Source organism: Ixodes scapularis, unplaced genomic scaffold (assembly GCF_016920785.2).
Source record: "Ixodes scapularis isolate PalLabHiFi unplaced genomic scaffold, ASM1692078v2 PGA_scaffold9__187_contigs__length_104089568, whole genome shotgun sequence".
Lineage (NCBI taxonomy): Eukaryota > Metazoa > Arthropoda > Arachnida > Ixodida > Ixodidae > Ixodes > Ixodes scapularis.
Window position 1 is genome coordinate 15,809,932 of NW_024609884.1, and position 144,179 is coordinate 15,954,110.

Below are 144,179 nucleotides of genomic sequence, written 5' to 3' on the forward strand. Positions count from 1 at the left end.
TGTTTTACACCTTTTAGGCTGCAAATGATCTTGTCCCAGAGCAAACACCCTAAAGCGGTTACACCAGTACCCTTAGGATGCTGATAAACGCCGGAAAAACCGGATGATCGCAATATTAGTAGCATCCTAAGGTTATGTTTTTACGAGCAGCAAGTTTACAAACAACAAGCACAACCATACACTTCTCACATACACAGAAATAGCAAATACAGATGTTATGGATCCCGCACGTGCAAGGAATCGCAACCGTGGTGACTGCTCCACCGCCTTATATGTTACCATCTAGAGACACATCTACAGGTGCACCGTCTCCGGAATTACAAAGATTCAACGCGTGTTGCTTTGTTTTCGTCAGTATTTCGCGTAATGCATAATATATCTAAATAAAAGGAATTATTTGAAATCTTCGCTTAAACAACCTCACTAAAGCGGGTGTCAGTGGGGTGAGCAGTTTTTAAAAAGGGTGTTCGCCTCACTTGAGTTTTTTCACATCCCTTTTACACCCTAAAACTTGGAGGGTGTTCAATGCAACAGCGCCCTATTTAACGGTTGAAAAGGGTGTATTATATCGATATAAGGCTGCTGAAAGCGTCTAGTCATGGGTATATATCTCTGGAACAGCGTTTTTACAACCTTAAAGGGGTATTCACACGAGGGAGAAATCCCGGGGATTTCTCCCCGGCACGCGCGCATCACGAGATGAAAACGCGAGGCTTTTGCACATCGCAAAGCCTGACGTTTTCGTCGTGGGATGCGCGTGCCGGGGAGAAATCCCCGGGATTTCTCCCTCGTGTGAATACCCCTTTAGGGTGTAAAATATTTTGGTGTGTATTGTTCCCATCATTTATTTTCTGCCGCTTGCCGGGGCTTGTTCAGTAAGATAGGCTCACGTGTCTTCACTGAACAGCGCTATTACCATAACCAGACAGAAAATTCGCACACTTTAGGAGAGTGTTCGCTGTAAACGCCTGCAGCCCGTACCACAGGCGGAAAGCATTGTACTAAATGGTTAGATAGCCATATAATTAGGGCTGGGCGCCGATTAAAACTTTTTTACCCCATTAATCGCCACCCTTCAATCGATTCAGTAATCGATTGATCGGTCTCGTTCATTTCCACGTATAAAATATAAAAAAGAAAAACAATTTGTGTGTGTGTGTGTGCCTTTATTGAATTTATGACAAACGACGCAATATAAAATTTGGTTTTGAATCGACCTAAATGTGCAATTGAGAATAGTGCCAAGACACTCGCACTCACAGATTATTACTTCAGCTCCCTGAGGCAAAGAGGTTCGTTGATATTCTCCGGCAAGAGCGACCTCCTTTGATTGTCCACAATAGTCTCTGCTGCTCTGAACGGACACTCGAACGGCGATCAAGTGGACGGGACACGTGCAACCTTCTGCACTTGTGAGGAGTTACAAATTTCGCTCCTATAGTTTACTCAAGGATAAAATTCAACATACGTTTGCCGTTCATACAGGTGTACTCGTCAAGATCTGCGGGGTGAAAGTGGTGAATTTTTATTTTTTTTTATTATGCAAAATTTTACCGATTAACCTGTTAGAAAATTAATCGGGATTAAAGCAATAATCGATTAATCGGTAGGTTAATCGAACAATTGACCAGCCTTACCTATAATCCCTTTCAGATACGTGACCTGAGAAACATCGAGTGCACACACTTTTTTTTTTTTAGCATCAATACTTGGAAGTTTCGTTTTTACGTGGCTCCTCTAGAACTTTCAAACCGCTCGTCCATGATGGTGTATAATTTAAAAAAAATTAAAAAAGAGCTAACCTATTTATAAATCTTCTAGGTTTTCGTTTTCGCGGAAGTCAGCTTAACGTCATCTGTGCTGCCAAAACTAAAACAAAAGAAAGGAGACTTTCTTCGCTTCCTCACGAAAACACTCTCAGAAGCCGAGTTTTGAGCTAGTCACATGCTCGCTTCATCAAAGAAACGGCCTCATGCAGCCACCACCATACCGTGTCTTTCTACGAATACTTTCACAAATTCCCCAAATAGGGTGGTTGAGAACGAAAACACTCTTTTCGGGAACAAACTGCCAGCCACAGCGGACGGCAGGGACTGCAAGAAACACACCATTTTGCACAAAAAATACCTAAAACGCACTAATTAACTTTTTAATTAATGAAAATAAGCGTAAGGTTCTAATTAGAAACTTGCTGTGCGGCATCAGAAGCCCATAAATCACTCAATTTAAGGTAAACTCGAACCATATGGAAGGCTGGGGACGTGAAAACGCGTCCCCAGCCTTTCATATACTCATATGCTCCACCACCCTGCAGGCTCACCCGGCCCGTTCCAGGTGGGCCAGAGGCTGCCGCTCGTTTGTTCGTACGACTAGCAGGCTGTGTTAGACTTCCTCGCCAGACTATAGAAACACCGGATGACGCGTAAGAGAAACACTACGCTTGTTAGCCTGTTCGGTCGAGCAGCCAAGCCAGCCAGTAGTAATGGGCGGGGCAACAGATCTGTGGGCGAGGCTTATAGCGGGCTGTGACCTCCACCCAAATACCGTCTAACGGCGCTAATAGAGAGTTTTAGTAGATCGTTCCGATACCTCCGATAGCCCCGATAACGATACTATGCATGCACAAGGGAGGCGGTGGCGGAGTATCGGGTATCGTTATCGGAGTCATGGGAACGATCTACTAAAACTCTCTAATATTGCGCGATTTCTTTTTTTTTTTTTTTTTGTGGAAAACATTTGTAGAGTGGTTTCACTTGAAATCGAACACGCTTGTCGGGGTGGTTCTATGATTTTTTTTTTAATATATGCTATTGCACAATGTCTGTAAAAAACAAAACTGCTTCTCAAATTTTTTTTTTTTAATTTGTTTTCGTTTCACCAAAAAATATTAAGTGGAGCGGGTTGAAAATCTGTGTTTTACTCCGTGATTTTTCTATCCAGTTCTGTACGCTGGTATGAATACGGAAAGCATGCAAACTGACAGCTATTTTTGTGTGTTTTTATATTATGCCGAATATTTTTTAAATATATATATATATATATATATATATTTTTTTTTTTTTTTTTACTCAGGTAAAAAATGCGAAACATCGTATCTTTGACAATCCGGTGGCATATTCAGGGTCTCGTAACTTATGAGTTGCGAGCCAGCGGAGAAACCCGAGACGGTGGCCCTTCTGTTTGAACGAGTGTGTCCAGTTAAAAATAAAAGTGTTAGGTTTTGTTCAAGATTTCGGGAACATGGAAAAGCGATTTGACGATTATATTTTAGGTGGCTACAGTAGATTCGCTTTAGCTAGGCAGTGCCACACATCACTTGGGTTTAGGAATAAATAAATGTTTGTTCTATTTCCTCCTTCGAAATAAAGCGCGTCCGGCCAAAGTGGACTTGTCACCGCTGCATAAACAGCATCGGCGAATGTGCCTCATTATGCAAGAGACTGTACATCTCGTGCTAATGTCCCCTTAGGTTCCTGGCCTGGCTCGCGAACTGTGCACCACACATGTGAGGAGCGTATGCCTTTGTCAGCACCTACGGAGGTCCATTCTCATTTTTTGTGCTTCTTGAATATATTGATTTCTTTCTCCGGTAAGTCGAAAAGCACAACGCTTCTTGTCGTGGTCTTAATTTTTTCAACGAAGTCACGTCCGTTTCAAGGAGCCGTCCTGAGAACAAAAATTGTGTACTGTGGCGAGGTGCTTCAAGCCTTACAAGCTGTGTATGGCACAAACAGATATATGACCCCGGTCTGGCTACATGAAAGGCTCGTTCCCTTTTCTCCGCCCTTTGTACCCTGGCTTTACACACCGGATAATGGAACATCCAGTGCACCACTAACGATCGGACTGAGGAATGTCAGTTGCCATCATTAAAAAATGAAGAAAATGCAATATGTGGTCAAGCACGAGTGTTCTCGATCAAAAGAAATATACCCGCTGCATTTTAACAGAAAAATAAGCCGTATAATGCTTGCAGCGAAGGCGACCTGCGGGAACTGCGTTGGGCCTTTCCGAGAGTGTGGGTGCGAATTCGATCACTTCTAGAGAAGATACCACAAAAAAGGGGGAACCCGCATCAAGCCAATTGAAAGTTAATATCACCGGCAGGAACGATAAAAATATTGAAGTAAATAAAAAAATTGCTTTTTCGATAAAGCGGGTTCAAAATATCGATAAATCTCATTTTTGACGATATTCCAGCTTTCATATAAAATATTTCGTGAAAATAAAATAAAATAAACTTATACCCGTCGATAGCCTTTGTATAGGACTAGACCTGCATAGTATTTGGTAAGCGGCAAATATAATAACGCATGAGTTACAAGGCTCTGTATATGCCACCGGATTGTCAAAGAGACGATGTTTGGCATTTTTTACCTCAGTAAAAAAAATACTGGAGTATTTTTTTAACTAAAAAAACTGTCGGCATGGCATAAAGGCATACACAAAATTACGTTCAGTTTTGTATGCTTTCCGTATTTAGACTAGCTTGCAGAACTGGGTAGAAAAATCACGGAACAATAAACTGATTTTCACCCTGCTGCACGTACCGTAATTTTTTTTTTTTTTTTTTTTTTGGTGAAGCGAAAACAATTTATTAAAGGAAATTTGAAAAGCGGTTTTGTTCTTTACAGAAATGGGGCAATTACATATATAAAAAAAAATCGAAAGACCCACCCCGACAAGCGTGTTCGGTTTCAAATGAAACCACCCTGTAAAAAAATACAGGCCCATCTATGCTTTTAATTTTTTTTTTTTTTTTGCAGTGTTTTTTTTTTTTTAAGTTATGCGCACTTGTAACTTTCTGATGAGAAAATGGGGCCCGTTCCCGGTAGCCACACGCCGTTGCATATTCGCGTACAAGCTGACTTTGTTGGCCGTGGAATTTTATTATAAACAATGCTCGGACACAGCGCTTTTTTGTTCTGAATTAGAAAACGGTAGCCTGTAAAATTTTGCCTCTTGTCCCATCCACTATATATCACCCGGGCGGATATCGCCGAGGCAATGGTATGTGAATGCCTGGACTGCGTTTTATACGTCTGATACTAAAACTATAGTTTTTTTATTAGAACGAACGAAAGTCTCGTAGAGAAGTATACTTCTCTACGAGACCTTCGTTCGTTCTTCTAAAGTCTAAACTTTACCCATCTTCAATTTGGGACCCCGTGTTAACTCACACAATATCTTAAGGTCGACTGCTCAGAGAACTCGCTTGAAGTCATTATTAAGAAATATAAATGAAAGGCTTAATAAAGCGCACTGGTTTGCCCCACAGACTCGCGAATGGTTCTCTTGCTCACGCTCAGACGTTCTCTTTCTCTTTTTGCGGCTCGAGGTGATGCTCCTTTCATCGTGCTCCTCCTTCTACCACCATGTATGGCACCAGCAGTGTGTTCATAATCACTGAAATGTGCGTACACCCGGTACTGACAAATTAACATCTGCAGTTGAAGAATTTCATCATAGACCTGTTCGCTTCACATTTACTATCGTCGCACTGCCAGCGTAACATCTATGCAATCTAGTTTGGACCTATTTTACTTTACATCCAGACATGTGTGTATGTAACGGGTTACTAGTAACGAGATACTTTCATCTAGTGACTTTTTTTTAACGAGTAACAGTATTTCGTTATTTTTTAGAAGTAACGTGTACAACACCGTTTTAGATGACTCGTTTTAATTCTAACCCGAGTATGCGTCTATCGCGACAAAAAGGCAGATGGGCAACTCGAGAAATATCTACACAGTATGAAGGTATAACGTTAATCGTTGAACACGTCAGTCGAACTTTACAGCTGGGAATGTCCTTCACCCAGCGAACACAATAAATTCCGTTGGTTGAATTTTCTAGAATCGTGTACAGACCGAATGGAGACCCGGAGGTTGCCAACACGGGAAGACACAGAACCCATTGTCAACTTGGAACTTTAGAAGCAGACAGAAAAAAGAAAAAGGGCCATTCCACCAGCTCCTCCTGAAGTACAACACTGCCGTTCCTTCAAGCGCGTCAGTAGAACGACTCTTTAGCGTAGCCGGAGATGGATTCTCAAGGAAGCGGGGAAACAGACGAAAACTTCGAGAGGCAGCTAGCTACTGTTACGTGCAACGATCACTGAATAGAAGACAATAAACCATGGAACAAAAGCAGTTGTGTATTTGACCGTCGAAGTAACGAGAAAAGTAACTCGTTACTTTGGATGTAACGTAACGCGTTTCTTTTGATAAGTGGGAACGAGTAACGTATTTAGTTACTTTTTGATCTAGTAACGATTAATGGTATTTACCTATTTACTTTTTGGGTAACGCGTATATGTCTGCATGCATCACGTAGAGAACATTCTCGTTCGTGTTTGTTCCACAAAATCTATCCTAATCCTCCATTAGATGAAGAGCTACTAATACCTCTATCCAACATATCATAGCGTCTCAATCACCCATACAAGAGAGGCGTATACCATCATGTAAAACTCTGCGATGCTCTGGCGGCCTTGAGGGTATTTGAAATAAATGAATAAATAAACAGACGTTTTTTTAAGGGTATGCGAATAACAATTCGAACTTAACAGGGTTGCGTCACCAGTAGAAACGCAGACCTGGCAGACATTACACAACACACACTAAAATAGTTTACACCTTTAAAAAGGCACTAAAAAAAAGTGTTAAGTGCGTGAACAGAACACGTATGTGACAACAAAAAAAAATGAAGCTCCCCCCTTTCTTTTTTTTTGAATCACGCAGTTGTAATATTTCGGCACGTCGACTCAAAATAGACGCATGTTTCGGGCCGCACTCCTAGAGATACTGAACTCATAAAAACATTTCAAGTGTTTGGATTATAGACTAATTTCATAAAGCGAGATTTCCCGCGAAAGAAACAATCTGCGCAACACTTGCGTCGTGAAACTCATTATGAGGGAAGAGCGATCTCGAAACGTGCTTCAATTTTGGCACGTCGTCCCTACACAGAAGCACGCCGCGATACTCAAAATTAGTCTCACCTAAAGATTGCACAATTTTTTTTAAAGTTCATTTTGTAATTTACGTGTTCTTTCTGTCGAAGCACTTAACGAAATTGCACGTTCTGTACTTTCTTTTTAAGGGTGCATAAACAAATGTCCTTCGAACAACCTTGTTTTCAATATATCAAAGGTTGATTTTATGATCGAAAACACCTTCGTACTCCTAAATAGTTATAGGGGCACTCTAGTGGATTCTGAGATCGTCTATTTACGGTGATAATTCAATCTACGGGCTCTAAGCATCCTACAAAAACAGAAATTACACTCATGGGCGGCCGAATTCCCCGTTAAAATTCTAATCCCAGATCGTGATACGTTCCTCTTTCTGCGCCTTGGAGAAGATACCAGGAGGCGCCGTCAGAGGGCGTTTTGAAACAATAATTGTTTCAAAACGAGCCTAACTAGGCTTTTTGCTCTAGAACTAGACAAAGTTAAGAGTAAACGAAAGGGGAAGCAAGGACATAGACCAAAAAGTTGGTGGGACAAAGAAGTGAAGCAAGCGATACAAAAACGTCAGGAAGCCTCCAGAGAACACAGGTATTCCAAGCGTAGTGGGGAGTCCGAAACGGAAGTAAAAAGAAAATGGGACAATTTTATAACATGTCGCCGAGAGGCATCCAGTTTGATCAATGCGAAAATTCAGAGAAAGGGTGAGGAATGGATGAATGCTGTATGAGGGGGAGGGGGGAGATGAGGCCCCAGCAAAATGGAAGATTTCGGGGGGGTGGGGGGGGGGCCGGGCCCCATGCCCCCCCCCCCCCCCCCCCCCCCCCTGGCTACGTGCCTGCCGGGTGATAATTTTTATTCGAAACAGATTTTTTTTTTTTTTTTTAAGAATGCGTCTTTACTCATACGTGAATGCCGTCTTCACTCCATGTTTCTAGAACTCGGTGGACGTTCGAGGTGCGAACAACCGTCACAGTCTGGTAAATAATTAACTAAAGTTCGTTAATTTAGCTTTTAATTAGCGAAAATGGATATATGATTCCAATTAGAAACTTGTTGAGCGTTATTTCAAACCATAAAGCCAGTAATATTTAGAAGGGCTTTGAGCGCGTGAGAAGCGCAGTAGCGTGCTGAAGTTAGCACTCGTGCAGCAGGAGCAAGGCTACCGGTGCGATAAGGCGCCCTTGCGATTTTTACGTCTCTTATCATAGCCCCAGCCGCAAGTGGATGTTTTAGCGCACAAATGCGCTACTCACGCGCTCAGTCTTTCTGAAAATTACTGATTTAGTGGTTTTAAATTACGCTCAGCAAGTTGCTAATTCGAACCGTATTTCTAGTTTCACCAATTAAAGTTAATTAACAAATTTTAATTAATTACTCACCAGACTGTGACGATCGGTCGCCCCTGAATCTCCGCCGAGCTCAAGAAACATTTAGTGAAGATGGCATTGTAAAAGCGCCTTTATTTTTATTTATTTTTTATCTGTTTCGAATAAAAAAATATCACCCGGTATATGTATATAAAATCAAAATGAATTTGTCTTCGGAATTACATCGATGTAGTTCGAAACACCGAAATGTGAACGAAGCTCATACAATTTTGACCTTTGAACATGGGACGCTTAAATTATACGAGCGTGTATTGCCGAGTGGCGGCACCGAACGGACTGACCAGAAAGCAAACGTTGTTGAGGTTGAAGCGCACTCCACTAGATGGGGGTCAGAGCGGCTCTCGTTGGAGCTCCTTGATGCAAAATTTTGTGTATGTTTATACTGCCGGAAATTAGTCTGCCTCAGTGGGCGTCTGGTGTCTCAGCTGTAGATGAGCAATTTAGCCAGTGCGGTACAACCGCTAACTTGGGGTCTTTAACGTGCACCACGCCGTAGTGATACACGACCGCACGCCGGTACAATGCTCATCCAGATCGAAACGGGCAGGGGTGGGGATTGAACCCAGGATCCCTGGGTTCTGCAGCGCGAGCTTTCGCTCCACGTGCTCCGAGCTGGGGTCCTAATCTGGACACTTGGCGAAAAAGTCATCGAGAAATTCGGCGCCAAGGTCAAGTAGAAACTTGACCTTGGCGCTGGCCAATCAGAGCCGCCTGATTTCTCGTCGATTTTTTCGCCAAATGTTCAGATTAGGGCCCCTGGTGTGCGCTAGCCCATTCGGCCCCCGATCACCCGAGTCCATTGATATGTCTTTTACTGTCTTACAAGTGGTGCCAGTGGTGCCAGTGGTGCCAATTTTAGCGGTTTTCTCGCTTGGTTTAGCTGTTTCCTATGCTCGTCTAGCGGGTGTAAATTCAATCTCCCTTCTAGCTGAGAATTCTGAATTCTTTCAATAATATCAAGCGGGTTTTCTAGCTTTTTTCGGAGATGCTCTTGCAAGACATAATATGCATTCAATGCAATCAAATGTCATTACTTTTATTTAATTAGCAAGCTCAGCAAAGAAAAGTAGTGGTTTCACAGAATGTGGGCACATATGTACTGATGTGCGTATAACTTTTGAAAACGCAGACGTATTTTGAAAACGTCTCTGCTGTCGTGACTACGTGGAGATACGAGGCGTGAGGAAGTGCTGTGAAAAAAAAAAACGTTTACAACAACCACTTATTCGAAAACAAGAGATGCACCCACGAGTAAAGCCCAAACAATCTTGCAGGCATTATTTTTATTTGCCTCACTACAGAAAAAGGGTGGTATCATTTGCATTAAATTACACGTGTGAAAGGTGGTGTGTTGATAATGACAGGTTTGTAAAGAATAAAACTAGAGTTTAAATTTGTTTCGCTTCAAAACGAACGAATAAATATAGCAAGTTGAAAACTTGGAGGTTGATTGTTTATCACAGTTCTGTTGCTGGGTTTACAAGGACATGACGGCAGATTTACAATAATGCTTCCGGTAAATCAAATATGTAAACTCTATTCTTCAATCCACAAGGTTGCAATTTTTATAGCCGAAATAAAAAACGTCTTTACAGTTAACCGTACTATATATGTCCGAAAAAAACCGCCATAGGCCTCCTGCGCTAAAGCTTTGAAGAAACTGTGTCACTCTCATTTGGGTAGCACAAGCCAACGTTTTTATATTATTCTTCGTTTGAGTTTTTAACTACAAGTGTGAGCATGTGGCCCTGAACAGTGGTTGCACTGCACGAGCACGCGTGCTTGGAAAGCCTGGAGCCCGCTCTTGTAGCTTTTGCTACGCTCATCCTTAGGCTACAGTTTTCTTAGGCTGCATTCACACTGGAATTCGAATCGCAGCAGCGACGCGGATCCGCTTGTTTTCATCATCAACTGCGCGTAAATTTATATTGCATCTTTAGGCAACCGCGTTCGCAACCGCTTTTCATATGCAGTTGAGTCGCCAGTGTGAATGCGGCGTTAAAAGTGTTGGGAAAGAGCGCGGGGGCGCGGGCGCGTGGGAAAATAAGAATTTTCTAGGGTGGCGTTGTTCCTTACTAACACGAAGTTTCCAGTTAAAAGCTGAAAACGACTCCCCCCCCCCCCCCCCCCCCCCCCTTCCCCCCCCCCCCCCCTCCCAAAAAAAAAAGGAAAGTTTAGCTGCTTTTATCTTAAATCGAGCTTTTTGGGGCACTTGACTTAGCGCGAAGTTTATTTTATAGTTCGCAACACTAAGTAGCGCATGCCTTGTGCGCTTCGTGCGGCCCTTGGAAACAAATGGCGGCGATGCACTGAAATGAGCGACCTTAGGAAGCGAACGGTGGAGAAAGAGGTTATAATTGGCAGGAGGTGGCGTCCGTATTCTCCATATATGGAGCGAAATGTAACAGAAGTAGGAGTGGCCACAAAGTATTTCGGTGTGTCTTTTTCTTTGACTTGAAAGTTTCTTCATTTATTATTTCGCGCCAAAGGCTCAGGTGTTACATTATGATCATCAACAGCTCGCCTGCACACTCACTGACACTGTTATTTAGGAAACTCAATTAATGGTCGCCGTGTTGCCACGGCAATGTCATGCCAACGCGGTTGTATGCCCCACATTTACATGACGGAGCCCATTAACTGAGTTTTCTAAATTACAGTGTCAATGAGTGTGCAGACGAGCTGGTAATAATTACTCATAATGTAGCACCTTGAGACTTTGGTGCGGGAAAATTAAGAAACTTTCAAGTTCAAGAAAAAGACAACCGTGTTGCCACGGTTGTCTTTTTCTATTTGCATATTATTTGCATGGCGGCGTCCACTGAATCGGTGTCGAACAGATGAGATTCGGAGCCCATACCTGTTTGGACAGTAGGAGGTCGGCGTGTGGCGGACACCCTCGACACCGCGCCACAAGCATCGTCTAGAGTGAATGGTCATAGCGCGGCTTTAGAAAGCGTGCATTTCAGGCGCCGTATAGGCACGAACGCTGAGAATGGCACCGGGTTGAGAAAGCCGTATACAGAAGCCCTGCTTTCAGCAGGCGTTCGTTGTGTGCGTTGCCTTGCGTCATGGTGAGAATGCGCGTCCGCATCTAAACTTCTTATTTGTGCCACGATCATATCGAAAGCCAGCCGTGACAGCGCGGGTGGTCAAAGCACACTGGGGTGCCTCTATTTGCTGGCCGCTCCGCTGACAGGGTGGAGACACCCGCCATTTTGTGGCGAACTTTGCGGTGCTCTGGCGGGTGTTATATATATATAGCGTCTATCTTTTCAGAACTTTTGCTAAACACAACATTTTTGCACCACGACTTTGTCACACACTCTACAGGACCCACACCCAATGTGGAGCAAGTACTGACCTCAGGCGCCATATTGTGGAGCTCCATTGGCTCCATTGGTGTCTCCACCCGGTCAGCGGAAGCGGCCGGCAGATGGAGGCACCCTATAAAGGCTGAACTCCATGGGACGAATATGCTGCGAAAAATTAACGAATTTCGCCCGGGGGCTTTTGCTCGGCGCGTGGAATCACCACACTGGCTGCTATGTCGCGCGCAAAGCGAGCGTGCCGTCGGGCTACAGTCGGGCGGCGCTCGTCAGTTATTCGTCGCGGAGCAGACGTAGCCTGAAGGCCGCACAGTTCAGTTTGAGAGCGTTTGAGTGCGTTCGACCGCGTTGTGGCTGCGAGAAATCAGGGCATTCCTGCCTCTTATGTCGCGTGCCAAGCTATTCCTTGAATTGGATTCCACGCTTCATATGAAGCAGATATCTGCCGGTGGCTTGCTTTCGTTTCTCGACGGCATTGCAGTCGAACGCAACAAATAGTACGTGGAGCCTAACGTAGCTGACCAAGCGGCAAGCAGTGAGAAGCGTCGGTGGTGCGGAAGGTACACATTCTGTGATGAGTTACTTTTCCGACGTCGCTGAGCGCGACGTCATGCCGGGTCCTTGGGCATTGTCCTTGATGGCGGAGCACCCGCTCGTGGCACGTGCCTGGCGCGTTCGACGAACATTGGTTGGCGGGTACTAGCAAAAAGCGCAAAGCGTGAATTTATCAAGGGTATTTACTCTGTTCTCTCGCTCGGTTGCTGCTGCGCTTGTCCGTTTCCAGTCGAAAGCTGCTACTATATGGTTGCTATAAACTACAAGCTAGACACTACAATGCCCATTTGACATGGTGCGATTCTGCCCGGGGAGTTTCGGTATCGTGCGGCAGAAAGCCCACGGACGCAGCAGACATTTCAGCTGCCATCCACAGGATTTTGTCCCCTTTCTCTTTCCGCGATATTTCAGCGAAAATAAGGAAAATCGCAGAGCAAAATTAGGGGGAACAGGTGGCAGATTCTGAAGAGAAAAACAAAATGGAGCACGCGGAGTCAAAGCTTGAACTGCAGAACCCGGGGGGGGGGGGGGGGGGGGGGGGGGTCTTGAGTACAATCCCCCGCCCTGCTTGTTTTAATCTGGATGACAATCGTACCACCGTGCGGCTGTTCATCACTACTGCTTATTAGCATATTAAAAATAGCGCAAAAAAGACGGGACAAAAAGACGATGAAGCACACAGGACAAGCGCTTCTTCGTCTTTTTGTCCTGTCTTTTTTGCGCTATTTTTATTATGAATGTCCATTACCAACTTGCCCAGCAGACCAAGCTTTTACAATGCTTATTAGCAGTGGTGGTCTGCAGCGGCTAGCAGTGTAGACTAGCAGTCAGGGCCGGATGACCCGTAAAATACCACACTTAGCTAAATGTCGGCCAGAGATTACCTCTGCGAAGGCAACAAACTAAGACTGTCAATTGAATTAATGTGTATATCATATTTTATGTTTCTTATTACTGCTTCCAGAACGTTCTAGACGATTTTATTAGAAGCCATGGGATCGATGACCGCGCAAGCGATTCACAGGTCTTGAACCACGAACGCGGCAAAACAAGGCTCAAAAGAAGCGATCTGCGGTCAGCTAGTCACTGTTGCGTTGTAGCTGTGGGTCCCGTTAAAGGTAAAACAAACTCGGATTCCACCGCAAATTCGTGCACCTGGCAACTTTCATCCTGGCATCCTTCGCTACACACTCCTACGTCTCTTTATTACCTGTCTGCGCGTAAGCTCCAAAGTCATAGAAAAGACCTATGACAATTTTTTTTCTCCACTATTTTTTCTCTCGGCTCTTGGTTGTGAGATTTCTGCGATAAAGCTTTCATGCACTGACCATTTTCACCTGTTTTGGTAAACTATAATTGGGCCCGAGTTCATTGCTAGCGAAATCCGAAAGATCCTTTCGAAAATTTATTTCAACAAATGAAACAGGCTGCGAAAGAGGCCCCTCAACGTGCGGTCGGCAAACTTTCTGAGCTGTGAAACCACTGTTTTATATTAAAATAATATAATACTAAAATCAGGTCGGCTCGTAAACACAAGAAAACACATAAAGTCACCCCGGCGTAAGTGTTCTGTACACAGTTTAAAAGAAAATTGTATTAGACGCACTCACTGTGTATGACTAAGCCAAGTGCATCGTTTGTTTTGTAGTCTTCAAAATCGTATGAGAAGTGTACAGAGCGGCAGATCTTAATGAAAGGTCTGATGTTTTCACAATTATCTCCAGGTTAAGTGAGCGTGCAGCCTGTCAGTAGGCTTTAGCGTTTTTTCATCAGCCACCTCTGCTTTTAACTTTTAAGTGAGCGGATTCAAAGATGCCTGATATCACAGTAAATTGGTAGAGGCTCATTGAAGAAAGCATGTTGCACCAAAAAAGTTTAAATTGTACATTGAATTTCTGCTGGCGGGCCTGTTCATTTTCTATACCCCCGGACATATAAGACATAGACGCTTTTCTCCTCCTTCGTTGGCGGGAAAATTTTAATTTCAGATCACAGGCCTCCATTTGGCTCAGTGGTCTTATATCGTCGTTACATCCATGCTAGTTAGCTCTGACCGTCAAGTAGGCACTCATATGACGTCATGTGACCGCACACCACGAATTGCAAATAGGAGCTAGGTGAAAACCAGATTCATAAATTTAGATTGAAGAAATAGTAAGTAAACAGGCGAGCTGGTACCTGCCGACGTAAGCCCTATATCTTGCAGAAAGTTTTGTTTTGGAATAGCGGCATACTGGTCGTCTGATGGTACATATGATTTTCAGTAACCAAGACACGAAGTTTAGGTTCTAGTCCCTTTTCTTCTTAAGTGGCTTTAAAACCCGAAACTTGGGAGACATGACCACTGGAAGTTACAAGTGTTGTCAGACGACTTAGGTGCCATTACTGCAGAACGGAACTACGTGTAAAACATGCGAATAGCGTCGGGATGGTATGGCACCACACCTAAACTCGGCAGCAACAGATCACTCGGATCTGTATTGCTCACACCCAATCGTGATGAAGCAGGGGACATCTTTCTGTGAGCAGATACGGTCAAAGAAAAAGACAGGGAGCATGCAGCTAGCTGGTAATAATTAATATTTTTTTTTTGTAACAGCCGAGGGCTGTGGTGAGGAAAAAATCGGAAAGTGACAGAAAGGTGAACGTCTCAGTAGAAAAAAGGAAACAGGAGGGGTTATTAGTGACATGTGCAACCAAAAGCATCGTTTTGGTCGGGATTCAAAGGTTGGTTAAACGCTCCACTATGATCTTTATTTGGAACAATTCTGCTTTCATCTACAGAAATAAGATGAATGCCAAACCAGGCACGTAGCCAGGGGGGGGGGGGGGGGGGGGGGGGGGGGAAGGGGGGTCCACGGGACCCCCCCCCCCCGAAATCTTCCATTTTGCTGGGCCTCCCCCCTCTCCCTCTTACAGCAATTTGTCATGGGCGCCCCCCCCCCCCCCCCAAACAAAATCCTGCCTGGCTACGTGCTTGTGCCAAACTGTCAACTTTCAAGGTGTTATTTTAAGAATGCGATGACTCCAAGCTCCCATTCTTCTTTTTAGATACACCAGCAAACTTAGTTCTGTAACTGATAATAAATAGCAAAGATTACAACTCGTAATATCACACCGAGCCAAACCCTGGTCGTGACGTTACGAACGGAAGCCATAAGAGGACGCCACAAAAACATTTTGGAGCTAATAATCTGACAAAGGAAAAAGCGCTTTCTTATTATTATTTTCTTTATTTTAGTCAATATGTACAAATAAATCAAGTCTATTACGGTATAATTCGTGCCTCTCGTTAATTTATCGGTGTTTTATTGTTGAGTTCGCAAAACTGATCATATTTTTTTTTATCGAGAAACCAAAGCTTGGCTGATGTTTGTAAGTGTCATGTGTACCTCGAGTGCCCTCAAAGGCTGTGTGTACTTTCTTTCTAAAAAAAGTTGGAACAACAGAGAAATGCAGGGCCCTATAAAAAGGGAGACAACATGGCTTCATTTGGTGTAATGCTTCAATTACACCAATTATAAAGCTGTAATGATTTAATAACACCTATAGCTAAAGTGTAATGTAGAAACTGCAAATTTGATCGCAAAAAGGTGTAATGCTGCAAAAACACCCATCAAAATGTGTAACAGCAGCTACCAAACGGTGTGAGCTATGGACATGGGATAAATTGTCGATTACACCTATATAGGTGTTATGAAGTTTACTGTGCATGTTCAAGGCGAGAAGCAAGAAAAATTTGAGTTATATCTCTGATGGGTAATTAGACATAGGAAAAGTAGGTAAGTTTTACAGAAATATTTGTTTATATTAAAGGGGCACTGAAGTGATTTTTGAAAGTGGTCGTTTTTGATCTTATAATGTGTAAAATGTGTTAGTTCCCACATATGCCAAGTCCTATACTACAAAACCGCCTATTCATCTCAGGGCAATATAAAAACATCTGGACTCTTTTTTTCACGCGGACTACATTGTGTGGACCAATAAAAGCCCTACAAAATAAAGACTCCTCTTTTTCTCAGCGAGTGAAGCCATCGCTTGCAACTAGCCAACAAGCGCCCTTCGTCGACTACTTCACCCGGAAGAAAATTCTTCGCAAAAAGGTCGTGTCGCCATTTTTGAGCACGCTTTTTAACGAGGAATTAAGCTACGCACGGCGGTGGTTTCGGATTAGTTAGGATGCTTAGAGCGTCTAGACTGAGTTGTCACCACAAAAGGGCGATCTTAGAATAGATTTCCTGTGCCCCTTTATTATCACCTTATGAAAGCTGCAATATATGTAAAAATTGAAGAACACGAAGAACAATTGGTATTTCTTTGCTGAAAAGACAAAACAAAAAAGTGATGAGTTACAAACTCAAGCCGCCTCCCCCTCCCCCCCCCCCCCCCTAATTTTCTTTAACCGCGCCCTTGTAGCTCATAATCCGAACCTGATAGCAGTACCCCAGACTAGCAGTAGTACTGCACTGGCTAAATTTCTCACCTGCAGCAGACACACCAGTCGCACAGTGGGGCTGACTAACTTCACGCTGTCCGAACATACACACAATTTTTAGAGCGAAATTGCACCACGTGAAAGGGGCTTCACAAAGTGAACAATGTTTTTCGCTCGTGCATAAAAATTAAAAAAAAAAGTGTCACATACATTTAAAATGGAACAAGTTCAAATTTTGCCGATAAAGCGATGTGGCATGCTATTAGCATGTTTGTGATTGCTTTTAGAAATCCCGAGGCCTACATACATGTTCCTCTATTCACTTCAACTTTTGCCGAAGGAGTTTGGTTTCAGACTAAAAACGATGTCTGAAATAAAACATTGCATATGAGTGTGTTCAAAATCATACCTAATAATTTTCGAATGTAGCGGATCCCCTACACTCTTTTATGATCTGGCGAATGGTGTTTTAAACTCTTTAGATCAAACTCGGATAATTGCATACACTCGCATATTTCATAATCTGATCCCTTTATACTCGGCTTGTGTGTTTTGGTCTTGCCACTACGTCAGTACCTTAATAGGTGGGAACAGCGCAGGAAAAACCGACGAAGGACGAGTAGAAGAAGTGCACAAACACAGCGCTGACTAACAACTGAATGTTTATTTTCAAGCGAACCAGAAAGTAAACACTGGGTGTGGAGAGGAAAAAACAAAGAAGCCAATAAAAAGGAGGGAACCCGATAAAACAAGACACTACCACGCCATATCACTATCACACACGTCTGCCACAGTTCTTGATAAAAAACACTTCGTCAGCCCCCAAGTTAACCGACGGAGCACTGACGCATTCTTCCTCCCCCCTTGATAAAATATAAAAGGCCTCATCAATCTCCCGGGCTGTCTTGTTTTTGTTGCGCGCCAAGATCGTCAACTCATTGAACAGGGGAACGCAGCCGCACCTACTACAATGTACCGCAAGGTGGCCAGAGGGTGAGGAACGGAGAGCAAGGGAATGCTCCCTCGCCCTCACGTTCACACACCTCCCTGTCTGTCCAATGTAAACCCGACCACATGTGAAGGGGATCTGGTATACAACCCCTACTGCGCATGAGACAAACGGATCGCGGTGGTTAACATCACAGTGGTTATCCCTGTTCAACCCTCGGTTAACGGCGGAGCATAGTCGAGATAACTTCCGGGGCGCCGAAAACACCACAGGCACCTTATACTTGTTGGCCACGCCAACAAGCCAACGTTCCTCACCCTCTGGCCACCTTGCGGTACATTGTAGTAGGTGCGGCTGCGTTCCCCTGTTCAATGAGTTGACGATCTTGGCGCGCAACAAAAACAAGACTGCCCGGGAGATTGATGAGGCCTTTTATATTTTATCAAGGGGGGAGGAAGAATGCGTCAGTGCTCCGTCGGTTAACTTGGGGGCTGACGAAGTGTTTTTTTATCAAGAACTGTGGCAGACGTGTGTGATAGTGATATGGCGTGGTAGTGTCTTGTTTTATCGGGTTCCCTCCTTTTTTTTGGCTTCTGTGTTTTTTCCTCTCCACACCCAGTGTTTACTTTCTGGTTCGCTTGAAAATAAACATTCAGTTGTTAGTCAGCGCTGTGTTTGTGCACTTCTTCTACTCGTCCTTCGTCGGTTTTTCCTGCGCTGTTCCCACCTATTAAGATGCTTAACCAACTCGCCCAACTCTCTGCCGTGTTGAACGTCAGTACCGCCCACGCCGGCTCCCGGCATTGATTACATGTGAAGCAACGGAGAGTTGCTTTGTGCGCTACACAATAGCACTCGCTCCAAATTATTTGCGAGGTCATCTAGCGCCCTTTTAAATACAATTTCACGGTGGTGCACATGACAGTGGTGTCGCAAAAACGTCCAACAGGACGTAAAGAGACTATAAAATTTTCTAAAGAAAACTAAAAAGTGCCAAGTCCGTTTCACTTTCTAAGAAATGCTTGGTATCATTCCGTTTAGAATATCAAAGATGGGCCCTTTAAATTGTACTAATTTATTCGGAACTCCCGCGTTTCTCTTTGGACAACTGAAAATCCCTCGTTTCTCTTTGGACAACTGAAAAAATGAAAGACGTTTACAAATCTCCGTAATGCGAAATAAGAGCGCAGCTGTTGAGGAAGAGGAGGGGAAGATATGCCCCTTCTCCTCTCCTCTTTACCGTCCCCTCCTCCTCTCCTCCTGCCGCTGAATTTGTTCATAGGTGACGTGACACGAAGTTGTGACGCGATTTTTCCCGCTAAATTTAACGGGGAAACTTTTTCGATAAATTTAGTGGGGAAATTTTTTTCGCTAAATTTAGCGGGTTAGCAGGAAATTTTCCCCATAACTTCAACGTGGAAACGTCCCATAATGCAACGCGCGCATTTAAGCCGACGGCGACGCCGCTTAATCCGGAAGAGGGCGCCGAAGAACTGCCCTCTAAAAGAAGATTTCTCACATGGGCTTCTCACCTCGCTGTCTGGAAGAAGAAAATTCTAAAAATCAACACTGGTTGACTGCACACGAGTTAAAGGCACGAAACAATGCCCCAGTCTTGGTCTTACCTTTGGCTTCGCTGTTAACTTCCTTTGTTTCTTCTCGGGTAGCATTACGGTACTACTGACACAGAAGCGACGCGGCGTGGCCACGAATGGCAGGACAAACTTTGGCTCAGTTTTCTTATCCCGAAAAATAAGTAAAATGTGCCAAATTCGAGATATGACATATCTTGGTGGGCCTAAATCTGGGTAAATTCGGCACTGAAAGAGATTAGCACAAATGATTGACAACCGGAACGATGAAATCGCCGCACGCGGTGCCTCGTCGCCGCGAATACACCGAGTGCGAGAATGGTTTGGTCGTTCCTACCTTTTGAACTCGGGGCAGCATCGGCAGATCGTTATCGTTTTTAAAAAACGTTTTGCTGTATCAATACTGCCATCTATGATCATTGCCGCTTCAGCATCGTCAAAACTGTCAAAGACAGTAAATCAGTGACTAAGAAGATATCGCTGTTGTCAACGAGCAAGAAAACAAAAAGAGGAAGTCCTGGCACATCGTTATTGTTTTTAAAGAAACTTTTGCTACATCAATACTGCCATCTATGATCCTTGCCGCTATAGCGTCGTAAGAACTGCCAAAGACACTAAATCAGTGACTAAGAAGAAATCGCTGTCATCAACGAACAAGAAAAAAAAATGGAAGCTTCGGCAGTTCGTTATCGTTTTTAAAGAAAGTTTTGCTATATCAATACTGCCAGCTATGATCATTGCCGCTTCAGCGTCGTAAAAACCGACAAAGACAGTAAATCAGTGACTAAGAAGATATCGCTGTCATGAACAAGCAAAGAACAAACAAAAAATAAAGCTTTGGCATATCGTTTTCTTTTTTAAATAAACTTTTGGTATATCAATTCTGTCACCTATGATCCTTGCCGCTTCAGCGTCGTAAAAACTACCGAAGACGGTAAAGCAGTGAATAAGAAGGTATCGCTGTTATCAACGAGCAAGAAAAAAAGAAGCTTTCGCAGATCGTTATGGTTTTGAAGAAAGTTTTGCTATATCAATACCGCCATCTATGATCCAGGACGCTTCAGCGTCGTAAAAACCATCAAAGACGCTAAAACAGTGACTAAGAAAGAAGATATTGCTGTTATCAACGAGCAAAAAGAAATAAAAAAGAGCCCACGTGAACAGTCAAACATGGCAGGCGAACACCTGAGGCAGAGAAGCGGAGTTTCGAAAGCGCGTTTTGTGAACGGCTGCTGTCAGCCTGCCTTTCCCGTGCTTCAAGAATGGCACCCCGGAGGCAATCTCGTTCCCGTTGTGTTTACGCGATTGCAGCGCCACATGTCACCCTTTCCTGTGCCCGGCAATCACTCGTTTGTGCAAATATCATTTAGTGCCGGCTGTACACAATACATACACTACAACGCCGAAACACACAGATCGCAATACTGTGCGATACAGGAGGAATGCGGTTTTAACATTGTAATAGTTTATTTGTTCTCGCAAACGGACCAGTAAAAATGTTCGTTGTCGCTGCGTGAATAAACGCTTTTTTTATAAAACAACACACAAGGCAGCACTCACCACACCACGCGATTGCGTTTCCCGAAGAATGCAGTCCATTGTATGGTCTGCAATCCGCTGTCGACTGTCGCGATCGAGATTGCGGCTATTATAGACTCCTGGACCAAAAGCACCCGAGGTACTCAACTCGACGTTGAAATAACTCTTCTATTGACTGTCGTGCTTTTCCCTCGACAAGCCGCTACAATGTGTTACGATAATTCTGTCTGCTGTATAGTACACATCAAGGAAAGCTCATCGGTGTTAGCCGCCATCCTCCCGGCATGGACACTTAGGGGGTTTTCATAGACCGTTCCCGCCGTCCCGCTACACTGTCTGCAACGACATTCAGAGCTCTGCAGAAAAGTATAGCAACGTCCTCGTTACAGCGAGCGTAGCGGGAAAAAAAAATCGGTCTACGAAAACCTTTTTTTTTCCTGCCACATCGTGCCCAACGCCGGAGTAGTCGTTGTTAGGGCACATTGACTACACCCCTCCGCACACATATCACTTTTTTTCCTTTTTTTTTTTTCTTTTTGCCGAACGCGATGCTGGGGCTCTGCTGAGTCCACACACCAGAATACGCAGTGCAGCTGAGGTCACTTTTTTTTTTTTCTTCATCTTCCGAAAACTGAGCCTTATCCGGACACGCATTATTGTGTATCGTTATAGAGTTATAGTTCACAAGAGCACCACTAAGGCGTCGTCATCAGTAGGTGGCCTCGGTTTCGAAAACCTCAGTCTTAAACGCCTGAACACTGATCTCCTGCATCGTCTTGAAATTCGTCGTCTCGGGCGGCGAGGGGATCGGGGTGTCGGGCTGCGGCCGGCTGCCCAGTGCCTCCGCGTCGGCCCGGCTGCCCTGGTGGCCGTTGGCCAGGTTCTCCAGCCCTGCGCTGCTCTGCAGGATGGACTGGTGGATGACGCTCGACACATTCGGCTGCGGGAGCATGCTTGAGATAGACGCCTGGCAATCGGAAGATGACCCTGGGGGGGAATCGCCGAGCGCGGGCGGAGACAAACGTGAGTATCTCTCCGCCAACTGTTATCCTCGCTCGAAAGTGCGCACGAAACGCTCTTCTATTTGCGTCCCACAGTTTTAACGGACCCGAGACGGCCCGTGCAAGACACTTCCTGGCGTGACCAGGGACGACTCGGCCGAAGCGACTGACAATAAAACAGCGCACGGCATAGCCCAACTCAACTGAAAGCTCGCAAGTGTGTTCTCTATTCACAGGAATACGTTAAGCAGCGTGTGGTCGGCTACGATTTAAAAATAATACACATATACAGTCAGAGACAGTTTAAGAAACAAAGGACGTGGCAAGTTCCTTGCAGATCATTTATGACAGTGTGGCATTATCCGATAAGAACGTCAAAGAACCAATCCCGAAGCAAGATAAGCTTTCGCTGAGTATACTGGTAGAAAGTGAGGGAGAGGAGGGCATGGAGAGCCCGCGGCGATGTCTGAACACCGAGCTCTGGTTTGCTGGTTTGAATGATTAATGGCTGCATTCCAAGCTATCGCTACCTTGGTTTACGAAAATACGGACTGCTAAAGCTCCCCAAGGTCTAAAGTCTGCTTCACACAACTGCTTTGGTTGCGTTCGCATGCAACCAAAATGATTATGGGGACAAAGTCACGGGGACAAGTGTTCGCCGTGCACTGCATGTCAGCGATGCAAGGGATAACTTAGCGAAGCAATCCATGAGTCGCGGTTGTTGCGGTGTTTCGGCTGCAAGCGAACGCGACAGTTGCAAATGTGTGAACCATCCTTAACTCAACGATGCGATTCTTTGCCTTGGCATCCGCTACAGTCTAGCACGCGTTTTGTTGTTACTGTTTTATGTGCGTGTGCGTGCCCGTGCATGTGCGTGACCGTGCGCGTGTCTGTCCTCGTACATGCGTGAGTGTACGCTGTTCTTAATGACACCACACACCGTTGAATTTCAAGATACCCTCCTTCTAATAACAAAAACGTCCAACGAAGGTGTTTTGTATCACGCGAGCAGATTTCGGTTGCCGCTTTTTTTCCCACGATATCGCCGAGAAGAGAAAACGATCTGATGTCCCAGGTTTGGGGGCTAGCGTAGCATAACACTCGGATTCGCAACTGAGCAGCCTGCTGTCACCCTCTCTGTGTTTAGTCTCCTTTGAAACTGCGCTCACAACACTGGCGAACGTCGGCGTCCCTGCCAGCATAATCCGAGTACGCTTGTATCTGATAAAAATATTTGCCTTGCGACCGATTCGCACTGGCCTCGCAAAGACAAAACACGGGACGTTATGCGACGCCAGTTTTTTCGTCTCTGTGTTTAGGTTACTCTTCTGGGACAACGACCACGCGTATTTGTTTGTTGGATTCGCGTCTCGTTCACCCCCGGTTTGTTGATTTAAAGCTGCCCGAATTTTTTCTTCTTGTTTTACACGCGCGTTTATCGGCACCCGAGGTCGGTCGTTCCTTGGTAATTTTTTTCTGGGCCATGATTTTGGTTTCATAAGATTGTTTTGGCATACTAATTAGCGCAATTAAATAACATAAAATTAATAGTACGTCCTACTGTTTTTTGTTCTCGCCTTCTCACGTGCTATATTTCTCCTTGAAGTACCACAATGCGAGCGCACGGTGAACTTCAAACGAAACAAGGGCTACTTCGTGTACACGTGGTAGGATGTGTGCAGTGATTCCATCACTGCTATCTTTGACATCCTTGCCGGCTCATACTGCACGTACCCTGATTGTAGAAAGCCTGAGGGCCCACCATGCCGCCTAGTAGCATTTCCTGCAGGAGATTGTCCACCTTCGTCATGCCGAATAACTTAGCGAACTGAATTTGTTCGATCATCTGCCACGTGATGCTCTGGAGCGTCGGCAGCAAGAGCATGATCTCGCCAAACCGGCCTCTGGAGTCGTATTGCCGGTCGTTGATGTAGTCCTCAAGATTCGTCTGCACCTGGTACCGCAGCGCCTTGATCTTCTGGGGCTCGCTGAGGCCCTTCGTGTCTGCGAAGCACAACAGGCATTTTTAGGAGGTTAAATAATGTTGTCATTCTCAAATTCTCTGTCTTCGCGCTCAAGTCGATTAGCCATGCAAGCGTATGTCATTCTAAACAGATTCAGTTTTTTTTTTTTAATTATTTATTTTTTTGCTTGCTGTGTATATGGGTACTTAAGCTTCGAGGTTGCTTATGTTAGCATGATAATTCAATAATTGCCTCGCTTTGCGTAATAAAGACTCGTGAACTAGGTACATGAAAATTTCAGCTGAAGTGAGTGCTGAAAACTTTAAGAATGCCGTGTTTCGGGGACGTCATTCAAAAATCGCCATCTACGTTAACGGGGACGCGATGCATGGGCCATGTCTACTCAGTCATTTTTATCGACTGCTTTAAAATATAAAAAGAAAAATTAAAAAAATAGAGTTCTTCATAGTCACTGGTGGCTCTAGAACGGCTCATCTAGGCCAATTCCGATCATTTCATTATCCCGGGGCAACCACTGGAATTGCAGCGCTATCAAAACCGAAACGATGTGAACCATTCACGAAGCGAACGAAGACAATACGTCATGTTCTCTCCTTCCTAAGCTGTCGATCACTGTACAAAACATGTCGCAATGCGTCTTCGTTGGACGCACGTGTTATCGCTGTATTTAGCAATGGAAGAAACAATCCAAAGGGATTTCTCATAAGGATCGCTATTCGGCACCAAGAGTTCCAAGTCTCGTAAACAGCTAAATCTGTTGCGTTGTATAGATGGAATAGTGTACGGCTCCCTCCACCCAGACATCTCAATCCCGCCTCATGGTGCGCAAACGAATCCCTGAAGTGTACAATTCATACGTATACCAGAAAACGAAGGCCTAAGCAGGCTGGCAACGCCAAAGGTCGTCGTTGTGGGAGGTTCGAGCTCACGTGGGTCGAAGAAAACGATGGCTCGGAGGCAGGCGAATTCCGTGTCGTCGATGTGCACTTCCCGCAGCGTCGTCACTAGCTCGTCCATGATGCGAGCGCCGACGCGACTGATCTCCACCTCGGACGAGACGCGAGGGATTATGAAGTCGTTTCCCAAAAGCAGGACGTTCTTGATGTGCATAGAACGCCGCGCCAGACCAAGCAGCAGATGCTCGCCCGCGTGGGCACGCAGCAATGCCACCTGAAAGCGGCCAACGGAATCGTTTAAGCCCTCTAGAAAATTTCGCCGCGTTTACCTTCCAACAAATAACTCAAAGGGCTAATCACTGCGGTTTACGAAGGAAGCTCGACGAACGACGATCCCAAGGTATGTTTACAACTAAAAATAATGTCTTCGGTGTGGCCCCGAGCATGGCGTTTCACATGCTCGCGTTGTGCTCAGTGTACCATCACAGTTTTAATTTTTAAGTCAAAGTATAGCGTCAGTCCCGTCATTCTCTGAGCTCTCTGCGCAGATCGCAGTGATCGGCGCCTCGAGTGCTCTGCGCGAAAGTAAATGCGCGGGTATTTTTCAGAGTGTGACGCTACCAAGACCACGCCTGCTTCATTCATAACGAGGTATTCATCCAAGATGAGGAAGCCAGGCCCAGTCATATTCTGGGACGAACAAGACGCGGAAATGGGGATGGAAACATAATCTATTAAAAAGAGCTCGCCGCACTCGGCAAAAGTACATAGGGTATATTGCTTTGTCTACGCAGCTGAAAAATCAAACAAAGATTTCCAATAGAAATTAATGTTATGTTTCCGTGTATTGTGATTTATCGTAATCGTGAGGAGTAATCAGTGAAGTAAAATTCATTTTGACCCGATGTAAATTTTGCTTACAAAATATCTGTTCTGCATCTCACTCTTCAATTACTTATACACTCTAAAAAAAAAAACACCGTGCGTCTGCTTTCCCGCACAACACTCGGAGAGCCAATCACCGCAACTTACAAAGGCAGCTAAGCGAATGATGATGCCGAAACATATGTTTAGACCAAAAACCGAGTTGTGACATTAAGCAATGCAAGCGTGACGTTTTGCATTGTTTAATGTCACAACTCAGTCTGCGTTCTTTGGTCTAAACATATATTTCGGCATCGTCATTCGCTGAGCTGCCTTTGTAAGTTAAGTTGCGGTGATTGGCTCTCCGAGTGTTGTGCGGGAAAGCCGACGCACGGGCTTTTTTTAGAGTGTACGTTTCAGTTTCAGATCGTTTGTAGGTGTCCAACTTTCTTGCCTGGTCTTCAATCGACAGTTCCGTGAAGGAAGGCACAGATTTGGCCCAGTCCACCAGTATCAAAAGCTGTTGCTTCATAGACTCGCAGACGTCGCTAATGTTGGCCACCTTCTTGTTCGAGATGTTGAAGTCGTTCACGGGACTGCTAATCTGAAAGAGGAGGGAAGCAACAAGGCGGGGAGTTGGACTAGTTGGTTGAGCCTTATTGAAGTGAAACAAAACGTAGCAAAGTACGGAAGACAAGTTGGGGAAGTACACACGCAGAGTACTGTTTTACAACTGAAGCTCTCATCTCAAATACGCTAGAGTTGACAGGGGAGAAAGAAGAGAGAGGGGGGGGGGGGGGGGGGCGAAACGTTTTAAAGCTTCCATTCGCAGTAGAGTTCTTCAAATAATACGTTTTTTATAACAAACAGTGCAGAACTCAAAGTATTTCTTGCAATTCTTTGCGTAATCATATAACAACCTTGAGCATTTTAAAACGAAATACCGAAGGGCAGAGCTCATCTTGTCAGAAGCACCAAGTAGAAATTTCTAGTCTCTGTTTTGACCAGCTATCGTTCGGGGCATTTCCATTGTAACGAAGATAAGTCGTCCTACGCAATTGAATGTTCCCCAACGTAAATCGTCTACTCAAGATGAAGCTTTAAGCATCCAGAGAAAATACCTGAAGGGCGCACAAATCTATGCATAGCATGAAGGCAAAGGTTGAAACCAGACATTACTTAATGAGAGCTCATAATCTATAGGATTTTTTTTTTGTAGTTGTTGTTCTCGATATATTAATTCAAATATACATTTTCCTTTCAATGAAGTAAAGGCATTCGCCATACAAGGCATTGCCACCTCTCATTACACATATCGTAACGTATGAAAATTCCAGTTTTTTTTTTTTTTTTTTTTTTTTTTTTTTTAGCAACGAAACGAAGCGTTATTTTATAAAACAGTACATGGACCACGGAGAAAAGAAAAAGAAAAAAGCGAAGGCTGCCTCCTTTTCAGGGCATTAGAGGCCCACTGACTCAGTTTGCAGGGTCACGAGATACTCTGGCTCCAACGCTTATTTTCTAGCGCGCTGGAACACGTGGATGTCTGTGAACTACTGGCAGAGCTAATGGAAGAGGAAGAGGCCTGAACCACATCCCCGCGTTTCTTATCCGAATTGCCACTTCCATTGTGGAACATGTAGACAGGCCAAACGGCTATATGCTTCCGATACAAAATATCAAAAGCCTCATGTCATGAAATTTGTTTTCTCGCAAGTATGCTCGTATCCCCCGCCACGAGACATCTGGTCACGTCGCTGCTCATCGTCTATTGCAGAAGTCCCCAAATTCGTTAATCTCGAGGAACGCCCACGTCTATACCTCGATAGCCGAGAGACCGTAGCCGGTCTTGGCATTCATGCAATGAAGCAACCCGCGGCCGCCTTCTGGGACATTCCGTGTAATAAAAAAGTTTCCAAGAAAATGTCAAAATTATAATTGATCTGCCTTCCATGATACACATGCAATTAGAATCATCGGGAACATTACGATATTTTGTCATAGACATGCAATAAATTAATAATTTTGTGTATGTGGCCTCTAGGATTCAACGCAAAGAAACTCTAGAGCCGTGGAATAAAAGAACTATAGGCGTACAAAAGTTTAATTACTGCTTATTAATATTTTATGACTGTCATCTGAGATATTCCCGGGGAACATTGTGATGTTTGTTGTTGCTCAGAAGTTGTTGGAATTCCCCAAGAAGTTGCTGTAGAAGACATTAGGGGATGCACAGATTCTGTAAAGAGTAATACTCCAACTGGAGACAGATACGTTATGCCTCACCCGGGTGGCTCAGGTCTTCTGAAATAGTGCTTAAACGGCAAGAACCCTTTAGTTGCTGGAAGGGATGGTCGACGAAATTGAGAGATCTCGGGGAAGCCCTGAGGGTACCTTCGTTTCAGACGCAACTGGCGCTGCGAGCTGATGAGTCCGACCAGACAGCGTCAAAAGCGCACCATCATGGTGTGTTTGTCATGTTTCTGTACATGTTCCGTCATCGCTGGACCAACCATTAACAGGAAAGGCCCAGTGACTTGCGCCATTGACGCTGCGTGATTCGTCCCATTTTCTCGTGGCCCAGGCGGTGTCTGGACTTATAGAGCAACTGACAACCCCAACGTCGATATTTATTCACCGTCTCAAACGCTTCAAAAGCGCGTGGCAAACACACACACACACACAAAAAAAAAAGTCAACACGATTTTTTTTGTTGTTGTTTTGTATTTTGCGCGAAAGAGTTTGTTTGAGTTTGTATCCTCCTCTCTCAATTCGAGCTCCACCTCGCTTCTTTATTTCTTTTCTTCTTTTTTTTTTTGTGACGTGATTGGCGAAGGCAGTTTTGAAAACGTTCAGAGGGGTCGCAGGTTGCATGTCTGCAATGTCTATGATTGTAATTGATAAAATGCTTTTTATATGACGACTATAAAAGCACGACACTGCTGACTTTGAAAAATAAAAATCCGACACCTGAAGTGTTATTGACGAAACATCGGCCGTCTCCTAGCTTTTTTTCTTCCTACTCTCAATATGGCGTGATGCCCGAAGGTTCGTCCGAACGGCAGCACGTTTCAGTTGAGGTTGAAAGTCAACTCCCAACGATTTGGAGACAGTGACGTTCCTTTTTTCGCAGTCCTTGTCGACAAAGTGGTGAGAACAGATCGGGGATTGCAGCCAGTCACGCATTATTTTGCGATTCATCTTTTGGAAGACTTGCGTAGCACGGCACGTGTAGATTTCGTAGTACTGGGGCAGAACTTCTCACTCAGCATCTTTGCGACATCGCCCCTCACATCGCTCACCAAGGTCTGCTACACGTAGATTTTTTTTTTTCCTTGCCTGTTTTAAAAATTGTTTTAGACGTACTAACACTACTAAAAACAAACAGGAACTAAAAAGTGACACGTCGTCTGCACGCTAGGGAGGTCTTGCGAAATACTCTCGTGGTTGGCCGGGTGGCACGTGCGCGTGCCCGTGAGCGATGAAAGGAAAAGAAAACAAGTTAAACGACACTTCCTGTTTGATGTCATCCAAAAAAACAAGGAGTGCAGCATTTCGCTAACACGTCATAAATTCGGGCGGACGTTTCACATCCAACTTTTTGAACATATTTTTTCCCCCTTGCCAATGCGCAGTTTTCAAGCTTCATAGTTTTAGGTTAATCCCTAGGGGTCATTTTCAGTCGCTTGCAATAATAATTTAAAAAAAAAAAATATACCGATGTCGGGGTTGTCAGTGGCTCTTTAAGTTGAAACGAAGGTCTATAGAGCTATAGCCAAAAGCTAAATTGGTGGCTTCTTTACCCGAAATGTTTCGTGGACAGGCGTTTCTGGCGCACGAGGAAAGTAGACAGATTCGGCTGATGTATCCAACGGTGTCTAACTTTTTTTTTTTTTGCTATATTTCTGTCGCTGTATTAGAAAATTTACCTTTTTTTATGTGTAATAAAAATTATAAATAAATCAAGCTGCACCAAAAACAGTCGAATAAAACGTGCCATAAAAATAAAGACGACGGCCATCACGATCGAGAACAATTATTGGTCTTTCTTACCAGTTAATACTAAAGAACGTCGGGCAGCGAAAAAAAAAATGGGGGGGAGAAGGGAGCGATCTGGAGACGGCGCGTGCCTTGCTTTCACACCTGCCATTGGTCGTAACACTGCAGCAACCCGCTGACGGAGTCTTATCTCCCACGCGTTTACCAACTGACATTTATATTTATACCGGGCGTGCATCCGATCGCGCCGCCATTTTTAGCGCGCTTGCTCCAGATTTCCCTTCCGAGCGAAAGTTTATTCTACTATAAAGCTCGGAGGCCTCCGTGCTGCCAGGCTCGAAAAGGGTATCATATTTCGCTCACTACGAGAGGTGGACCAAAACGCACTTTTGCAGACGGTATCACCTTGCCAAGGCGAGCACGTTTCTATTATGTAGCAATTTTCTGCGTCAAAAAAAAAAGCGGAAAATACGAGAGTTTACGGCCAGAAGGATGCCGGATGTGTCACGTCCCGGTGCGTATTGGCCGGAATGAGAAAGGGGAGGATGAGGTAGAGGAGTTTACTTTATTGCAAAGACGCCGAAACAACGCACTCTACCAAAAAAAAAAAAAAAGGTTAGCGTGTTTGTTGTTTGCAGAACACGGGGAGAGCCAATTATGGAGAAAAAGAGAAGGATCCCAGCGAATCAGAAAGCTCATAATACGATTGGATCCGAAAATAGGATGTGCGTAGACACCATGACGTAACGTTACACTCCCTATAGTTTTTGCAAACATTGCATTTTTCGGACCTAATCGTATTATAACTTTCGTCATTCGCTGGGTTCCTTCTATTGTTCGCCGTAGATCATTGTAAACTAGCAAACATTTTTTTTTAATGCGGTTTTTGTTGAGGACATACGTAGAGAAATTATATTTTCGGCGGTGTAAATCCATCACTCAATATAATAGCACGATGCAGAATTTAGATTTCTGAAATCTGACAGATGAATATGACCTTTCCTTTTTTTTTTTTTTTACGACAGGCTACACACTTTTGATTGGATTTTTGAGGTTTAAGAATAGTGTTTAACGAGTTAAGGAATTGCTTTCAGGCATTTACCTGGTATAATTACCGCGTCACAACCCTGATCTGACGTCCACCGAGGTCGATAACGTTATCCTTTTATTTCAATTGCTCTTTTTACAAAATGATTTTCAGTCAAGAAAGCAAACAACCCCGTACAGGTGGAGGACCTAAAATTCGTGCATAAAAAACTACGAGAGCACTTAAAAACTGGACTCCATGGAGCGAAAAAAAAAAAAAAAAGCGAACGAATTTCGCCATGCGGTGTTCGCTCTGCGCGACGAACTTCGCCCCCGGGCAAAGTTAGTCGGTTCTTCGCCGCATATTCCCTCTGCCAGTTCAGCCTTTTCGCCTTATGTCTTTTGTGACCTCTAGGCCAATTACCTCCGAAGAGATTCCACTTTTCCGGTTGCACGCACATGTCCGGCTACATCGACGTTAGCCGTGTTAATTTCAACGACTCGTACCTTAGACAGCCGAAAGCTCCAGCTGAACAGTTTTAATAGCGCACCTGGGTCCCATTCTATTAATAAGCGAATGTTGATTATACAGGGACATCGCCTCCAACAGTGCGCTTATTGTAACGTAAGTGCCCCAATAAAAGCCACACACTTTGCTCTCCTTCGATCTATGACAAAATAAAATAAAAGGGAGATGTTTCCCGCTCTAAAATGCAGCCGATTAGCGCATCACCATTGAAGTTTGCTACTAGCCGAACTCAGCCCAAGCTGTGCCAAGTTTAAAATTTTAACATAACTTTTTTTACTTAAATGTTTGATATATTTTGTTACATAGACGTCGCAAGTTTAGAAGAAAAAAAATCATTCGAATAGTTCATTTTTTTTTTTACATTACGCCGTTGTTGCTAAAACAAAAATTAGCTGTGAGGCCTCATTGTTTAGACTGAGCGTTTCCAATCGATGTTCACAGCCAGTGATTTCCAGAGGTGTGTAAGCTCTCGAGACATTTCCAAGAAGGTCGAACAAGATAATGCACAATGCATATCCTGGAGGAAACGATATCGTTTAAACGTCAACCTATCACGGCTTTTTCTTCCTTTTTTCTTTTCTTTCACGTCACAAGAACCCAGTTACATTTTATCGGGAGTTATCAGGGGCTATCTTCCCTTCCTGGTCTACAACTGAGCAATCTACGAGATCAGAAGACGTGTACTTACATTTCTTGAGTACATTTCCGCATTGAGTAGGTTCGTTACCGAAAGTCCCGCAGAGTGATTAGACTCATCGTAACTAGGTCTTCGGCAGCTGATTCGATCTCGCTCATTTTGGACAGCTGAAACAGACACAAGACAAGAGCCCCGTGTTGCATTAACACTATTTACTCCAGGAACGTTCCCATGCCTTTACATTATTTGAAAATTTCGACACGGAATCACTCTAAATGTAGCTTTCTTGGTACGCTGATGCGTAACTCATTTTAAATCTCACGGCTTGAAAATTACAGCCTTATAGGTCTTCTACATTGCTGGCTTCCAAAAAAAAAAAAAAAAAGGTTTGTCAATAAACTTTAAGTGCTAATTTTTTGTAACGATATTTGAAAGTGAAAAGTTAAATCTCATTATCCCCCAATTATATATATATATCTCCTTTTCCATCTTCCACCCCCCCCCCCCCCTTTTTTTTTTCGTCGTTTTGATAATGCAGTGCATTTCCTGTGGGTTATTGCGGCTCTGAAAACCACACATGGAAGGAACCAAACTGTTAAACTTCTGCAGGCTTTTCTTGGAGTTCGGAAACACTCTCTTCGAACACTCTAAACAAATGTTGGCTTGATTTCCATTCAAAGCTTGCTAATTTATTGTATGTTTGACACGGAATGCGAACTGCCTTGTGGTAAAACTTGGTTTTTCAACACCCCTAATCATTTGATGCGTATAAAATTCGTCAGGTCAATCTTTTATTGGCTAGCGTAACCCTCATTTTCCTAAACGCGAGACGTGCCAAAAAAAAAAAAGGTATCACATAATTACCGTTTCCTGAACTGCCTTTTTTTAACGTGTATCACCATTATGTGGGCGCATGTACACCAGGATATTTCTTCGAAAAGTTCGCGCGTGTTCAGCTACATTTCATTCCCACTTTTATAATACGAGCCCCATTCACACCCACATCCGTACTTATAAAGATACGTGACAAGGGCAGAGGAAGGACAGACAGCACAGAGCGCTATCATGTTTCCTCACGTACAATACCAACTCGCCGAACAATCAGCACTTTACAAAGACATTCCAGAAAGTTACATCATGAAAATCTTTAATCGCAACACTTAAAGAAAAAAAAAATGTGCGTTCTAGACGACGAGTTCAGGCTTCCAGCAGTCGCGAGCCCGCCACCTGATGTGTGTACGCATCGACCGAGTCTGCGGTCGCCTGGAAGCCAGCATTTCCTGGCGGAAGAGGTGAACATTGTTTCAAGCTGGCAGACCCCTTCCGGCCCCGCTTCTGTTTACTGACTCGGCAGAAAAAGGGGAAAGCCGGGAGCCGACCCCTCTGTGCACACAATCGCCTCGCTGCCGCCATTCTCCATTCCGCAGCGGCAACGGGGTCCTGCGACCGACAACATCTGTTTGCCGATGCGTCCAAGGACGGCAGGAAGTAGATAGACGCTCTGTCTGGTTAAGGAGGGGGTGCCATCGCAAACAAAAAAAACAAGAAAAAAAAAACTGAGGCACACTCGTTAGGGTTCCGAAATGGCGGATCGTCCGGGGAAGAAACGCGCGAAACGATTGACTAAATCAGTTTACGAGCGCTTTACTCGTAAAATTGAAAGCAAAAGATTATAAAAATCTAATAAAATAAAAAAAACGCCTGTAAGTTTACTTTTCTGCGCAACACGCCGACAGTCAATCACGGCGAAAAATACGAGGAACCCAGCGAATGACACAATACGATAACATGATTAATTCAGAAAAATGCGGTGTCCTCAGGTACAATGAGCAAACGTAAGGTCACGCTCGATGTTTCTGCACACATTTTTTTTTTTTTTAGTTCTGATATTTGCCGGGACCGTAGTATTGTTCACAGTGATTCGTTGTCTCGTGTCCTGCAAAAAAAAAAAATCAATCACAGACCTTTTTTTTTTTTTTCTAGAGCTGAATGACTGAGATTAATAGATGCAGGGCGTAGTCAGGCCCGTACCTTTCATTATCGCCCCCAACCAATGAAATTGCGGGATAAGACGATAAAAAAAAGGTCAACGAACGAATCACGTGGCAGATTTTGTGAACATATAATGAGACACGCCCTGCGTTCGACTGCTCTTTGCCCACCTTGTGCGTTTGTTTAACCTCGAGCAGAGCCGTCTATTGGGGAGAGTTTGGCCAATAAGCGCAGCAAAGGCCGCCGCCAACGCCGAATATTTCTCCCGCGGTTAGAGCATAAACTAAAAGTGCGACACAGCGTCGACCAATCAGCAGACCGCGACGTCGCAATATTGGAAACGACATCTAAAGCGTGAAATATAGAAGCGTTCAAACTCGGCGTCTTGGTGACAGTTCGCTCTGGTTTGGAGCGCACGTTCGTTCATTCTACCGTTGAATATGGACGTGATGAAAACCTCAAATGCGCCAAGTTTTCAGTCACCGAGAGTTATACCTTTTGACTCGAGCGACGCTAAAGCGGCTTAAATTAGTCGAGTCGAAATTTTAGAGCTCATGACCGCCGCTAGGGGCCGTTTCGCGGCCTGTGGTTGACCACGAGATGCTCGCCTATTCAAACCAATAAATGGCTAAACTCTCCCACACACTAAAGAAACCCGTGCGTTTTCTTTGCCGCAGGACACGCGGACAGCTAATCACTCCTGTTTGTGGAATCAGCTCAGCGAATGACAATGCCGAAACATATGTTTAGACCAAAAAGCGAAATCGGCGATGTAGCATTAAGCATGCAAAACGTCACGCTAGCATTGCTTGATGCTACACTCTAAGAAATGCCTTCGTGTCTACTTACCTGCAAAACACTCAAAGAGCCAATCTCTGCGATCTAGTAAATCAGCTCAGCGAATGATGAGGCGGAACATACGTTTAGACCTAAATATGTAGTCTGCGCTGTGGCATTAAGCAATGCAAAGCGTCATGCTTGCACTGCGTAATGCCACAGCGCAGATTTAGTTTTGAGGTCTACACGTATGTTCCCCCTCATCATTCGCTCAGCTGATTTTGTAGATCGCAGAGATTGGCTCTTTGAGTGTTTTGCGGGTAAGTAGACACGCAGGCGTTTCTTAGGGTGTCCATCGCAGACTTCGCTTTTTGGTCTAAACATATGTTTCGGCATTATCGTTCGGTGAGCTGATTCCGCAAACAGCAGAGATTGGCTGTCCGCGTGTTCTGCGGGAAAGAAGACGCACGGGCTTTTTTTAGAATGCAATACACGGCTCCGCCCTCAAAATGCGCACATGTTTTGTTTTGTTTTTTGTTCCCGACTTCAACCAATGACGGCGCGCGCTTGGCTGTGTCGTCACCGCGAGTTCCCTGTCCGTTCTCTGCTATATGCCCTTTGGTTGGTGGTCCTCTCCTTGAGCTTCTATGCGCCAAATGAGCATTTTGGAACACTTGCCAGCGTAGGGATCCTGCATGCGCTATATGTTAACCCATGCTACACTAAAGAAAACTATAGTTTATTGTAACGTCAGAACGGACTACGTATGTCACGTAAAGAAGAAGTTGTACGCACTGTTCCCCTAACCTGTGGCAGGTAGTATGTCTGACGTGGCAGACGAAGGGAGCATCGCTATAACGCAGCACGCAAAGCGGCGCCTGGACATTCTCGACGTTCGCTGTTCTGAGATTGCCTGGCAGAATTTGGAAAAAAAATATATGCCGTAATCGGTAAAAGTGGCCGACAACTTAATACAGTTACTGAGCTTAAGAAAAGCAGGCATCTTGTTTGCTATCTTCGAGCTTTTTGCGTCGGGACTCGCTCTGTACACAATGAGTCCTAGAGCCCTGCATATCCGCGGATTATCCGCGGATATCCGAGAATATCCGCAGTAAACTGGCGATGTCGGATAAAAATGAATCAAAATTTGGGGATTGCGGATCGGATGCGGGTCGGATCAGATATCCGCGGGTTCGAATCTGTTTTTGCCAGCCGCCCATAAACGTGTGCGACCGTACACTGTAGAGTGAATGAGTGAGTGACAGTGTGAAGTGAATCATCGAATGTATTGCGGGGGCAAACTACTCTCATAGATTAAAGGTGCCAATCGGGAGAAAATTGTTCTTTACGTCAATAAAAATTTGTTTCTAACTAAAGATTGCTTTAGAACGTTCTATCTCGCTGCAAAAACTGTTTCTAGAAAAAGCAAAGAATGCAAGAGCATCAGTCGTTCCGGGAAGTGTGTTCTTCTTTGACAGGGAAAGAGCGGTAAATCTCCTTTGGAAAAAGAAAACTAAAACGCACAAACCACAAGAAAGTAGAAGCCTGCAAGTGACCTCTTCGCCTACAAGTATATATTGAGGAGACTGAATTCGATCCTCTGGACTGATGAAACTTGCGCCAGAACGAGTTTCCACACCTTATTCTTGCAGCGCAGTTCGTGCATGCTATCCCAGCATCAAGTGCACCAACGAGGAGAGGCTTCTCACTAGCGAGTATTAATTGAAGAGAGGCGAACCAGGCTGAATCCGTCCGAGGTGACGATATTCTGTTTCTTCTACGCAACAACCTCAACAAGTGAAATGTTGCGTGTTTGTGCGTTTTCTTTTTCTCGACAGTTCGCACTGAGTTGTTTTTAGGTATATGGTTCCGAGCATTCAGTTGAGAGTTCGTATTCAAAACTGTGACCGATTGGAGGTGTTGCCATTATTGAGTATCGTGATGTTTTCCCAGTGGTGTACTCGCGCCTTACCATATGTACGCGAGTATTTTCCTGCTGCGAGTGAGCGCCTTTCCTCCCACTTTTTCACTGTTTGGCCGCAAAAAGATAACACAATTAGCCTGTCCTTTGACAATTTTCATGTTTATAAAATATGCGTCTGCTTGAGGTGGGTTCTACAAAGCAAAAAGGAAAGGAAAGGAAAGGGGGTGGGTGGGTGGGTGGGTGGGTGGTACAGTATAAGCTCGTTATAATATACCTTGAAAGTGAAGAAGATTTTGGTCTTTTGTAAAAGGAGTATGCCGAACGCATATGCTCTTACTACTACAGTCTTTGACGCGCATTATGGCTGGATTCCGTTCTAACCAGTGAGACTGACGAAATATCAATGGATATTAGAAAATAACTGGTTTATCGAAACTAATGATCTTTGAAAAAAAATTTTTTTTTGTGTGTTTTGGGCCATATGAGGCTCATGAGGCACTGAGCACAACGACAGAAGTTCGCAAAATGAATGCCACCGCTACCAAACCAAAGCCACTTAATGTACGAAATAATAACTGCTGTCAAATCCGCTATAATGTAATAGTGAAATACTTACTAACTTTCCAATATAGTCCATTATATCCGAATGTATGTTATAAAAGAACCTGTAATAAGCGAACTTGGCTCAATGGCACAGATAGGAAGACCAACCAAACTTCACAAATAACCGAATATCTCAACTGTAACCGGAACTGTTGTAACGAGGTTATGCTCTAATCTGTTTTTGTCCTGTAAGAATTTTTGTTTCTGTTATTTATACTTGGTGTCAGGACAGTTAAACTCTAGTTGAAAGTCAGTGTTCGGGTGAGTCCTTACTGTCCGTGTTCATCTCTAGCGCTCCTTGGTAATTTTTTTTTTTTTTTTTTTTATGAATAACCTATTTGTTTGCTTTTCCCACAGAGGAAAGGCTCCGCCCACAAAAACCAACGCTCCGCTCAATTCCCAATACGTTTTGTGTGCGCCAATTTAGAGAAGACGAAAAAGGAGCTAGCTAATGTTCTTTCTTTTCTGTTGCGTCGGCAAAATTGTGCGTTACTACTTAGTAGAGTAGTGACGTCACTTGTCTCTGGGATTTCCGGGACGGAGACTTTCCTGCACTTCTTATGTTGCAACAGAAGACTATGCGTACGCGATTGAAAGAATGAGGTGCTGTTTCTCATTTATGATCAAATATGTGCCGTCCGTATCCGTTCCTGTGGCAGCGTAGCCAGTCGTAAGCGGTTACAAGCGGCTTAAAAACCGGTTGTAGCACGATCAGTCACAGTCTGACGGAATTGTGTGAATTAGCCTTTACAGTTCAGGCTACATCCAACCGATGTGACCTTTTCAGTAACTGCGTTTGTTTTTACTAGGGTGTCTTCATGTGAGGTTGGCCTATGATGACATCTGGCCATTTTGTTTCGAACGCGTATTTTTCTTTTTCGTTCTGAATCGCTCACGCGTTCTTGGCGTTGAATGTAATACAACGACATTTTGTTTTTGGCGATTTCTTTGTATTTTCTCTGTGAGTGCAAGCTGTGGGCATCGTGTACTACAAAGGATGTCGACACCCTAAACAGAAGGAGATTGATGCACCCTAGTTCTATAGGGGTCCTCGTGATGACAAAGAAGTTGAACGAGTTGTGCTCTCACACCTGTGCCCTTAATAGCGGTGCGCACTCTAACATAGTCAAACGCTAGTGTGTGAAAGGGCCTTAAACCTCAGTTATACGGCACCTACACCTTACACAGATTGCGAATGCACGTTGCGGGTGTGATATAATGAAGAAATGGAGAAGAATCGCCGACTAAGACGAGGAGGGCTCCAAGAGGGTTTTGACAAAGCTTGAGTTTAAAATTCTTAAATGACATCTTCAGAACATTGGCAGTTATTATGCTTAGGAAAGAGAAAAGGAAATTCGACATCTTTACGTGTTGCAGGACATACCAGAGAGAATCGCAGGAGATACAGGCTGAGGTGTCAAGAAAGTGAAAAAGACAAGGTGGAACGTACCTTCCTTCTTCATTCCAGCTCGAAAACATTTTTTCAGTCGGCAATAGCGACACTGATTCCTCTTGTCCTTGTCCACAACGCAGCTACGATTGAACCGACACGAATACACGTGGTTTTTGCGGACGCTTCTCCGAAAGAATCCCTTGCAGCCATCACAGCTGGCGGCACCATAGTGCTTGCCCGTTGCCCGGTCACCGCAGATGGCACAGAACTGGCTCAACACGGATCCTTGTCCTTGTCCTTGGTTGTTGTACGCCATCTCAGAGTCTGCAAGCAAAACAAACAATCCATCATTGTTCTTGGGGGGTGTAAACAAAAACACGCTGATGACAAGCTGGAACAATTTCTCTTATCACGCTTTCACGTTCCTTTCCTTGCCGAGTTAACTTTGCACAAGCCGAATGATAATGCTTAATTTGAGCTTTCTGGACAAAAGTAAGGGCTCTCTCTCAATTAGAAGGTGTCTTTATTTAACACTATCTCTTCATCTTCTCGACCCTGAGATGGGGAACGATAAAGAAATGGACGAAGACAACAAAATCTCAAACGCAGCAGTCCATTTTTTTTTATCGTTCCCCATCTCAGGGTCTAAAATAAGTCGATTCATTACCAGCTCGCCTGCACTCTATCACTGCTTACAATTCTACTATCTCTTATTTCTTTCAACCTCCGAGTTCGGCATTATCGACCCTGTTTCTTCTAACTTCAAGGAAACACTAAACACCATTAGATACCCAGTTTGGGGCACAGCGTTCAAGCCTTCAACTGTCGTTAATAAATCTGTATAACGAAATGGTGAAGTAATACGCCGCCTTGTGAGATTCATATTTCAAGGCAGGAAAGGATTTATGTATCAGGCTGGGCCGGGGTGGGGGCGAGGGGGGGGGGGGGGGGGGGGATTTGCAAAGACTTGACGTCGTGGGCGAGCGAAACGTTGCCGAGATCAATTTTGTTGATATAACATTTGATTTATCAACAACATTTCTCCCTGAAAAAAGGTGGTGTATATGGAATTCTTAATTCAAATAAAATTGACCTTAGGGGGCTTAGAGAAAGCAGTCGCCCCCCTTCCCCTTCCCCTAGTCCACCCATGCTGCGACCCTATTAATTTTTAGAGAAGTGAGTGTCAATACATTTCACTACTCTAAACTGGCGGCTGGAAGTAAGGTTCGTAAGGTTCGCGAAAGGTAGAACGTTTCAGCAGTTCCCATTTTAAGATGAATCCGTAGACTCGCGCTTTGTGCGGACTGCTGACGTGCGGACCTTGCCTCACTGACATTTCAAAAGGCATTTACGCTGAAGGCCTTTGAAGAACCGGCGTTCGGCATAAATGGCAGTTGAAATGCGTGTGAGGTAAGTGTATCTGTCCAGAGAGCTTATTTTGATTTTAGAAAGGGCAAACCCTCTGCACGTCTTGGCGCAAGTTCGTGACTTTTGATATACTCCGTTTCACCTTATGTTGTACCGCAGCCAAGGCAAGAAGCGCGAGCTCATAGCTTTAGCAGCTGCCTTTACTGCACGAGAGCTTGTGCCGCCGAGATTTGACCCAGAGCAAGGAGCTCGCCCTTATAGCCTTTCCTGTGGTACAACATAACGTGAAACAGAGTATAGTAATTCGCACTTTGCGCCTCCATCTGTATGCCTACGGACGAAATTTTCACATCGTAATCTGCTGGGAAAATTTAATGCATCCCAGCATATGAAACGGGTAGACGGGAAAAAAAGAGCCTCCATGCAAAGGCTATGGCTTCGAGAACCCTCTGTCACGTGCTCTTCACGGGCTCCCTTTTAGTTATCTTCGCTTCTCGACGATTCTAGAGCGTTATAAGGAGCAATACAAAATGTATATATACTAAATACAAAGTTGCGACAGATGATTACTCTATAGACTACGCCTCTTATGTCCTAGTTATTTTTTGACGCCAACGATCAACCCCACATTCGCCATAGTGCACCGCAAACAATTCCAACACTTCGTTGCATGCTACGGTATTTTGCGTGATGTTACTCTACGCAGTACAGTGAGATCCATCTGACGTGCCTCGTACTGACGTGCGCCTTCTCCGTACCTTAACTTCGCGTTGGTGTCGTTTTTTGGGCCAATGGGACACACATGAGGAGGATGCGGCCTTTATGCGTGCTGACCTTTTTGTTTAAAGCCGCAATACAAGACGCAGTTGAGATGACAAACATAAAAGGGCCTCTATTAGGGGAAAGGAGGCTCCAACACCTCCGTCATTTAGCTACCTTTTAGACTTCCGCCGTCTTATCAGCTGTTATAGCAACAATTTAAGGGTTCGCGTGTCGCGGAACGGCCCTGTACGGATGCCTCGTATAGGAGGTCATAAAGCCGACTGATCCAAAGTTTATTCTGATTTCGCCGTTTAGAGATGAAGCGCGTGCAACAACGATTAAGAACGGAAATTGGAGCGCGAGCTGCGCAATTTTACAAACCTAAAATAACCGAGCTTTTTTGTTTTTGACTTTTATCGTTCATAAAATCAGCTATAGCGACTGCAACATGGCTACCCGGAGGTGTATCCGGAAAAATGCATCTAGAAAAATTCGCCTGGAAAGGCCAGCATCCTTTGTCATATTTTATAACTTGATAAACTGAATGGATACAGTGCTCCCAAACTTAAAATGCAAATTTAGTTGCTGAAAGATTTATTCTTTGCCGGTTACCGGAAAATGAACCAGTCATCGGTCCACCTGGGGCAAGGTAGTGATAGTGATCACGGATACGAAATGCCCACCAGTTCGTTCGACCGCTATAGAAAGAGCCTTAAAAGTGCCAAGATCGAGCCGCCTTGTAGCAGCGTTAAGTTCACAAAACATTGTACTTACATGCCTGTCCATCTAAAAATAAAAACCTCTACAAAGTTACGTACTATTTGCCGTTGTTCTCGGCAATGTCTCGTGAAATTTAATAATCGTTTTCTTTAGCACACAGAAAGAATAAGAAACAGTAATTGGAAAGAGGATGATGTTATCCCTCGGGGATTTTCAGCATGGCTACTTCACAGTTTGAGGAAAGGGAAGTGGGGCACACAAAGCTAAGTAGAAAAGAGGTAGGCCATTGGACTTCTGAGTGCACGAAATCAAGACATATCAGTAATTATTGGCAGCAGTTAATCTGGAGAATGGGAGCATATATCACAAAGGATATTCTGTCGAGCGCACAATCTTTTAGCGTGAAAGGTAGCGCGAGCTGGGGCACCGTATGGAAAGACTAATGAAGATTATGGCCGCAAAACGATCAAAACGTCTCGTTCGCCCAGGAAGTGGCACACGCACGTTACGTACCTCGCGTGTTTGAACAACAATGATCGAGGTACATTTGACTTATACGGGGGCTTTGGGTAGACGTACCCTCCATAAGACGGCAGCAGCCTACCCCATTGAAGATCGAGGACGTGGCGAGACAGTTATGCCTCACTTCGGTTGGTATTGCATTTCAAATTAATGCACCACTAAATTCAATGAGTCGTTGACCGTAAGTATTTTTACATAAGGGTAAGTTAAAATTATGACTGATTGCATTCCCTTATGTTCATGTGGCTTGTGGGAGATTTAAACGAACTTAATGGGAAAGGGTTCATTCGTGTTTCTTTTTTTTTTATAATTGCTTGTACAGTCTGAGCTATTTTCAACTTGAAAACTGTGCTTAAAGGTAACAGGTGTTTTGTTTAAGCGAAAGGCCTGCTCGTGTCGCCTAGGCTAGTAAATGTGATAGTTCTTAGCGCCCGTTTTCGTAATCGACTAAGTGAATCTAGGACTCTATACAATAGGTCAGATAACTATGCACAAATGAGAAGTACAGAATGCGCAGAATGCACAAGTCAAAATATTCGCACGTCTTTAATAAAGTGTTGCAGCCATATGGAACATTTAAAAAATATTATTAATTTGACTTTCCAGCGCATATCTGACTCAAAAAGTACATTTCGGTGTTCGTAAGGAGAAACGTGCCGCAACTCTGTACTATCTAGACGTATTGATAGGCCGCCATAGTTTCATTTCTTTTTTTCCTGAAATGAAATGTTGTATACCTAGTCTCGTTTTATGTTAAGTGTGAGTTTTGCTCAGTGTGACTTGATTGTGTGTGAACCATGTAGTACCCTAGACAATGCGTCATTATTTTACATGTGTAAAATAAGTGACGAGTTCGCGCAGCTGTCGACATTTTTCCCTACAACAATTAATGCCGTATTGTCAGCATATATTAGCGCTTCATAGTATTTAGGCACTGTGAAAAATCAGTAACGTAGAGAGAAACAAAAACATGGACCCAAAAAATTAGCCATGCGGCACCCCAGTTTGCACAATTTGCGGGATAGAAATAAAATCTTTCATAATTACGTATTGATTTCTGTGTGCAAGGTTTACTCATAAGTTCCGATATATTTCCTCGAAAGCCCTATTTCTCTAGCTTATTGAATAAACTAGTATGGTTTGCTGTATCAAAGGCATTCCTTATATCTAAATAAACGAACATGGCAATCTTATTATTATGTATGCAGTTTGATTAAGAAACTGGGTTAAAACTAAAACTGCAGAAGAGGTGGATCTACAGCGTGTCCCCCCCCCCCCCCCCCCCCCGCCAAAAAAAAAAAAAAAAACGCATGACCGAACGCTCATTCTCCGTCCAAATGTAGCATTCGGTCCAAATCAGATGCCAATATTTCAGAACTAAAAGTTATCTCAAACAAAAGTTGCAGGTGATTTTCTGAAAATTTAAATGGGAAAAATGTGGCGCGTTTTTGCCCGTTTACTGTCGAAAACGGGAAATTTCGTTTTTTGTCGCCATATTTCCATTGAAATTTTCAGAAAATCGTTTATAACTTTTGAATAAAATAACGGATAGTTCTGAAAATGTGGCGTCTGGTTCGGGCCCCTAGGGCTACCTTTAAGCGGGGAGCGAGCGTTCGGTAATGCAGAATTTATTTTTGCAATAAAAAAAAAAAGATTTTTTTTTTTTTCGGGGAAGGGGGGGGGGGGGGTGAAGGGCCTTTTGTATTTGTCTCTGCCTGTGTTGGTTAGGGAAAAAAATGTCCTACTAGGTTATGAATTCCTTTATGACGTTGCAAAGTATCTTCTTGATGACTGTATTCTTGCACTTAAAAAACAAAATCGGTCTATACCTAGACGACACAGTGGAGTTCCCCGTCCTTGAAGATTGGCACCACTTTAGCTATCATGAGTTTGTCTGGATATATGATCAAGTTTCTAGCGAATGGTTCAAAAGATGAAGACGTGAATGCCCAGTATATCCATATTATACTTTAATAATTTAAGAGGAATTCCGTCGAGCCCATCTGTTCTACTTACTTGTAAGTTTAAAATTGCTGATCAAGCTTCAGGTATTGCAATATTGTCCATGATAAAACTATTTGTAACCAATTTACGTGACTAGGCGCCGCGCCCGTCACTGTGCCCTTCCTGAACGTCACGTGACATTCACAGGCATTGGATTCGCTTAGCTTGGATGATCTCTACGTGTCCTCGGCGGTTCATCTTAAAGCCAGTGTCAGATCCAATAGATCGCAGGGCATCCTGCGCTGCCTCGAAGGAGAAGCTTGAAGAACGCCGTACACCCATTCGCACGCAGGAATACGAGCATCGTTTTCCGCAAAATAAACTTAATCTTTCAACACTGAACCTAGCAATGATGGGCGACAAAAAGTTACTTGAGGTAACTGGCGTGCGCGGAAACCTATGGGCCGGCCGGCTCTAAATTAAGTCGGTCGGTCCTTTTCTTTCTACGATTTCAAATAACAACACTGCCGAGTCTGGGACACGTGAGTGCATGAGGCATAACGACAGAGGCTATAATAAACTGCTACGTCGCTTACGCGATCGCTTCGGCAGCAGCTATTTTCAGAATGTCTTGAAACGAAACTCCCCTCTGTTTCCATCATGCAGGACCTGTAGACGGTATACACTCAAAGGTTTGATGTCCAATAGCTGCGCGAATGATCGCCTTTTTCAACGGACACAGGAACGTCGTTTGTTTGTTTGTTTGCTTCTTCTTCAGACCTGAAATACTCAAATCAATACTATTTTATACTCCGCTCACCCTTAACCCTAGACTAGAAGCTCCGACTTTAGCGCGAGCTTTCTGCCCGTGCTAACACAATTGTGAACGCGCAGTCACGCGCAACCAAGGCACTGCCGAAGGCAGCGAACTCGCGTTGAAGGCGGAGCTTCTAGTCTCAGCTTAAGGGTGAACGGAGTATAGTCACTAACAGGATGAAAACGTCGCGAAGGTCCTTCGGTTGTCCTGGCTCCAGCGCGAGCTTCTTGCTTTTGATAGTGTTTGGTTGTCTCGCGAGCCTTTAAAGGGATACTGAACCGAAATTTCGAGCTTACAAAACAAGGCTGGAGCGATAAGCGGGACGCTGAAAAACCCCAAAAAATCTCTCATACAGCAATCTCTCTAACGGATGGCAGTATTTTTAAAAAAGAAGTGCGCGATTGACACGGTCGACGAGGCAGACGAGACATGTGACGTCACCTCAAGCTTCTGAACCGAAGCGAGGAGGAGAGAAGCGAGGACGTTTCCCCTCATTCTCAACTGTTCCAGGAGGATCGTGACGTCATAAACCTCGCTTGGTTGCGCGCTTTTTTTTTTTTTTTTTCAAAAATACCGCTAATCCTTTGAGATATATATGTATAACTGGTGTTTTGGAGTTCGTAGCGTCCTGTTCAACGCTTCTGCGGACGTGTGCTCGAGCGTGTGCTTGAGGCCGGGCATCCAAGGGACACGCTCTGTCGTTCTACTCCTGCCAGGGACTATAGTGTAGTGCAGTATACATATGTAGAGCACTAACGTATGCGATAGAATTTTTCGTTCAACGCTACGCCGTCTGAGTGAGATGGGAAAATGTGCCGAAGTCATGTCTGCGCTAACTGCATCGCGCGGCGTACATATTCTCCCTTTGTTAAAACAAATGTGCGCGTATATATCTATGCACTGTCCTTTTTCCCGCAGAGAACACGGTCGGCCAATCATATGGAGCACTTACTGCGAGTAACGAGCTCCCGTTAAGATGGAAGTTCGGGTGAGCTGGTGAGACCTGATACTAGTAGCAACAAGGCGTAATAAACAAGGACGAAAGGAGTGGACACATAGATAAACACAGCGCTGACCATCAACTCACATTTCTTCTTCCACTTCTTTGTATGAAGCAGGACCAAAGTATAAAGAAAGGTAAAACAAAAAACACCCTGAAAATCTTCGCTCATTTCTTTAAATATTTCACCAAGTGGTATAGTTCTTTGGCATATAACGAAAGAGAAAGGGCGCTGACACACTTGTCGTCGAGTTGCGCGATCTTCTCGGCCTCAATAATTGCTATAATGAGAAATTATTGAGACTACTTGGCGATTAATAAAAATAATTATGGTCGTGTGGATATTTATACAGCGAGTACTTGGTCAGCCATTTCAAAGTTGCGAGGAGTCTTTCGCTGAATATGAGCAATTCAGCCAGCCACTAGCCTGGAGTTTTTAACGTGCACCACGCAGTATGTGATACGCGACAGCACGCCGATACGATGCTCACCCGAAACGGGCAGGGGTGGGCATTGAACTTAGGATTCCTGGGTTCTGCAGCGCGAGCTTTCGCTCCACGTGCTTCGAGCTGGTGTGCGCTAGCCCGCTCGGTCACCGATCCCCCATACTTGACGAAGTAGTCAGTGTAATGAGCACAAATTCTCATGGTGTTTTGTTTTTTTTCCCCTTTTTTGTAGACGGTTTAAACACGCGCCATATTGAGCCGCCACTGCCGACCTTCTCTTCACTGTTAAAAAAATAAAAAATGTACGGAGAAAAACCGAACAGAGCATGTCCCGTCTTTCGGCTTTACACCCAATGTACCGTTTTTTTTGTTTTTTTTTTCGTTCGCAAACAGGAACTGTACCTGTAGAGGAGATCGCAATTTTGCGTGCCACCGAGAGGGCGTTTTGCTCAAAGAATTTGTTTATACGTTCCGGTACGTGTTCAGTGGCGTACCAACTTGTTTTTGAGTGGGGGGGCAAACCAGACCCTCTCCCCCCCCCCCCCCCCAAATCGAAAATTCGGCGCAACTTTTGTCCAACTTTTTTAAAGATTTGGCAATGATTCGGCAAAATTACAACGTTACCAGACTTAACATTAATATTTTGTTTTTTCTCACGAAAAAAATTTTGCTTCTTCTTAAAATAAATACAACTTGTAGTGCCTATTGAAAGAGTTATGACAAAATAAGGTGATATTCTAGAAGATAATTGTATCGATGTCGCTTTTGTGTGTTTACTTGTAATTTTGGTGTATGCTTCCAGAAAGTGGCGTGACAACGAGGTTGGGTAGTAGCCGGCACAGTCACGAATCCCACTACGAGAGCTTTGATTTTGAGGCTTCATCAGCGCACGCCTGCAAGTGTGTTTACATTGTTAAAATAAAGGCAATCACTGCGTTCTTACTTTCTCTGGTAGTCGCCGTTTCGTGCGCGAAAACGGATGCAACGGTTGCTGAGCCTTCACCAGAAGAGATAACAATATTGTAAATATGCATGTTTTTCGATTTGAGTCACTTGACGTCAGCTTTGCATGAAAGTGCGCGTTCCATATTCGCAACGTGCCGTTTTTAACCTTTAAAATTCCGGTTTCTGGTGTTCGGACACACGCGGACGTTTAGGAAGATGGGGAGAGTTAGGAATGGTCGGATGTGCAACGTCGACCATGATAGTTCTGTGTTTAACGAATATTTTTCATCAGTGTTTACTAACGAGTGCTTGGACTCCGTCCCCACTCTCCCTGAAGAGCTTTACGAGCGCATGCATCCTATTAACGTTAACTCCGCCGGTATTATAGCATTGATTGATAAACTAAAACTTACTTCGTCCGCTGGAACCGATAACATCAACTCTAAAATTTAAAAGAAACACCAGTGTTATTTCGAGTGAGTATTTAAAACTTATCTTTATTCAGTCCTTATCTCAAAGGTGCCTTCCATCTGACCAAAAGGTGGGAAGGGTGATTCCCAGTCTTTAAACAGGGCAGCCGCTCTTCCGCATCTAATTATTGCCCTAATTCATTGACTTCAATTTCTTGCAAACTACTTGAGCATATCCTCTACTCCAATATCATGAGGCACCTATCATCCCATTTCTTTTCTTTAAACAGCGGCACGGTTTTCAAAAAGGTACACTCTCCGGCAATATGAAAGACCCACTGGGAGCGCGTGGCCGAGGCGGTGGCTGGCGGGGGCGCTGCGAGCCCTCCGGGCAATTCCATTCTGCTTCGAGGGGAGGACGCTCACTCGGGCTCAGATAGAGCGAAACGCGCTTATCAGTTTGTGCCGAGTGCCGAATGAGCGTCCTCCCCTCGAAGCAGAATGGAACTGCCCGGAGCGCTCGCAGCGCCCCCACCAGCCACCGCCTCGGCCACGCGCTCCCAGTGGGTCTTTCATATCGCCGGAGACTGTACTTTCCTGCGAAACACAACTCTGCGACTTCATCCATGACTTGCACACTAACCTTGAACCTTGAACCTTGAAATAAAAAAACTGACGCAGTTTTTTTGTTTTTTTTTTCCAAAGCGTTCGGCCGTGTTTTTTATCAACGCCTTCTTTCTAAGCTATCATCTTTTTGCCTCGACCAAACAACCGTTTGCATAGATTCGTGACTTTCTTTTTTCCCGTGTACAGGTCACGTTCATGATGATCATGAATCTTCCTTAATAAATGTATCTCCTGGTGTTCCCCTGGGGTTCGTACTTGGGCCCTTACTCTTTTTAATATTTATTAATGACATCCCCATTGGGATTTCTTCAAAAAACCGCTTTTTCGCCGACGACTGCGTCATCCATAACAAAGTAACTTGTGTGCAAAATAATAACCAGCTTCAGGAAGATCTAGAGAAAATTAACAATTGGTGCAAAGAGTGGATTATGTCATTAAACAAGTATAAACGCAAACTACTCCACTTCACCAAGAAAGAAAACAAACACTGTCATTTAATTACTTCTTGTACTCCGATCTGATTGAGACCGCTACTGCGTATAAATACCTTGGTGTAAGACTAACATCTGACCTTTCCTAAAATAACCACATTGAAGTCATTAGTGCCGATTCATCTGGAACTCTTGGACTAAGCAGACGTAACTTAAAAAGGGCTCCACCCTTTGTTCGTAAGCTAACCTTGGACACGTACGTCAGACCAAAAATAGAATATGCTTCAACCATCTGGAATACCCATCGACTGTACCTCATCAATACCCTGTAGAGGCAGTTCAGAACAGAGCTGCTCGCTTCATTTCCTCCACTTATGACTTTTTTTTTCAGTGTCTCAGCGCTAAAAACTGAACTAACCATGTCCTCTTTGCAGCTTCGCAGAAAAGTCTCTCAGCTGTGCTTTATTCACAAAATCTACTACCACATTCCCGACCTCAAAACCACTTTGTTATTACCCCCCGACCGAACATCTTCTCGCCTCAACAACGTCTGCACCATCAAGCACATTTCTGACTCTACTAACGCTTTCAATTGGTCATTCCTTTCTCAAGCCATCAGCCACTGGAACAGTCCCCCATCCTCCATTGTCACCATCTTGGACCCTGCTGATTTCTCCTCTGCAGTAAAACTACACCTTTCTTGGCCCATGTGATGGTGTGCGGGGCTAGGCAGATAGGTGAAAACCCTTACGCAGAGCGCCTGCCGGGCCAGACTTGTACGTAGTTCAACTACTTTACTCAAGTTACTGTAGTTTAACTACTTTTCTGGGTAGTTTAGTAACTTTTAATTACATTTATATTCTAGTAATTCGTAGTTTACTTTAACTACTTTTCCGGGTGACTTCCACTCAAATTACAAATTACTTTCTAATTTTAGTGGTTGTTTTGCCTATCAACACCGAAAAGATGTCGGAAGGTCAGCTGATATTTGCAGAGGGGGAAGCATGCGGAGTAGAAAAGGGGGGGATGGGAAGGAAGAAAGTGATTTAGATAGTCCAAAAAACCCCAAAAGTTTAACGAGCCCCCCCCAGTGCAACAACACTGCTACGAGGCGCGGGGAGCGAACAGACACGACGCAAGAGAGGTCGAGTAACTGTGGGATTAGCTCCGAATAGTGGCGTTTCTTTGTATTCCGAAGCTCAAGGAGACTTGACGCATTTCAAGAAAGGGCTTGTCCCCGCTTCTCTCCAATGTAGGAATTCTTGCCCACTACAGGAGGTGCACACACTGCTCCTTTTACGGTGCAGGCGATAGAACCCCTAACAACGACGCTCACGCCGGATGGGCTGCTCGTGTATCACTCGAAGCGCGTTAACCCACCGCCGTGCCTGCGTTCACGCCGCTTTGCGGTGACGGTGTGCGGCTGCTAATTACAAATCTATTAACCCACCTAGCCCCCCCACCCCCCGTACACGCCGCTTTGCGGCGTCCGGTCGGCAACCCAAGCCCCGCTGCCCCCCATGCACTTCCGTAAATAGAGTCGATACGATTTAGTTTAGTGATGTTTCGTCAACAACATTCGTTTTTTTAGTGTTAATGGTAAAAAAGAAATGTAAATATCGCCAAATGCCTCGACAAAACAAAATGTTCGAGAAAAAAAATAAAAAGAAGTAAGCCGGCCCACACCATAAATAGAACCCGGGTCTGACACGTATGAGGCAGACATCTCACCACTAAGTTACGCTACCTCTTCGGAAACTCGCATTGCATCCGCTGCCTATGTTGACGGCGGCAGCGCCTATCTCCAAGCAAGCAAGCAAAACTTTATTTTGTGTAAGGGCCTACGTCCTGGTCTGGACGGCCCGTCCGGCCCATGTCTCGCGGATGGATTCCGTTAGGTTACCGTGTAGCCTTGTTCGTGGGGCAAGGCTCCACAAACCAGCCAATCCGGCGTGCGTGAGCACCGTTGCTAGGGTTTGTATCGCCTGCGCGTTAAAAATATGCCCGCGCGGGTCGGGGGGCAGTGCCCTTGGTATTCCTTGGGCGCCGCCGGCCTGTGTCTGCTCTGCCCAGTGGCGGCCGTTTCAGGGGGGTCAAAACGCAGGCCTTGCCCCCCCACTCTGAGAACTGGGGGGGCAAGTGCCCCCCTTGCCCCCCCGGTTGGTACGCCCATGTACGTGTTGAACCTATAGTTTTTTTTCACCAACGGCGAGGCTGTGTCTTTGCCACGGCCGGTCATTGCCAGCAAGTCTTACCCCTAACTCAAGGGCCGTTGCATCCTGACACACAAACCTACACAGGCAGCATAACTCTTAAGTGCAGTTGCTAACGGGCAGTTCGTTTCGTAAACTAGGCGAAGTGCAGTGGACGCGAGTCTCGTGGGCAGGCCACACCGGCAGAGACCGCGGATCAAGTTCCAGTGGTTGTGGAGGCTGGCTGCGAGGGTACCGAGCGCGACAGAGGTTTACGAACAGACGTAACGCAGCATAGGGTGAACCCCCGCGCGGGGTGGTCCCCGTATTTTTGGAATTCGGTGTGATCTTTCGCTGCGCATGTGTTCACAAGACCTATCTGTGTTGTGTCAGGCAAGTTCTCCGTTTATCTATAAGTTATAACGTACCTAATGCTCACACTCCTAGTGATGGTTTTCCCCGTAAGGCACGTCCTGGCGATTCTCGCTGGAATCATCGGAGTAAGTTTATTTTCTCCGACCATAAACAAACCAGGGCTCGTGGTGAGCCGTGAGCGGCAATTAGTTACATTTTTTACAGCGAAGCTAATTATGGATATATAGCACGTTGCAACTCAAGAAGGCAGGGCGAGGGTAAGACGGGCCGGGGAGGAGGAAGCAAACAGAACGCTAAAGAAAAAATGAGGTTTCTTCCTTTCTTCTCCAACGTTCCGTCTGCTTCCTCCTCCCCGGCCCGTCTTACCCTCGCCCTACCTTCATGAGTAGCAACGGACAGTAGGGTTCTGTAGATTTTTCGTGTGCGTCAACAAAAACTCAGATCCCGAATTCGATGCAAAATCGCTTCGTTCTATGCAAAAGCTTATACGTCTCATCACTTGGATATGCATTTTCAGTGGATTAGTTAAAAATAGGCACCATTTTCAAGATCAGTAGACACTCAGGTAGACAATAACAATTTCTCACAGATTTGCAGCTGTGCGACCCGCGTCGGCCATGTCTACGCTCGCACCGCCCTCTCTTTGTCATCGTACCAAGCGCTTGCGTGCCTAGTTTCCTTTCATTTCGCTCTCCCGGGGGGGCGGTCCTGTCGCCCGTGTCTACTTTCCGGCGGGTGGCGGTCCCGTCGCGCGTGTCTAGCGTCCTCCGGCTCCTCGGGGCTGGTCTGTGTCGTGTGCTAAACAGCTTCGCTGGTCATCCACCTTCACAGAGTGGGAGGGCTCATGATTTTTAAATATTTGTACTGTCTTCGTGCTATTGATTTACACAGCAGTGAAGTTTAGTTTTGTTTGTTGTATTCATTACAACTTCGCCTCCAAGTCCGCTAACTCGCCGCCATCGGCCACAACAAGAAGTCGTCAACTCTAACCAGCATCCGGGCCACATCATCCACGATCACCCCCGGTCCCCGACGGTAGCTCAAGGTTTCCATCGAGGTCCGGGATCAAAAGAACCTAACCTGATCTCTATTGTACCACAGAATTGCAAATGACCTATTTAGGTAATGAGCGTTGATTCCCCCCCCATGACTATAAAGAGGGCCTTTCAGAACAGCTTCTATGTGCTTGTTACACCTCTCGCACATTGAGCGTGTCTAAAAAGGCAAAACATTGCTCATTTGTATCGAACTTTATCCCTCCGCGAGAACGCACCAAGGCGAACCGCAGCACGCAGAGCGCAGAGCGCGGAGGACGCAACATCACGCCACTTAAGCGAGTCGAACCATGCAGCTCCTGCGGTGCCCATTGGAAAGTACATTGAGTACGGCGTACTCCGGCTTTAAGTCTTCAACCGCTGTTTTCCCAACATACGTATACATTCAATCTACCATTTCCATGAAACCCGCACTGTTCATGTGCACCCCTCTTCCGCGCGCAGACTATGCAGAGCAGCTGCCGCTATTGGGCTCCGAAAAATCACCCTTTCTGACAATTTATAATACCTAAAACCCGCATCTTGGATATCGCCCGATACAGGAAGTTAAGTGGTTACCGCAGTGAGTTTCTCGGGGACTTCACCCCAAGGTTTAGGCTCCGTTTGGAGCTTTGACGCCCCACCACGCCGGACGTCGAGCTAAGTCTGACCGCATGGGCCCACGGGCAGGGGGTAGTGAAGAGGTTTTTCGGAAAGGGGGAGGGGGGGGGGGGGCGGGGGGGTTAGAGGGGAGTAGGTTGAGGTGTTTGGGACGTCAATGACTTGGTGTACGGGGGGTCAAGATGTATGTGTATGTTATAGGCCGGTTTCTTTCGGCCAGTTGATGCGAGCGCGTCCTCAGGACGCGACCATAAAAGCGGTGCTGTAGCGTCAGATTATGCACGAGGTAGATTTGTATACAAGCGTCTGTCAGCGTCTGGCTATGCGCGCTAACAGAGTGCCTAAAGAAAATTGAAATCAACGAACAAAATTATAGAAGTCGCGGCCTTAGTGTTCTATGGAAACGCTACACTATAAAAAAAAAAGCCCGTGCGTCTGGTCAAAGGGCATATATGTCGGTACTCACTGAGCCCGACCTATATCACGGAATGATCGACTTTAGGGTGGTTTTCTACATCGGAGGATTTATTGTAGCTAGATTGGCAGAGAACGTAACAGGCTAATACAGAGGATTATGTTTCCAATACCTGAATATGTACGGAATCAATAAATAAAAAGCGTATAAGTTTGTTCTGGTAGGAGCACTAACAAAGAAAGCAGAAGTTAAAATGACGAAAATTTAATTGCATTATAAATTTATTACATAAAATGACGAAAATTTAATTGCATTATAATCAGAAGTTAAAAGATGCATAATTTGTTTTCTGTGACTAAACCCATCTCACATTTTTACGTAACATTTCTTGCAGACGACTCGTGGTCATGGACCCGGAGGAGGGGTCCCGGCAGTCTTCACGGAAGGTGGCTTTGGTACACCCTTTAAGAACTTTAGAAATTCAAGAAGAAGTGACAGGAGAGGTTAGCACTATAGTTTGTTGCAACATAAAAACACGCAGGATAAGCTCCTCCTACAAAGCCCTCCACTCTTTCCACTTGAGCAGAGCGAACGCTGGAGAGGAAGCAAGTGGAGAGGAGGATACCACTAATCATGGTGACCAGAGAGCTTTGCAGGAGTGCCTTGGGCCGCGTTCAATAACCTGCGACAGACCATAGGTTAGAGTACTGAAATAAGGGTAATGGCGCAGGCTAGCCGATGAACCATCATAATTATGCTTATAAATCCCGAGACAGTGTAACAAGCGAAGAGAAAGAAAAAAATGGGTCAACACAACGACGTCTTTGAATCGTCACTGTGTTGTTCCCCCCCCCCCTTTTTTTTTTTTCTTTTCTTTCTCTGTCCCCTGTTCCCCAGTCTCGGCGTTTATAAGTATATAGGTTAGATTTTTTTTTTCATTTTTCGATGAAATTTTTTTATCAACACTACTCGTCCCCATTTTATATTTTAGTATTGAGAAAAGAGGGTTTTTTTTTTTATGACTAATTTTTTCACAATTTATTTTCCAAGAAAAGTTCTAAGTTATTAACAGATCATTCTATCTAGTCAGCTGGTACAATTATTTTGGAAATAAATGTTATAATTTTTGAGGCAATAAACACTTGGCTTTCCTTCACAATGTGCTCACTGCAATGGTTCAATACCATCAGGACCTAAAGATGTATATTTCTTTTTTCTTTCTTTTTCAAATATTTACAGAATTTGGAATAATATTTTCCCTTTGATACATACTCATATTGCAGGGAACCGCCGAAGTTCCTTGCACAAAAGATGCGGCATTCACACCATTATAACTTTGGTTTCACGAGCTATATGCATGTGCATGTATGTGTAACACAACAGGAGTATACCAATACCTTCACAAAATTATACATCTTGCAGAACTGAACTTACAAACCCTGTCCAATGATTAAGCGTGTTCCCTAAAGACATTTAAAGCGTTCGTTTCACCACAAAAATAAACCATGCATTGCCCAAACGCTCAATCTCCGCTCAAATGTAGCTCTAGCAGTTCAGGGCAGATACCAAAGTTTCTGAACTTGCCTTATATTCGAAAGTTATAAGTGATTTTCGGAAAGTATCAGTGGGAAAGTAAGGCCCGTTCCTGTCAGCACATGCCATTCATCACCATATATTCGCGGGCGGTCATTTTCCTATATAAAAATTCCCGAAAGTTACTTATAACGTTTGAATCAAATAGCGACAAGCTCTGAAACTTCGTCATATGGTCCAGACTGTTTGCGCTAAATATTGGTGCAAACTGAGCTTTCGGTAAAGCATAGTTGATTTTTGCAGTAAAAAACGCACATTTTGGGGGGGACACCGTGTACAAAATGGTGAGTAGTGTACAGTCAGATGTAAAAATGGAACATGTACTGACATCGTTTCCAACAGATAATGTGCTGTTTTTGAACGTGATAGCACACTTCCTGTAACTAGCAGCAAACAGCTCTTGTTCCATCGTAGTGGTGTACGGGACACGAGCCTTCTAACCTTGTTGCCAGAACGTGTCCAGTCCTAAGGGATGATGCTACATGCTCTGTAGTTCAGTGATATAGAACATGCTGTGGCAACAAGGTTAGCAGGGATATGTGCCGTACTTAAACGGTCATTTTTCTAACACTGTTGTCTTAGAGATGCCGAGCCACTGAAGCGGGCGTTGACGAGCTTCCACAAAGGCCTATGCTAGGGAGAAGGACACAGTGACACCTAAAGTGGCAATAACTTGTCCCCAGACACGTACCTGGGGGTGAGGGGAGGTCTAAGGACAGATTGCACTCCCCCCCCCCCCCCCCCCCCCCCCCCCGAAACAAAACCCTGGCTACGTGTCTGCCTGTTTTGCTGTGGCAATGATGAAGTGAAGCGACCGGAATAATAGGACACAAAAACTGAAGGTCGGTTATGGCGTCGTTTATGGGCAGCTGCCTAAAAGCGTCTATACCTTGGTCCTGCTTCATACAAAGAAGTAGAAGAAGAGACTTGAGTTGGATAGTCAGCGCTGTGTTTGTCTTTCTATGTGTCCTCTCCTTTTGTCCTTTTCTAGTGTGCCCGCTGTTGCTACTAATATAACGAACTACCGTTTTCGCTAAAAACACAATCTGCGCAGGGGCAGTGAGCAAGACGTTTTGCAGTAGCAGGTCGTAGTTTCGATTCATACCGTTTTTCTCAGACCTCGTCATTTGCTGGAGATGCTTCAAAAGATCACTGTGACTTAACACAACGTGCTTTCCCCGAAAGTAGACTATAGCAGGCATTTTAAGAGTTCCTACAGCCTGTTCCGAGTGAAGTGAAACGCGCGAAGTCGGCTACCGGTTAGATGGAAGTGCCTGTTCCGCGTATCGGCGTCTAATAATAGACTTTCTGTACGGAATAAAAGTATGCCTTTCTGTGTGGCAATCTTATCAATGTGTTCCGGCCCGATAGCAGTCACCGTCTCGATTGTGAAAGCTTGCATAATGGAGGTTCGACCGACTCTTATACGAGTTTCTTTTCACCATTCCAGTTATAATACGTTCCGGTGCGGTTTAAAAGGAGGGCGGGGGAGGGGGGGAGGGGGGGCGGGTGATATAAATCACTACTGTGGTTACATGCATGCATACGACGCTTGACAATATGATGCGTTGGAACAGAAAAAGGGGGAATTAAAGCCTGTGATTTGTCGGAGCCTGGCTGGATCTGACAAGATCGTATTAATACAGTTGCAGCTATTGTTGAGCACCAACATTCGTTCTCTCTTAATCCCGCGCGACTATATGCATGTTAACACACACCACAGCGCACTATAGCAAATAACACTCACACCTTACACACGAAAAATAAAGCAAAATTCAAACAAACCGCGCTGACTGACAACTCTTTTTATATAACTTTGTCTTCTTCAGCCTCTAGCACCACCGAATTTCCCAATTCACGCGCACCGATCTCCTAGATGCCTAAAAATGTTTTCTCTTTTTCTGTCAGGTGTAGGGATGGTGTACTTATACAGTTGTTATAGTTCCTGGCGATATGTTCTGCTTCGATAATTTCTCGAGTTAATTGGTTTCTGTTCCTGCCTAAAATTGTACAGGATGGCAAGTGAACGTCGCACCCACAATCCCGGCAGTGTATGCCTAGATGCCCTGAGTTGGCTCTGGAGCTGTTGTTGTTGTGTTCCCGGAGCCTATCGTTAAGGCATCGTCCGGTCTGACCAATGTACACTTTCCCGCACGAAAGGGGAAATGAGTACACCACTTCATCGGCACACTCAACGAACCTGTTCTGATGGTTTTTGGTGCAGCATACTGTTCGGTGGAAATCAGGTGAGTTGACTTGTTTACACAAGTTGCCAAGCTTATTGGGAGCAGTAAAGACGACAGTGATGTTGAACTTGTTTGCAATTTTCTTGATTCCATGGGAGAACCTGTGGAAGTATGGAAGCACGACAGGTCTCGTAGATCTTTCTCTGGCTCTTGGTGTGATATATGATGTATTTTTTGTTTTCAAGATGCTCTCAGCAATCGATGTTAATAATGACGTGGGATATCCGGCGGATGTTAATCTGGAAATTTGGGCATCGAAGCTTATGGAAATGGAATGCTCGCAAGATTTTTGAAGAGAGTTACTTAGACATAATTTGACGATTCCTCTTTTTACTAGCTTAGAATGTGCCGAATTGTACGGAAGAATTGGTTTTTTATTCCTTGGCTCATATTTCCAGCATATATGAGTGTGTTGTAGATTGAGCCTGAGATCGAGGAATCGGATTGATCTTTCTTCCGGAAGCTCGTAAGTAATTTCCAGTGGTTTAGAAACCACTGGAAATTACTTACGAGCTTCCGGAAGAAAGATCAATCCGATTCCTCGATCTCAGGCTCAATCTACAACACACTCATATATGCTGGAAATATGAGCCAAGGAATAAAAAACCAATTCTTCCGTACAATTCGGCACATTCTAAGCTAGTAAAAAGAGGAATCGTCAAATTATGTCTAAGTAACTCTCTTCAAAAATCTTGCGAGCATTCCATTTCCATAAGCTTCGATGCCCAAATTTCCAGATTAACATCCGCCGGATATCCCACGTCATTATTAACATCGATTGCTGAGAGCATCTTGAAAACAAAAAATACATCATATATCACACCAAGAGCCAGAGAAAGATCTACGAGACCTGTCGTGCTTCCATACTTCCACAGGTTCTCCCATGGAATCAAGAAAATTGCAAACAAGTTCAACATCACTGTCGTCTTTACTGCTCCCAATAAGCTTGGCAACTTGTGTAAACAAGTCAACTCGCCTGATTTCCACCGAACAGTATGCTGCACCAAAAACCATCAGAACAGGTTCGTTGAGTGTGCCGATGAAGTGGTGTACTCATTTCCCCTTTCGTGCGGGAAAGTGTACATTGGTCAGACCGGACGATGCCTTAACGATAGGCTCCGGGAACACAACAACAACAGCTCCAGAGCCAACTCAGGGCATCTAGGCATACACTGCCGGGATTGTGGGTGCGACGTTCACTTGCCATCCTGTACAATTTTAGGCAGGAACAGAAACCAATTAACTCGAGAAATTATCGAAGCAGAACATATCGCCAGGAACTATAACAACTGTATAAGTACACCATCCCTACACCTGACAGAAAAAGAGAAAACATTTTTAGGCATCTAGGAGATCGGTGCGCGTGAATTGGGAAATTCGGTGGTGCTAGAGGCTGAAGAAGACAAAGTTATATAAAAAGAGTTGTCAGTCAGCGCGGTTTGTTTGAATTTTGCTTTATTTTTCGTGTGTAAGGTGTGAGTGTTATTTGCTATAGTGCGCTGTGGTGTGTGTTATCATGTGCAACCGACTCGCCCAAGCTGCTACGTTAACAATATATGCATGTAGTCATTCGACTTCATCGATGGTGTGTTAAGAAACGCAATCATTAAAGGGACCATGAAATGAATTTTGGGCTGGGATAAATGACTCTAGATTGGAATTTCGCTAATTGCATATTTCTTAGTGGGCAAAAATGAAAAGTAGTACACGAGGGTAGAAAGCCAAAGGCCTGCATTTCGGTACGCGAATTTTAAAATATAGCTTAATTTCCTTCGAAAGCTCTCCGCCTTTTTCACCGTCCGCGGTGCCCAAACGCGTCAGCCGAACCCAGCTCAAGCATTGAACAGACGAGCACTGCCTCACTCCGATGTATTCGTTCGTCACCAATCAATCCGTCGACGTCGACAAACATTTGGATTCGTGTTCGTGGCCAATGAGTGCCACGTGATGGCGCTTGTGTCATCACTTGCGAATGGCAAGTTCCACGGTGTGCTTACAAAGCACGGTGGAAGCTTGAAGTCATCCGTTCCGGTGAATAGACCCCTTTGGAAAGTGTGCCCTTTGTCGGAAGCTGTGGAATCCCCGCGCAATGGCGGACAGAAAAAAAAGTGCGAGCTTCTTGGGTTTGAATGCGTCCTGGCTCACGAGCCCACGTGCAGCGAGAGCAACAAGCCGAAGCTGCCCGCTCGCACTACTTGCACGTTCCGAGGTGTCGGTTGTTCTACCATTGTGCTGTGGATCGGATTTGTTTTAAATAGGCACGTGACTTTCAAAAGGGGCCTACTCACGACCACGTGATTTCTCATCTCGCTTTTGAGGTAAGGAAAAAAGATAAGAAGGAAGATGTTGAAAAAATCATCTCATGGTCCCTTGAAGGCTGGATGGACTCCGTAGAATGAATAAGCGGCGGCGAACAGCCGAAGAACTTCGCTCGGCGGCACGTTCATTGTGCGCGCAGCGAAACGGCCACTGCTTTGACGCCAATGCACAAAGCGAACGCTGCCTGGCAAAATTCGGGGGGATCGGTGGCCGAGTAGGCTAGCGCACACCAGCTCGGAGCACGTGGAGCGAAAGCTCGCGCTGCAGAACCCAGGGATCCTGGGTTCAATCCCGACACCTGCCCGTTTCGATCTGAATGAGCATCGTACCGGCGTGCGGTGGTGTATCACTACTGCGTGGTGCACGACCCCAGGCTAGCTGTTGTACTGCACTGGCTAAATATCTCATCTCCAGCTGGGACACTCGTCGCCCTTGGAGGTAGACCAAGTTCTAGGTTGTAAAACATACACACAACCCTTTTTTTTTTTTTTCGCAAAATTCGTCGATTGTTCGCAGCATGTTCGCTTTATCGATTCCAGCCTTTCTGCGGCTCGACCGATCACACTAGGCGATCCGCGCATGCGCGCCGCCGCCGTAACTTTACTTCATATGTGGCAGGTGGCAGTGGACGACACGGCTCGTGCCACCTCGTGCTCTGCGTACGCAGAGCTCCAGGGAGGTTGTCTCACGTACAGAAACACTATAAAGTTCCCTCGGTTCATCGCTGCAGCAACGGCGTAACGAGATTCGATGGTGAGATCGGTCTATAGGAGCTATTCGCTGGACGCCATAGTTGAGGGCGATGTTTAGAGCGCATGCATGCTCAGAACGAGCTCACATTAATAGCCTGCTAAGACCGGCAGCCTTGATGGTGCTAAAGGATGTCGCGAACCACCCTAGGTTCGATTTCGAAAAGTTTCGATATTTTCAAAGCGAACTAAGGTTCGAATTCGCAAAATTTCGATATTTTCGTACCGACCAAGGTTCGAATTCGAAACATTCGCAACTTTCGATCACAGTGGAGTTTCAAATTCGAAAAGTTCTAAGCTTTCACGGTTTCTAAAATTTCGGGGTCGAATATTTCGAATATTTTTTTTTTACCTGAGGTTCGATAAATTTTAAGATTTCGAACTTTCCTAACTTGAAATCGAGATATTCGAAAATATCAAATTACCTGCGATCTGAAATTCGAAAAGTTCGAAGATTTCGAATTTTTTTGGATATAAAATTTGAAAAAAATCGAACGCTTCGAATTTTTATAGACACAAAGTTCAAAAATTTCGAAGATTTCGAACTTCTTTCTACATAAAGGTCGATAAGTTCGAAGGTTTCGATTCTCTTTTAACGCTAAATTCGAAAAAAAAAAAAAAAAAAAAAAACTTCGAAGACTGATTTTTTTTTAGGTCCAAGTTTTCAAAGTTCGAAGTCCGGTTTTCATGTTCCTCCACAGTTCCAGTTTCGAATAATGTTTTCACGACTCACTGGTTTTCACGAAATCAGGTTTAGAAAAGTTGGGGTGTGATATTTAGACTCCGCGAAGTTGGGTCAGGCAATTAATTGAAACGACGAGTGTTCCGGATGTGCTGGAATATTTGCCAGTGCAGATTGAGGTGTGACCATAGATCAGTAATTGTGACGCACTGTTTTACGATACTCATCCAGTTTGAAACGGCCAGGGGCGGGCAGGAGGTTGAAGCTCAGAAAAACCTTGAAGCGACCTGGCAAGCTGCCTCCCTACCCCTTGCACGCTGGTAGTAATCCGATCGAACGCCGCCCGAGTGACGATGGCATATAGTAAATTAAGTTTGTAATTGTCCTGGAGGTTTATTTTCTCGGACGGAGGAAACGCTTCGCAAAAAGCACAGAAGCCGCGACACAAGTCGAGGTCGAGGAGGTTCAACCATACAAGTGGCTTCGGAAGAAGAAAAACGGGGGAGAGGGGGGGGGGGGGGGGGGGGCTGCAGCCCCCTTTTCCTCTTCCAGATATTTCGGACTGTTACAGAAAACAATACGGGGAAAGAGGGCGTGGTCGAGCTTATTTTAATCTGAAATTATTTATGCATATGTATAGCTACTGTCGCTCTTCACTGCATAAAAGATCGCGGAGATGGTCATTCTCGAAAACTCGCTGTCAGATGCTTAGTGTCTGTGACTTGTCACATGCTTAGTGGTTCGGAAGTTCACAGCTATGTCTTTTCGACCTAAATGACTGTGCCATTGATAAAATAAATAAATAAATAAATAAAAATAAACATAACAATAAATGCGGGGATAAAAAGCTGGAGAAAAAAAAATCTATCAAGAACCCGCCGGAAATGTTCTATTCTTGCATATTCAGAGGCTCAGAACTTCGAAACAAGTTTCTCCTACCAAATTGTGTACAGGCAAAAACAAACACGTCCCAAGAGCGTGAAGCGAAAAAACAAATGTTTATTTTTTAATGACGTGCTGAACTTGAATAATATTAGATATCTTTTCCCATGAATTCCTTTATTCCTGACCGTGAAAAAACAATAAATACATCATTTTGTATTCTGCAGATGGCAATGATATGTACTGTCTGTAGTGTTAATTTAAATGCGATACATCAAACAACTTAGACCAAAAAAAATACCAAGTGTAGGGCATAATTGCCCGTAGATACATGTTTGGACATTTCTTCGAAATTTACCTTGAATACAAATAATCACATCTTAAGACGAAACTGACCCAGACTATACATAGATCATTCTTAAAAAGTTTAACGTCTCTACCATAAATAGCTTCGGGTATAGCGCGCTCCAAATATGGCACAAACGACAATCGTCAAAAAACTGTCGTCCTTCCTCGCCCCTTCGGGAATTTATTTCTTGAAAACTAAGCATGCCAGAACATTGAAATAAACGTCATTGTTTTTCGTAAGGGACGCAGCACCGCATGTAACAATTCAAGAAAAAAAAATCACGAATGTACCTCACTACTTGAATTCAAATGAAACCGTCCGCCGGACTTTCAAAGTTGGACGAACTTCCAACTTTTACCCTAAAAGTTTGAAGTTCGTCGAACTTTTGACATGTCAGGAATCGAAAATTTGAAACCTTTCGAATTCTCTTGATAAATAAGTTCGAAAGTTCAAAAATTATCGAATTCCTTAGCGTAGGAAATTCGAAAGTTCAAAAAGCTTCGAATTTTTTAGTGCAAGAAGTTCGAAAGTTCGAAAATCATCGAATTCTTTTGTCTATCAAGGTCGAAAGTTCGACAAGCATCGCATTTTGCAGCGTAATAAGTTCGAAAGTTCGAAACGAATCGAATTTTTTTTCGTCATAAGTTCAACAATTCGAAAAGCGTCGAACTTCTTAGTTTAACAAGTTCGAAAATTCGACTTTCGTCAAAATTTACACTATAGAAAGTTCGAAAATTCGAAATCTTTCAAACCTTTCAAATTGCTTGATTCGATAGTCGAAACTTCGGTTCGAAAAAAGTTCGTGGCATCCCTAGTGCTAAATGCACGCTCCAAAAGGACTGCGGAAGATCGCCTTCAGTACGCGCTCAGCAGCAGCGCACATGAATATGGCCGCCAGTGAATACTCCCTATAGACCTTTTGTTAAATTACCGAAGCCCCAGGAAGCATGCTGCGAGTGTAGTTACACGCGCCGCACATGTTGGCGTCTGCGGAAGTCACTGTTCTAAAGCAAAATCCTAAGAACAAATGGCATCTTGCACGCGCGTTCGTCAGCGCCTTATTTTGGTTATTTACTTAACACTTTATACGGGAAAGGCGAGCGTATACGCTGCGCGTGTACCTACATTCCCAGCATTCTCCTCGATGCTGGGGCAATGTAGCAATAGGTCCATCGCCGCACACCTTCTGGTACACGATGTGCTACTTTTACACTCGCATTGATCACGGTGGAGTTTCCGGAATAAGAACGCAATCATAATTCCCATGCGGCGCAACGATTTCAGAAAAGAAGCAGGAGCTACGATTTGCCACCATCCCCAAGATTGGCAGTAAGTGATATGACGGCCAAAACTTCACACGCTATCCCTCGGTGCAGAGGAACCAAATGGCAAACAAACCAAGTATCAACGGCCCGAATTATTAGGCAGACAAACACATAAAAAAAAAAGAAAAGGTCTGAGCGGGCAATCAGGCACGCTTTAAACTGCAGCCGTCATTGCTGCCCTTCCCCGAGCGGTAACGTGCCCGGCCACGCCGACGAGAACGAACTGGGGGGATCGGTAACCGACTGTTTTTTTTTACGCACCCCCGCACGAAACACGTGGAGCGAATGCTCGCGTTGCAGAACCCAGGGACCCTCGCTTCAATCCCAACCCCCGCCCGTTTCTTTCTGGATGAGCATCATACCGGCATGCGGTCTTGTATCACTACTGCGTGGCGCAGGTTACAGACCCGAAGCTACCAGTGGTACAACACTGGCTAAATTTCTCGCCTACAACGTAGACACCAGGGGACGATTGGGGCTGTCTAAAGACACACACAACACAATTTTACCAGAACGAATCCACACGACGCCTGCGTTGGAAACAAGAAAAATTGCGGTGTTTCTAAAAACAATGACCTCTCGCCTGATGTACTGATAATGTAAAGCGACCAAAATGACGAGACAAAAAAAAAAAAAAAAGAAACGTTCAGGCACAGCTGCTTTAAAAGCGTCTATCTAGTAGTATGCTAATTGCCTCCCGCGAGATGTGGAAGCACACTCTCGGCCAATTTATCCTCCCATTCCTATTTGCTTTTCTCTCGTCCTAGCTCGGAAGGGGGCTAAAGAAAACACGCTAAGCGCTCTCGGCACGGTCGCCTTCTTTTTCGCTTCTTGCACGAGCGTACTCGACCGCGGGAGCACGGATTGCCCGGGAAGCCTCCAGGTGGTGCGCGATCCGACGGCAAGTTTGAAGTTTCACGTGCGGATGTAAGCCGATAGCCGCCTTTCCTCTCGTTCTCGCGGCCCGTCGAGGATCTGCGTGGAGCGCCCAGCAGACAAGCGCTGCTGGCCGCTTCGTGTGACAGACACGTAGAATCTTGTACGGAGCTTCGCTGCAGGTTCACTCCCGACCAGGGCGAGCCCAGAAACGTCCCCAGCTAACGGCGGCCGTTGAAGATCGCACTTGGAAGCAGCTAAATCGACATGGCTTTCGAGAACAGAGAGCAGAAACTAGTTGAATATAGAATACGCATTTAACTACAATCTCACATTCAGGCAATACGTCCAAGTGCTTATTGCCTCTGGTCTCCAAAACTTTCCCGCCACGCCGTCACGCTCATGCGAGACTGGGAGTAGAAAGAGTAGAACCACAACCAGACGGATGGACGGATAGATACGATCAAACCCCTTTGAATCAGGCGACGGCTTGCGCCACCTGGCTAGTGTTGTTGCTGTTGTTTTCTCTACTTATTTGTTTTAATTTCTACACTCGCGGACAACTTTCTGTGGCAGTTCAGAAGAAGCGAGGAGGACGCGCGCACAGTTTTATGGGTGCTCAAGATGAGCAAGAGCGCGTGAGCCCATAGCTTTGACTCCACAGCCACCGAAAGTTGTCAACGAGTACAATATACACGGTTTCTTTTTATTTTATTTTTACGGGCTCATATTAAAAAAAAAGCTGTGAACCATACACTAATGCGGTTTGTCCATGTGGGTTATACGGACAGAGGGACCCCCCATACTAGGGAATAATCTGCACAATAATTTGGATAATTAACTAAAGTTTGTTTGTTAACTTTTCGGTTAGTAAAAATAAACATACAGTTCCAATTAAAAAATTGCTGGGCGTCATAAAAAATAAAATTAGATCAAATTTCTGAAAGTTTTGAAGCACATGGTAAGCGCAGGGGTGCGCTACGGTTTCCACTCGGGCAACAGACGCAATGCTGGCGATCCGAAAACGGGGATGACGATCCTTTCATTCGCAACCCCGAAACCTTTCATTCAACCTTTCATTGAACCCCAAAACTTCTCTCTCCTTACGCCACTGACCAGCTACCTAAGTGATTACGAGATCTACCCAGTGATCCTTGTTACCTGAACCTCCGAAGCGTCCAAAAATCACCCCAAATTTTGATGATTCAAGGTAAAACGTTTTGCACCGATTTTCGTCTTTTAGGCTATGCTCTGACAGACGCTCTTCTACGTGGTACAATGGGAACAACAAAAACAAAAGAAACTTGAGGGCAAAGGATCTAAAACAGGGAAGGACAATAACAAAACGAACTTTTTCCCTCGGACTCTCTCCGCCAATTCGACGGAATGCTCTTGGACAGGTTGCCCTCTTCGACGAGTTGCCCTTTCTGCCCACTGGCCTATGACGCATTGGCCTATTCGACAGGTTCTCCTTCGACGAATTGGCCTTCGACGAATCGGCTTCGACGAGTTGGACGAGTCAACTGATGTGTGCCGCCTGCTTCGTTGGACCACGGACTCGAAAGAGAGTTCGCTCCGAAATGCTACCGCATCTATAACACGCAACACGACTAAAATAAGAGTTACCGCAAAACAATCCTTCTAAAAAAAACTTAGAGGCGAGGTATTAAAAAGACAGTATCGTGATCGTATCCCCCCCCCCCCCCCCCCTCTCTCCGTCTTCCCGTCCCTGTTTTTCCTTCTTTTTTTTTTTTTCTTTTTTTTGTAATGATGGAGCAGGATTTTTTAGCACTCCGATGGCTTCGCAATGACATGTCCGGGGGCGAACAGCCCGTGGCGCATACATCAATACAAAGCAAAAAAACGCCTTCCGTCTCTTTTCTCCGAGGTCATGGAAGCGTATTTATAGTTAGAGCACACGGCACCCAGGCGGAGTCGCCTATGAAACGCCACTGCATCAACTTTCCCCTTCTGTGTGTGTATACGTGTTGTTGTTTCCTTTTCTTTTCCTTTTTTTTTTTTGCGTTTCGTTTTAGTGTCACACGGTACCAGACCGTGAGTTCAATTTCCACCGGATATTTGCCAATTCGATTCCCGAAACTCTTGACTAACAGCTTGCTTGGATTGGACGGCGACGCACGTTGGGCGGTAACGCCCACTGGTGGTGGCGCGTACAGCTGCCCACGCGCTTATATACAGGTGAAACAAATGCCGACACACTGGGCTGTGGATGTTTGTGTGGTGTCGCTGTCTAATATACTACAGAAGAGACCTACTGCAAACGCTCAGAACGACCTACACAGCCCAGTAGGCGAAGATGGCCGCGCGCAGAAGGCGGTTATTGTTTTTTGGTCTGTACCGTATTCGATTCTCTTTTTTTGACGCTTAGCCGCTACCATGCGTCCCGCCACGAATCGTACAACTTATCAATATTGCCGCAGCTTCTCACACCCATCGGCGACCCGGACAATATTATGTGTGCTTTTCTAAATAAAACACAATTTATTTACAGCGTATGTGCTTCCAGAACGTTGGCGGTTGACCATTCTCAAAATAGCATTTTCTCGTTGGTCCTTGCTATCCTATTACATCTCCCATGGAGGAAATATGGCGGGCGGATTCGTTTAGATTGCAAAGTATGTTGTAATGTAATAACTGCCAGGCTCCGCCCACAAACATCAAAGCAGCGCTCGATATGACCAATGCACCGAGGGACATTAAGCATTGAACGAAGCTTTGTTTTTGTAAACGTCAGTTTTGAAGAGAAAAAAAAAAAAAGCGTTCACGGATTTTTTTTTTTTTTTTTCCTTTTTCCTGTGACATTAGCCACAATGATGCGTTTGTACTAGTGATGGACCGAATAGGCTAAACTACAGATTCGGCAAAGTTCGGCTCATGCCGAACTTTTGAAGGGATGTTCAGCAATGATTTGGCGAAAATGCGGCAAACGTCTGCGCACGCGCGAGAACGTGACGGGGCCATGGATTGCAAATGGCCGCCCTGCGGGCGTGCGGTTACCATCGTACAGTGTAGTACTACCAGCGGTTAGGGCGAGGTGTAGAGTAGGCGACACGGTAACTGTGGGTTTGTCAGCCTTTGTGAGCGCGGTTCTCTTCAATGTTTTCTGCCTCACGATCAGATGGACCAGAAATTGACGCAAAAATGATGCAGTCTACTGCGCAAGTGACAAATTATGTGGTACATTCGGGATAACATGATTTTCATTTGATCTTTCCGGTGACGCAACAATATAATTGCAACGCTGGCGGACAAGTACTTTAAGGCACTTCTTGCCATTATAACAATCCTGTTTTCGGCTCACAAGTAGTTTGTGCCAAAAAAAAAAAATATTTCTTTTCAGTTAGCGTTATATCGCGGTTTTCATCTACCCGCATAAAACTGAACACAGAACCCTTCCTATCTTCCTAAACGACCGGTGTGTCCTAACATCAGAAACCGGTATCTTAAAAGTTACAAACGAGACGTTGAGAATATGGGACGCACACTTCATCCAAAGCTGAAGTGACTCAAATCGAAAACGTGCATATTTACAATGATAATGTTTTCTTTTCTCATGAAGGCTCAGCAGCCGTTGCATTCAAATTCGCGCCCGAAACGATGACGCGCAGAGAAGGTAAGAACACAGATTACTTTGTAAAACAGCACCTTATTTAGTAATCACTGTGTCCATATGCCTTGAAAAAAAAAAAAAAAAACTTTAAAAGTTTTTTGCTCGAAAAAATTGAAATCAACTTTTAGGTCTGGCAAGAATGCATTTTTGTCGAATCTTTGCCAAATCGTTAGAAAAGTTCGGCAAACCTTCGGCTTTGCCGATTCCCAAGATTCGGCGCCGAATGGTCGATTCGGCAAAAGTTCGGCTCACCACTAGTTCGTACTGAGAGACGTAGTCTGATAATTCGGAGGCAGGGCTTCTCTGGAAGTTGTTATGTATAAAAGTTCTCTGGAAGTTGTTACACTCACTAAACACGATCATGCCATTTTTTGTAATATCATGTCTTAGCGAGGAAGATGCTCAGTAATTGTGCTTCTGACTTTCGAATACGTAATTACGCCTTTCGTATCTAAAAGGGTCCGGCCTATTATTGACTCAGTGAGTAAACCCCTACAGCAATCCCCCTCCCTCCCTTTATTAATGCTACTAATCAAACAAGATAATAAATTATTTAACTTTTGTTCCTTAACCTCGTCTCGGTCATAAGCTCATACCGTTGTAGCGGGCACCATACGTCGCCTAAGCCCGATCAATCACAAATTGAGAAGGAAACTGAAAAGCATCTTTATGACTCGTAATTGCTCGCAGAAACTGTTCTTTAAACTGATTGTCTCGTTGCGTGTACGGATCACGATTTTCCCACTGTTCAACGGTCCCCCTCCCTTTAGGGATGCGACAGGTCCCTGTCACGTCTCTGCCGCACGTCTGCTTATATTGTTGCACGTTTGCAATTATTTTTTTTTTTATTTTGTCCAGGGCATTGATTGATCGTCCAACTTGATGCGTGTATAATCTGTCTGTGATTCTATAAGCACGCTCTGGCGCTCATCCAGCATCACATTGTTTTGTTACAGCGGTACCACTACTTCTACAAAGACGTCTGTATACTCCCGTGACAGAGAGTCTGAAAAACGACCTCGCCTGATCGTAGTATGTCAAATTTTGCTCCCGCTGTAAAGCAAATTAGCGCCGTGTAACCGCAAACCTTTCTCCCGCTGAGTCGCAATAAACACCTTCCGAATTCCCGCAGTAACGTTCTATACCAGCTACGTTGACTCAACGTAATCATAACGTTCGCCAAAAAAAAAAAATTGGCACGTTAGCACATTGGCCACCAGCCTGTTTCTGGAGCGTTCTGGGGGGGGGGGGGGGGGGGGTAGAACTTGACGTTTCCTGTTATAATTCAAGCCCGAATACCTGTGAAAGCATTTCTAGAAAAGAGGAAGTATATTCACTGATATCACACGGTCCCATATACTAACTGCGCTTCATTTCTGACAGCGTGCTGGCATCAAGCTGCGCTGCTCCAAGCCGTCAGACGTTGAGGCGTAGAGATAAGTCACAAAGTCCAAGCCAAATATAGCGAATTGACGTCATCGGGCCACGTAATAAAGGTGCTATCTTCTCAAGCAAAAATAAAGAAAGAAAAAAAGAGAAAAAAAAAAGGGGGGGGGGGGGCGTTTTAACAAAAGACGGTACTTCTGCTAGTGAATTACGTTCTTCCTGTACACTGAAGAGAGAGAAACTAAGAAATTAAAATTGTGGAGCGTTCGGCAGTCATAACAGTCTACATCAAATGCAATTTCAGCATTGCGCTATTCACCACCGCAAACACGCGTTTTCAGGCCCTCAACCGACAACACCAAACTATAAGACAGCTAGTCAGACTTGTGCATAGGAAAGGAGCATGTAATGACAAGGCACAAAGTGTGGCATTTCGTAGAAGAAAAAAATGAGTTGATTTCAAGACTCTCTCGCCTTGACCATACATTGTCAGTTACGGAAATTCGAATGAAACTTACTCGATATGAATGCATTGCTAGTTCTTAATAAATACGAGACTTCTTCGCATTCATTCAGTGCGAAAGCTTGCGGTCAGACACTCCGCGGGCACGCGCCCAACCGGATCACACACGGAGATTGCGGACCGAACCTATCGCCAGTCGATAGCTCCTGTCGGACAGTGATCCGCGTCACGTGTCGCCGCACAACCGAAGAGTCGAAGGCTGTGACGAACACCCGTCACCGTTTTCGAGGAAGCGTCTAATATTTTAATAACACTAGCAGTCGCAAATCTACTCTAATGCGAGTCAGGTCAAGCATTTTGATCGAGTGTAGGGCACTTAAGGTTTACGGGGTCATTCAGATGGTTGCACAATACGCGACTTTCTTCCAAAACAAAGCTCCCAATGAGTCAATTATTTGTTTTTATTATTTGCTTTACTTAGGGGAGTGTGCAAGTCGAGTTCGAGAGAGATTTGTTGAGTACCTGTAAAAGAAAATACAAATTGAGAGCGTAGACTCACAGTGCATCACGCATTAGCAGTTATCTCCGTGTGACATGCGTAGTAACTTTTAGTCCAACCGCCATACACGGACGCGGCTGTCATAATCTAAGCCTAACTTCTTTGTTTATTGCTGTTCCATTCGATTCACTTTATCACTATGGTCGCACATGAGGTTGTTGCTTTTCCTAGGTACCACAGCGTTATTTTCTCAGCAACGCATGCTTCGTGTGAGTTTGCCGTCGTCAGTTTCAGTACCTCAGACGCTGAAACTGGTGATGGCAACGAACTATAGTGGTTAGCGTGTCCCGATGACCCTTGTCTTAGCGGGGTGCCACACTCTTCGTAGTACCCCATGCCGAAAGCGTGTTATTGCGGGAAAAATACAAATAGCGTATGAAGAAATGAAAGCCAAGCATCGGTCAATGCTCGATGACTCGCACCGGGACAGGCTCGTTCACAAGTTCCGGAGTAAAGAATTTACAAGAACATTGTGTGGCTTTACATTCCCACCGTCACCTTCTAATTCTAACCCCTCGTTGTCTCCCCACCCCGCCAGGCTACGAATATGACCCTTCAATGGTTGAGTAACCAGGCGTTTTGCATCCCCCTTCCCCTTTGTTTTCCCGTTTTATTTTATATTGTAAACATACGCACACTCTAAGACGGAAAAAAAAAAGGAAAACAGTAGCAACGGCTTGTTTTCCTCCCTTCTACTGACGTGCCCCCAAGCGGACACGAGAAGGAAGGAATGAGACATTTTCCTCCTTTCCGGGCAGACGGGAAGAACGTTCCGCCCCCTCCCGCCCCATCTTCTTTCGGTTTCGTTTTTCGTGCACGTCGCACATGTTGTTTAATAAAGGCCGTGTCAGCAGGAACGAAGGCTGCTTGTATTTCAATCTCCCAGTCTAAACACGTAGAAGAACCTTGGTTGCATCGACACTATTACCGCTAATTTTGTTAAACGAGCAAACTAAGCCGTTAGAAACAGCGAAGTTCCGTAGCTGTGCCAGCCGTGCTAGGCTCACTGGGCTCAGATGGCCGTCACCGCAACTTGGCCAACTTTGCACTTTGCGTCCAAGTCGGGCAAGTTTTCCTGCCGGGTGCCTGCACCTCTTCTGCGCTACGTTTGGGTCTGTTTCCTGTTACCGAGTGCCATCCGACGATCAACGTTATTTTGTATTTCTGTGAGTCACGTATACATTGCCATGGCAGTGTTGTACATTGTGAACGAACTCTGGAATCGTCATCGATATCCTCGTGTGTTTCGCGTTCCAGTCATGTAACAGCGAGATGAGGTTATTATGTACGCTCGGCAGGCTGACATTTTGCTTTAAAAAGAGTTTAAGACGACCACTTCAGCGATTATGGTGCAATCGATCGACCTGCGGATAGTCATGTTGGAAAGCTGGTTTGAACTGTATCTCCTATCGTACAGCGGTTAATGAAAGTGTCGTCTGCAATGCCCTGTTGCCCCCTCCCCGAAAGCGATTGCGCTGAAATATGACAGAAAGGAAGCAAGTGCGTGTATTTACAGTTTGGAATATTCGCATTAAAGAAATAAGACAGAACGACCGATGTGGTGCTACGTAAGTTTGCATTCTACAATAGCAGAATAGTTTTTAGACGACAGTCGGCTTCTGGTCGAGCCCACAAAACGTACCTGCCGCCTTTCTAGCTTTTTCCTTTTGATTTTCGTACTCAACCGATCCCGAATCTAGACGTCACGGCTAAATGACAATGTTTTGTTGTACCATTTGCTTCTATTCGAACACACCGCGACGTAGCTAACCGTACACAACATCTGCCGCAAATCTCGGCTTTGATCGAATTCATGTTGGTGGAAAGGCGATTTCTCTGCCCGTGAAACACCCCTTCACGACGAACACACGAACAGCGGAGAAACAAAAACAAAATACTATGATAGAAACACTGGCGTCCCTCGCGCCATTCTGCGAAGTGCTTTGCGGTGTAAGCTAACACAAGGCTGCTTGCTACGAACCACCGTGGAGCGGGTTGTTTTATTGGCTGTCGCAAATGATTACAGCGTGAACGTTTACTTTTCACTAAGAGATCCATCCCTTGTGTCATTTAAAATACCTTCTGAGCAATGACATCACTAAGAAAACATCGGCATACTGATTACATTATTTATTGCTTAGATGACCACCGAGGCTACCTTCAAAACTACGAGTATAAAAGGCGGAAGCGCAGGTTATAAAGTTAATGATGGGTATACTTGCATTTTGATGTTTGTATGTATGTTCGCGCCGCTTAAGAACTGTACAGTCAATACTATCGTTTGTAGTGGCACGCCAAGCCTATGATGTGTATGATAAAGATGTATTAATCGCAATAGCTAAAGGATATATATATATATATATTTTTTTTTTGCAGATGAATTGGACGGTACTTGGCGCCAATTAGCCTAGCCATGTGCAATTACTCTGCCTGTTCCTACCATCTGGTGGCCAGATATTTAACCTTCTTTCACGCTTCGCAATATTTTCTGGACCGCGCAGTCAGCCAAGTAGTTATGAAGGTAATGCAATAAATATAAAGGTGCAAGCGAGCTGGACAAGAATGACGACAATAATCTCTGGAGAAGGGGGACAAAGGACAAACACAAATATCTAAACACAGCTAGGTGACTGGTACGCGACCGAAAAAATCTGCCTGGTCCTGGTATCGAACCAGGGACATCCAGGGATTATTATCGTGATTCTTTTCCAGCTCGCTTGCACATTTGCATTTATTGCGTTATCATCATGACCTTAAAATGCAGGCCGTTCACCCTTGTTCATGTGAGGCTGGTGGCACCTGATAAAACCCGTTTGCTCTACTGACGTCTAGGTCCTGGTTAGTTCAGGTGGTAGAGCGCTCCACTGGAAATAGAGAGGTATCTGCCTGTCCGAGAACTATGCTAGCTATTTTCGGTTGAACCGCGGCAGCGTTTCGCCCAAAGATTGACGATAGACGTAGCGTCCTGGCGTCCTGGTTAGGCTATACTGAGCTCGATTCACTCGATTCGGAGCCGCCATATTGCTACGTAGAAGAGGGAGGAACTTTGTTCCTTCGTTTGCAGGAACGAACGTTGCTCCATTTCTAAAGGGGTACTCCCACGGGGGAGAAATACCTTTGCTCTCCGGGATGTGCATCATGTGGTGACAACATCACGCATTTGCGCGGAGCTGCGCTAACTTAGACATAGCTTTTGATAGCTGCGCTAACGTAGCTTTTGATCGGGCTGCTCAAACACACCCTAAAAGTGATTTTCACGCTTTGACGGGGGATCTCTTCGTAATTGGCGGTATTTTGTTCGCGTGTCTGGTAACTTTACAGATTTTGCTCAGCGAGATTCCGGTGGTGGCATTGGGATCGCCTAACATGTTGTGGACCGCGCTGTTGCGCATGTCGTCCGAAGCACCCGAAGGGGTCTTCGATATTTATCGATGCGGTCCTCAAGCCGCTCCTCATACAACTGGTTTTTTGATTCCACGTCTTTTCTGTCGCATCCACCCGTTCGAGAAGCATCTTTCTTATTAGCAGGAAGCAGTTGGTCGTCTTCTACATCGAACAGCGCTGCTGCCCTAATCGCCTATCGCCGTTTCATGTAGACCATTAAGCACTGTTGTCGAGACTGCGACTGCTAAGGCGTCTATCCCTCTCAGCTCCCCGCCGTTCGTGTGAATGCTCGAGTCACCCTCTAAAAAAAAAGCCTGTACATCTACTTTCTCGCAGAACACTCAGAGAGGCAATCACCACGACTTACGGAGGCAGCTCAGGGAATGACGATGCCGAAACATATATTTAGACCAAAAAACGCAGTCTGAGTTGTGGCATTAAGCAATGCAAAACGTCACGCTTACATTGCATAATGTCACAACTCAGACTGCATTTTTCGGTCTAAACATAATTTCGGCATCGTCATGCCCTGAGCTGCCTCCGTAAGTTGCGGCGATTGGCTCTTCGAGTGTTGTGCGGGAAAGTCGACGAACAAGTTTTTTTTAGAGTGCGAAAAGCATCCCCCGTGTGGATACCCCTTAAAAGGAGCATAGGAGACAAGACGTTCTCTCCTTTATGGAGAAATATATAGACCTTTTTTTTCTTTTATTTTTCTTTAAGAGTGCACCACTGTGCGTTTTACATTCAGGCGTGTTGGCAGCCCGCTGTTCTCCGTCTTATAATAAGAAGAAAAAATCGCGCCAATATTGTTTCGACAGAGAAAGTAACGAGGCAACCACTGAAAGCGCTGCAGAGCCCAGGGATCCTGGGTTCGAGCCCCACCCCTGCCCGTTTCGATCTGGATGAGCATTGTATCGGCGTGCGGTCGTGTTTCACTACTGCGTGGTGCACGTTAAAGACCCCAGGCTAGCGGTTGTACTGCACTGGCTAAATTGCTCATCTACAGCGTGTGACTCGTCGCAACATTAATGGCAGACCAACTACACGCTGTATAAATATCCCCACAACCCCAATTATTATTATTATTACAACCACTGAAACACGTTTTCACGCGAGGAGCACGTACATCTGGTTACTGACAGTTTGAGAATTGCAGGGCGTGGCGAAGGCGGAGCACCTTCTTATCGCTCAGCGGCCAATGAGACTTCACTATTATCCAGCAAGAACGCCGAAGAATGAACCACGAAGCTAGAAGCGTGAATACACTATATGAGCTACTTACGCCCTTCTATGGATATCACCGCGGTTTACAAAACACATAAACACTAAATTCAGCGTTTTATTAGAAAACGGCAAGCCGCGCGCCAGCCGGAACGAAAAAGGCAAACCGCCTGTGCGAACAATGCTAAAAACAATTTTGAAAAAAAAAAAAAAAAACGCGTGTGAGACGTCACGTGCGTTTCTCGATTGTGAATCCTTTCTAACCAAGCAAATAGAGACTGACGTCTTTAATTTCTTGGGTCAACAAGGCGATCTTCCTTTGGATCGATTTCGCATCTGACACGTCGCGTGCTCAGCGTATATTATCGTGTTTAAATGTTTTTGGTTTTGGTTGAGTTGTTGTTGATTGGCAGTTTCCAAGTCTAGTTATTCTTTAAGGCGCAGCTTGGAATTTCACGCGTCCTCTGAGAAACTGGCCAAGCCAACATGCATTACAGTATACGATTTTTCAACGAAGCAACCAAAAGCATGTTCGGATGTTACTCCTCGTTAAAGGGATACTGAACCAGAGAATTTAGTGCCGATAATAAGTGGCGCACGTTCTTTCCACCAGCCAGCAGCCGCCGGTGTGCGCGAGCACACTCAACAAAAATGACGTCAAAGACCTCTATTCGCGGTTGAGATGACAGTGAAATGCATAGGCTTCGGACTAAAGGAGAATAAAGATAGGCTTTTCATCTCTACAAGTGAAAGCTACGTGCTTGTTAGACCAATTCATCGCTTACTTTTTACACCAGGCACCACTGTGTAGATGAAAAACTTGTCTTTATTCTCCTTTGGTCCGAAGCCCATGCATTTCACTGTCATCTCAACCACGAATGGAGGTCTGTGACGTCATTTTTGTTGCGTGTGCTCGCGCACACCGGCGGCTGCTGGCTCGTGGAAAGAACGTGCGCCACTTATTATGGACACTGAATTCCTTGGTTCAGTATCCCTTTAAACAGAAAATAATAAGGTCCATATCAAAGTAAGCTTCATCCGCTCTGGGTTTGTACAACTGCGTCCAGAGGCTCGATCTTTTGAATTTTAGCTTAAAATTCAAAATCGTCTCTCGGATTTCTGCTCATTACTGACCAATTGTCCATCTTCGATACCGGAAAAAAGGGGATCACAAAAACAATTTCTTCGTCCTTATTAAAATGCTGCACATGTTACTATAGTATTTGCAGGTTAAGAAGGTAGGGCGAGGAAAAAGAAGGTGGGAGAGGAGGAAGCGGACACAACACTGGAGAGGGGAGGGGGTTTGCCTCTCCCCTCACCAGCGTTACGTCCATTCCCTCCTCTCCCACCTTTTTTTTTCCTCGCCCCACCTTCTTGAGTTGTCAACGACTATAAGAAAGCAAGTTTTTGGTTTCTTCCGACTGACAGATATTTTTACAGAAGCTCAAATTCTCATTCCTGACATAGGAATGGTATATCATAGCTGTACAGAACGCGCTAACCTCTGCCTCTGTAATTTCTCTGAACTAAAATGTAAAAAAAAAAAACATTAATAGGATGAGCTTTGTTTATAGCCAGTTCCTTGATTTCCTCCTAGAGGTGCTTAGGTTTTTTAACATTTTTCAAAAGTTAAGACGAGCAGCCATTACAGTGCACGCCCTCGCTCCTTATCGCCCTCGGTATACGATGGAAGTTTAAACAGGGCCTGCAACTGGACAAACACTTCAAGTGGCCGCATTTGTGGTTCATCGTATAGGTTAATACCGTACTTGCTCGAGTAATAGCCTCACTTCTCATAAACATGGCCCTTGTGTCAACTTTTCTAGAATACACACACAGAGCCAATCATCGCGCTCGGTATAAAAACGCAGCAAATAAAGTGGTCGAGAACAAGATTCACGGTAAAACTGTAATCTGAGTGGAAGCATTTTCGCGTGAAGACTTTATCTCTGTCCCATAAGTCACTTCCAGTTTTCTGGCGATCGCGCTGATTTGCTATCCTCGTGCTCTGCGGGAAAGCAAGCACACATGCATTGTTCATAAACAGCTCGGCTATTACTCGAGCAAATACGGTACTGTTGTTTGAAAATAAAAGAAAGGGGGGAGGGGGGAGGGAGAATTTTTAGGCAAACAAAACCAGATGACGAATATTTAAAAAGCACTACATGTAAGGCATGACTTGTTCTTTGTAGTTCAGTTCATAACCCTCCGTCTTTTGCTAAGGACATTCAGTTGCACGGCAGAAACTAAAGCCACAAACGAAAATGAGCCATTCTCGTAACCTTATTTGTAAATCCCAGCATTCATGAAAATTATGGGAGCTCCGTCTCTAACTCGGGCTTGTCGCTCGTATGACCGTTAACTTTGGCCAGTGAGCGAAAGCCAAAACAAAGTAACTACAGCAAACATACGAGGTAACATGACTCGTGCGCTTCTCACATTTTATCCCTAAGCGCTCACTTCGGTTTGTTCGTGCTTATTTTTTTTTTTTTTATAAATTTCTGCCAATAAACAAAAATTTACGAGCCATACATGTGCTTAAAATGAATCCACACTTTTTGGGACCGGCCCATTTAAAATCAATGTGTTGTTTTTTTTTTTTTTTTTTTTTTTTTTTTTAGCTGGCACGTGTATACAGCTTATTAAAATGAAGCCATTCCGCATATCTGCTCCACAAGAAATGTCGATATCGTCACAGCGCGCAAGCATTCGTTCCGAGGTTATTGAACCAGGCACAGTTTTGACTCACTGGAAACCATACCTGAGCGATACGTAAATAAACTCCATAAGCCACTCGGATCAGCTCCGAAGCCCACCTGAACAAAATGGGTAAATGTACCGGAAACGCTGAGACATACGTGACGCCTCAGAGGCTTCCACTTTGTTCTTGACTTGTCAGCGAGACTATAGTCCCAGTTTATACTTTGAACATCGGCTGAGGCTAGCCAATGTTCAGCACAGTGTCCATGAGGACTACTTTGAGCCCGTCTTTGTCATGACGAGACTTGTGTGAACTGTACTAACTGAACCATCGTGCGTGCAGGAAGGCGAGTCAAGCAATACGGGCACGTTCAAAAACAAAATCTGATTTTCCTTCACGGTCATTAAAAATAGATAACTATTAAAAGTCCTCGACTAGAGGGAGTTCGTTAAGTACCCTGTGCTTTCGGAAAATGGACACGTGAGACGCCATGCTATGCGACACAGCGCAGAGTTAATCTTCGGGCCTCGCCATGGACTCTTCACCCGCATCCTCTGCAAAAAAAAGCTTATCGCGCGAGAGAATTTCTTCCCGAGCGTAGCAAATCTACATTGGAACATGTGACAGAGGCTGAATTACCATCAGTTTGGTACTGAGAGACACCGCGAGTTATATTGTTCTGTTGTTGTTGTTGTTGTTTTCATTTATCTACTTGATTTTTTTTTTTATTTCGCCTGTTTCTAGGTTGTTTTTCTGCAAAATATGTGTATTTTCTAAGCTATTGTATGATGTGCAACCTAAGTTGTTGTTGTTGTTTGTTTTGTTTTTTGTCTACAGAAAATGGTGGTGTTTGTGAGATGAGCGGCACTAAAAATAGACAAGATGAAGGAAATATGGCTAAAATAAACAAAAATAACAGCTTGCATCCGATTGACAAGAAAGAAGTATGTGAACTTTCAACTATGTAAAACCCACTTTTATTTTTAGACACCTTCGCCCTTCCCCCTTTACCCTTACCTTTCCCGTAAGAAACGAACCAACGCACAGTACAACGATCGCAATTTTCACTTCCAATATAATGAGGCCAAAACAATCAAGTACAAACTTGATTTTGAAACGGGACAGTCCCCGTCAACAAGCATGTTCTGTCCACGCGACAGACAGGTCTCCAAACGAAAGACGCGGCGCAGAAACAAGGCACGCCAAATCTCTCGCTTCAAAGCGCTCGTCCACAGAGACATTTTGCACCGTTGAACCCAATTTTGGCCACGGATTGTAGTTGGGAGGCAAACAAGCCCAACGTTCAATACCGATTCGAGCCATCCAGCGCGCAGGATGCGCCGGCTAAGACTGTCGGTAATTTTGACTCCTAGCGAATTTGGTAGTTCCTGGCCAGAGGGAGCTTGCTCAGTCCTGGGCAGGCTGTGCAAGCTCGCCGAGGCCTGGGCGGCACCGAAGAGCGCGCACCGAGGACTTGGCGTCGGTCCTGGCGAAGGGGAAGCATCAGTCTCACCGTTTTCTTTCGCCTGGCGTGTTTGCGAGGCGGCCCAGCGGTCCGGCGAAGAGCCGCCGGAGCAGTCACTGCTCTGCTGTTCATCGGCAACGCGCAGGGTGCCGTGGTCGAAGACCAGCGGCGACGCCTGGACGATGGAGTGCAACGAGCCCACGTCCTGCTGCTGCTGCTGGCCCGTGAGGTACAACGAGGGTCCGTCGAAAGCGTAGCTCTCGTAGCGGCTGGAATTCATGGTTTCTCGGCCGCCGTCCGCGACGTATCGCCTTACTGCGAGCCCTTTGGAGTTTACTCCGGATGACTCATGGGCAGGCTCTGAGGACGGGAGAAATGCACGCGCAAAGACAAGAAGACTATCGCACTCATGCTTCCCACCAGCGGCCCAAACTTTGCCTGCACTCGCGACCACAGAGGCCCCGTCCCATACGCGAATGGGAGGGGCCCGCCGAAGGCGGGGTTTCGGCGCTGGTCACGGGGAGCATGTGATGACGTCTGGCACGCCCAGCAGCTGACTCAGGAATTCTCGCTGCCCTCTCCATCCATCGACTCCCGGTTCACCCCTTTCGCTGTCTCACGCACGCTGCCTGCCTGCCGCCTATTCTTTACTCCGCCGGGTACGCAGCCGTTACGCTGGCGCTCAAAAATACACTCCTTCCTGGACGACGCCCGTTCAGCTCTTCCCGAACGTTACGCTCCCTTCTGCGCGGACGTCCCAGGACCGCTCCTAAAGAAGATGCACTCGGTTGATAAAGAAAACGATATAGACGCGGCATTTTTTTTTTTTTTCGAAAAGAGAGATTGAGTAAACTATGCTGTCCCGATTGTAGAAAAGCCCGTTTTGAACCGCGTGCAGTAAACAAAAGAACAAAACAAAATGTCCCGCTTAATATTTTATTTTGTTTTGTTTTCCGCGGAACGCCCTGACCACCAATCACTCCGAGTTGCTTAAGCAGTTCAATCAATAACGAGGACTCAAATTATCTATTTTCTAGAAGAAAAAAAAACACGTGTCAGCCTATGTCAGCCGTCATACTCAGCATGGGAGACATCGTGGCCAGGGCCGGCTTGCTAGAAACAGCATCTCAACTGAAACTGGGTGAAAGGAAGAACAGTCAAAGCCAGCTCACGAGCTGAACGGGACTCAAACCGCGTTCAAGAGGTTCGTGCGCCCCAGCCTTTGCAGTGCTTTGTTTCACCCAGTCTCGGCTAAGACGCTGTTCTAGCAAGCCGGTCCAGATCTCTTCACATTCAATGAGAGCGTGCTCAATCCTGTTCCCGACGGCCGACGCTGCACTTTAATTGATCCGATGGGTTATTGGTGGTTCAAGATGGCGGCTCACTGGCTGAGGCCAAGCATCGAGACCACATTGGACATGTTTCATGGGGAGGAGGGGGCGATAATTTGTTCAACTTTTGATAACAGCCTTGGGTCGACCCCAGAACTGATAAAAAAACGAATGCATAAAGAAAGAAAAAGCAGGGGAAGTTAAGGCAAGTTGTGTGTTTTTCTTTTTCTACCCTAGGCGGCCTGATGTCTTACAATCATGGGGATGGACAAACGCGATGAACGGTGTCTGCTATGGTCGCCGACAAGCTAAGGAACACAGAACGTGGGGCTTCTTTATTATCAAGACGCTTCTTGCTTCGTGACTTGCCCTTCAACGTGCTTGCCGTGTCTCATTGGCTGCGGAGCTTTAATGAGATTGCCAGTGCGTATTTATTTATTTATTTACTTATTTACTTATTGTGTCTGAAAGAACACGACGCTGCAAAAACCCAACAAGAGTGGAATGCTCCTCTTGAAAGACAAGAGGTCATCATTGAAAATGTCAACAAATGATGTGTCAAAATGATTAAAGAAGTTCTCAGTGCGAACTAACGGGGACAAACGGTACATTGGGTTATTGGAAAATGGGCGATTGCAGCGAAAATGTCTCACGGGAACGTTAGTTTGGATCTGAAATACGATAATTGAGCGGTCATAATATGATTGCAAGCACCTGAGCGAAAATATTCGGTCACCACTTTCTCGTCTCGATTTTGAATCGGTCAAACTCCAAAAATTAAGTACATTCTAATAAGAGTAAGGCTTAGACAAGTTTTTTCTCTAACGTGAAACGTTCTCGTGAATATCTTTTGGACTCGTTCTAATGTCGCCGCCGCAGTGGCACTTGGTGGTTCCAAACAACTGATGCAAAATCTGGTTTTGCCAAAATAAGACTTCTGAACGAGACATAAAAACAAAATGGGTCGTGAAACACTGAACTGAGGCGAGGGACAATATCTGACACTCTAAAATGATAATAACAGGATCATACGAACATGACTACTGAAAGTAATCCTATACTACACAAGGAGTAAAAAACATTCAACGTTCTTCCAATCCATGTCTGGCGTGAGGTGGACGAACATCGAAGCACCCTTAATTGTGTTGTGTGTATGTATATGCAGCCGGAAGTTATTTGGCTCCAATGGGCGGTTGGTGGCTCGGCCGTACAGATGAGAAATTGAGCCAGTGCAGTACTACTATACTAGCCTGAGGTCCCTAACGAGCGCCACGCAATAGTGCTACACGACCGCAAGCCGGTACGATGCTCATCCAGATCGAAAACGGGCAGGGGTGGGGACTGAACCCAGGATAGCTGGGTTCTGCAGGGCGAGCTTTCGCTCCACGCGCCGCTTCGGCCACCGATACCCGCCTTGAGGCAGCCTCGTTTGCTATATTTCTGACAGCTCAAAGGGGCACTCAAGTGGATTCTGAGATTATCTATTTATTGTCATAACTGAATCTACGGGCTCTATGCATCCTAAAAATCCCGAAATCACATTCAAGGGCGGCCTATTTCCCTATTAAAAATCCATTCAAAAATCGGGGTTCGTTTTACTTTTCTCGGTAACGAGTAACGTACTTAGTTCCTTTTAAGGCCAAGTAACGAGTGACGGTATCTCGTTACTTTTGAGGAGTAACGTGTACAGCGCCGTTTAAACAGCCTCGTTTTAATTCCAACTGCATGAGTATGCGTTCATTGCCACCAAGGCAGATCGGCTACACGAAAAATAACTAAACAGTATGGCAGTGTAGCAACGTTTGTCGCTGGATACCTCAGTTGAGAGCTCAACAGCTGATAATGTTCTTCACCCAGCGAACATAATAAGGCTCCGTGGTTGAACCTTCTAGAATCGTGTACAGACCGAATGCAAACCCCGAGGTTGTCAACGCGAGAAGACACAGAACCGATTGTTAACTTGGTGCTTTAGAAGCAGAGAAAACAAAACAGAGGGCGGAATCCCAGATTCACCATGCTCTTCCTGAAGCACACAACTGCCGTTCCTTCGAGCGCGTCAGTGGAACGACTGTTCAGCGTCGCCGGAGATGTATTCTTAATGAAACCGGGTAACATAACGAGTGAAAACTTGCTCTGCTGAAGTGCAACGAATACTGAAAAGAAAACAATAAGCCATGGAACAAAAGCAGTTGTGTATTTGGTCGTCAAAGTAACGGGAAAAGTAACTCGCTACTTTGGAGTTGAAGTAAGGCGTACGTTTTGAGAATCGATGACGAGTAACGTATTTAGTTCCTTTTAAGGCCAGGTAACGAGTGACGGCATTTCGTTACTTTTTGGGGGTAACGTACGTCAGCCGGTAACGCACGCCTTTGATATACCGGAAGTACTGTGCCTCTCCGGGAGTATAGGACGTGGTTTTTCATTCTTCGGTCGAGATATATAGTCATTGACAAGATGAGAACGGCAGGGAAGTCTTTCAGTTGTAAGGGCTCTAACGCAAACTTCCCAACTTCAATGACGCTTCGGTGTTCCGTGAGCATCCAGCATCCACGAGCAGCCACAGCACGGCGGAAGGCAACGAGCGTGTGCTGGAGGCCGAGCGACGCCGTGTCGTTCCAATATCACCTTGAAGACAAGGCCTGCGGCGCCTTGCATCCCCCCCCCCCCCAACCCCCCAAAACGTCATCACTGCATGGATGGATGGATGAGCCTGAACCCTTTGAATCGGGCGGTGGCTTGCGCCACCTGGCCTACTGGATTCGCGCAGCGCCACCTACCCTGAGTCAGCATCGTCGACAGCGCGTCTTTGTAGCGTCTCACGACGAGCGCGACGTTAGCACGCGGTGATGCCGACACGGACGCGTCTGCCGCGGCTCGCGTCGAGCTTCGAGGTTGTTTGCCGCTTGGGACGGGGTGGGTGATCCACTAACGATGACGTCATGCGCAGGCCTTGACTTCTAGGTGGCTTTGGCAGTCTCACCCTGTCCCTCACTGTGCGCCGAAAAGCTGAGGGAGAGGAGGAGACGAGAGCTCTGATTCGAACGAATAGTGGGTGGACCTAAGGCTAGAACTGCCTTTGTCTCCACTGCAGTCGACGAACGCAGAACGTCGGCGTCCGGCGTTTGGCTTTCGCATTCGAATGCGTACGACCAGTGCATTGGAGACAAAGGCAGCTATAGCCTTAGGTCTACCCACTATTCGTTCGAATCAGAGCTCGGCGTTCTGACGTCAGCGCGCGCTATCGTCTCTTCCTCTCCCAGCGGGTCTTGACCGCGTCTTTACTGGACTTCAGTCACTGGCACTTTGAAACAATAATTAAAATCCGATAGGTAAGAAAAGCTTCCGTGATGTAATGACCAATAAAAAATAATGTCTGAACTAATGGTACCTATATTTGTTCCTGGTTTCCGGCATGCCTATGAAGTAGCCCCTACTTAGTTTTAGCCTGACAGGGGCAGTGATAAACAGTGGATTGTATCTGCATTCCAAGTGTAAGACTCATTGTGAGCTTGCGCCCTCCAGCCAACCCATGCACAGTGCTTCCGCACTCAAATTTTGGAGTGCCTATTTTCGGCCGCGTTATCGATCCCCTGATTTTCGAGGTCAAAACATCTACGTCTCGGAAACTAATCTCAAACCACGAGACAACTCTTCACGTTCAGATATTGGTGGCTGAGAAAAGCAGAGTGTTGTCTCTTGGCTGAACGTTTCATCCCCCCAGAAGCTCCGACCAAAACGCGGTGCTCCGCTGTTCTGTTTCTCTTTCTTGAAATCAAACATTTGCGCTTGCTATGAAGGTTTAAGCGTAAAAATATCATTATCAGCGCGTTGCGGTTGGAACAATTCTTGAAGCATTGCCTCACGTCGGTTGGTCATTCTTTTTCGTAAGTAAATAAATTCAAAACGAGGTTTTAGTTTAGCTAAAACTATTTCCTTGGTCATTAATCTGATCAGGTAATAGAAGATGACCTTAATATAACCAATATCTACAGGGTACGGCATTATGATCTGAACGAGTGGCGTCCAGACCGGAGCGGCACAAAAGCCATGCCACGAAAGCCTCGGGTATGTTAAGTTGTTAAAAAGAAAAAAATAAATAAAAGAGGTTAGAATGGATTGCCACATTCTCAATTGTCGCAATGTGGCAGTGTGATATGAGCTGACCTAGCGCAAGGCTAGACCTGTCTATATCGTCGACGACTGTGCATTCACGATACTTTGTATGCGTGCGTGTGCCCCGTGCAGTGTTTACTGATCAGTGCGCGCCGTCAGGAGCAAACAACTGAACACGTGGCTTCAGTATCGCATTGGAGTCAAATATGTTTTTACTCTCGGTTTAAACCCAAATAAGAGTGTAAGCTTACGCTTTGCAGCCTAATTTATCCCATCGTAATTAAGCAGGGACAGGCAATATAGACAACGCTTATAGACATTAAAGCGTTCGGGAATGCAAAATGTTCCGACTTCTGGAATCTGGCGAGCAGCGACGCAGAAGCATCGCAGTAAATATTACATTTTTTGGTATCTCGAACTTGAGTAATATCAATGATACCAGAAACAAGACCGAAGTGGAAGATGGGATGTAAACAAAACGCGAGGACAGATGAGATGTCCAACAAGGTCTAATAAACAGTGGATTCTTTGAAGCACTGAGCGCTTGATCAGTTCTGAACGTTACATTCTCTGTTTCTCCATTCCGCGCTACAAGCCAGCCAGCCGGAGGTCGTTCTTCAGCTTCATGTTTCGTGTGTTGTGTCACAGAATACAACCTTTTTGTAGCAAGGAACAGATACCTTCTCTGAGACGTCGTGTCACGTTCGCCTGCAAGGGATCACAAGCATGTCACATCGGACTTTGGAGGTAAATTATCTCAACTATATGTCTCGAGTTTCCTCTTTATACTACTGTTTGCACACACAGACACACACACAAAAAAAGAAGAAAACATAGCAACAACGCTCGTAAGGCAGCGTCAAGCTGTGCTCACATTTCGTTTCGGCTAAAATTGTCTGGGGCCTGGGAACAAGCATTTTCAACCATACATACACGGTCATTTCCGTCCCATAAAACTCCCCAATTTATTTGCTCAGATTTTCTGCTATTCCTTCTTTGCTACTTCTTCTCCTCATTTTCGTATCTTTCCTTTCTTTTCTTATTTTTTTTTTCTAAGAACAAATTTGGCACATTTAACCAAAACAACCGTTTAATTTTAAATTTTTTTTACGACAATTTTTTTTATATTCCTTTTTTTGTGTTTTATGTTTCCAGGCCGAGATCCAATAGTATAGGATAAGCCGAGTTTGTAGTGCCTGTTTTACAAATGCATATGCGTTATCCACAAGAATGTGGGGCCTTCACCTTAGTAAACATTCCTACTTTTACCGAAACGTCTCACTTCCTGCTCCTCCTACGATAAAATTATTTTGATATCTTGTTGCCATGGGTCTGAGACGGGTGAAAAAATGATTACTTGGACGTACGCTCGTTTAATAAAGCACTACCTTTGCAAATGGATCCATCGGTATGATCAAACGGTTGACCATACCGATGGATTTCGGAGTAGTATATAAGCTTTTTAATTTTACATTCCAATTGCAATCTTGGCGGCATAATCCCCATAGCCGTGCTGAGCGTTCAACACGGGTTGAAAGCGTCTTATGCCGAAATAATGAATGAATAAAAAAATAAAAATTCAAACTGTGGCAGCTATGGTTGCATGATTTTAGACGTATACTACATCTTTCATACTATAATTAAAGGGAGCGAGTGTCCCTTTTCTAAGTAACTCAACATACCTTCTTCGTTTTCAAGTTTATCTAACATTATGGCAATACAAGGGGCCACCATAAACGTGGTTCTGTAACCTCTATATGTCACAAAAAGAGAGACATGGAAGCGAACAGGCAATTCCACATTATCCGCGCACAAATCACGCTGACCTTACTGGGTCGTCTAATGCAGGAAGTGAAGAACTGTCCGTTGTGTCGGTTCGCATCTGGACGTTGGAAGAGGGGGACCGGTAGTGCCTCATAAAGACAGCGTCCAACCCTAGCAAACATCACAACAAAAAGCGTAGACAAGCAATCTTGCGCAACATTGTTGTGTATTCTGCGCAGGGCATCATCTAAGCAGACATATCACATTTCTCCCACTTTCTTTTTTTGGGCAACAAAGATAGCCTTATCGTGTTCCAGCCGCCGTATTCGCGTAGAAAGGATTCGCAAGTGAGGAAGCCTCTTATCGAGCAGTCCCAAGAGCTAAACTTCTTATCATTCACATGCTCCAAACGTGGACTGCGTCCACACGCGGAAAGTCCTGGCGTCCTGACACATCAAATCCGAGGTCAGGCTTGACAACGTTGGAAAGGACACCAACGAGAGGGACGCACGCGCTCGCTTCAACTTTGGTCCTTGTGAATTTTCGCTTTGAGACGGTCCCTGTTCAGTTCCGCGCTGCCTGTCTGAAGAACCCTCTAACCCCTCCCAAACTAGGCTGGAAACCTCATATACTGTGGAATGTTCGTGGCGTCGCGTGACTTTTATATTGCGCAGAATCGGGGGTACGAATGGAAGGAATTTGAAAAAGGAGGAACTATAACACCTCCACTGAGTGACACAGTTGGCGCGAACACGACCCGTAGACACTTTTTCACATATCACTCAAGCGGAGTAGTGACGCGATTAGAAGGACTCGCCGGCTAAAGAGTAAACCCAGCAAGCTATTTCTGAACTTTCCCACGGGTGTTTTGTACCGGCCCCGGTAAAAAGGGCCCCGGAAAAAATTACTCCGGAATAAACGGCCCTGGGAAAAAAAAGAAAAGGGGGGGGAGTGCGTTCCTTCATTTCTTTTAGGGGGGGGGGGGGGGGGGGGGGGGACTTGGTGCTTGTACAACGCCGTAGATTGCCACGTGTCACAGCGAGGGCGCTTTGGCTGCTACGTTGTTTGTTTACTTTCCACGATTGCTCGCCAATTCAAACACAGGCGCCAAGGCTGGGCAACACTTCTACTTTCCACAGAGTTGCGCGTTACCTGTAATCCGTGACTTGTGCATTGAGATAAAGTATCGATATAAGGACGAACTCGACGAATTTCATCGCGCGAAGTGGGATTTACCAACAGTGTTGTAGGCGTTACAGAAAAAATTAACGAAATACGTTACTCGTTACTTGCAAAATAAAGGAACGCTTTACTGACCTACGTTGCCTCAAAATAAAAGGAACGCGTTACCGTTACCGATAACAGTTACGCACGTAACTTTTGCGTTACTTTTCACTTATAAATTGACGGTAACGGCGTTGTTGTTGTTGTAATTGGTGTTGTTCTTGTTAATGATGATGTTGTTGTTGTTTTTTGCCAGAGCGTTTTTTGACACTGGAACACAAAGCCTGGGCATTTTTTTTTAAGTGTTTTTTTTTGCGTGGGGAAAAGACAGGCAACATTTTGAAGTTATGTGGAATGAGAGCAATAATTAATTACTCGGCGCCTATACTTCGTTTCAGCTTGAGTCCAGACGCAGACGACGCTACCAGCGAATGGGACCAATCGAGCAGCGTCAAAAACGCACGTCACTGGGCCTTTCTTGTTTATGATTGGTTGAGCGATGACAGAACACGTAAAGAAACATGTCGAACACCATTATGGTGCCCTTTTGAGGCTGTCTGATTTGTCCCATCAGCTCCATAGCGTCGGCTGCGTCTGGACTAAAGGTAAAACAGTGCACGGACGTTTCGGTGTACGGACGCCTCGGTGTACGGACGTTTCGGGGTACGGCCGTTTCGGGGTACGGACGTTTCGGGGTACGGACGTTTCGGGGTACGGAAGCTTCGGGGTACGGACGTTTCGGGATACAGACGTTTCGGGGTACGGACGTTTCGGGGTACGGACGTTTCGGGATACAGACGTTTCGGGATACAGACGTTTCGGGATACGGACGTTTCGGGGTACGGACGTTTCGGGGTACGGACGTTTCGGGGTACGGACGTTTCGGGATACAGACGTTTCGGGATACGGACGTTTCGGGGTACGGACGTTTCGGGGTACGGACGTTTCGGGATACAGACGTTTCGGGGTACGGACGTTTCGGGGTACGGACGTTTCGGGGTACGGACGTTTCGGGATACAGACGTTTCGGGATACAGACGTTTCGGGGTACGGACGTTTCAAGATACAGACGTTTCGGGGTACGGACGTTTCGGGGTACGGAGAGAGAGATATCTGGATACATTCGTGAAGTCAGTCCTTATGATAGACTAAACAATAGATACATTTAAAAAATGCAACGTGTTTTTTTAGACAGGCATTGAGGCAATTTAAGAGTATACCAAGGATCGGTTTAGCTTTAGGTTAGGTAAGGCGAAACGATGGCATACAAAGGTTCCGACGACATATATACTGGAAGTGGCGAGCAGGGATCAGCAAGCCGAAGATAATCTCTCAGTCTTTCTATAAATAAACATAGCAAATAAAATAGGTGTTATTTGGAGAGGCAATGATAAAAGTCATCGATACCGAATGGCCACACAAATATTGTCTGAAGATGTAACTAGCAGCAGTGTAAGTAATAAAATATGCGCCATGCAACCAGTATTTCAAGGGATATACACCGAAAAGTCTGTACTCCGAAAATCCATAGACCGAAAGGTCCTTAAACCGAAATGTCCTTGCACCGAAAAGTCCGCACCGAAACGTCCTGCGCCGAAAAGTCTTACACCGAAATGTCCTAGACCCGTGTAATATACTGAAAATTCCCCAGCCTTCACTCTTAGAAATAGGGAGTGTATACGAGGGTACACCCCTTGTCTCATATGTAACTCAGCAAAACTACATTTCGGCGTTCAGTCCACTGACGTCGAGCTGGCGATACCAACTTTTACGAGCGGCTTGATGGCTGTTAGATAAAACGTACCAAATAGCTAGTCTGCGTATCAAAGACTAGAAAAAGAAAAACACTGAGGTTTTCCGGCAAAGCCAAAAAAAACCTTGATTGTATTACTGTAGCCTTTAATGCGTACATTAGCTATTTTAATAAGTTGTATCGGTCGACTATCAAGCCGCTCTTGAAAGTTGGTTTCGTCGGTTCGACGTCGGTGAACTGAACGTCAAAGTTTTGTTTTGGGGTGTTACATATGGGACATGGGGTGTACCCCCCTACACCCCCTATTTCTGAGAGTGTTTTCGAAAGCTGACAAGCTATTGTGAAACAACTAAGCATCGCCCTCCGAAAGTTGGTCAAAGTGAGGATAAGGTTTCGCATTTGCCTTGTTCGATGTCGTCCTCGGGTTCACGTTGGAAGAAAACAACGAATAGCCTCAATAAGTTGGTAAACTTCTGTTGCCAAGTACAAGTGATTTTAGAATCCAGACATATTATGACCCCCGTCACAACCCCCACCCCATATTCCACCTTCCATATTCCATATCCCATATTCCACCGTGCGTAGTTTTGTAGCAAATCGAGTTGGAAATAGAAAAAAAAATGAACTACAATCCCTGTCACACACACGCACAAATAGTAAAGTTTTATCTTAATGCTTTTCTGCCATAAAGGATCGCTGCGGTGCGGCTGGTTACGATCAGGCCGCTGTGCCTTGATTGACATGATTCGAAGTCTATAAGAAACGTTCTTTTGCGTTGGTAAGTAAAAGCGTGATTAAAACAGTGATGTCGAGAAGTCTCAAGGAAGTGAAGCAGTGGTGCAACTAGGCCAGCCGGGCCTCTAGGTCTTTCGTAGAACCCCCCCCCCCCCCCCCTGGCTGGCTTTGCTGGTTGCGATATCGGGGAGTGAACGGGGGGGGGGATGCCGGGTGACGCCAGAGGTGGCACACCCCCCCGTGACTGGGACACCTGGTACCCAGGGTCCAGGGTCCAGGGTCCCCGCGGTTACTACACCGCTGGAGTGAATGCGACATATGAACCCGACTACACCTCACAAAAAAATGTCAATGTCAGCGAAGGCGTGGAATCAAGTCGTTCAGGTTGGCGTGCGGTCTGACTTACGGATTATTATATTTTTTAAGATAATATCGATAGTGAACCCACACAGAATTATTATGCATGTATGTTTTTTTGGGAATTTAAAGCGATTCTGAACGAAACTTCGATAATGTTTGCGCAATATTCGCTTTTCCCTGACTCGTTAGCATGGCCTTTTTTTTTTTTTTTTTTTTTTTGAGTGGTTACGCGAAATTTAAGTTTTTGCGTAAATTAGTACCTAGCAGGCGTGAGATCTAGTTTTTGCGCCCATCAACGCGCCATCGTAATAAAATTTAATAAGGAGTTCTAATATTACTTAAGTAACAAATATTTAAAAAAAAAGAAATAAACGTGTTTTTTTTTTTTTTCTTTTTTGTCCTGGTGTGTTTTTTGCAGCAGTTTTTATTTTATAAATCTATTCCAGTCCGTGAGTCTATACTACAAGCTTCGCACGGCAACATGTTTTTCGTGATGGCGTTCTTTTCCATCCCGCAGATGAGCGAAATTGTATGTCCGTGTAATGCTTTCACGTCTTCGTTCATTCGTTATTTTGCTGCGGCACCGATGAACCGCGGTTACTATATTTAGCCACTCTTACTAAACAAGCGCGTAAAACTATGCTGCCTACGAGCAGTGAAAGTAGACTAGAGTGGCGAAACGGCCTTCTCTCGGAGCTTCTCGGCGTTGCCGATACGCGGCTTCTCTCTTCCATAAAATCCGACAAAAAAAAAAAAAAAAACATTTTTTTGTAATGATCGCTGCATTGACGCCATTTCTCCGCGGAAATAAGGCGACGGAGCCTCTCTCCTGCATACTGTACGACGGAAAACACATCGGCCGTATTTTGTTAATGTTGTTGGTACAGCGTGTTGGTCTATACGACCAGGAAGACTATAAGACCTAAAGAGAAGCGTCCGCTTATGCGCTGCCCCGGCAGAATCTTCACCTCAGAACTGTGACATCAGCGCTGCGCGTTTGGCTCACTCACTGATTCGTACGAAGGGGGTTCATAAAGTCCGTGTTACAGGCGGTAAAGAAATAATAATAATAATAATAATGTCACAAATGTAATTGCAGGACAAGCCCGCGTTCTTGTATAGTCTCGGCACGTAAAACGCTGTTTGTTTGTTTTTTCTCACAATTTCCAACGATTTTCGCATGATGAAGGCTCCCCGCCCACGGAGTTCCGCGACTGCTCAATGCAGCGCGGAGAGGTATCAGGAACGAAAATGCTGCCGCTCTCCCAAGTCGACCCTGACGACTTCTTTGATTGCCTGAACACCGTGGATGAACGTTGGCTGTATAGAAATTTTCTGCAAGTGCGCCGCCATCTTGAATTGACGTCACTTCCAGTATGGGCGAAAACATTGTGTTACCTTTGCCACGCCAATAGAAGGCATTTAGGATATAAGCGTAACCGTCACACTTTCTCGTTTTGCCTCCCCTTCATATTTTTTACTATTTGCAGGTTGTAACGTTGGACTATTTTTTCGTCGCCCATACCGGATACGCCCTGCAGGTGGCTGGGGACGAGAGTACACAGAAAAGGTGTATACTCTATTGGAACCCGGATACGAGGAAACAACGCGAACAGTAGTAGCATGCAGATACACACTCTAAAAAAAAGCCCGTGCGTCTACTTTCCCGCACAACACTCGAAGAGCCAATCGCCGCAACTTACGGAGGCAGCTCAGCGAATGACGATACCGAAACATATGTTTAGACCAAAAAACGAAGTCTGAGTTGTGACATTAAGCAATGCAAGCGTGACGTTTAGCATTGTTTAATGTCACAACTCAGACCGCGTTTTTTTGTTCTAAACATATGTTTCGGTATCGACATTTTCTGAGCTATCTCCGTAAGTTGCGGTGATTTGCTCTCCGAGTGTTGTGCGGGAAAGTAGACGCACGGGCTTTTTTTAGAATGCAACACAAAAAAAAAAAAAGATGAAGGTGGAGAGGCGTCATTGGGAAAGGTGATGGTTAGCATTTTTTTTTTCTTGCCATTGCAATGGTGTGCTTCTGGCGGATTAAAGGGGCACTGACACCCCTAAGGTCGTATTTTTGTTGTTGTCTAAAACTATGCAAGTTGTAGTCATCGACTCGCAAAAAAATACCACAACGCAAAAAAAAACTATTCTCACGCGTTTTTTTTGTTTTTTTTTGCGCTTTTCTCTTTTTTTTTACCTCCTTTCTTTTTGTTTGTGACGAAATGTATTATGAAATTTAGAAGCTTTGTAAGCGATATTTCTATAATATTTAATATCGGCATTCGTCAAACGTGTCTTTTAACGCAATTGCGAACGCACTACGACCCTTCTTTTTGAAATACCGAAAATCGGAGTCCGAAGTGACGTTGCCTCCTGACTTCTTATCCTCCCTCGGAAAACAAGCCGGCGCTCGGACCAGATAGCACTGAGGGTGATCCGTGAGTCAGGGAACCGGACGAATTTCTCTTTTATAGGTTCCCGATTACCTCTCAGACTTCGAAAAGGAAATCGTCAAACGGTCAAAACAACCGGGTTTGGTCTCTGTGTACCGCAGTTGCGGATGCGTGACTCCGTCGGGGCAGCCTTTCACGCAGAACCGGCACGACGTGGCCCCTCACGTCGCTCACAGAAGTCCGCCGCGCGTCTTCTTCTACCTCACAGCGTTTCAAAGAATTTGAGATCGCTGAAAGGGCCCTAAAAGAACTTCTAACTCGAAAGTGAAGCGTTGTCTGCTCACAGCGGTAGGTGGCACGCAGGGAGTCACAGCGGTTGCGGGACGCCGGCGAACACGACACTTTGGGTCGGGACGGTTCGGAGTAGAGCCGCTAAATGAGCTGCGCTCAGAGTATCGCCACTCCGTTCCCCGACATTGTTGTGGGCGTCGCCATTTTGAATCGTATGCAGAGCAGACGAAACTGCCGATCGTCATGATTCAAAAGTGTGACTTCCTCGGCATTAGATTTGGTGTTAGAAAGGTCATGTAATATTGCTTTGCGATGTCGTGAATTGTTTAAACATCTGTGGAGGGTGGAAAAGCGCTTCATGTGATTTCAGATAAAGCTTCAAATAACTGGCAACCCTGATTTTAAGACACAATATGGCCAAGGGTCGTTACTCTGAAGCGTAGCTTACATAGTGGCACTAGTTCGGAGTAGTTCGGAGGCGTGAGAGAAACTCAAGTTACAGGACGACTGAATCTTTGACGTCACGGAACTGGCGTGGATGCGCGGAAACGTAAAACTCAACTTTTTTTAATTTTATTTTACAAGCACTAAGTTCCCAACTTTCAAATTTTGAGGGCAATGTCCAGGCATAGTTTTCAATCGTTTCGGATAATAAAAACAAAATACGGTTTTGACCTGTAACTGTTCGGCCCTTACAAGCCAAACAGTTACAGGGGAATATTACCGGGACCTAGGTTACACGGGAGGCTATCAAGATGTCGCGGAAAACTGACCAAGGGGGTGCGTTTGCTCCACACAACAAGGCACCGGTGAGGCATGCGGTTTCTTTAGGCCATGAGATTTCGCCTCTTATCTCATATTCACCCGCCCTGGCACCCAATAACGTCTGCCTGTTTCCTCTCATCAAAATACCCACTGCGTGGCAGGCGTTTCCAGGACGATGTCGAGGCGTTTGTCGACGTGGATCACTTCCTCCGAGCCAAAATTAGAACTTTGACAATCAGGGTATCGGCCGGCTCATTAATTGGTGCGAGAAGTGTGTGGCCTCGTGTGACGCATATGTGAAGATGGGCTAACCTCACCACCGACACTCGTGATTGGAGCTCTGTTTCTTGGTGGCAATAACACAAACTTTACGAGCGCCCCTCGTGTATCCTCAACGGATCATTGACAGACGACAGATAAAATGCAACGTTTTAGTTTTTTGTTTGTTCGTTTGTTGTTGTTTTTTTACGAAAGATGCTGTCAATGACAAAGCTCTGTTCGATTTGGACCTCTAGTCATATACCTGACATGCGTGAAAAACACAACCCGACAAATATTGACGTCAAAATATCGGCCCACCAAGAACCACGCCAAGTAAGCTCACATAGTCCCAAACGCAACGGTTCGTGTTGAGGGAAATTTTTGACGTCAAAATCCGTGTTTGCTGCCGTTTTATTGCCAAACTCAGAAAGGGAATTAATTTTTCTCTACAGCGGGATAACGACCGAAGCCTCGCGCGGAATGTGCAACTTTTAGGATTGCGGAAACGAGCGAGAACTCAACCAAATCTTGGCCTTCTCTATCGTGGAATCGAAGGCTTCGCTCGTCATAAGCGCTTGCCATTGTTTATTCCGCTTGGGAAAACAAGCTGTTTCTAACGAGCGTAACACTTTACTGCAGCATGTTCTCTTTTTTCTTTTCTTTTTTCACTCATAACGCCCGCATAAATACCACGGATAGCATGGTAACCTAAAGCCATATAAGCCTTTGTTTTTTCCTTTCATTTTTCGTTGCAAAATGTTCCGTGGGTATTTGTTGGTTGCCAGATTGAGAAACTTAAAGTAAATAACTAAAGAATAGAAATTTGGCTTTTTTTGTGGTCTGATCCAGTACATCTCATAAGAACGTAAAGATTCATCTAAATGGGGCTGCCTAAACTCAAGGAACACGCGCAAAGAAAAAATGGACGGTATTTCTGCCGACAATGAAAAAAAAAGTCATTTGATTCGTGGTCAAACGACACTTCGCCAGTGCGTCTGTACTGTCGGTGGACGCGAGAGCTACCCTTTCAATTAGATTCTATGCTGCGGACGTGGAACTTTAACAGTGTAGTAACAGCGCTATGACGATGCGCTCTCTGCTTTCAAAACGTCTCACTTTCCGTAACCTCAAAGGTTGTTGGACTCCATACACACGATATCTCCATACACGTAACAAAAAAGAACGCCGAGCGCGGCACAGAATGACCTGTCGGTGTTCGAATGACAGACCATCATAGAGAATGGACGCGTCACCCACCGGGACGTACTCTGGTCTTTACGATACACTTTGTCTTGAGTCTCATTGTGTTTCCTCTTTCTCTGAGTAACGGAAAAACAATTCAAAACCGCAAAAAGACGAAGCATCGAAACAGTTCGCAAAAATTCCGATCCTTTTTTTTTTTTTTTCTACGCATCTCTCGTAATTGTCGCCCTCAAAAATAACACGTTTAGACAGAAAACCCGGGCATGCTTGTTAATTCGTTAAAAAAATAAAAAAAAGGTAAAATACTATTACCTAAAAATCTAAATGATACTTAGATTTTGCTCCTACGAGACCAAATAATGATTTCTACGTGGGAAAAAATCGCGTAGGTGCAATTAGAGAAAGAAACACGACGCCCCATTCTCCACGGCACATCTCCGTGAATGATAGAGCCTCGTTCAACTGGAATCCAGCGCTTTCCTCCTAAGTTATACTGGGCCCGTGAGCGCGAAACTCATGCCTATCCAAGGATCAAAGAAATAATAGAAATACTTAGTGACAAGGAAAGACAGCACAGTTCTTTCAACTATAGTCGGTTGCAAGCTAAGAAAAAACCGGAAATGCCTCTCAGAGGAAAATGTAATCCTACGCCGAGAAACGCCAGCCAATCGTTTTCATGACGTCACGATTCCGTGGACCAATCGCGATCCTTTTGAAAAAAAAAAAAGCTCAACATGGCTGCTGGCCTTAGCAACGCGATGCTATAGTTTCTCGTGACAATTATTCTGCATTTTTGCACCGTGTTTTACGTGCCCGAGGTTACGCCACGAAATCTTGATGGTATCGGCTTGCGTTTGCAGCAGTTTTTGCGCGACAACGTGAGAATCCAGCGACGCTATCGCCAACGAAAATTTCGAAGCGGGCGCGAGGCTTAGCACTGCTGAGAGATATGTTAGACGGTATGTTAGACAGTATCTTGGACAGAAAATGAATTGGGAAGACGGTACATTGGACATGACTTTCTTTCTTTCTTTACTAAACAGCTATTTCGTTGACAAAAACGTATTCTAACTTATTTAAATGTCCTGAATGAATTAAATAAATATTGTAGTAGTTTAAGACAGGTTTCCTGGAGGGAAAAAAAGCAACGTTGCTAGCGAACTACTTTCTCGACGGCGGAGGCACTTCAGATGGGCGCAATGCGCTTGTGGGTGGAGCTAAAAGATTGTTCTTAGGTTGCATCCGACTATAGCAACGAACATTTACCTGGTGTCTCCTTCAATACGTACAATCTCCCTCCCAACTTACTAAACTGAAGAAAAGAGGTACTTGAAAAGAAAAACGGAAAAAGAAGAAAATCCCCCCAAATAAAAGACCGATAAACTGGAAGATAAAGACCTAATAAAAAAAAAGAGGAAAGAAAAAAAAACCATTGACAAATTCAGATAGATAAGCCAATTGACTGATTTAGTTTTGGCTTCAGGTGGTTCATCTCAACCTTGGACAACCCAAGAGAAGAAGCAGCGATGTTGTGTTCGTTACCAGGGGCCCTGTGTTACGCTTTTTGGACTCCCACGACGACTAGGGAGAAGGAAGTGACGTCAACGACACAGCAAACGCAGATTGGATGTTGACAGAAGAAAACAAAATCAACATTCAATCTGCGTTTGCTGCGTTGCTGACGTCACTTCCTTCTTCATAGTCGCCGTGGGAGCCCTAAAGGCGCAACATAGGGCCCCAGCTATCCTGTAGGCTTCAATAATTTCTCGCCCAGATCGTTCTTGTATTTTCCAATTATGCTGGTGCCCTGGAAACGAGTTTCACAGTTCGTGCAGAGATTCGCTTGAAGCACGGGAAACCTCGAGGATGTGCTCTCTTAAGCGTGTGTTCAGGTAACGCCCTGTCGGGCCAATGTATCGGTCACCGCATGAAAAGGGAATGGAGTATACAACCCGCTCTTCATAAGAAACGGTTTGATTGGCATGTTTGATGACACATTCTTAGGGTACTTCGTTGTTGTTTACTCTTCTGCAAATTTTTTTTGGCCAAACTTGCACGAGAAGACAACTGTAGTGTTGAAGCGCGCTGCTATTCTTTTCAGTCTGTGTGCAGAGTTGTGCAGATATGGTATGGAGATGACAAGTGAATCTTTACTACGTGGAAGCACGGGGCCTTTGGGTAGCTAAAATTAGCTGAGCAAGGATGGTACTCAGTAGATCTTGCGGATATCCAGCTTTGAGAAGACGTTCTTGTTGTTTTGCAATGCTTAAGCCAACAAAGTGAAAACAAGATTTGGCGCGAGAAGGTAAAACGAGGGACCGAAAAGGTTCTGTGCTTGACCCGTTTAGAATGGAAACTCCGAAATGGAAGAACTGGTTTTGGGGATCGTTGTTGGAATGTCCAACAAATGCCGGAAGGAAGAAGATGGAGATGAAGATCAAGATACTGGAGACCGTCGACTGAGCTGAGCTGTCTTCCCTTGCGAAATTCAGGCTTGAAGATGAAGAGGTAAAGACGTGAACTACAGAATCAGAAAAAACGGAGATTAGGTGAATGACTAACTAATCATCCACATAACGATGAACATAGAAGGTGTGTTTCAACTCTTCAAGGCGTTCTTTGATCTCCCGGTCAACATACAGGAGAAAGATTTTGCTGAGGACTGGGGCAAGGCACGAGCTTGAAGGGACACTGGCAGGGTATTTATGCTCGCCGAGGTTTCTAGTTGTACGTGACATATGAGAGCCCAACCACCCAGAACAGAGTTGGAGGCTCGAAAATCGGTTTCTTTCCGCCCGCCCGAAAACCGCCGATCGAGAACTGGCCGGTTTGAGTCGCGCTCACTTTCTTTTCCGTGGTCATGGGCCGTTTTCTAAGGTTTAGACACAACCAGCAAATTTAATCAAAGCCGTGGGTCATTGAAGGCACACACTCAATATTAAAAATAAATAAAATATGAATCCCATTTTTTGTGGCTTATAAAAAGCTGCAAATACGTTGATTGAAAAAAAAAAAGGTATCGAGAGAACCGGTAGCATTCTGTGCGTTCACTACGTAATTCTAAACATGGCGCCGTATCGTGCCACGGCCGGACTGGAAGCGCGCGCTCTCTTTCTCTTCTTACGGCCTTTGCAATCGCTCGGGAGTCAGTGGCATTTTTTCTCCGAATGTAGTTCGCTTGCTTGCCGCCAGGGGCGCAACCACCTCACCCCACTTCACCCCACTCGGAGAGTCCCTTCGAGCTGGTTCCTCGCACTTCTGAAAAATATTGTTGCTTTTTTTTTTTTTTTTTTTTTTTTTTTTTTTAAGGTTGTTAAGCACCTTCTTTGTACAAATGTGCACGAACTTCTGCAACTACTCATTGCACCCTATCTTGAAGACGCGCCAATCCTAAGTTGCCCCAAGGGCATTCAAAGCGCTCAAAGCGCTTGACTCCGCGCTCAAAGCGCTTCACTCAAAGCGCTTGACTCGTTTAATTTGCAACAAGTTCCTCAGAATACCTCTGATTAACCATGCAAAGACGGTCACGGTCAGAAACGAAAAATCAGCTGGATATGTGCACAAGCACTCGAGGAAGAACTTTAGGTTGTAATACGCACTGTGCGAAAATTGTACATACTACTACACCCTCGTCTAGAGCAGCTGACTGACTTCATGTGCGGCCTATGAAATGATGATGTAGACCACGGCAATAGATAGATTGGGCCTGCTTACATTTCACGAGAGTGTACGAATTATTTATCATTTAAACTTTCTCCACGTAGAAGGGGTCCGTCTCCTCCTGTTCTTGAGTTGCAACAGAAGTTCTGGAGGTAAAAACGAGTATAGTTTTTTCCGCAATAGCATTCACTGTCTCTACTTACTACTTTTTACTCCCGAATCTTTCGAGGATGTGCGTCAAATATTCACCGTTTTGGGCTCATCAGAAGCGCATTAGATAGTGGCTGAGGGTCTAAACGTAAGGATCAGGTGTCAAATGCTATAAACATCTTGGCCGCAAGTTGCGACAGCACTGAGATACACTGTCAGACGCGCTCTGTGCAAACGACAAAAGGTAGCCCTGGGTAGCTAAACTTGTCGAGCACAACTTTGTGTCCGAAAGTTGCGGAACGCGCTGATTGGACTTTCGCGACGCTGACGTCAAGCCGAGCAAGGTGTCAATCATCCAAGCACTCTCGGTGCTCAAATTCCAGCGGGAATGTAAAACACAAAGTCGTAGCGAGCTCCATCGAAGCGCGTGCGAGCAACACCGTGGTGCCAGCCGATTGAACGGCTGCACTGATGACGTCTCGCCCGAGTGTCCCTACATCCCTACGCCGCATTAGAGTCAATGATGCGTGGATTGTACCTAGGCGGCCGGTAAATACTCTGAACCTTCTCGTCGCAAGATCGTCGTTTGTGGAAGTTATTGGTGACGACAAAGTGACGTTTCACAACTTTGGGAAAGAGTTATTTGAGGCCAAAATCTTCGCTTCGGAATCGAGGCGAAGATTGAACTTTGTGATGTTGTGGAGCCGTGCGCGGTGTACGCGGGCGGCTTTATCGAGCTCATCTTCCGCCACTGTCAACAACGCCACCGCGGTCACCCACAGGCGGTTTGTGTAGAGACGTCGGTAATGTCTGAGAAATGAGGGGAAACGGGGGATAACACAAAAAAAAGGCGAAGAAAGGGAAATAAAAAAAAATTAAAGACGTTTACAAATCTTTGCAATGCGAAATTAGAGCTCAACTCTTGAGGAGGAATAAGGGAGGGTACGGAGGGGAGGGTATGCCCCTCCTCCTCCCCTCTTCCTCTCCTCCCATTCAGTTTCTCCGTTAAATTTAGCAGGGAAAAGGACATCACATGACAATATAGCGGAGAAGTGAATTGGCGTTGAAGTCACGTAGCTGGGAATTCAATTGGTGTTGAGGTCATGTGACGTCAATTTCGCGCTAACTTTAGCGGGCCGGTTACGCCGACGGCGACGCCCACGCCGCGAAACCCGGAAACGGGCGCCGAAGACCTGGGCTCTAAAGAAAGAATTAAGGTACGACCAACACACACACACACAAACAAATGGGAGTCTCAAGAAGGGCCGTAGAAATTGTTCGGGAGAGAGAGAGAGAAAGAGAGAGGAGGTGATGGTGGTGAAGAAGGGGGATATTCCTTTCTTCTAATATTTTATTATAACTCTCTGAAATGCTATGGTGGTTCTGGGCTGGGGCGATACCCCCCCCCCCCCCCCTTCCACCCTTTTGCCCCTTGCCCCCTCTTTCGACGCAACTGGGGGAGGGGGGGCTAAATCCCCCCCTCCCCATCCTCCTGTTTCGACGACCCTGCTTAGAGGTGTTCCAATGAGCAATGACGAGGAACAGCACAGCCTGCAATTTTCGAAATAACGGTTCAAGAGATTCTGGAATTAAAACGGCTCGCCTTCCATGAACTCAAGAGTGGCCATGACAGACTTTCGAGCGAAAGACTCGTGCGTTCAGTGACGTCATTTTATAGTTGATACCTTTGACGATTGAGTCAGGATTATCAGTTGTGAACGACAAATTTGATGGTGCGTGTTCAAATCGACGATGTCAAGTTTAGTGTCCTTGCGTTCTTGAAGCATCGCCGCCAATATTGACAACCTGACATTACTTTTATTTCCTTATTTCCGTTGATAAACATACTTAATTCCAAACTGACTGATCTTCGAATGTCTACCATAAAATGATTTTATCACGCCGATGAAGGGACAACTGCCCGGAGGCGAAATTCGCCCGAAAGTGGACAACGGTAGTCGGCTGGTTGTGACCTAGCCACGTCGGGCTACACTTTGGCCAGATTCGACCGAGATAAATCAAAAGAACGGCAGGGACGCTTTTTAGTAAATTCTGCTTTATTGGCGGAAATAAGAACGATACCAGACTATCAATTTCGACGGTGATGATTTTAAAATGCCATTCTAGATCATCCATCGTGCTTTTTAGAGACCCTCAAACATGACGGTCGCAGCTGATAATCTTTGTTGTGACGTCACACGTATGAGCCACGGTCGTCTCCGCGCGCTCTCTAGTGCTGCTCTTGTTCGGTTTCTAAGGAGGCGTAGGGATTTTTCGTCCCCTCGACGAAAAACGTCACGAAAACAGCGGATCTGCGGGTTTGTGAGAAAAGAAAACTTCGCAGCAATCTTTCGGCTCCTCCCCCCAGAATGTCATAACACGAAAAATATTTTTGTTGACGAGTTTAGCGACCCTGGAATTGCAGCCAGCCATTGGTCCGGATCCCATTGATCTTTCGGAAACTTGTGCAGATTCTGCCGCACAATGTCACTTTTGGATGCAGAACCTTTGAGGCAGCTCTTCATGCGAAATCTTGGGGGCATTCTTTTCGGAGCCGATCACCGGCATTCATCACAGGCAGTCACTACTCATTTCCAACTCTTCAATGTACAAAACAACCCATCTTGAAGTGCAGAACAGCGAGCGGAACAAACATAACTGCAAAGCAGTCGCACGGTGAACGATACCGGCAACGCTGTAAAGTCAAAAAAACGCGACCAAAAAAACAAAACAAAAAAAAAAGGCACGGTAGGGTGTAGCTACGTGACTTCCGGCACTCTCTCCTCGTCTATATTTCTCCGACCTCCGTGCGCAGGTTTCGGTTTCGGTTTCGAGCAGTTGCGTTTCTTGGCTTCTTTATTAAAAATATGAGTCTCTGTAGCAAAATATTAATTGGGTAGTCTTCTGAGATCAATCATATTGAATCGCCTGGCAAAAATGAAAAATATTTTTTGGGGGTGTCACTGTCCCTTTAAGCCGAGGACCGGGGCGAGGCAGGAGCTTAAACATTCCAAAACAACAGGAAGGTCTTCTCAAAGCTGCATATCCGCAAGATCTACTGAGTATACCATTCTTGTTCAGCTAATTTTAGCTCCCCAATGGCCCCGCGCTTCACGTAGAAAAGCATCACCTGTCATCTCCGTACCCTATGCGTACAACTCTGCACACACACTGAAGCGAATAGCAGCGCGCTTCAACACTTCAGTTGTCTTCTCGTGCAAGTTGCGCCAGCAACAACTTTGCAGAAGAGTTAACAACCACGAAGCCCCCAAAGGATGTGCCATCGAACATGCCCATGAGACCGTTCCCTGTGAAGAGGGGGTAGCATATTCCATCCCCTTTTCATGCGGTGTCCGATACATTTATCAGACAGGGCAGGACATTGCCTGAACACCCGCTTAGAGGGACCATGAAGGCAATTTCGAAATTTTATTTGACGATTGAAATGGACGTCAGGCACGTCTCAGACACTGTTGACCAAGTCCCAGCCCGAACAGAAGTTTGGGTGCCGCACCAATCAATAAAAAAGTTGTCGTAATATTCGCACCGGGAACGATGCCTGAGTCTGAATTTGTCAATGCTTTTTTTCTTCTTCCCTTTTTTTTTCTTCTTTATTTTCTAGTTTATCGTTCTTCTATTTTGGGGGATTTTCTTCTTTTTCTGGGTGTTTTTTCATGTCTCTTCTTTCCCTTTAGTAAGTTGGGAGGGAGATTGTACGTATTGAAGGAGACACCAGGGGGTAAATGTTCGTATCCAGTTGAAAGAACTGTGCTGTCTGTCCTTATCCCTAAGTGTTTTTATTCTTTCTTTGATTCTTGTATTTTCACCAACCCGCTCTTTGCCCTTTGACATGCACATACCTTAGCTACAAATATTCGTAATCTATAACTGACGCAAGCGCACAACGAACAAACAGCGATTGGCTGTTTCTTTTTCAAGTATACTGTTCCGCGTTATTGTCAGGGGTTCAAAAACCAAGTCGCTCGTTCTATCGAAGCGAAATTAAGAAACAAAGTCACCCCCGCTTCCCATAAGGAGCAGTCGATTTGGGCAACCGCCTGGCACTCATCAAACCGTGTAGTTTGTGTAAATCACGTCACGTCTCCTTTGTGAGCCGCGCCGAGAGGAAACCACCAGCTATCCAGCGTCAGCATGCAGCCTGGGTAAAGCGAGGCAGGTCTGTGCCGCCCGCGGCCCAACAACGTGCGATGAACTCGAGCCCTGCACAAAGCGCCGCGTGGCACGTATCGCGCATTAGCACGTCGTGTGGCGCTTATTTATGTACGCTCGGACGTTCCCACGTGGGGCCCTCCCCTAGCCGCGCAGTCAGTTATCGAGGCAACGCTTCAAAGACAAACGAAAACGCTGCAGTGGCTAGTTCCTTTCGCACAACCATAAAGATATACGCCGCAGCACCTGACATCACCAAACACTTGAACGGAAAGTTGCTTACCGAAATAGCAGCGCTTCGCCGACGGTTGCGGTAAGCAGAATCGCCTCGGTGCGGTCCTGAACGATGCGATTTGCAAATCTGCAATCGCTTCGAACTTGCTCGTTGATGGCTACCTTTTTATTTGTATTTTTATTCGACAGCGCGCAAATAGACATTTTGCTAAATTACCCAAGGAGCATGCTGCGAGTGTAGTTACACGAGTTACACGTGCTGGAGTCTGCTAAGGTTATATAACCTAAAACAAATGGCGCTGAAAGCTTCAGCTCAGGGAGTCCTTTCTTTTTCTCGTTTTCACGTGTATAATTTTTACATTGGTTGCTCTCCGGTGAAAAGCAACAGGTCTTGACTATTCATAACGGCACTCGTCGCCTCCTGATTGGTTTCCAACATACTTTTATCTGGCTCGACACTCCAATCTGCAACAATGTAACGACTTTGTTGCTTTTGTCGTAGAAGAAGGAGTAGAGTAAGACGAAAATAATCCCTGGAGAAGGGGAACAAGAGGGACAAAGGACGAACATAAATCTCCAAACACAGCTAGGTGAAAAAAAAATAGTAAAGTAATTTTCTTACTTTTTGAGCGAAAAACGAACAGGGTTATCTCTGTTGTTGTTGTTTGTTTGTTCGTTTTTTACCGAGTAACATGTACGCAACAACAAACGTATCTTTTCTACAAATCATGTTGTGATTTCGTCAAGGTACAGGAGTCTTAGATGAGCGAATAAGGAAAGGCATGAACAAAGCGTGACAGCATGCATCACTGTGGACGCCCACTGGCCGTAATGTATCACGTGGGGGCTGTGATTTAGCACGTGTGGGCTCTGCTTTTTGTAAACATTGGAATAGTGTATTGCAGAAGCGGAATTCTGGCTGGTGCCATTTTTCAGCGTTCGCGCGTATGACGCCTGCTTTGCTCGCTTTCCGAGGCTACGAATATGCGCGTAGTGGGCTGTGAATTTCTCTCGCTGGGCTGTGATGTTGCAGACATTGGAACGGAACGACTTTCTGGGACATTTTCGTAAAAAAGGAGGAGTGTACGCACTCTGCTTTATTCGGCGGTTAAGGGGGATCCACACGAAGGAGAAATCCGCCACGTTCCTCCGCGGATCGCGCATCACGTGAGACATACGTCATCCCTTTTTGACGCCTCGCGGCGCGTTCTCCTCCGTGGCGGAGGCGCGGAGGCTTTGTGCTGACAGCACGAAAGCTCCGCAAGTATAGGCTCCTTGCACAGGACGTCATTTCCGTTGCCCTCCAAAGAAGAGGGGAAGAAGGAGCTCCCCTCTTATCAGGACCCTCCTTTGTACCTCCCGGATTTGTACAGGCGTCGCTATTCTCCCCCCAGAAGATTATAGAAGATTAACCTGCCACTCAAAATTCTTACAAAAGCAGCTTCCCTCTCCTCCTCTTAGTTGGTGTTCAAAAGTGTGCGATGTGACGTCAGTGCAAGGAGCCTATACGCGGCGGAGCCGGGGACGGAGTTTCCCGGGTTGTTGACGTCACGAGATCCGTCCGCGGAGTTCTCCTTCGTGTGGATACCCCTTCCACACGAAGGAGAACTCCGCGGACGGATCTCGTGACGTCAACAACCCGGGGGTATCCACACGAAGGAGAACTCCGCGGACGGATCTCGTGACGTCAACAACCCGGGAAACTCCGTCCCCGGCTCCGCCGCGTGCACCTGCGGAGATTTCGTGCTGACAGCATGAAGCCTCCGCGCCTCCGCCACGGAGGAGAACGGGAGAACGGCGCCGCGAGGCGTCAAAAAGGGATGACGTGCGTCTCACGTGATGCGCGCTCCGCGGAGCAAAGGAGCGGATTTCTCCTTCGTGTGGATACCCCTTTAGAATTCGCGAGTGTACGCGCTCCCGTACTTTTCACTTCATTGCCACAGAAGGTTCTCCCCGAGTATAATGTATTTCGCTTGTCCAATTTTAAAGAAGCACTTCCTTTGAATTTTCGTGTTTTTTTTTTCCCCTGAATTTTGACACGATTCCTTAATGCGCGTATGTAGACTGTATTGTGCCTGTTCAGCGCAGCATTAGATTATTTTTTTTTAGCCGGCGACATATGATTGAATCTTCAAAAAGCAGTTTCGCATTAAGTGGAATGGCACACAAAACTAAAGCATTTCTATATTGTGAGCGCATTGACCAGGAAGACGAGCGCCAATATCGAAACTTGATCGGTATATCAATCATAAACAAAAAAAAAAAAGTACCGAAGTCCGGCTTAGAGCGCTCTCGTTATTGCATCGTCTCTCAAAACGATTCGCACATATGTGAAGCAGTCAGACAGCCGTTAGAGAGAAATATGCAGCAAGGAGCAGCGCTTGCCTTCGTAATGGGTGGAAGAGGTAGTGGTGATAAGAAATGTAAAGAAAAATTGAAGTTCGGACAATAATTTATGCGATTGTAGACGGTCATCAGTGCTTAATGGTAACAATGTTTAGCCTCGGCTTTTTTTTTTTCTTTTTTTTTAAGGCGCTTTTTTATTGTGTATTTTTCACCAAGCTGTGTGATGGTCTTCTGGCAGGCGTGCTTGCGTACCGGTTCTAACCTTTCTGCAGAGCCTTGCACGCCACCCAGGATTACATTGTTGTCTTTGCAAATGAATGTTGTTATTATTATTAGTAGTAGTAGTAGCAGCAGTATTATCACCATAAATAAAGTCTCTCTCAAAAAAGTCTCCAGCAAATGAAAGCAAAACAGGGTTCTAACTCGCTCGTTGTCGGATATGTTCGCTTTCAAAATACGTAAACAATATTCGCTGTGGGAAAGCTTCGCGGTAAGCCGAGTCCCTCCCAGCGATTCCATCGCCCGTTGGCTCGTTGAGGACGCTGCGGGGATCTGGTTGTCTGCCGACCTTCGTTTTTTGTTTTTTTTTTTCTCTTTCTCTCTTTCTCTGCGTCACTTGATCTTGCGTTTAAACATCTCGCCTCGCACCTGCAAATTCAGAATCCGATGCCCAGGTTGTCGGCATCCAAAGCTTTGCCCACGACCTCGGCATTCGGCGTTGATCCCATATCGGGTCCCGTCCCGCCAACGAGTCGCCAAACACGAAATGCGCACATGCCGCCAGAAGGAATGGACAAAATGCTGCTTAAAAAGAATGTATCAAAATGCTTCGATAAAAATATATTCAATGTCAGATGAAATTTCCATCTTGAAAAGGGTATATAACTACCAAATTACCAAAGCCTCATGATCTGCAGTTGCTACCTAAACTCGTTAGTCCACGCGCATTTTAAGTCCGCGCTGTGGCATTACGCAATGCAAGCATGACGCTTTGCATTGCGTAATGCCACAGCACAGAGTTAATTTTAAGGTATAAACAGATTTTCCACCTCATGATTCGCTGAGCTGATTTTTCAGATCGCAATGATTGGCTCTTTGAGTGTTTTGTGGGGAAGTAGACGGGCAGGCATTTCTTGAAGTGTAAAATAAATGCCGTACAAAAAAAGAAAAAAAAAATGCCGAGCTACTGGACTGTGGACGCTGAGAGCTCCTGTGCATGTCTAGAACGCGCTCTGCAGCCATATAGGGCGTATTCACTGGCGGCCATAGCTGTGTGCGAGATTGCTAGCGCGTGCTGATGGCGAACTTCCACAGTTATTTTGGAACGTGCACTCCACACCGTCAAGGTTGCCGGTCTTAGCCGCCTATTAATGTGAGCTCATTCTGAGCATGCGCTCTAAACAGCACCCACAAATAGGGCGTCCAGTGAATAGACCCTATAGACAAAGATGGCAGCGCGCAGAAGGCGACCATTGGAATGGTATGTAAGCTGCGGCAGTGAAGCTAATGAAGAAAAAAAAATCGCAATTTTAATCATATATTCTTAGAAGCGAATTATAGTGGCGCAGAGAAAACAAGCTTTCTCTGTGCCGCTTGAATCTCCTTCAGGAACAAACATTCTCTGCAGGGCAAGATACCCTTCTTGTAGTACACTCAACTTATGAAAAACAAAAACGTGCCTAAAATGGGAGGACGTTACTCGCATGCCTATCACTAATTCGTATTTGACAGTATAAAGTGCAGGGTGGAGCAAAACAAGGGATCCACAGAGTTGCAAGAGCTCCAACTTGAAAAGCTTGTTTTTCATGTAACTGTCTCGAAGCGGTTTAGAGTTAAACACAACCCCAAATAAAAAGCCAGTAGGCAACTCCGCCCGTGCATACTGCGTTCCTTTATTTATTTTTTTATTGTTATCGACCTCTGGCGACATACACGTAATATGCTACTCACATCGCCAGGGTGAAATCGATGGCCAAGTGTGCGAACGCACAACAGCAAGGAGCACGTGGTTCGTGAGTTCAGTGCCTGCTTGCTGATGCCCCAGCGTTGTGCATTTAGCTGACACATGACACGGCGTGACCTATTTTAGACCGCCATATTTTCCCGATAGTGGCGTCCCCTATAGACCAACTCATGTTTACAAACAAACCAGAGCGCCTTTAGCGGGCGCAACCGGCGCCGCGCATGCGCGATGGAGTGTGGGCAAGAAGCTCACCGTCGCCCATAAACAAACCATTGAAATGTGATGTTGTCGGCGTCTGTGTGTGTCCCCGTGCTCTTTTTCGTGTTGTAATTGTTGTTTCTACGTCTTCCTGGCGATGTCTGTCTCCTTGAACGGACTCGGTGAAATTACCGAGGCTCGTTACACCGCAAAACTTCGCGTGAATAATGTGACATGCGGCGATTCATTCCGCGTGGACTCCGCAGAATGGACGCTATAGAGCCTGATTCGCATGATGAGATTCCGCCCGCAATCAATTTTCAGTCGCGACGTCGCTAGGGCTGCAGAAGCGTGAACCGTAGCTGAGATGATCGACGTCGATACTGAAAATCGCAAGCAGAATCAGACCAAGTGAATTAGGCATAACAAGTCGGGGATGGCCACTGGTAACAATGATCAACATCTCTTTGTGTCTACTGTTTATACCGAGCCTGCTTATCCCAACCAAACTTCAAACTTAAAATCTTGTCTTTTGAGGCCCGCACTTACTTATTATCCCAATTACCGGGCCAACGTTTGGTCTACGGGCCGGTGTCGTCTGAAAGAGCAGACGACAAGCAGAAACGTCGACAGTAAGAACTAGTCACTGTATGGGCTCCCAGAGTAACGAAACTCCGAAGGTTCGTTCTAGAACCGCGGCGCGGCGCTGAAACCTAAACCATGGCGCCGCCATTTTGAGTCCACGCGTCGACGGGGGTATGAAGACATGCATTTGAGTGTGTTGAAGGAGCTGGTTCATTCCGCGATAAGCGGAATGAACCAGCTGTAATCGGTACTCATGTCACAAAGCTTGCTTGTTGCAGTGGGCTTGAAATCTTTCCGTTTTACTATGGCCAGCCAAGCTTTCTTCCTCCGTCTTACAGTTGCGTTCTTTCCAAACAAGATCCAGAAGAGTCTCTTTCCATCCTCCGACCTGCTGCTGCACCCAAACGCGCAACAAGCAGGCATTGTGCCACTAAGTACACAACCTCCTTGTTTTTGACGTCGGTAACCGCGTGGAAAAGACAGCGCGTAAACGTGCGTTCGATGAGCAGTTGTTTGCTGGACCCAAGATGGTGGAGATTAGAGCCGCTTGAAGCGCTGATGGAGGTGAGTCTAGCGGTACTTATGTCACGTGATCGCTACCGTCCAATGATGCTCACCAAGCCAAAACATGATCGGCTAGAGTAAGTATGTTTTCGGCAAAACGCACAAATAAAAGGAATGCCTCTGGGAACCCATACAGTGACTCAAGTTTGAACGATAAATCGGCCATTTGAACTTGAAGACGCAGTAAACGTAGCCCGCAGGTGGTCCCTACAACCTGACGGTTTCCCCGCGCTTACGTTGGAACAAAATAAATAAATCCGATTACCACAAGCATCCGCGAATTCAACCCTAAGTGCTTCCCGTCCAAGCAATTGTGGTCCGACGGTGTCTGATTTTCCCTTCTTACGGCACATATCCACGTTCTCGGACGAACCGAGCACATGAAGACTGACCTTCAAACCTTTCTCGACTCTTTTGGTACAGCCCCAGTCGCAGCGTATTGACGAGAAGGCAGGTTTTTGTCTGGTTTCTTTTAAGACAACGTCGGAATGCACGTCCTGCATGGTGACTTCCGCCCACAGCCCCTGACAGCAAGTGCGCTCGACGCGCCACCACCGCGGCGTGACGTCACAGAGGTGAGTTCGTGTATAGGTCAGTGGAGTCGCGAATATTTGTTTTTCCTTCATGTAGGTCGCCCTTGTGTACACTCTCAGAAATGCCTGAGTGTCTACTTACCCGCAAAACACTCAAAAAGCCAATCTCTGCGATATTCGAAATCAGCTCAGCGAACGATGAGGCGGAACATCCGTTTAGACCTAAAACTAAGTCTGCGTTGTGGCATTACACAATACAGAGCGTCATGCTTGCATTGCGTAATGCAACAGCGCAGACTTCATTTTGAGGTCTAAACAGATGTTCCGCCTAATCATTCGCTTTGCTGATTTCGTAGATCGCAGAGATTGGTTTCTTCGAGTGTTTCGAGGGTAAATAAACGCGCAGGCATTTCATAGAGCGAGAGGTATCGTTGATGTGACTGAGCAAGAGATCGCAATTTTTCTTTTTTCTTATCTTATTTTGGATGTAATATAAGATGCGTTCAAATTCTGATGTCGCATTCTAGCTAACACAGATGTTCGACGCAGCCAGAACTATCATATTATTTTGTAAGTGCACGCGAACGCCAAAAACAAAACAAATTAGTCGTTAGTTGTTTATACAGCAGGAGTTTAGTCTGCCAGAACATGGCGACATTGTTACCCACTGTAGATAAGCAATTTAGCCAGTGCGGTACAACCGCTAGCCTGGGGTCTTTAACGTGCACCACGCAGTAGTGATACACGACCGCACGCCGGTACGATGCTCATCCAGATCGAAACGGGCAGGGGTGGTGATTGAACCCAGGATCCCTGAGTTCTGCAGCGCGAGCTTTCGCTCCACGTGTTCCGAGCTGGTCACGCGAACGCCACACTTAGGTAAAATAGGTCGGAGTGTTAGCGCCCTAGCAAAAGAAGACGACTGACCCCAAGCTCGCGCCACCACCCGCGTGGCGCACCGTTCTTTTTGCTGGGCAGGCGTACCCGTCGGACCTATATTAAACGCTCCTTTTAAACCTTCACTGGTTCCCCGTTTCCCATGTCGAGGCTCTAACACGAGATGTAATTTAATTACATTTATAACTACTTTGCTCCAAGAGTGGTTAGTATTTTCCGGACCGGTGTATAGGGGGTATTCACTGGACGCCATATTTGAGGTAACTGCGCACAGCGCATGCCCGGAAAGAGTTTCCGGTCAGCTCTCGGGCAACCGCAAGAGAAGAGAGGAAGAAGAAATCCTCTTATTACCGGGGCTCTCCTTTGTGGGTCCCAGGCTTCCCTAAACGTCGCTATTCTCCCTCTAGAAGATTATAGAAGATTAACTTGCCACTCTAAATTCGTACAAAAGCATATTTCCCCTCTCTCTCTTCCCCGGTGGTCAGGAAGCAGCAGCGAGCTCAGCTATGACGGCCAGTGAATACTCCCTATAGTTCATAGTGTATAGTTCATAAAAGCAAATTTTGGCTTAAAAGAAGACAGAAAAAAAAGTATCCTTATATTGTCCACACCTGGTGCATAGTCCGCGATTGTGGGGCATTATTCATGAGATTGTTGACGAGTCCATGCTGAAACTTTTTCTCGAGCTTCAGCGAAAGCTGGTGCCCTGTGCCTCGCTTCATTTTGAGTTGGAAAATCTTTCGCCAGGTCTCCCTCCAGATAGCCAAATCCACCCACTGTTCTACAGGGAGATTCAAGGAGGCGCCAGGCTCTTTGAATCGACCGCAAAATTCGGTTTCTTAACCTATCGCGCTACGACTTTGTACAGCGTTGCCCACAGATGGTGCTTTTTTTTTTTTTTTTTTTTGTAAAATTTGCAAAGAGCGAGCTTACCTGAGGAAAAAGTAAAGAAAGAAAAATGCTTAGCTTCTATGGAAACGCAGCGACGCCACCGGTCTTCAAACAACACGGCGCCGTTTCGCACGGGAGACAAGAGATGGCGCAACGAACGCCGCCAACGAACGAGCATACGGCGCCGAGAGCCGGCGTCTTTAGCAGACGAACTTTTTGACTCAAAAGCGGCGCGCATTCCGCAGGCGGCGACAGTCGCAGAAACAAAAACAGGCTCGATAACAACAAGGAACTGCTGTTGCTTGTCTGCTAAAGACGCCGGCTCTCGGCGTCGTATGCTCGTTCGTTGGCGGCAGTTGGCGTCGCGACCGCTTGCGCCATCTCTTGTCTCCCGTGCGAAACGATGCCGTGTTGTTTGAAGACTGGTGGCGTCGCTGCGTTTCCATAGGAGCTAAGCCTTTTTCTTTCTTTACTTTTTCCTCAGGTAAGTTCGCTCTTTGCAAATTTCACCAAAAAAAATGCACCATATGTGGGCAACGCAGCACAAAGCCGTTGCGCGATAGGTTAAGAAACCGAATTTCGCGGTCGATCTAAAGAACCTGGCGTCTCCTTGAATCACCCTGTATTTAACAGCGAACCCATTTGCAGCCTACGCGGTGGCTTCGGCACGTCTACGTTCAATTCGAATGATGCCGTGAACTATCCTCTGCGCTTCGTAGGTCCTAGTTACAGACAGCTGATTTATCCGTATAGCAACGTTTTTCTACAACCCAAGCCAGCATGCTGCGTGCGCACTGTTCGTCGCCCAGTAACAGAGCTTCCCCCCAAGATCAGGCTTGGACCACTGCTTGGGGCCAACTACAACCGACGTGCGCGACCAAGAGCGTCGCTGTGGTCGAAGCTTTCGATTGGCCAAAGCCTGGATTATTATATTCTGCCTGCCCAATTGACGGTTCATAGCGAGGCAAATCCTGCCTATCACGGCGAGGCAAATCCTGGTCGTGACGTCGGGAAAGGAAGCCATAAAAGGACGCCACAGAAACATCTCGGCGTCCAATCTAGGTATACTCCGTAAAATATTTTTACGCACTATTATTTTTTTTTTTTTTTTGCTGTGGGTTTGAAATAACTTCGACAATGTTATAACCAACCCTTTATCATAGAGAGTGCTAGATTGCATCTCACGAATAGCGTAAAACGTTTAGTCTATACTCTGCTGTCACATAAAAAAAAAAAAAAAATTTGTGAGTTTTACTCATGCGCTGCGCGAGGTAGTTCTTACCAGACTTGGTTGTCGGAAGAAAGGATGCTTTTGGCGTTTGGATGGTGTGCGTCTCGATAAAATAAAATGAAGTTAATCCGCCTATAAGGCATCTTAATCCAAAACAGGAAAAAAATTAATAACGTTCCCAAAAAAAAAAAAAAAAAAAAAAAAAAAAGATTCTTTCGGTTTTTGAGGTGAATGCGAGATAGGAAATGTTTGCCTGATAGACGGCGCCAGTGTGTTCGCTATTGTGCCTGGATTTGAGAGTGTTTACGACTGCTCGATCGGGGGTCACGTGGTTAATGGGCCGCGTCTGCAGTACGGGGCGCGCGAAGCGGAAGAGAAAGCTTAATTGGATCGCCTGCAACCGCCTCTGAACTTTTGCTCAGCCTCTCCACCCGCCGTCCTCCTCTCCGCGTGGCAACGCGCGCGTGCGTGCTTGAACATCCAACTGGCACAGGAAGTGTCCGCCATTGCAATTCCGAACTCTCTCTTTCCGTAGTTCGAGAGGCTCCCTCTCTTGAATCTGGGTTAGTCTGGTCTTCTCTCGTCGCAAACGGTCACAAACTGACGTCGCTGCAACGCAGGTGATCACAGTGAAACGGCAATGTGTGCATTAGTAATGCCTCAGTGTAAGACAGCGTTGTCTCGACAACGACACTGTCCTTGGCTGGTAAACAAATAAAAAAAAAAGAAATCACCCATAGTTCGCGCCTATAGATAGTCCGCACAGCGCAGAATATAAACTTCTAAATATGCATGTAGACCGTGGGCTAGAAACCTGAAAATAGGGTAATTAGAATTCCTACAATAGCGCATAAAAAGTAATTCACTGGAATTAAGCACTATTACTTTAAAAATGTAATACGATTACATCGCAATTATACTTTCCCTTAAGAGCTATTAGACGTCAATAATGTTCATATGATAGAAATATTCTGCACTGGAATCCAAAACTATACGAAACACACACGAAGAGGACGGACAGGACAAACATCTTTCGTCTTCATCCTCTTCGTCTGACTCTTTCGTATATATTTTTAATTTCTTACCAACGCGCTCAATCCAAGTTTACTGGAATCCATTTCTTCGTTTCTTGTGTGACCATTTAGGATTGATTACTTGGCATTTTATATTCGTTACATTGCGTGCCTTTGTTACGCCTACCTTATTACTGAAACGATACGGGAACCATAGGTTTTGAATACGGATATACAGGTCAGTTGTTTTACTATTTTGCAACACCGACGAGATTATTAGTGTTATTCGTATCGAGGCAGGCAGTTCAACGAGAGTAATCTATTCTAGTACGCACTCAAAAATGTAATTGGAGGCTCAGACTTTTAATTATTCTGAGAATGGTCGACAGGAGTTGTGATAAGATACTCAATGTACATATAACAATCCAATTATTTTAATTACTTCTCTCCATCTTGACAATAGAAGGTTCTCTCGCTTCGATAGCTGCTCAGCGAGGCGTAGAAGGTCTGCACACTGGGGTAGTCCCAGCGCTTTCGAACTTCAAAGCACCACGAGCTGGCAGAAGGACAACGATGAGGCAGACGCTCGCCGCACTTTTGCCTTTCGGTAACTCTATAAAACGAAGGTTCAGCCTGACGGAATCATTAAGTAGTAGTGCTAATTGTAATTCGAAATTTTTAATGATCGAGGCGGAAATGTAATTAAACTACAGTTACACATTACCTATAAAAATAATTAAATTACAATAGTTCAATTACTGCAATTGAATTACTGCCCAAGCACGATGCGCTGCTTCCTTTGCTTTTCCACACCATCTCCTTCGAGGAAAAAAATAACCTTAAGGAACTTTATTTCAGGAGTTGAAGAAACGCATGCAAAAAAGGCAATTCCTGGAGAAAAAAAAAACGTTTTATTTTGTATTAGAAATACAACGTCGCAAACACAAAACCGTATCTATCAACGGATGAATAAGTAGTGTGACTTGGAAATGTACAAAGCGGCCGACTCAGAGGAACAAGGCACAAACAATTTTCATGACATGGACTAAACATTTCTTAAGTAAAAAAAAAAAACGATGAAACACAACACATTTAAAACCGACTCCCACCAAGTAGCCACCTATAGAAGTTTCAGTGCTCGTGTTGTTAGCGAATCGTAAGGTTCACAATCACATTGATGCATATAATAATCTTCAAATGCGCTGTACGTGTGTTTAGACAGCGGTAAGACGGCCTGCCACTAAATGAGGAGATTTGTTTCTTCGCTGTACACAATCTGGTCAGTGCACTACGACTCTTAAACTCGGGTCTTTAATATGCAGTAGCCGTTAATGCACTCTCAAAATGTCCAAGCGTCGACATTACCAAAGAGTATTAGAAGAGCCAATTCACTGTGCTTTGCGGAGCCAATTACGCGGAAAAAAAGAGTGCACACCTAAAATGACCTAAGCATGACGCGTGAGACGTCAGGCTCAGTGTAACATTGCAGATCTCACTTTCTTAAGAAACCTTTTTTTCTCCGGTATCATCGGTGATTGGCTGTCAGAGTGATGTGCGGGAAATTCGACGCAGGGGCATGTTTCGAAAGTATTTTAGTTACTGGAACTCTTGACTGTTATGGAACTGTTGACTGTGTAATCAATGAATCGCATCTGAACAAAATATAAAGATGATTTACTCGTGCTTGCAATTATAAAGAAAAAAAAAAACGTGCAAGCCAATTTTTTTTTTTTTTTTTTTTTAATTCCGGAGATGAAAAAAAAAAAAAAAAAGCGGCGTAACTCGTTTTCCTAGATTCTGGCGGCGAGTCACCAACCGCGCGCCGAAATTCTGTTCTGTAAGCAACATGTTGCTTCCGGTATAAAATCAAATCGCACGAAATTAATACTGCGGGCGAATCTGGAGGCACTCTGTGCCGGCGATTTGTTTGTGCCTTGTAGTTGGTCGACCTTAATCCGCGGCGATGGAAGCTCGCAAAACGCAGTCAATGCATCCCGCGGGCCAGTCACATTTCTAAACAAAAACGCTTGCCAAATGTATAGTTTCGACCCAAATAAGAATCCGACCGTTTTAATGCAGCTCACCGAGAAAAACCGAGAGGTGACATGACTGAGCCCATAGGCGCTCTCAAAGTTTACAAAGTGCGCACCGCTGTTGGTGCGATCTCTAAAGTGACATTGCAGCGGCCTGTAAAATTTCTACGGATAAAAAAAAATCAACGGGAACAGGAACATAGAGCACTTTATCAAATTCTTTCTCTACCTATTTGTGTATTAATCCAGGTATTATCCGTGACAGCTTAAGAAAAGCGGGGCGTGGAAAGTCCCCGAACATCTCACTTGCACCTCATTATAGCTCCTCAGCGAATCAGAGTGCGGAATTAGTTAATAAGAATGCCGAAGAACCAGTCACAAAGCAAGAAGCGTCCCTGTTCAAAAAGGCATACGCAGCCGAAACCTCGTTTTCCGGGAATTCCCGAGTACCCGGGAAAGAAGGTTCGGGCTGTTTACGCTCTTTAAACTGTGCCAACGGTATCACGAAAAAGAAAGCAACGCAGATTGTTACTGAAAGCAATCTCCTAACGCTGACATCAATTACACGTTCACAACGGGTTCACCAATGACACCTTTGTGATTACGTCACCTAATCATTAAGCGTCAATGACCTCTCCCCCCCCCCCCCCTCCCCCTTCCCCCACTCAAGAAAAAAAAAAAAGAAAAAACGAAAACGTGAAATTGATTATCGCGCACGCGCAGCTTGCTCAGTGCATGCATTCCGTGAAAACTCCCAGCCACCTCGGCCTGCAGCAGTATCTATATATAGCATACGCGAGTGTTTGGCCGCACGAAACATGAAGTGGATTTGTTTTCTTAAATCTACTAGGCAAAACAGTGTTCGCGAGGAACTTGCACGGCACTACTTTATGATGCAACAATTTGCAACGTTACCGGAACGCGCCCCGCGTGCTTTTCGACTGCATGTTTCACAGCGTCGAATCAAATCGCAGCCTCACATTTTCCAGCTTCCGTGCGCTGTATACTGACACCTGTTCCGGCCTAACGCACAAGAGAAAGCTATTGCGCGATTGGTGCATAAACTTCCCTTCGGTTTAAACAATTCCAAGCGCGACGAGTTTTCAGGAACCCACGAATTGCAAGCACGTGACGTACGATTTTACGTTCTGGGACACTGGATGCTCAGACATTAGCGCGACTGTTATATATATATATGATATTGGATTGAACAAATACTGAAAAATGAGTTACGAGTAAAGAACAAAATTTGGAAACACTCTATGGTCAGATGCGTTCTCATTATCATTACTCTTATCCCAATACACAAGCTATGTATAAAATGCAAACAAACTCTCCTCCTGCTCACCATAAAAAGGAACGTAACCGCGGGATACTGCACACGACACTTCTCAAAGATTTGTTGTATTTTCGTTTTCTTTTCTTTTTTTTCGCTATTTTCTTGTTTAGTCACTGGACGCGTTTTTAATGTCCTACAGCGGAAAATCTCTTACCGCCAAGCCCGGCAGAACAATCAAAACTCAACCGAAATTGTCTTGAGGCCAACGCCTCACAAGGCTCCTTCTTTCCGAGCGCGTGCTCTCCCATGCCAGCGAACTCAGACGGAGCAGCTCTCCATACTGTCTGCGTGCACACAGCTAGGATGGTCTGCTCCGTCGGCGTTGGCTGTGTGCCATTGTCATACACGGAACCGCATGACCGTACCTGCTCTGGCGTTCCACACGCTCATCTGTGACCAGCGGTGCGCGACCCGTCCACACGGAGTCACATCTGTGTTCATGAAGTTTGCGAGCCAGGCGGGTGGGCACCGCGTGCCGACAGCAAGCAATGAGACGCCGGCTCCGGCCGTGAGAGAGCGTAGGCCTAACAGACACAGCCGCTTACCTGGCACCGTGGCGTCGATGGCCATGGCGGCAGCGGGGACGCCCTGCACGATGACGCTTCCCAGAGGTGCGGACGAGGCACAGCCAGGCTGCCCCAGCAAGCCCGCCGTCGCTCCACTCTGCTCTTCGTTCATAATGGGCCCGTCGCTCTACTAATGGGACGGAGAGATACTCGGGGGTCAAACTTCACATGGAGGCTCTGGCGGGTAACAAAGGCGATCGCCCGTCACCTTGTCGAGTTGGGAAAGCCACGTGACCCAACGCTGCTGCGGGATGGCCTTATCGGGGAAACACCGTTATCGGGAACGTCGTTAATCTGCGCGCAGGGTCTTGTTTACCCAAGATGGCGCGCGGCGACAAGCGCACACAAGGGCGTCGTCTCTGCATGCACCGACTACAATAGCTGGCGCGCATACACGCAGCACGCCTGGCTTGGAAACCGGACGCGGGCGGTCCTGGTGGAGCGTCTGGAGCCCGCGGTCACCATGCAGCCGCGCAGGACCTCCTCGGCGGCCATGAGGTGTGCCGGAGAGCTGCGATCTAAAGCGCACCCCGTGATTCTATTTCCCCGTAGAGCGCGCGGGGAACCAATCACAGCGTTCGACGGAGGGAGGTGTCCAGCGAATGACAAGGCCCGATACAGTGTCCCAGCGCAGACGGCAATTCTGGGACCGTCCCTCGCAAACCGTATACATTATTTGATTCCGTGGTCTCACGGAATGCACTACTCATATCCCCTTGAGGAAGCGTCGACTGTGATCTGGTGTATATACTCTAAAAAGAAAAAATCCCGTGCGTCTACTTTGCCGCACAACACTGGGAGAGTCAATCACCGCAACTTACGGAGGCAGCTCAGCGAATGACGATGCCCAAACATGTTTAGACCGAAAAACGCAGTCTGAGTTGTGACATTAGGCAATGCATGTGTGACGTTTTGCATTGCTTTATGTCACAACTCAGACTGCGTTGTTTGGTCTAAATATGTGTTTCGTCATCCACATTCGCTGAGCTGACTCCGTAAGTTGCGGTGATTGGCTCTCCGGGTGTTGTGCGGGTGAGTAGACCCGCGGGCTTTTCTTGGATGCAGCCGTGATCAGGAGTCATTTTAAAACATCAGTGACGCATGCCAACTATTTTTTTATTCGATAACAGGATTTGTACAGGGAGACTGAACATGTGAGACTGTACTTCTCAACACATCTCGCGTTATTATAGGCCGGTTTCATCAGCCACTGTTCATGGGACCTGATAAACTTATTAAAGGACCAATGCAACAATATTTGTACTTTGCGCAAATACCGCTTAAAACGGATCCCTAACGTTAATGACCTATGAAACACGCGTTCGTTTTTAACCCCACGCAATAGAAGTTCCAGAAAAAAATTTAAGAAAAACGAGCAGCGTTCACCCCCTCAACTCGCAGCCAGAACAAGCGGCCACGTGATCTGGAGCCGATTATATGCCGCCAGTGTTGATCATAGCCACGCGCTGGGGTTGGCAAAGCGCAGGACACGCGCTGAGTTCCAGGCATTGTTATGGCTCGGCTGTTGTCGTCGTTGCAGCGATTGGACACGGGTCAAAACCCGAATGCTTCTCGAGCTAGCAATTGTCACGAGCCCAAGTCGAGTGCCCACGCAATGCTCGGGTCCAATCTATGAACCGCATTCAAATATCGTCACTTGGGTGTACTGGGACCCCCGAGTTACGTCATCAAATTTTGCAAAGGAGAGATTGAATGAAAAGGATCGCTTTTGTCCTTGAAATTACACCGCAACAAAGGAGTTTCTTGGCCAATGGCGTTGCGTGTGAGTATCCTTGAGTCCCAGGTGTGCCAGTAAGCTCGTGTATAGAGAGATACATTCCAATTGAATATCGTTGCACAGCTCCTTTATATAGAGGAAGCGGCCAAAGGTATTACGCAAAACTGTATCCCCGCACTGAATACCAAATTATGCGTGAACCATGTACGAAAGCGTGCTAGGGAATGGCCATGGCATTGCAGTGTTATTCTTGGGATGCTTTTGTTAATCCTTCGCTCTAAAAATCCGAGTGTTGTGCGGGAAAGTAGACGCACAGACCTTTTTTTAGAGTGTTGTAGAGAGGGCAGCGATTTCATCATTGATTGCACGTTACAAGAAGTGCAGTAGCTTATGACTGTAACGGTTTCGGTATAGCAACTGCGAGTGCTCCTCAAAACAGCGGTCCTTCACAAAGACTAGACCCATTGTGTATGGTAGAAATCGTAATCCATTCTCCATTGATGGCAAGAAAAATTCCCGTGGGAACGACCTATTCCAGGCAGTTGTTGTTAGCGTTGAGGAAATACAGTCATGTCTCGTTAATATGGACCCTTTTAATACGGATACCCCGCTATATGGACACCATTTTCGGGTACAAACTGGGAAGATGGATGGATTTTTGTCTCGTTAAGATGGACAACTCACATTATGCACGATTTTTTTGAGGGAACGGAGGCATCATAATTACCGAGACATCACTGTAGTAGGTGAAGAAGAGTCAATGGTGTACTCTTCTTTTATTTCCTCAACGCTAACAACAACAACAACTGCAATAGGTCGTCTCCACGGGAATTTTCCTTGCCACCGATGGAGACTGGAGTACGATTTCTACCATGTGGATCCTTCTTCAATGCACAAGAAACAGCCGCACGAGAGAGGAAATCAGGGTGTGCGCCTTGGCGTATACCTAGATCATCTGTTCTTATACTGGGTTCTTAGAAACCAGGGGCTCCTCAGGGTGCCCTCAAGGGCACCCTCTTAATTATCGTCCGATCTCAATAACCAGCATTCCTTGCAAACTTCTTGAACATATAATTTTTTCTCACCTTGTCAACTTCTTAGAATCTAACAACTTCTTCAACAATGCCCAACACGGTTTTCGAAAATCATTTTCATGTGAAACCCAACTACTATCTTTCACGAATGACCTACATCACATTCTGGACCGAGGATCCCAGGCGGACTGCATTTTCCTGGACTTCGCCAAAGCATTTGACAAAGTTTCTCACAATCTTCTGCTTCTAAAACTTTCCAAACTTAACATAGACAATAACGTTCTCGCATGGATACAGTCTTTTTTAACTCAACGGTCTCAATTTGTCACTGTGAATAACAATAACTCCTCTTTTGTCAAAGTTGCGTCAGGGGTTCCGCAAGGGACAGTCTTAGGGCCGTTGCTATTCTTAATTTATATTAACGACCTACCCACTAGTGTCTCTTCGTCCGTGTCTCTGTTCGCTGACGACTGTGTACTCTACCGTGAGATTCTCAATCATAATGACACCTGCATACTCCAATCAGACATTAATGCTATTTACCGTTGGTCTGACTCGTGGTCTATGAAGCTTAACACTAACAAATGCAAGGTCATGCGTGTGTCTCGCCAGTCTCAGGACTCTCCTAACTATTTCCTTAATAATGCTCATCTAGAACCGGTATCTTCGTACAAATATTTAGGCGTACATATAGCTTCTAACCTTTCATGGAAAACACATATTCAGCATATTTCAGCTAACGCTAACCGCATGTTAGGTTATATCAAACGAAATTTTTCATTAGCACCTGTCTCACTGAAATTAACTCTTTACAAAGTTTTAATTCGTCCCAAGTTAGAATATGCAGCTTCTGTCTGGCGTCCCGGACTAGTCACTCTCGTATCTACATTGGAAGCCGTTCAGAACAGATCCGCTCGTTTCATCCTCACAAACTATCACCGCACCGCTAGCGTCACCTCTATGAAAACAACTCTCTCATTACCACCTTTATCTCTACGTCGTAAAATTTCTCGTCTTTCCCTATTCCATAAGATATATCACCATAATTCTTTCCTGCGCGACAAAATAATTGCTCGGCCTGTCTATGTTTCCTCCCGTCTTGATCATCAACATAAGGTGGGCATTCCTAACTCTGTCATGACCACGTTTTATTCATCTTTCGTTCCCCGTACATCCCAGGAGTGGAACCACCTTCCCCGGTCGATCGCCATTATCACGGACTCTGAGCTCTTTAAAAGTACAATAACTAATTACTTTATTACTGAGTGTGTCTAAATATGTATTATGTTATTTGCATTAACCTTCTTGTTGCTCTCCCCCTCTGTAATGCCTTCGGGCCCTGAGGGTATAATAAATGAAATGAAATGAAAGGGTTCCCCTAGTTCCCAAATTTCCTCGCTCTTTCCCGCCTATCAGTACGGTGTTCTTCCAGCTTCAGTACATGGACCATCGATCGATGCTTAACTGTGAGCCCAACACTCCCTGGTATATGCATCACTCTGTACAAGGTCTGTCCTGCACTGCTTTATTTCATCAATGCAAGGCAGGGAGGGCTTCGTCGGCTATCAATCGAGGTAGGTGTTTCTCGAGATTGGAAAGAACCTGCCCTAGATGGAGTAAGTGTTGGGAAGTAAGTAAGATACATTACTTTAAGAAGGTCTAGAATGCTTGTACTTTACCTGAAGTACATCCTCTTAGTACGTACTTGTACTTTACTTAAAGTATTTTTTCTCGTGCTTTCCGGGAAAAGAGCAACTCTCGACATCAAAGTACGTTTGATCTTGTTAAATTTGGTCTTGTTGAATTTGATTACAAAATGATGCTTCGTCAACTTTGAAGCCACCTTATCTAATATTTGCCGCCAATTCCGAAAATAACTAATGCACCACCTATTACCCCTAAGGCAATGCATGCCAGTCAAAGCAAAAAAACCAGTCGAAGTCACATGTGGTGGTTTGACGTGCCAAACCAATGAAGAACATCTAGCATGCACCAGCGAATGACTGAGGACTAATTAGGACCACCTAGGCATCTTTTGACGTGCAACTGAAATATCGATTACACACATACGGTGCCTTCTTCGCAATAAGCATTCGTCAGGAAAAGCGAACAAACAAAACACTGTTTAAGTCAAATTTGGAGGTTTTACGTGCCAAACCAATGAAGGACATCTGGCGCGTTCCAGCGAAAAACTGAGGATTCATTTCGGCCATCTGAGGTTCTTTTGACGTGCAACCGAAATCTCGATTACCACGTCAAAAACACGGTCGAAGTCAACTTTCGATGTTTTACGTGCCAAATCAATTAAGGACATCGGGCACGCCCCAGTGAAGGACTAGGGATTTATTTTGGTGACCTGGGGATCTTTTGACGTGCAATCGAAATCTCGACTACTAGGTGATCAAATGTGAAAACCTTTTTTGGGAAGTGAATATTGCAATTCTTTTAAGTGTTTCCACATTAAAGCTCGATCTGCGCGAAACAAAGTAGACGAGCTTGACTTAATTTTTGGTCAACTCAAACCTTTGATTGATATAATTATGCTTTCAGAAACGTGGTTTACGAATACTACTGACGTGTTAAAGTTGCCGGTGTATAACAGCTTTTTTTTTTTTTAATCGCACGGCGTCTCGGGGAGGTGGCGTGGCTGCTTGAACTCTAACATGAGTCTGCAGTATTTATAAATAAATAAATAAATCATCGGACATTTCCTGTGAGATGCTCACTGATTATTGTTGTGTTCATAAAGATTACGAGATGATTTCCTTAGTGATAGGTCAGAGTATTATTGCGGTTTGTTACCGCCCGCCAAGTGGGAACCTATCGTCGTTTTTTACTTACCTTGAGTCTTTCCTAGAGTATGCACATGAAAATAAGTATAACGTAATCTTAGAAGGCGATTTTTATATAAACATGCTTCTTGAAACGTCATGTAAAATACAGATGAATGCACTGATTAGGGGCAGCGGACGTGTTAATACGATATCTTCGGCAACAAGGATTACTGCTGAATCATCGAAACAACTTGATTTATTTATCACAAGTTATGATGAATCGTACACTAAAATGGCGTCATAATAGTCGACATAAGTGATCACTTAGCCACATTTGTGTGTATACAAAATAAAATTGTAAACAAAAAACAGAATAATCAGTCAATTAAATTAGAAAACATAACACCCGACAGCTTGAACGATTTCAGACAGAAAGTGTCTTGTTTGGACTGGAACGACGTCCTTCAAGAAACGAATGCCGATGCGGCATATAACTTGTTTCTGAATAAATTTCAAAAACTATATGAAAGTTGTTTTCCACATAAATCACTACGTACTTCTAGAAAGAGTCGTAAACCATGAATAACAAAAAAATTACTCACAACATTTGTACCCAAACTGCGCTATATAATAAATTCGTAAAAACCAGAGAAAGTGAAAAACTGAACATTTTTAAACTGTATCGAAACCAACTAAACAAAGAATTTCGGAATGCTAGAGAAGTGTATTTTTGTGAGTTCTTTATAAGGTGTAGTAACAAAGTCGACGTTGTATGGAAAAATAAACTAAATTCTGTCTTGGGTCGTTCATGTGCGCCGAAACAAATAGAAAATATAAACAACAATGGCCAAGAGTTATCAGGTCGAGCATTGGCAAATGCATTTAATCATTATTTTGTTAACCTCGTTAAAGAAAGTCCCAAGTCAGATGTGTGCAAGTATATAAATATTCAAAACGGTGCATTAATGTTTCTTACGCCTATCATTGATACAAATGTCATATCTGTCTTTAATGCGCTTAAAAATAGTGAAAGTTGTGATTCCGATGGATTACAGATTATGCCGGTTAAGCATGTCATTGATCTTATTTCTCCTTGCTTAAGTCACATCTTTATTCTATGCTTGCTAGCCGGAGTATTTCCCAGTCGAACGCAATTAGCTAAAGTAACAGTCATATATAAATAGGGGGATAAAAATTTCCTCGGTAATTACCGACCCGTTTCAATCCTGTCGGTATTTTCTAAGGGTCTAGAAAAAAATTATACTCCTTAGAATGACACCTTTTGCGGATAAACACTACCTAATAAGTTCATGTCAATTTGGTTTCCGTAAACATCGCTCTACCGAACTCGCTCTTTTAGCCCAAAAAGAACATCTACTTGAAAATTTCGAGGATAAAAACCTTGCTCTCGGTACATGCGTCGACTTCACTAAAGCTTTTGACTACCTGCATCATAATTTGCTCATTAGGAAATGAAATAAGTATTGTTTTCGTGGCCAAGTGTCACTTTTTTTTAATTCATATTTGTCTTCCCGTAGACAATATGTAGATATAAATGGTCAGTCATCTGAAATGAAACCGATTAAGTCCGGCGTTCCCCAAGGGAGTATTTTAGGGCCTTTATTGTTCAATATCTATATGTTAATAACATAGTAAACGTAATTTCAACAATTTCTTTTTTATCTACGCTGATGATGGTAGTTTATTTTTTACTGGAGAAAACGCCACAAAGCGTATACGTGACTCCAAGGAAATATTACAAAAACTTGATTGTTGGAGTAAATGTAATGCTCTAAAAATAAATTCCAATAAGACAAAAGCAGTCTTATTTCGACCAAGAAATAAATCTGTCTACATTACCAAAGATTTCTTTTAATTCATCGAAAATTGAAATTGTACCCACGTTTAAAACTTTAGGTATTTTTTTTTAGGAAAATATGTCATGGGACGGTCATATCAATTTAATCGTATCTAAATTATCAAGCGTCGTTTGTGTTTTATATCGTCATAAGCACATCTTGCCTCTTAAAACAAAGTTATTTTTATATAATTCATTATTTTACTCGAATATAAATTATGGCCATCTTATATAGGGAACCACTACATATAATCTTCAAAAGATATCTATATTACAAAAAATATATATTAAGAAGCATATCTCATGTTACCCTGATTATCCAATGAACATTGCTTTCAGTCAACTTAGAGTAATTAAAATTTTTGATTTATACGAATATCGTTTATGTTCGAAATATATCGTAGAGAAAAATCAATCTCAACATTATCTCGAAGGCTTAGCAAACCTAACAAAAAAAAAAGGAATATGCATGTCCAACGCGAACTGTAGAACCATGGGAAGTACCATTTTTTTTAGAACTATTTACGGACAATACACTACATCATACACCCTTCTGACTACACTGAATAAGTTCAGTAGGGAAGATATTGAACTTAACAATGTGTGGGTGAGCAGCTTCCGGGAATTATACATACTCATCTCAAACCAAACCTAATAGATGCTAAGTGTTGATATACTCATCTTAAACCAAAACGAACAGAAGAAAAGTGTTAATTTTTGGGTGTTGAAGTTGTTTTTTGCAGCGTTTTGTCTACTAATACGAGTCTGTTAAAATTGAATTTGCATTATATAATGACACTAATCAATTTTTCTCTCGCGTAAAGGGTCTCTTCATGTTTTCATTTATGTCCTAATATGTAAATAATTTTGTGCCCGCATCTCAACTGCTATTTAGGTGGCTCGGGATTAGTCGAGATGTCCGCAATGGCTGGCATACCTCCAGAACCTGTGGTGTTCCATGGGTAGTATACTTAGGCGTGCAATTTATGCAACCTACTGAGCACCACCAAGAAATGTGCACGTGCGTATTTTTTGTTTTGTTTTAATGCGTATAAGTAAAGGCGGTGAGGGAATGAATGTTACCACCTTTTACACGTCAATGGCCTGAAGCGCGGAAACTTCGCAACGAGGATTGTAGTTCCTCTGGAATTGGCAGATTGAAGTGTAGAGTATTTCGCACTGTCGGAAATGGTGTCTTCGAAGGCGGCTGTTCGGTTGCTGATTCCGGGCACTTTAGAAAACCACACGGCGATTTGTAAAGATACAGGTTCCTGGAAGATAAACAAAAGCCCACCAGCTCTACCCGGTCAAAACACGCTTTAGAGGGCGAGCGCGTCTCCAGTTTCACAGCTTCTCGGAGCGTCGTTGTCGCGAAAGCGTTTCTAAGGGAACTGACGAGGAGACGTCGAAGTGCCATTAGCGGAGCTTTCAGCGTGAGCTTTTCTATCATACGTTCGAAGGCCTTTCGAGTATTTTGAGCGACGGGTATCAGATTACCTTGTATACATGGCTTGCACTACATGGCAAGAACAAGTAGAAATGACCACCAGCATGGTGGTCATTTCTACTTGTTCTTGCCCAGAAAAATTAATTCGGTGGGGCGAAATGCATATGCTGCAAAAGGTACGCGATCGGCAGCAAGGCTGAAACAACAGCCGCTGATATGGTGTCAACTTAGATTTCACTGTCAGGCTAAAGAGCGTCCCCTACCGCAGGTGGTGGCGTTTTGCGCTCCAGACTGAGGCTGGCATACCGTGCGACATTTATTTATTTTTTAATAAATATTTGTTATCTTATAAGTTTGTCACTCGTGCTAAGGTCTCAAAAAGGTCAGTAACGTTGTGTGAAAATTGCCTGGGCCTTCAATATTTTCTGATTCCAAGAGAAGATGTTGCAAGAAAAAATACTATCGCCGGTACATCGCGCAACATGATGGAATGCAGTAATCCCCGAGGCTCACATTACAAGTTAAAAACTTACTAGAGCTCAGCATCGTTCCAAAACTGCGAACGGCGTGCCAGCTACAAATCGGAACGCGAAACACAGACCGGAACGTGAAACGCAGACCACTGTGGGGACTGCCTTTATTATTTTTTACCTCATGGTAACAAAATCACCGGAATCAATGCTAAACCCTTCACATACGTGAGGTTCTGAATTGTAAATGCGATCGATAAGTGTTGCATTTGTTGGAGTCGTGCTGTTACTTTTGTAATGCGCACAAACCTGCATGGTTACTCGATGTTACATTTTTGGGCACGCATGTGGAAATACGCGGGTCTTGTTTAGGACTGACAGACAGGAAAGATTTCGCCCGGGAAAAACAAATTCAAGGGTGAGAAAAACATACTCCAACAGGTATAGACCCTTTCAGGCAACATTTCATGGGCGCCGCCATCTTGACGTCACGTGACCCGGCCACCATAGCCGACCTTCAGTTTCTCACCGTTGCTCCGCGTTGCGTGCTGCACCGGCCACCACCGGAGCTTTGTTTTCGTGTTATTTTATGTTCCGCGTTGAAATCGTGTGTTTTATTTAACTCTTTTCAATATTTCGGGCTTTAATTCTATCATTTGATATCTATATTTCAACACAGCTGTTGTATTTTCTTATTTATGGAATGGAATCGGACAGCGAATGGATCTGCGATACAAGATTATGGCCTAGGCTTCAGAGACCATGTAAGTTCATCATATTCTTGCCTTTTTGTCGCTAATAAAGGGCGGTAAACACAATTGCGACACATGCAAATTTGAACTGACGCAGTGAGGTTATCGCAGTTGTGCTTCTCGCTGCATGTGCGCGCTTTAGGCATCGTTTCCGTAAAGCCGAACCGCATGTAAGTGATTTAACGTGTGACGAGACGAGCGACGGCGACAACGACGAGTCAGCGACGAGCAAAGAAGATTTTTTCTCACTGTCGCGCCCGTCGCGTCGCTCGGTTTTTGGATTTCTAGAAATCGTCGCTCACCGTCTTGGTCGCTTGCTCCCGTCGCTTCCATGCGGTTTGCTTCGTCGCGCGTCTGCCATTGAGCGGAGATAAAAACTAATAGGTGTTTTGCAAGCTATCAACGCCAGGAATTAGTTCTTAGTGCTATTTAGTGAAAGTACAAAATTGTTGCATGAACCATTTTACATGTACTGCACATCATTGAGGCAGCCAAACGTGTTTTCGTTGTTGCTGAACCGTCTAATAAAAGTGGTCTCCGAGAATAGAAGGAATGAAATGACTAAATGTGGCTTATTAATCTGAGGATAAATAAAACTACAAGTGTGTAGGCAGGGATACCTGAAAAGAGGGATTCTATACTTTCTCTCATCCTACGATGGACTAAAGGCCAAAGTCACGTGCCACCAGGTCCAATCACGTACCAAGCTAAACTATGACATGCTTAACTTTGATTATCCGGGTGGACGAATAATGCTCCGAATCCAAAAGCGCCACATCACTTCTATAGTTTCGACCCTGAAAAGAGCCTGTATGTCGTGGCTCTCCTTGCAATGCAAAATTGTTGAGCTGTTCAGTGCTCTTCGGTTCGAACCACTGTCCGCCCGTCCCCATCAATGATCCGAGATGCGGGCTCTTACACGTGCATCGAAGCGAAATACCGCATAATTTCTAAGTGGCTCGTGATTGGATCTGGCGGTTCGTAGCTTTTGCCTTTAGTCCATCGTAGGGTGAGACGAAGTATAGTGGCCTTAGAGGCAGCCGCTCAAATTCTTGCAGTTTTTTTTTAAACTTCACAGCTTTTGGGTGCAAAATAAAAGAAATGGAGGATTACTGTTAAAAAATGACACGAATATAATTGTCGAATGGGCACCCCTCCCCCCCCCCCACACACACACACACACACGGCGGAGCGAGTACCTCACAAATAAAAGGTATTCCCTGAAGGAACATCGTAAAATGAAAAAAAAGAAGGGGGGGGGGGGGGCGGGGGGGGGGGGGGGAGTTTAAGAAACATACCGTGTTGTAAAGGTTCCTCTCCGCATCTTGGGCACAGACCAGACAGCGTGATCGCGCAAAGCTACTACTTCGTTCGCAAAATCACTCCTGCCAGAAAAAGCGTTTTCGTGGTGCCAGACGCTCGTGCCGTTCCTCGTGGTGCTGCACCAAAAAGAGTATTTTTAGTTTCTGAATACACGAGTTGCACTGAGCGCGAACCTTCTGCAGCGTTCATTGTGCACCACGGGTTTCGATTTTTTTCAGCAAAAAGAAATTTCTGACCACTACCATATAGTGCGATGATGTAACGTGCAAACCATGCTAAACAGTTCAGTTTTCTGGTTAAATGTGATATTCTAAACACAATACTCGGTTTCACTTTAAGTGTCAGCGTAGCAGAAGCTAAAAGAGCGAACTCCGGGCTTTCAGCGCTCTTGCCAAGCACGCGCGCTCCTGCAGTGCGAGCACAGGTCAGGAACACATGCTCGGGCTTGTAGCATGGGCTGCTTCTGGCCTTGAAGGGGCCCTGCAAAGCGTTTCTGGCCATATTTTTTATTTGAATCGCGTTCGCTCTAACTAGTGAGTGTGACTCTAGCAACATATTAAACATAAAATAAAGAAAAATCTTACATATTTTGAACATAATAGGTAAAATAAATTCAGAATTTTGAGCACATTTTTTTTGTATGTGACGTCCTTGATCCGTATTAATAGAGAACCATAACAACAAGAGCGTGCGACAACCATGCGCGATCTTTCTAAATATTGGAAATTAATATCTGGTTATGGAAGTTGTGAATGCCCCACCAATTTACGGGTGTTTCAAGCAACAATTTGAGTGAGAGTCACGTGCATGAAGGGATTAGAAGGGGTCACTTGCGCCTATTCAGCCAGTCCTTCCTCTAGAATTCTATGTGGTCATTATCTGACACTCTAGACCAATTTCTTCACTGAACGCTCGTGTATGACACTGATAGGCACGTCTTTCGAAGCAGCATTTGGTTTTCTTTGTCCCTTTGCAATACCCCTTTAAGCTGAAACAAAAATATAGAAAAATGGGATGTCCAAATTGTAAAGTTGTGCAGTATATATAGCAGTTTCGCGATGATATGCGGCAGCCTAATAAGATGTTAAAGCACGCATGCCTGATAAAGCCCAAAGTTTTAAAATGAGGCCCCAAAACAACTATACATGTAAAACTGAATAATACTTTAGCTTCCCGAGAATGTATTCTGCAAAATTTCGAGCTCGTGCAATCCGATGTCCAAATGTGATTTAAATGAGAAATATATTGCCTGTTCTTCGCGATATTTATGTGTAAATAGGAGCATCATAGCACGCATATCTATTAGAGAAATACAGACAATAACCAACCAAGTGCTGAACAGTTAGGAGCCCGATGTTTCAAAGCCATTTCGGTATTTTCATTAGGGGCGATTTTTTGCACGTGGAGAGCTGCAACTTCTTTTCTATCTACAGTGTGTCGTTTCACTCTAAGAAATTCCTGCGCGTCTATTTACCTGCTACACACTCGAAGAGCCAATCTTTGCGATCTAGGAAATCAGCTCATCGAATGATGAGGCGGAGCATCCGTTTAGACCTCAAAATTAAGTCTGCGCTGTGGCATTACGCAATGCAAGCATGACGCTTTGCATTGCTTAATGCCACAGCGCAGACTTCATTTTTAGGCATAAACGGATGTTCCACCTCATCATTCGATGAGCTGATTTCCTAGATCGCAGAGATTGGCTCTTCGAGTGTGTAGCAGGTAAGTAGACGCGCAGGCATTTCTTAGAGTGTACGTCTGCAGGAATATGACTTTTCAATAATCTAAAAGTCTGCTCGCACACACAGTGATGCAGACGCTCTAACCCGCTCTCCTCTTCTATCTTCTTTAAATCCTCTTAACTTTGAGAGAAGTGAATGGACACTTTTTACTCCTGACACCACTATCGTCGCGGGTCCACCGCCCAGACCTGACAGGTTTATAACTCTGGCAGGCCAACATAACGTGTTATGATTGGTGACCACGGTAAAATGTCGGCCATGGAGGCAAGGACAAAATTTGTTGATCGCCCAACCACAACGAGGCACTTCTTTTCTGTGATCGTGTAGTTTTATTTATTTACAGAAAACAAAAAACCTGCAGCGCCGAAAAACTTCGGCATTATAGCAGGTACAGCCCATGAATTAATACGCTCAATAAAATAAAAACAGAACACTTAAATGTACAACCTGGGCTGTCAATAAAGAAAATACATAAACATTGAACATAAACAACATTAAACATCAAGACGATTTCCTGAGATAAATGGTCCCACGTCGTCACGAATACAAAAAGACTTTGGTAACAGGTTCCACTGAGCGATTGTACGTGGAAAAATGAAAACTTCTTATAATCTGTTCTACAAGAAATTTCCCTTATTTTTCTGGTATGATCCACACGATTTGAAATGTAGTTAGGTAATTTTATGTAGTTGCTTTTATTAGTACCAGTCATATCATTAAAAATTGCAAGCAAGAACCTCAATCGAAAATCTTTGCGCCTTGACAATAAAGTTTCCCAACCAAGTACATTTTTAGTCTCTGTTACGCTATTGTTCCTACTATAATTTCCTGTTACGAATCTCGCCGCACGGTTTTGAAGTTTTTCTAACTTATCTGCAAGGTACTTTTGATGCGGATCCCACAAAACACATCCGTATTCCAGTGTAGGTCTTACCAAACAGCGATAGGCAGTCTTTTTTAGTTTCTGTGGAGCACCGCGTTAATTTCGAATAAGAAAATTTAAAATGCGGCTGGCTTTCTTAGCAGTTTCAGTGACATAAACATTAAAAGAAAGGATGCTTGACAAGGTAATCCCCAAATATTTAACATCAGTGTTATTACTTAATCTATGATCATCAATAAAATAGCATGATGGAACAGGGTTACGTTTCCTCCCAAATGTGACTTGCACACACTTTTCCACATTTAAGCCCAACTCCCAAATCCTGCACCAATCCGATATTTTATCTAGGTCCGACTGCAAAAAAGCTGAATCATCAACATTGTCTACCCTACCGTACAAAACACAATCGTCCGCAAACAGCCTTATGGGCGAGTTAATGGTCGATGATATATCATTAATAAATACAAGAAATAAAAGGGGTCCCAGCACTGAACCCTGCGGCACGCCAGAAGTCACATCAACAAAATCTAAGCTGGCACCGTTTATGACGACACACTGCTTTCTCCCAGAAAGGTAATTTTCAATCCAACGGTATATGTTCTCATCAAGGCTAAGGGAGCTCAGTTTGTGTAGCAGCAAAGGGTGAGAAACTTTATCGAAAGCCTTGCGTAAATCAAGAAAGATGGCGTGCGTTTCTCCTCCCTCCTCGGCAGTTAAAACCAACTCATGATAAAGTTCTACGAGCTGTGTGGCGCATGAGAGGCCCTTTCTGAAACCATGTTGAGTAGAAGAGAAATATCTATTTGTATTGAAATGCCTCACAACATTACTATAAACAATATGCTCTAAAATCTTGCAACATATGCAGCTCAGTGATATGGGGCGATAATTATCTACATTGTGTTTTGATCCGTGCTTATGGATTGGCGTAACACACGTCGTCTTCCATTGACCTGGGAGTACACTTTGTTTTAGCGATTTACAAAAAATAATCTCTAAGTCACGAGACACAACAAATGAGCATAATTTTAAAACTCTCGGTGACAAACCATCGGGACCTACAGCCTTTTTAATATCGAGCTCATCTAAGCACTTTTTTATCCCTTCTACACTGATGACGATCGGGGGCATTTCATTCACAATTTGTTCATTGAGAGGGGGGTAAGAATGAGTTCTGACGCTGGAGGCAAAAATAGACTGGGAGTATGTATTAAAACAGCTTGATTTTTTGTAACTTTCTTCAATTACTTCCCCAAGGTATAATATATTTGGAATTCCCATGGTCTCCTTACGCGTCTTTCTGAGGTATTTCCAAATTTCCTTGCTACAAAGTCACATGCCATCGGAAAGTTTATCAAAATACTCGCGTTTTGCAATGGTAATAGCTTCCTTATAGGTTACATTCAGTTTCTCTAGCTCTGCGGCTGCCGATATGCATGGATGTAATTTATAATTTTTATACCCACGTCTGCGCTTTTTTATCACCTCTTTGACGGCAGCTGGTTCGCTTCAACTTTTCTAAGGGGGAGGCTCGTGTTCGAAAAGAAGAGGTCGCTGGTTGCAAAATAACTGCTCCAATGCCGGTGTCACTAGCGTCAGTGTGCATGCAGTGTGATTTCGGCGTCGTTGCGGAAGTACTGTAAAACTGGGTCAGACGTAAGAGCTATCTTGAGGAAAGTAAAAACGTTTTCACAAGCGGGCGTCCAAGAAAATGTGGTTTAACTTTATAGAAGGTTATTAAGAGACTAGCGATGTTAGCGAACTTCGGACGAACCTTCGAAAGTGCTAAGCCAGTCATACGAAGCTGCGCAGATCTTTCTGTCTCGATGGTCGTGAGAATTCTAAAACGGCTTTAATCTGATCGGGGTCAGGGCGTATGCCGTCTTTCGAAACAAGGTGGCCCAAGATGTTAATTTTTCGGGAAAGGAAATGTGCACTTTTTGTGTTAAGTTGTACGCCATTGTTGGCGAGGCATGAAAGCACCTGGGAAAGACGCTGCAGATGCTGGTGGAAATTATCAGAGAAGGTATAGACAGCATAAGCGCGTTTTCCATTTAAGACGTCGAAGAATTGTGTTGAAATGCTCCACGGTAATCAATAGAGAAGCGATTTGTCTTTCTTTTTGACGAGGACCACGGGCGATGCAAATGAGCTCGTGGAGGGTCTGATAATGATGTTTTCTAACATGTTGTAAACATGACGTTGAATAATAGAACGTTCTGATGCCGAGACCCTATAGGGACGACGGCAAACGACAGAATCACTTCCAAGATGAATACGATGTTCTGTTGCATCCATGCGAGAAAGTCTAGGCCAAGGGTCTCCAAACTCCGGCCCGCGGGCCAGATCCGGCCCGCGGAGGCGTTCAGGCCGGCCCGCGGATGGCCGCGGTCTTTCCATTGACGCCCGGCCCGCTGCACGTAGTTACCAAAGCAAACAAAATAAGCGCTCATAAAAACATCGGCGCTGCGACATGCAACAAAAAACGCAAACCAAGATATAAGAAAGAACGAGAGAAACCTCTTGTGCTGTGTGAATATTCAAATTTTTGAATAGTAATTTCGAATAATACGCTCTTCGATATTCGCTTGAAGATGAACTGCGATATTCGTATTTTTCGAAGTGTTCACCGCGGCGGGATAGCCCTGTTGAGCGCGCTTCCTACCGAGCACCGGTGCACTGCGGAGAAATAATAGTAAGGTAGTAAGCTGGACGAGAAACAACACCCGCGGAGCTCGCTTCCGCGGGTGGTGCTGCTCCGCAGTGCACCGATGCTCGGTAAGAAGCGCACTCAACGGAAGTAATATCGCGAATCCAACTGTCTATAGGTGGCGCCACTCGTTTTCCAAGATGGCGGTTATAGTGAGGGTCGGAGATGCGTGCTCGCATACGAGTTGCTGAGCCCTGTCTAGTCTACTGGCTTCACTGAGTGACACAAATTATCCCCGCTTATACGAGTAAGCTAGAGTGTTATGCACGTAGGTCACCTCTTTGTTCTAAAAACAAAAACGGTGTTTAGGGTAATATTTACGCCGGGAGGCACGTTTTAATTAAGGAAGGAAACCGAAACTAACTTATATTATGGATTTAATTTATCGATATAGGTCTTCATTTCGATTTCTCTTCTACTTCAAGATGTGCCTTAAAGCGTAATTATTATGCTAAACAAATTGTTCGCGGAAACGTTATTTTGTGACATGCATGTCCGATCCAGGATCTTAAAACTATTTTGGAGACTTCAGTATCCCTTTAAAAACAGGGTCTTCCTTACACCTTAGAGGTAACAGAATACTGTATTTGTTGTAGAACTCAGCGCTGGGATTTGTGTGTTCTTGGAGCTTTTTTTTTAGTCGCATAAAGGTCATGTGAAATAATGATCTGATGGCCCTTTAATGGGTTTTTGGGGCATTCAGATGATTAATTGCATTAGCATTATGCCCAGCACAAGAATAGTAAAATCAATCCAGATTTTCCAAAATATCGCTACGGGTGATTAGTTTAGAACATGTTCACAATACGTATAAATTAAGAAATGCCGTTCTCACTACAAAACCGAAAAACAGAATCCGAATCAGACAACAGAGGCAACGCGTGACGCATATGATTTTATATTACATCAAGTATTCATGTCTATCTCGATAACGAAGTCAGGGTTTTTCATGTGCTAAAAATAAATCAAAATGAGACCTTTCTGTAAAGGACTATTATGGTTAAATGGCATGTTTTTGTGATTGTGGCGTTTTTTTGGGGCCTACATTACGGCAATTTGTATTAATAATAATTCAATTAATATATTTTAATACATAGTTTTTCAAACTAATATAATTTGTTGCTTATGATCCAATTTCAAACGCGCGAACAACTTTGTCGATCCAAAGTTGGCAAATTATCATCACTGGTGTCAATTGCAGCATTCTTAATTAACAAGTTGAATAATAAAAATAGTCTAAACATTCAAGCTAGTCTGAGAAATTCACGTAAAACGACATTAATTGTGGGTAAAGCACATGATAATGTCAAAGTTGCGACTTCTGGCAATCAGAAAAACTTCCATACTCGCCGGAAACCCTTCCGGAACAAATGCCCCGAAATACGAGAAAACGGATTCCGTTTTTCTTGTTTTAATTACGAAACTAGCCAGAACCTTTCTTTTCTTTCATTTTTACGCGCCGCCATTTTTTCCAATCTCAGCCTTTCCCGCTCGAAGGAGCGCCCACTAGCGTGCATGTTTGCTGACTGCAGTACCTTTTGTTGGCGTTGGAAAACCGGTGAAACAGTAGAATGTTTTAGCATTGCGTATACGAGCGAACGCAATCACTTCGCGGTTGCCTTAGCTTTGTGTGTTCCACAGTGCGCGTGCGCGGAGCCCGAAATTGCAGTCTTGAATTGGCGCATGGCCAGGACGCGCATGTGCAGCGTGGAGCACGCAACTGTAACGCAAACGCACAGCATTTGCGTTTGCTTCTATTCGCAATACTAAAACTCTCTAGTAAGGTAGAGTCACATGCCGGCTGCATGACTCCATCGGGTCAGTGAAGAGTGTAATTTGCATTCTGAAATAACTTCCCGCCGTGTTCCTGCGCAGGAGAGCCGGGGGACCCTCACCATGCATGGCCTCCGATATCTCGAAGCGTGCGCGCGACGTTCGCGCGCTTCGTCGGGATCTCGGAGGCCATGCCCTCACTATAGAGCGCTTCTTTTTTCTGCCGCGGGAGGGCGAGCAAGGAGCTGGAGACGCGACATGCAGTCACGTTCTTAACAGGAAATCTCACTTTCAAAGCCGGATGGCTCGCGCGCGCGCGTGGTGTGTGTAAAAAAAGAAAAAAAAAAGAAATTTTGTGAACGTTGATACCTTCACCACAGTATAATGTTCAAAATCTGTGGCTATTATGCGAGAGTATATATGTTAGGCAGGGTTGTCATGATAACCTACGTTCATCATTCATAATTGTCTTTTCTTATTTTTTTTTTTTTTTTTTCAATTTCTAAGTCTAATAAGAATGTTTGCTCATAGCAAGCTGATTATAAATCCCATCGCTTCCAGTGGTTCTCAGCCATTGATCTTTCGCGGACCCCTTGTGGATCGGCGGAGATGATGGAGGACCCCGTTCGGGGTGAAGGAAGGTGTAGGTTATATAAAATAATAATCTAATAAATGGATTTAAGTAAGGGCTAGTGTAAAGTAGAGCTTTCTTATTGACATGCACACGAGGAAACTCGCCCAAAAACTGAAGCAATTCTTCTCGACCTGGAAAAAAAAACTTTTATTGCCGGGCTCGACTGATGAACCAGGGCTTCGCGGACCGCTGGAATGCCTTCACGAACCCCGAAGGGTCCGCAGACCCCCATTTGAAGACCACTGCAAAAAAAAAAAAAAAAAAAAAAAAAAAAGCTTGGCATTTTTATAGGTTTAATTTTACGTCAAAAGCATTGTTCAGTCGCCATTCCCATGTAGGCCATGGACTTTCTGAGGTAACAGTCCATAAATATAGTTAGACTGAAATTAGCTTAGACATGGACAGGTGGAAGCTTGGGAACCACCTTTATGAGTTCAGGTAGGTTTTCGTTTAGGCATGGCGCAAAAGCTTGGAGAAACTATTCGATATTCGATTCGAAAATATCCGGCCAAAACCACTATTCGCTTCGAATTCGATTCGAACTATAAATCCACAGTTCACACATGCCTAGAAAACTGCATCAACACGCCGTTTCTCTCGGCATAATATTTATTTTACATTGTCATCACCAGAATTACTATTCGTAGCACCCCGCTTCATGTCTGCGTAACTATAAAACGATATCTTGGAATGGAGCGCGTGCTAGCAAGGACAATATAAATAACGGGAAAAACACAAAACGCAAGGAGGGACAAGACAAAGCGTCCTTGTGTTTTGTGTTCTTCCCATTACGTATACATATACGAAAACATTCATTTGCATTCGCATGTGTATCGTGCACAGTGAATTGATCTAAACTACAATGTTCATTTGTCTTCTGCCCTGTGTGAATATTCCTAAGTCCCTATGCACTTTGATTTATATGTGATGAGTTCTCGGAGTTGTAATTACGTATGTCATAAAGAGTAAAACATATACCACTTAAAAACAAAGTTTATATATATTTGTTTACCCCGCGTTTCTTTTTGAATTTTCGCCCGAGTTTAACTTTCCGTATTAACACGCTTATGTTTATTCTTATTTTCAGTGACCCACCAACAGCTTGACGCCTCCTTAGTGGTGCACTTATTCCTTCAGAAATACAACGCTAAACAGGATAAACAGGTAATTACGCTAAAGCCAACACTGTGAGTATTAACGCCCAGTTATTGGATTGATTCCCAAACTTTGAGAATCACTTTAATACAAGGTCGGGGGAAGAAAACTGGTGCATATTCAAAGAACTTATTCACAACCTCATTTCTCGATACGTTCCGGTGTGTCGGGTAATCTCTAACCCCAGTTCGCCATGGTTCACTCTTAATACGAAGAGAATGCTAAGGAAGAAAAAGAGGCTATTCCAGTCGGCAAAAAGAAAAGGTAATGATGACGCCTCGTGGTCTCGCTTCCGTGAATTTGCTAAAACTTGTAAACGTGAAATAAGAACGGCGAAACGTAATTTTTTTGAGAACGACCTGTATAACATTCTTATCTCAAATCCACGGAGATTTTGGAAAATTATCAATCCTTCTTCAAAGAAAAGTCCGATCATCTCAGATCCGACTGGAAAGCAGCTGACTGAAAGTGATGTATGTGACAGATTTAATGAATACTTCAGTAGCGTCTTCACTCGCGAAGCGTTCCCCATGCCGCAATTAGCTTCTCAGGACGCACTTGGCGAAATGGGGTCAATAACTATTTCTTCTGAAGGAATATCAAGATTAATAGAGCAACTTCCAGTCAGCTCTGCTCCTGGTCGCGACGGGATAAACAGTAAGATTTTAAAAATTACTAAGCACATCTCGTCCCTGTACCTGGGTAAAATTTTCAACCAATCACTTATTACTGGTATGATTTCCAATGACTGGAGACATGCAGACGTCATTCCAATTTTTAAGTCTGGATCATCTGACGATCTGAGCAATTACAGGCCTATTTCTTTAACAAGTGTATGTAGTAAGCTCCTTGAACATATTATTTTTACAGCCATAATGCAGTTTCTTGATAGCAATAATGTATTATTTTCTAACCAGCATGGATTTCGTAGGAATCGATCATGCACAACACAGCTTTTCGAATTAGTAACCGATATTCACAGTAATCTTAACTTACGAAAACAAACAGACGCTCTCTTTATAGACTTTTCGAAAGCTTTCGACCGTGTGCCACACTACAGACTTATAGTAAAATTACAAAACTTAAAGGGACCATGAAATGACTTTTTTACTTTTTCCAGATAACTTTTACATTAAACCGTCAATGTTCACTGAATGCCAAACAGGCATCCGTTTTCGTCTCGGTTTATTAACTTCTACACAAAAAATTAATGAAATATCGACTTTTTCTTGACCTCAAAACAAGCCGTGACGTACGCTATTTCCGGAACCGGAAGTTCTCTCGGCAGTAGGAGTGGGAGCATTAGCGGCGACGAGTTGGGGTGTGCCGGTAGGTTTTACTGCGCCGATGTCACCGATGTATTTTCTGAATCGGCGCCTCTCATCGTCGCATCGCAGCTGAGCGAAATTCAACGAGATATGTTGCGCTACAGCGACAGCATGGGACTAGTCCCATACACCGGTATGCCTGTTGGGAAGTGCAGCGAGTCTTCCGGTGAAGACTCCAGAAGTCAACCCAACTGTCATTGTTGGCAAAAGGCGGCCAGTGTCAGTCGTTTGCAAAGCGACGTAGATGGAAACAAATTGCCGCGGCGTTTTTCGCGGTCTCGGAGATGCAGGAGCGAGCCGACGTTAAAAAAGATACGTTTGAACTACGAGTGTCAGCAAGAGCCACGTAAATACCTGTTAACACTCGGAGCGGACGCGCGCGTTTGATGGAAGTGCTGTATTCGCGATGTTGGTAAGCGCTTCGGGACCGATCTTTTACGATTGCAACTCGATACTGACGCGACACTCGGCAAAGAAAGGTTGGACCGGTATTGCACGTATACCTCTCACGAACTGTTACAGCTCGACAGTGACGTGCAGTCTGTCAGGATAAAAATGGCATACCAATAACAAAGTGTACATACCGTGTTACGAAGGTAATCCATACAGCGTTTATTTCAGCTCTATATCACACAAAACAAGAAGAGAGAATCGACGAGGGTCCCTTTTCGACGAGTGTTCGTCAACACTGCCTCGGAAAACAAGGGGAAGAGATTGACCTCACCTCTTAACGTAAAATTGAGGTCAGCGATCAAACTATTATACGGGAAGGGTCCACAAGGGTACCCCACAAGGGTAGCGCGGGCATATTCCATTCAGCACGCCAGCCGGTCGCAGGCAGACAGACGGTCTTGCGACGAAGCAACGCTGCGCCGAGTCGGAGTGCCTGCTAGGCCTATATTCTGAGAGTTTCGTCGGAGCGCGATTCGCGGCTGTTGTCGCTCTTCTCGAGTGTTTGTGGATCCAGCGTTCTTGTTCGTCGTGGTCTGTTTTAAGTACATTTTTTTCTTGCTGCTTGAAGTCGGCACGCGCGAGATGAACACGTAGAAAAATAAACGTTCAGTCAGTCAGAGTTTTGAGAGGAAGGAAACCAAAGGAAATAACCGTTCTGAATTCGGCCCTGCCAGCCCTGCCCTACTGCGCACGCGCAGTAGTTGCTTTGTTTACCACACGATAGATGGCGCTTGGCTCTCAGCATTATCAAATTTGGCAATTTTCGCCACACATCTCTCATTATGCTACAAAATGTGGGTCTGAATATTCGCCGGCTATTTATTGTTTACGATCGCGGTGCTGGTGAGGTAGGCTCTTACCCAATAGGCGACGTGGATTCGGCTGACGTGCTCCATTTCTGCGGATGCATCGTAGTGAAAAGGCAGAGCTTTCGAAGGAAAGAAGTCGCAAAAGAGTCCAGTTTTCTTTTAAAAGTTCTATAGCAAATCATTTTTTTGGCTCCCTAGTTTTGTGTTTTTGTGTTTCTTTTCACACCTTTTACGACGTGCGGTGGATGAAATTAGATTTTAAAATCATTTCATGGTCCCTTTAAAAATTAATGCAACTGTAGTTAATTGGATAAAAATTTTTCTCACGACTAGAACCCAATCCGTACGTCTAGGTGAAACATCTTCACAATCCTTGCCAGTTATTTCAGGCGTACCACAGGGTACTGTACTGGGCCCGTTGCTCTTCCTTCTTTATATAAATGATATCGGTTATCGCCTGAGAAGCTGTGTTCGTCTGTTTGCTGACGATCTTGTTGTTTATCACGCTATTTCCAGTGAAGATGATTGCCTAACATTACAAGAAGACCTATCCCTAATTGAAACCTGGTGTGCCGAGTGGCTTATGTCCATTAATCATAATAAATGTAAATGTGTATCTTTTTATAAATCCCGTAATCCAGTAGATTACACCTATCAACTTGCATCCCAGCCCATTGAAAAGGTTTCATCTTTTAAATACCTTGGCGTACACTTAAGCTCTGACCTTTCATGGAGAACTCATATTGAACACATAACTTCCAGTGCTAATAAAACTTTAGGTTTTCTAAGACGCCATCTTAGTCAAGCTTCACCGAAAATCAAACAGCTGTCGTACTGCACCCTTGTTAGATCCAAGATGGAATACGCTTCTACCATTTGGAACCCCCATCAGGCTTACCTATCCGACATGTTAGAATCAATCCAAAACCGCGCAACTAGATCCATTCTTGCTGACTACTCACCCACGAGCATCTGTGCCCTTAAGGCTTCTTTATCACTACCTCTCCTTAATACTAGACGCACCGTAGATAGATTATTCTTTTTTCATAACCTGTTTAACAAGCCCTGGACTGATCATGAATTCTTCTCTTCAGCCAGTCATGTCTCCCTACGCCGTGATCATTGCCAGAAGATAGAAATGCCCTTTGCCAGAACCAACATTTTAAAAAACTCTCCCCTTTTTTTGTGTATACGGGATTGGAATGCGCTACCTGAGTCCATTGTAATAATTACAGATCATACCTTGTTTTTAGCAGAACTTACTAAGCATATGATTGTATAATGAAGATATTGCACTGTAAAATAACAGATGTTCTTTCAACCTATTTGTCCCTACATTTGATTTCAACCCTTGAAGTGTTATATTGTGTTTTATGTTACCCCCCTTATGTAATGCCCCCAGGGGCCTTTAAGGTATAATAAATGAAATGAAATGAAATGAAAAAGCGAGACGTTAGGAAAGAACAATAGCCTCAACACACTGTCGAAATTTACGCTTTTCATCAAATATATCAAGCCTAGCATTCGCACAAATCTGTTCTAAATGGTTATAAGTCAATTGTAGGCGTGTTATGGGTGCAGCATGATAAAAGTCGATAGGATAAAACAAAGTATAAAGTCTACAAGACTGACGACGAACGTGCAAATAGATGTGGCTGAGTAGCTCTGGGGAGTCAATTATACCATTTACAATCTTATATAAGTATGTCAGTTCACGAATTGTTCTCCTGTTGTGCAACGAGTCTAACTTCACGAGTTCACAAATCCTCTCATAACTATAGAAATAATTCGGTTGAAAATAACGATCGAACAAAACACGAACAAACCTACGTTGAACACTCTCAATTAAACCTGAATTTGTCACTCCAATACAGTTCCAGACAACTGAGGCATATTCAACACGACTACTTATTTTATTTAGTATTTCCTCGTTTGCATAGTCTTATCATATTTCAGGTCCTCAAGAGTGCAACAGGTCCCCAATCCGCCCTCCTAACCAAAACGTTTGGATACCCCTGCTCCTGGCGACGTCACATTTTTTTCTTAGTATTCCTGAAGCAACGATAGGAGTTGCCCTTTTCTCGAAGTATCTATAGGTCAGGACTTATATTGTCAATTAGGTTAGTGCTACATTTGCCAATGAGAGGATAAAGATTTGGTTCTCTGTTCGTAAGAGGTGAGAAAGACAGAAGGCTACGTGGAGCGGCAGTGACTAATCTGGTACCTGTGGTATTAGAACTGATTCTGCGGACGCATTAGCTGCCTCAATGAGAAAATTTAATATAGTGAAGAAATTAATAAATTGTTCATGAGCGCCCTCACCATATATATATATATATATATATATATATATATATATATATATACATATGGTGGCCTACTGTGGTAGGCCGAAGGCTTGTGCTTATAAGTAGAAGTAACCCAGGAACAGACGGAATGGGAGAGCAAACGTGCGCCATACAAAAAAGAGCAACAATAACAACAAAATGGTCTAGCAGACAACAGTATTTACGGGGACGGCAAAAATACCCTTCCCAAAGGTGTTTTTTTATGAATTGTCATTTTGTATGTTTGATGGTCGCTTGCTGCAGATCAAAACCGGTTCTCCAAGATTGGCACACAACGCCAAATAAAACTCGCACCCGCCGGCGGGGTAAAATGTGCGGGCCCGGTCAAGAAGTCGCACGGTAGATACTCGAAAAAAGAGCCTCACCCACTATGCTGATGGTGAATCGATGGATGGATGGATGCTAACGGCTGCACACTTTATATCAGGCGGTAGCTTGCGCCATCTAGCCGACAAGTTAAGAACCAAAAGTATGCTTTATTTCCTTCGCCAATCTGCTTACCCTCAGCAATTTCGTAACCTTCACCAGGCGGTGTGGGATATCCCCAGGGTGACCCTCCGTGGATCGGGCAAAAAAACCCTAAAAACTCCCCCCCCCCTCCGCCTCTTTACTCCGGCAAAGGAGTAGCAAATGTTGCAAACTCCCCCACCCCCTCCCCCTCCGCCTCTTTACCCCGGCACAGGGCCCACTGGGAGACAGGGTGGATGGAGACTTTGGGCCGGAACCACGCGGGAGGGAGTCTCAATTTTTCCCTGTCCCCCCTGTCCCCAGTTGTGTCAGGTAGTTGTACGCCATTCATTTCTCCATAGACAATTTGCACCAGTCTTCCAATCTCCTCTCTGCTCTTTGTTATTAAAACGCCCTTATCATCCATTCTTCCATTCTCGTCTGCAAACCCCAGCGCTCCGGTCAAATTCGTCGCCTCCTTCGGGAGGGCGGGAGCAAGCCCTGTGCACCTCAACGCCACATCTTCTGTTGTCTCGTCTTCCCCTTGGCATACGACACACCGCGTATCAATTTTTTCATACTTTGTACTATATGCCCTAGTTCTCAATACTCCTGTTCTAGCCTCGAATAACAGCGGTCTCCCCCGTGAATTATATCGTACCAATGTTCCTTCCTTATTTCCTGTTTTCGTGTCCTGTACATAATTAAAGCTGATTTTCTCTGCATTCTTCCCTCCCACAACTTCCTCGCGGCTTCTTTTACTTTCTTTTTCACAGAGGTAGTCTGTTCTGCACCCGCACTTGACTGTTGGTATTTGAATTTTAGTTTACGGGTTCGGTTTGCACATTTAGTGTTCCAACTTTTCATGTACAGACGCTTATATACCTTTCTCGCCCATAGTGTATCCTCAATTGTGTCCTCTCTTTGTTCAAATTTCACCTGGCTGATCGCCTCTCTAGCCTCGAAAGATGCCCAGCCCATGTCTCCCTGTAGTCCTTAATTTGGTGTATTCCCATGCGCTTCCAGTGCCAGTCTGCCCACACTCTTTTGCCGGATCTCTAAGCTCGACTGGACCTCA

The 144,179-nt window shown here is 44.8% G+C and overlaps 1 protein-coding gene across 4 annotated transcripts; it reads right to left on the reverse strand.

The window, feature by feature from the left end:
• Positions 1-20,669: 20,669 nt before the first annotated feature.
• LOC8051288 (hepatocyte nuclear factor 4-gamma) lies at positions 20,670-117,965 on the reverse strand. 4 transcript variants are annotated; one of them, XM_029981113.4, is made up of 8 exons: positions 117,403-117,965; positions 78,895-79,206; positions 38,444-38,710; positions 31,749-31,864; positions 25,961-26,110; positions 24,676-24,916; positions 23,496-23,765; positions 20,670-21,747 (listed from the first exon to the last, which is right to left on the reverse strand). In XM_029981113.4, the coding sequence occupies exons 1-8, from the start codon at positions 117,533-117,535 to the stop codon at positions 21,470-21,472; spliced, it is 1,767 nt and encodes a 588-aa protein (XP_029836973.1). In that variant the 5' UTR covers positions 117,536-117,965; the 3' UTR covers positions 20,670-21,469. The 4 variants fall into 4 exon arrangements, with proteins under 4 accessions (XP_029836973.1, XP_029836972.1, XP_040359586.1 ...); XM_029981112.3 differs by having other exon boundaries at positions 24,610-24,916; positions 117,403-117,642; XM_040503652.2 differs by lacking the exon at positions 78,895-79,206 and having other exon boundaries at positions 117,403-117,651.
• Positions 117,966-144,179: the final 26,214 nt, after the last annotated feature.

What these genes read in the sequence shown, in the direction of transcription:
- LOC8051288 (XM_029981112.3), bottom strand. Translation starts at nt 117,535, where the DNA reads ATGAACGAAGAGCAGAGTGGAGCGACGGCGGGCTTGCTGGGGCAGCCT. An exon ending in AGCTGGAATGAAGAAGGAAG is followed by an intron (nt 31,865 to 38,443) that starts GTACGTTCCACC and finishes TGTCTGTTTCAG; the next exon opens with CTGTCCAAAATGAGCGAGAT. An exon ending in CGGAAATGTACTCAAGAAAT is followed by an intron (nt 26,111 to 31,748) that starts GTAAGTACACGT and finishes CTCCTCTTTCAG; the next exon opens with ATTAGCAGTCCCGTGAACGA.